This window comes from Biomphalaria glabrata, chromosome 7, assembly GCF_947242115.1.
Source record: "Biomphalaria glabrata chromosome 7, xgBioGlab47.1, whole genome shotgun sequence".
Lineage (NCBI taxonomy): Eukaryota > Metazoa > Mollusca > Gastropoda > Planorbidae > Biomphalaria > Biomphalaria glabrata.
Window position 1 is genome coordinate 24,975,670 of NC_074717.1, and position 106,152 is coordinate 25,081,821.

The 106,152-nt window shown below is 37.1% G+C and overlaps 1 protein-coding gene across 5 annotated transcripts; it reads right to left on the reverse strand.

The window, feature by feature from the left end:
* Positions 1 to 8,542: 8,542 nt before the first annotated feature.
* On the reverse strand, positions 8,543 to 82,052 carry LOC106058449 (uncharacterized). 5 transcript variants are annotated; one of them, XM_056035495.1, is made up of 11 exons: positions 81,690 to 82,052; positions 68,074 to 69,723; positions 67,036 to 67,239; positions 63,832 to 63,990; positions 63,259 to 63,345; positions 31,733 to 31,786; positions 28,742 to 28,822; positions 27,568 to 27,648; positions 15,706 to 15,753; positions 13,894 to 14,165; positions 8,543 to 11,214 (listed from the first exon to the last, which is right to left on the reverse strand). In XM_056035495.1, the coding sequence occupies exons 1-11, from the start codon at positions 81,778 to 81,780 to the stop codon at positions 10,960 to 10,962; spliced, it is 2,982 nt and encodes a 993-aa protein (XP_055891470.1). In that variant the 5' UTR covers positions 81,781 to 82,052; the 3' UTR covers positions 8,543 to 10,959. The 5 variants fall into 5 exon arrangements, with proteins under 5 accessions (XP_055891470.1, XP_055891472.1, XP_055891471.1 ...); XM_056035497.1 differs by lacking the exon at positions 81,690 to 82,052 and adding an exon at positions 70,117 to 70,258; XM_056035498.1 differs by having other exon boundaries at positions 11,048 to 11,214; positions 13,890 to 14,165.
* Positions 82,053 to 106,152: the final 24,100 nt, after the last annotated feature.

Consider the following 106,152-nt stretch of genomic DNA (forward strand, 5'->3'; position numbering starts at 1 on the left):
TCTCTGTCATGCATTTTAGGTTTTTGTCTAACTGTTTATTCTGTTGGGGGTTGTCGTTAACTGTCATGTCTTTATTATCCATTTCATGTTGTCTTGCTAGTTGTTTGTCCTCCATCTCTCTTATATGTCTTCTCTCCTCCGCTTCCCTTGTCAGTCTATCTAAGTCATATTTCTGTTGGGCCTCTATAAATTTCTTTAACGTTTTGCCCTTAAACCCCAACATCTGAGCCTGGGCTACTATCTCCTCAAATGAACGAGGTATAAACTCTGACATTTTCTTACAGCAGTGTCCTTTATTACAATATTACCTCACAAAATGATATACATACAAAAACAATTAAAGCAAAATTAAAATAATACTAATACCTCTGCTCCTACTTATGTTGTTCAACTGGTACTCCAACAGGTTAAAGACAATAGTCCAAGGTTATCCAATAATGTGATTTCTCTTAGTCTATTTCAGGTAGATAATCCAACAGGTAATCCCAACATGGCTTTATACCTACGCGCGGTACCGGTACTTGGAATGTATCACATAAGTTAAATTCATATATAAGTATTATATCCAGCAGTAGCTTCTTCAGTATAATCCTAATAGAATGTACCACAAAAGTTAAATTCATATAAGTATGAGATCCAGCAGCAGCCTCTTCAGTATAATCCAAGGAATGAGCGTATTGGTAATCCAATTATGAGGAACGAAATTGGCCCTGCATATACACTTATGTTTAGACGTACGAAGGGGTGCTACTATTACTTGCTAATAGTGAACACATTCGGCATGTTAAATCATTATTATTAGATAGTAACAGCCTAAAATACAAACGACGAGTTTCCGCTCCTTATGGACTTGAACTCTTTCATTAGTAGCCTACACACTTGGAGATATGCGCTGTCTGGGTGCAGCAGATACTTCAGGTTACTGTACTCAGAGATATGCGCTGTCTGGGTGCAGCAGATACTTCAGGTTACTGTACTCAGAGATATGCGCTGTCTGGGTGCAGCAGATACTTCAGGTTACTGTACTCAGAGATATGCGTTGTCTGGGTGCAGCAGATACTTCAGGTTACTGAACTCAGAGATATGCGTTGTCTGGGTGCAGTAGATACTTCAGGTTGCAGTACTGAGAGATATATGCTGTCTGGATACAGCAGATACTTCACTGGAGATTGATGCAGCCATCGCATGTAGTTGTTTTGGACGGGCCCCCAAAATGTCAAGGTCTACTTCCACTAATATATGTATGTGTCATGCTAAATGTACCCAAGTCCTGGATAATACCATAATGACACGTACAATGACAAAATAAGATTCAGAATGCCACTTTACCGACATATAACACGTTTAATTACATTATTTTCACTATAATACAGAAAAATAGTTAGAGTCTACACTTAGACTATATATCCAAAAAGTCCAACTGTCCTGGACTAGGAACAGCAAAACACTGCCTTATCATGAGTTACATTGTTCAACAAAACATCTCACCAAACAAAAACCACCCAAAACAATAACAATTTTGAAATCAACCACCTGAATTGCCCCCCTTCTCCTCTACAGTAAACAGGAGACCCAGGCTGACCAGAACTCAGTCCTGACAACTGCTTATCACGACCCTAGAAGAAGAAATATAAGTTCCTTCAAATCCCTATCCGCCTGGTAAGGGATTCAAGTTTCCCCAGCATAACAAGGTGCAAATCAATTTCCCTCTTTCGGAGCTGCAGAAATGCATTCTCCTGGTGACTACAGATTACACTTTGTCTTAATAAAAGAGCGCAGTTAAAAATAAACAGGAGTTGGAACGAATTGACATAAACACGTAGTCACGTGACGTTACTGTAGACTAAAAGTGGCGCACTATGTCCCGAGACAAAAATAAAAGTCATGCCAACTCGTAAAAAAAAAGATTTCTAGATATACATACATCAATAATTTAACTCACTAGCTAGTACACCGCCCAAATCGACCAACATTGTTAAAGTACTAATCAACCCATAAGTCCAGAACACGATGGTTTATGTTACTTATTGTGTCGGAATTTTTCATGATTCTGCATGCTCTTTCTTTTCATTAGTCTTGTCTAGATAATCTAGAAACAATCTCTTATCTAATGGATCAGTGTCAATGATTGGTAGATTTGCTGGAACTGGATCCTTGCTGGAAAGGTATTTAGGGAACGTGAAAACAATGAAGACGTCTGTGTGTAGCACTCAATTAACAGTGTAGACTGTTGTTGTTATCACTTATAATTAAAAGTCCTTGTTATCAAAACAAATTTCAATTAAAGATCAATAAAACATTCCTAGTCTTATTTGTCTGAAATATCAATGCAGTATACACTAAAAGGTTCCCGGTCACTTCATCCCCGGTCACTTCATCCCCGGTCATTTCATCCCCTGGTCATTTCATCCCCTGGTCACTTCATCCCCCGGTCACTTCATCCCCCGATCATTTCAACCCTAATTAAATATTTTATATATAAATATGATTATGTAGAATGCTTTATTTTTGACATTTAATGACACATTACTAATGCGTTTATGGTGTTTCCTCTTCCACTTTGTATTCTTAATAAGAAATCTATTATATGGTAAATCTGGATGTGCACTTATCTATAGCGTAATGATCAAAGGCCAAGGTGTAGTGCAAGTAGTGGGAATCTTTTGAGAGATAGAAGTGCAATTAGAATAATTATGACCATGCGGCTGATAACTAACCATCAAAGGCCAAGGTGTGGTTCAAGCTGTATTACGTAAAGTCAATGAATTGGGCATGAAAAGTGACTATGACGGCTGTAACGAGTTACGTGGCATGATAAGATGTCTTTCGGCTTTGGCCTATGTACGTGAAGAACACATTAGTGATTCCTTTGAATTACTCGCCGAATCCATGCCACAACACAATCGGATGCCGGAACTGTTATCTTACTTCGGGCATATCTATGTACGTGGTCGCAGACAGCGTGGCAGAGGAGATACCTATGCTTCAGCTTTATTCCCTCCAAGTACATGGAATAAATACCTGGACGTAATCGGTGGTGTTGCGCGAACAAATAACGCTGTGGAGGGTTGGCATCTCTATTTTCATGCCACCATCCAACTATGTGGACATTTTTAGATGGTCTACGAAAGGATAGTCAGTTGCACAAGGCATCAGTTTTACAGGCTAGCGCTGGCAATGAAGAACGCCCAAGGAAGAAATATGCAACACTGGCTAAGAGAATAACAAACATTGTTCATCAATATGAATCGATGGATTATCTTCTGTACTTACAATCGATAGCTTATCTATCTTACTGATGTAGATAAACACAAAAACACTTTTTTACATTACCTTTTTATTTTTACATGCTAAATTTTTTATAGTTTTTAATGGCATTTAATTTTAATTTTATTCTGTTAAAATTTTGTCATTTAAATAAAAAAGGAATACATTAAATATTGCTCATTTAATGCTTTTTAAAATTACAATTTGTTAGATAAAATGAACAGATGATGAAAATATCAGGGGATGAAATGACCGGGGGATGAAGTGACCAGGGGATGAAATGACCGGGGGATGAAGTGACCAGGGGATGAAGTGACCGGGGGATGAAGTGACCAGGGGATGAAATGACCGGGGATGAAGTGACCGGGGATGAAGTGACCGGTCACCACACTAAAAGTAGTGAGAAATGTGGAATTCGAAGCATGTTATGGTGTGAAATGTAAATAAAATTAGAGCAAGAGGATTAAACAGAAGAGAATTCGGAGAATGTGGGAGATGTCATCCTTCATTGGTTGTTCTAGAGAACAGGTTCTCTGAAGATTTTATAAAATGACTAGTCGACCGGCGGCGTAGCATACGCCGCTATTTTGCATAGCCGGTTTTAGGCCACTGCAACCTATGCGACCGCAGTGGGACCCACTTTCAAAGAATCTGCACTGTCATAGGACCTGCGCTAATTCAAGGTGTATAAATTATTAAATTTAACAATTTTTTAACTTAAAACAGATTGCCCGCGCCCTCATGACGATTTACCGGGAGGTCAACAATTCTCAAAGATAGATGGAAAAATTTGGTAATTCTTGCTATTGAGCGGGATCTATGTAGGAAACAGAATTATTATGATATACTATATGGCTTTGCTATACGCAAGGCTCGTAAAGTAGTTCTGTACATAGTAAAGAATGAATAAAATGCAAAGAAGAATTTATTTTCTTATACAAACTCTTAAATTTCACTTATTGTCCGCTTCCCTACCCAAACGTGGCCCCGCGAAATCCGTTTCGAATAGGGCCTCACAATGCCTTGCTATTTAGTGTTTGTAAAATGTTTGTTTGTAAAATGTTTTACATGTTTCGGATGTTCCTTCAGAGTTGAAGATAGTTTACTTTTTAGTCCAAACCTCCCGCAAGACGAGGGGGGATGGGAGCGGGCAGGGTTTGACAGTCCAGCGCGCAGCCATCCGTAGCGACGTGTGAATACCCACGTGTTCTCCCCCCCCCCCTCTTGTTATTTCGTGGGGTGACACCGCAGAAATAAGAGAGTGATCTTTCCTTTACTTCTTGTTTAAACTTTTGAGGGAAGAAGAGAATTATATATATATATATGTATATTCTAGAAGAGAAAGATGAGCTGCACGAGAAAGGAGCAGTTTGTGTGATGAAGAAGGATGTTTGCTTTATATTTCTAGTTGATGTTACAAGCCATCTCAATGTCCTAAAATTTAAAACTGCAAGGCTAAGACAAACTGTTGTCTAGCTTAGGAAGTGATATAAGAGAATTCAAAAGGAAGTTCAAACTCTTTTTAAAAAAAATATTTGAGCCAATTTCTACATTTAAAAGAACACAAAATGTGTTTTAAAATCAAGTCAACTAAAGAGCATATATTTAAAAAATAATTTATTACTACTTACTTACTTTAATAATTGTAAAATGATTTAGCATTTTTATAAAGCCATTTTCCTTTACTGATAAAATATATATATTGAAGACTTCTACTAATATTCAGATGGACCTGAAATTGCGATTTGGTAAACTCCCAAATACATCTCAATTTCAACTAAAATGCTTAAACTTTGGCAATCATTACCATGTGAACAGTTTGCATATATTTTGATCAGATTTTATGTAACCGCCTTCATTAGCTATTGCAAGGAAATGAAGCTTGAGAAGGGAAAGGGTTAACTATAAAATGTTTCGAGGATAATGTACAAAATATTTGAATGCCAAGACAGCTACTGTCTTTTGTTTTAACTCTGGTGTTTGTACAAATTTCGGACACCTCAACCCTCAACTTCACTTTCAGTAGGGAGAGGCGCTGAGGGAAAGAATCCCTTTTTTCGACAATTTGTTACCCTGCTTTTTATATGTGACTGTGTACCTTGTCATATTAACTCTTATATTCTGATGTATATTCCAAAGCTACAATCTCCCATTCACATACCTTACATACATTCCATGCTACTTTCCTAAATTACATTTCGAGTAAGTTTCATTAAATACAATCATAGTTTCACTGACCCCTAACATTCCATACTTGATTTAATATTTACAATCCCCTGTTGCATTCTCATATCAAATCTCATACATGTAATTACATTCCTTGCTGATATCTCGCCCATATTCTAAGTAACATTTCCAACTAGCATTCCCACCTAAGTCCCCCCCCTCCCGTTACATTTCAAGTTACATTCCCCCCCCCCTTACTTTCCCAATTACATCTCCACACTACGGGATTTAACTTTTTAAATTATTTCATTCACTTTGACCATTACAAAATGGGCGCCCGAGAAAGTTAACTAAAAAAAAAGAGAATCACGGTGTGGATTTGTTCTGATTAGTGCAGAAATATTTCTTTCTTTTCTAATATCTTTCATTCCTCTTCTTCCTTGGATTCTCTCCCTTGTCATGTTGCTTTTCACGATCTTACTCTAGCAATATGTAGCAGGCGACAGGCTCGTCAGGATTACAGACGTGAGAGATCTTAGTGTTCGTGTATTTGGATTTCGCTTCTTCTCTAGAAAGCATCGCCATTTTTTTTTTCCTGGTCGATGTTGAAATCGCACGTTGTTCGATGGGATGTAAGGCAACCAACGCCGGAAATTGCGCTATTGGGTTCCCGGCTCTCTTCGCGTCAATGCACGTGGTTCCGGTTGGATATTGAGTTTTGATTTCCGGCCAACGCCATTTTCTCCCCTTTACCGTCACGTTCCGAAGAGCTCCGACTAGTGGAGGGAGGAGAAAAAAAAAACAGCCAATCAATGAGCTGGATGTCAAGGGCGGGAGAAAAAAAAAAGAAAGGGGCGCCCACACTCCAAGCGGGAAATCTAAATGATATATATTTTCCTTCCATCGTTGAGCCGGCTCGTGTATTTGCTTGGTATTTGGTCTTTGTCCAACTGGCTGAGGAAGAGGGAGCGAGTTTCCGGTTCCCTCTTCCCGTCATACCCCGGCAGAGGATGCTCTAAGAGGTTAACTCGATGGGAAGGAAAGGGAAGGGGAGAGGGGGAGTGGGCTGGTGTTGAAACATAACATTGCACTGGAAGAAAATTTAGTTCTCAATAGGAACAGAAATGAATGCGTCAACGAATGGTCTAGTCCTGAAGTATTTAGATTTCCTCCCTTTCTATTTTTCATAGGCCTTCTTCAACTCCCAAACCTTGAAATGGACAAATATCTCCCCAGTGCCAGAACAAAGTGGATTTCTAAATTTTTAGGGGACTAAAAAGAAAACTAATAGAAGTTTTTATGGGAACCCAAGTTGAGAGAAATGAAGGGAAACAAATGTTCTCTCTGTCCACTGATTTAAAAACAAATTCAAAATAATTGATTTCATTCAAGAGACTTAATTGCCATTCAACGTATTAACTGTTTTAATTCATAAACTCAAGTCTTAAAATTCCTGCGTGTTTGTGTAATTCAGTTGATGCTTTAGTTTTTATTAATGATCAAGGATCAATTAATATCTGTCTTTAAACGTACAGCTAACTTTTTATACTGCTTTTTTACCAACATTTTAAGCAATAGTGTTCTGTGTCTAGGACCATATCATCCCAAATGAAGTCAGCTGAAGCACAGTCTCATTGTCGCTTTGAAATCAGACAATCACATACCAGACTCACCAGGTTTCAAACTTAAGATCCTCTATATGAATTACAAGCGGTTTAAGGCATAGGCTTTTTCACTATCACAATTACAGACAATTGAAGAATTCGCTTAGAACATGTTAGACGGATTCATAAGAAGTAGGCTCAAGGATTTATAGTATATCTAAGTAGTTTCATTAAGTAGATAATCTGTAACACTAAATTTTGATTATAGTGCAAAAACGTTTGACGCGTCAGTATAGGCAAGTAACTTAAACGACATGGCGCTAGACCGAAAAAGATAATTTATATTTCTTTGTAGACATAATCTTTGTTTCACTAGAACAAGAAGCCGTCCTATTCGACCTAGTAGATCTATAAGCAGTGTGTTCGTGGTCATAAATTGCAAGATTTGTGTAGATCTATTCGGTAAAAACTAACAACAACAACTTGCAAACTTTTTTTTTTCAGAAAATATAACCGTTTGTATAAATATTCAGAATGTTATTTGTTTGCCCCGGTATTCCGGTAAGCGATGTTGGCAATTTTACTATTACTAGTGAATAGTTGTATTAATAGTGAATAGTTGTATTAATAGTGAATAGTTGTGTATTTTTATGAAAAAAAAATGCTTGCATACTTAATTTAAAAAATGAAATTTTGCTTTTAGAAAAAAAAAAAAAAAAAGAAGCTTTTATACCAGAACTTTCTAACGTCTACAGTATCATGATTTCTGATTTTCAATATTACTTTTAAATCTTCCATACACAACTGGACAGACAGACTACACAAAACTAGTAGTGGCTCTTTCCCCTGTCGGAGGCCACTAAACTGAGACAACATTACACAACCAATGCTGAATTCCATAGACATAGTTCTAATAACTCTGTTCATTTATCAACACTTAGGATGTACCAACAGGATCAACGTCTAATTTTTCAACTCAGAACCAGACACACTGAATGAAACAACATATGTTCCGGAAGTTGAAAAAAAAACCAAGGAACTTTCGAAATCTGCTCCTATAGAATGTCACCATGTCGTTTAATGCTGCATTCCTTATCAAGAGTTCCGAATAAGATACTGGCCCAGTGGCGTCGCTAGCGATTTGGGGGCCCGGGTGGTGCTTGACCTCTTAGGGGCCCCTGCATTTTGACATTCAACGTCATGACATGAGATAATGGCTTAATATTCAATGTAAAAACACATCTCAGACACTCATTTGGGGGACCCCTTAAGTGAGGGCTCGGGGGGATTTTCAAATTTTACCCCCCCTCCCCCACCCTAGCTACGCCACTGCACTGGCCCCATATGAAGCAAATAGCTCCCACTGCACAGTTCATCTCACATATTGGTCTGGTCATCTGAACGCTTCTACAGAATAATGAGAATGAGGAAGAAGTAAATACTTAGCACAGGCTTCACATGCAAAGCTGAAATAAAATGAGAATACAACAAAACAAACAAATCTGTTACCAATAGAGTAGTTTAATTATTGCTTCAACATTGTCATTGTTATTACATTGTTATTATTGTATCTATGTTATGCTTGTTGATTTCCTATTTGTACCTTGTAACAGACTCCAGCAGAAAACATAACTAGAGCCATGTTCAACTCTGCGTGTCTCAGTTGTAGAACTCAACATGGTGAAAGTGTATTCAAGCTTTTAGTTACATAGCTGGCACAGTTAGAGGAAAGAAATACTTTTTAAAAAAAGATGTTGGATTATGTTCACAAAATATAAGTCAATACAAACATATTTTCAGCAACGTGAATGAAAACAAAAACACTTTTGAAATGAGGTCAAACAACAAACAAACAAAATAAATAGAAGCGACTTACACACTGTTCAGACTATCGAAGTCTCGGGCACAGTGAAGGGCAGAGAGGGAGTATCAGGATCTCTTGCCCTGACTTGACCCATCATGCAAAGGGTTCTTAATGTACAACGGATTTATGAAGGGCTCAAGACGAGCCAAGAACTTCATCGTCTAACAATCTAAATTTGGCCTTGCTTTTTTTATAAATATTATTCTCTTTAAGCTATCTACCAATCCACATAGTGTTATAACCCGGAAGCGATAGTAAGTATGGAATATAATTCTGCCACCCCAATTTTGAGTTCAAGGCTCAAAGTCTATGTTTGAGTGTTTGTATCTTAGCGGGTATTTCTGTTGATGCATATTTAATTTTGTTTATTTTAACGTGTGCATATCTGCGGCTGTATTGTTTTCAACATTTAACCTTTACAGAAATGCTAATGGATCAATAATTACAGCCAATTTTTTTAAGAAAGAAAATTATAAAATAGCTAAAAATGTAACATCTGTACATATTTCTTCATTAACCGAACAAAAACTATATTCTTAAAAAAATATTCAAATATAATGAACATCAAAATACAAAATGAACATAAGAGATGACCAGACATTCTAAAACTTAGTGCGACCTTTATGTGACCCTAGGGGTACTTGTGAGTTTAGATCAGAATGTCATTACACGAACACTCAACTGTTTGTTGTATACAGAAGTCAGACTTTGTGATTCAAATTGATTATTTTTTTAATTTACCATAAAGTTGTGAATGTCCAGCCCTTACTATTTTAACAAGAGTTCAATTTTCAAAGTGAGACAGGGATTTGGGCTATGCAAAAATGTTAGAGTTTCAGAATGTCAAAGAAATAAGATGAATCTACAATAATACATGTACCTAATAATGTATACATAATGTCTGTTATACAATGTCTGCATTCATTCTAAATTGAGGTTTATTGAATATTTATAAAGTAAGCAACAGTAACGAAAAAATAAGTAAACATAATAAGACCTTGACCTTGTTTTTTCTCGTTCGTCTTTTACATAAACTCCCAGCAAACACACACACACACATACATTCTTTCTTTGCCACACCAATAAATGCTAGCACTCCTTTAACTGAACATTTAGATCAACACCCAAACGTTCGTCTGCACTTCTACGTTTGTCTGTTCTAACCCTTCCTGGTCGTAGACTTACTTGACTTTGTCCATTGGGCTCCCAGTAGAGGGCCGCCACAGTATTTCACCATGTGACTCAGTTCTGGGCGATTCCCTTCAGTCGGGTCCATCTCAAACCTGCTGTCTTTGCTTCTTGGTCTACAGATTTCATGTTTTCTTTGGTCTTCCAGCCTTCCCCAGCAGGTTGCAGTCTAGAACCTGTCTTGCAAAGTTTCCTGCTGTTCTTCGCAGTGTGTGCCCAATCCAGCCTCATGCGTTTCGTTTCATTTCGTGTTCTATTGGTGATTGTTTCCCACAGACTGTTGTTTAAGATTTTGTTCGTCCAATGACACCAATTATAAGTCGCAAGCACTTGTCGAAGAAGTTGTTCTTAAAGCTGTGCCATGCAAGTTGAGGACAGTCCCGCATCCCGTGAACGGTGTTATTAACTTCTTTCTTGACCCAATGAGGCAAATAGAAATCTGAACTGGACTGGAGTATAATGACTAATGCGCAACATTATTAATAAACATAAAGTTTGACATTTTTTTTAAAGAAAGTGTCACTTCATTGAAAATCAATGAATATTGACATCCTTAATCCCCTCCCCAAATAGATGATTGACAACGACTCTTGGCAACAGTACAAATTTAAAGATCTTTTTTACAAGAGAAAAATAGTTACAATGTATACAACGATCTAAATAAAAAAAAAATTTTTTGAGCATTTTGGTAAAAAGCATTTAACTTTTTTTATTGGGCGTGTCTTCCAAAATTTGTTTGGGATAAATGGGCGAGTCTCATAGATTGTATGAACACACCCATCAATAATTATCTTAACAACAAATTGGAATATGTACATATCTACAGCACCAAGTCTAGATCTATGTGTGCGCGTGTTTAGAAACTATTATTTATGAGTATGGATACCCTAGGGAGGGCAAGTGGGCGGAGTGATGCGACGCCATAACGTGACTTCCTATTCCTGCTAGAAATCCGTTTCCATGGCTCGACCAATAGCAGCCGGCCGGCTGAAATAGTCCTGCGGCTGAGGCGGGGCTCATTGGGTGCGTGGGCGGTCTGAAGTACTTGTGGGCGGGGTAACTCTGAAAACCGAAGACGTCCTGGTGAAATTTAAAAGCAGAATCGGAGCTGGCAGAGTGAAGCAACTGAAAGGAGAAGTGGTTAGAAGAGGTTAGAAGAGGTTAGAAGTAAATACTTGCAATAGATTTTAATTAGGACATATTATCTATTCAGCAGAGTATATTTCAAACATATTAAACTTGAACATATTATAAGGTACAAAGTCTGCAAAGGAACGAAAAAGTAAGCCCACAAATTATATTTCTCTTAATTCGACAAAACTTCATTAGCTCGGGTCAGTTGGTAGAACGCTCGGCTACCGAGCCAAGTTGTAACGAAGTCGTAACCCGGTAAAGACTGGGTTGTCTAACATTAGGAATTTTTAGAATCCCTGAGTACAATGAGTGTAATGGGCTATGAATAACAAAATAAAAACATCTTTAATTTTTAAAGAAAAAAGAAAGAAAGATTGTCAAAAAGAACAATGGCTTAACCATCTTTTAAACGTGTGAGTTCAATAACGATATAATAATAATGACGTCATTGATTGCTGTTCTCTGGAATGAACTCGCGTGATTTGAAATAGACCGGAAGCTTCTATTCTAGATTTAGTTAGCAAAGACAAGTGTCTTTAAACAAGTTCACTATAGAAACCTCACTGACACTGCATGCCTTATTTTGATCAATCGTGTAACCAGGGATGCCCAAAATACGACCCGAAGGTCACATTCAGCCCGTCAAACTTCTATCCGAACTTCTAAATCAGCGATGATAGGATAACAGTGCGTTTTGCCACTGAGTTATTCAAGCGCTTATAAAAATGGAAGGTTTAAGTAGTGTATTGATAGTTTGAAATTTATACCGAACGACCACATTCTCTATATTTACCTACTTAGTATAATTTTGTACATATGTCATATAAAAATGAAATAAATAAACTACGAGAAATTGATTAAATAATTGATTTTTAGCGGCCCCCGAAAGGGGAAAAGACGCTATTAGTTTTGTGCGAAATGTCTGTCCGTCTGTCCGTCTGTCCGTCCGTCCCGTTTAGATCTCGTAAACTAGAAGAGATATTGAAAATCCGACTTCACAATATTTTAGACCATTCAAAGTTCTGATGCAACGGCTACTTTTTTTTTTCCTGAAAGCGAAAATTCTAATTTTTAAAATTAATTATGCAAGCAGTTTTTTATAAGAAAAAGCTAATTAGTATGCATTATATGTTAGACCTAATTTAAGACGAATAGTAATCTTATAAACATCATTTTCGTGAATATTTTTACTATACATCAAAAATTTTTATATTTTTTTTTTGAGGATTCAAATATGAGATTGAGCCTTTTTAAAACAATTAACTTATTTAGTTCGAACCGAGGGTCCCGGGTTCGAATCCTGGTGAAGACTGGGATTAAACTTCTGAGTCTACCCAGCTCTAATGGGTACCTGACATTAGTTGGGGAAAAGCAAAGGCGGTTGGTCGTTGTGCTGGCTACATGACACCCTCGTTAACCGTAGGCCACAAAAACAGATGAACTTTACATCATCTGCCCTATAGACCACAAACTAGTTAGGCCAGGTTCACATCTAACTTTACATTCACTTTCACGTATCCTTTGATCTGCGGGACGGTTGGGGCACTACACAAGATCTGTTAACCTTCTTTCTCCATTCTTATCTCTCATTTTTCTTTGATATAATTTCATTCGGACTTTCTTTCTGAAAATATTGAAGCCTACCTGGGTGGACCACTGGTCGTGCGGTTTGCGCGCTGGACTGTCGTTTGGATTTATCGACGATCGAAGGTTCAAACCCTGCCTGCTCCCATCCCCCGTCGTCCTGCGGGAGGTTTGGACTAGGAAGTAAACTATCTTCAACTCTGAAGGATTATCCGAATTATGTAAAACATTTTACTTCGGGGGCCGATTTTGAGTTTGTGTTTCCACACAAACTGTCTTTTGTAACCTTGTTTTTTATTGTCATCAACATTGACTTATTGTGTGAAGTTTCAACTTGAACCTAGAAGGGGAAGTGGGAGAAATAAAGTGTAGAAGCTTCCTTCCCCCCCCCCCCCAGACAGTTAGACAGAGTGAGTTTATATAAGAGAAGTAAACCAGTACGCCACCAAGTAGATGAACCAGTGGAATAGAGTCGGTTCGTTAATATTCATTTGACTAGATTTACTTAAAAAATCTATGATTTTAGTATTGTGCTTCTGACGACATTTGTCTTGCTGTATTCATGAATTAAAGTGTTCCGAATCTCTCTTCTTTGTTCTCTGCATTATTCATTACAGATCTGTTCAAATCTATCCTAACTACTGAAAATAAATACCATTAAGATATTAGGCGCACTGTGACAGGAATTGATAGTTATTATTTTTTCGTTTTTCCAAAGTATGCATGTCTTTCCTATACAAAGTCATGATTTCATTACGCCACTTGTGTGTGAGCGTGAGTTTGTGAGACATTAACAAAAAAAGTACCCTCTTTCAGACTTTGCGATCTATAGGTCAGATGATGTAAAGATCCTATGTTTCTATTGCCAGCGGTTAATGAGGGGGTCATGTGGCCAGCACAACTACTAACCGACTTTATTTTCCCCAAGTAATGTCAGGTACCCATGACAGTTGAGTGGACTCAGGGGTGACCTTAAAATCCATAGATGTATGAGAGAGAGAGAGAGAGAGAGAGACAAAAAGATAGACGGGTTAAAGAAATGTTTTCAACCAACAATTTTCTTTCAAGATAATAAAAGCTACCTGCCTGATCAAGCCCAGCAAAGTCAAATTTGTATGCGTATCTCTTGCCATGGACTTTGGTCATAATGTTCTTGTCGTAGTAGTACCGCAAGGCCCGGCTCAACTTGTCGTAGTTCATGTTGGGCTTCGACTTACGCTCGCCCCACCTTCTGGCCACCTCGTCAGGGTCCACCAGCTTGAACTCGCCGTTGGTGCCCTCCCACGTGATGCAGGCGGCGTTGGCCGAGTCAGAGAGTAGCTCAAGTAGGAACTGCCAGAGTTGGATCTGACCAGAACCTGGGAATGTTATTGAGATTAAATTAAAACGTTCAAAGAAGGATGTGATTTTTATCACAAAGAGAAAGTGTTGGAAGCTAATGTGAGGGGAATGTATTTTGATCTTTCACTGTTAGTATAATCCGTCATGTTATACTTAAAGTGATTCCATATTTGTTTGATGCGGTTCCGTAAGAATAGATCAGGGAACATAATTAAACATTAAAATTGAAATTGGAATACTTTAATTGAATAAGTTTGATTAGTATCATGAACAGGCTTTATACTATTTTAAAATAAAATATTACATTATAAAATAATAATTTTAAATCCACACTAAAATATACAGGAATAATATGAAAATGCATAACCAACTCCCCGATCTTTCTTCTCTCCCCTATTTTATAAACCCTGTTCTATATTTATCCATTTAGATACCTAGGTCCTAGAGTCAAACTGAACAAGATAGTAAGACACATGATTAATAAAAGAGATAAAAACCCGTTTAAGTTTGGCATCCGCTGCCATGACCATACTGGAATATTTGTAAGAGTACAATCAGCTTCCCAGTAAAATTAAAACTGTACTCTTCGCTACAAGTCTCTGTACTCCTGACTATATGGTTGTAACATTCGGACACTGAGACTAAAAGAAGAATCCAAGCTTTCGAGAGTAAAAGGCTTCAGACAAATGCTGGGTATCAGATACCAGACAAAGAAGACAAACAAGTTCGTTAGTTTACAAGTCAATATCTGGCTGGCAAAAATGGAGAAAACTTAAATACTGTGAAGAGGCGAAAGCTGAGCTGGTTGGGTCATACTGTAAGACATGACTCACTATTAAAAGTAAAATCTTCAAGCTACAGTGGAGGGAGCAGGAAGAAAGGGTCGTCCAAAGAAAAGCTGGATAACAAAAGAATGGACCAGCCTCTCTCTTGATATCCCCATAATAACAGCTGCTGACCGGGAAATGTGGAGGGATTTGGTTACAAGAACTGTCACAGCCACCCCTACGACGAAAGTCAAGTGACAGTTGAGATATTTATCTGATATTTATCTTATATTTATCTTATATTTATCTTATATTTATCTTATATTTATCTTATCTAGATTTTCGAAAACGAAAGAATGGAATGGAAAGTAGGTCTGAGTTTTCTGGAAGAAACCAGTGAATAGCCGAATGGTAATGTCACTGAACTATCTCATTGTTATTAGGAAGTGACACTAGTAAATGTCTGTTTAAATACCTGAAAGTGAACATATAACAACCCACCTCATAGAGAATAAATGCTAAGCTCTTGGTGTTACTATTATGTTGAACATTCACACCAAATAAATAAATATGTATATTTTAAAAATGACAACAATGTACATAATTTAGTGTTACATAACACTTCACACCACAGGTAACATGCAAGGGAGAATATGTCTTTGATCACCCAACAAACGGTATAAGGACGGAATAACATATATGAGGATTTAATCGATGAAAAAGAAAGAAACACACTAAGGAACTATGCTACAACATAATGTTACCAAAGTATGGTTAAAGCCTTGTATACCTGATGTGGAGAGACGAGATGAAATAGGTCCCAGTATTTGGTAAAGATCTGAAAATATTTGAAAAAAAAAACTATTACTTTGAAAAAAACGAAATAGAGCTAATAAAATGTCTGTTGACCCACTAAGTCCTCACATGCAACTTGTGCAAATACTTTTAAAGAAGGAGCAAGTAACATAATAAAAAGTTAAAAACAAAATAATTTTAAATGATAAACACATAAAACATTTGTACTCATTCTATTCATTTCTTGTGATGCTTCAATATGGCAGCTAGACTGTACAATCCCGGATTTTATTCCAGTCCAGCTTATTTCTACACAAGACGGTGCTAAATTCCAGTCCAGCTTATTTCTACACAAGATGGTGCTAAATTCCAGTCCAGCTTATTTCTACACAAGACGGTGCTAAATTCCAGTCCAGCTTATTTCTACACAAGACGGTGCTAAATTCCAGTCCAGCTTATTTCTACACAAGACGGTGCTAAATTCCAGTCCAGCTTATTTCTACACAAGACGGTGCTAAATTCCAGTCCAGCTTATTTCTACACAAGACGGTGCTAAATTCCAGTCCAGCTTATTTCTACACAAGACGGTGCTAAATTCCAGTCCAGCTTATTTCTACACAAGACGGTGCTAAATTCCAGTCCAGCTTATTTCTACACAAGACGGTGCTAAATTCCAGTCCAGCTTATTTCTACACAAGACGGTGCGCAAAATGTTCATGAACGTCTATTTTTTTTTTATTTAATTCTCTATGAATTCAAAGAACATTTGAGTCGAGCGCGGGAATACCCGTTGAAAAAAAAGCCATAGGTCAAACCAAAGTTTTCACTATGTTGCCAATCAGCTGGTAATTTAGTTGTTGTTTTTTTCCCCCAAAGATATAGGCCTACATAAACTGTGAAATCGTTACAGCTTTTACGAACTTCTTGACCACCTAGTTTTGACACATACATAAGACAAACTATAAATCAGTAACATTATTGAAGCTTAATTTCAGTCCTGCGTTTTGACATTCGACACTCACTATCACGCAATGGTGTAATATTCAATGTAAAAATAAATTTCGGACACTCATTTCAAGGCACATCAAGTGGGGGACGGGGAGGGGGGGGTTCCAAATAAGGATCCTCTTCCCCCACCCTACCTGTTGGCACAATTATTTATTGGCGTAGCCGTAGACAATAGACAGCCAATGAAAACAATGAACCGATCAATCAATTAATTACTGATTATTAATTATTTTGTCTGATACAAACAAGGAAAATGAATCCCTCAGTATTCATTGGTATAGTTTTAATGTCGTTTCCTTTCCCTTTAAATAAGTGTAACCGTTATTTCTTCCACACTCATTCTCGGGTCATGTTGAAACTTGAAACAATTATTTCGTGTATCTAACAAAACAAGTAGTCAATTAATTATTGGTAATCAATTATTTTGTTTGATATATAAAAGGGAAATAGTTTCTACATTCTTGAGAGATATGTAAGTGCGGAGATAAGATTGTCTTTTATGCATTTATATATATATATTGATTGTTTTTAAATCGATTCTTCCTTTATTTGGGGCGATTGCTTATATTTCAATAAATAATGAAAGATAGATTTTAAAAAAATCGGTAATCTTTTTATTCCGCCCCAATCCTCCCACCGTCCTGGAATAAAAAAGGTTACGCCCATGTATAGCCTACATTCTACTCAGAATATATACAAATCTAGTTTGTGGCTATAGTTCCAGACTTGGTAACATTAAAATACTTAGTCTAGAGTCTAGACTATTCTATCTACAAAGACATGTGTTATACTCTTGGCTACTTCTGGAATACGTAGAATGACCTTGACCTACCATACTGCTGAAATCAAGACTCTAGTACCAGGTTTTTACATCACTAACTAGAATATGGGAACAGAAAATGTGTTTGTTTGTTTTACATCATTTGGATTTTCCTTCAGGATTTAAGAAGGAATGTATGCGAGCAGGGTTCCAATCCGTGACCACAAAGACGACCAGCATACGGTCATTTGGAGAGGGACAAAAGACAATAACGAAAAAGGGATTGTGTGTGTCAGAGTGTGAGAAAGAGAGAGGTAGAGAGATGAGAAAGAGGTAAAGAGGAAGACGAGGAGAGAGAGAGAAGAGAGAGACAAAACATTAATTGATGAAGATACAAAAGAGTTTTTTTTTTTTTAAAGAGTAGAAAAAATGAGAGAAGAGAAAGAGTAGGACAAACTTTGATGAATGGAAAAAGAGGAGAAAATAGAGAAAACAATAGAGGAGAAAATAGAGGAGAAAATAGAGGAGAAAAAAGAGGAGAAAATAGAGGAGAAAATAGAGGAGAAAATAGAGGAGAAAAAAGAGGAGAAAATAGAGGAGAAAAAAGAGGAGAAAATAGAGGAGAAAATAGAGAAAACAATAGAGGAGAAAATAGAGGAGAAAAAAGAGGAGAAAAAAGAGGAGAAAATAGAGGAGAAAAAAGAGGAGAAAATAGAGGAGAAAATAGAGGAGAAAGAGAGAAATAAAAGAAAATTATGGACAGTAGAGGGACGGCGGGAAGAGAAAGAGAGAGATGAAAGGAAGAGATTGGTCTACTCACTACTACACATTTATTACTCACTTCCACATTTTCCTCACATACTCACTCCATTCTAATTACATGCCTGTCTCTCTCTCTTTCTCTCTCTTAAGCCCTTCATCACATACAAACACACACAGGACACCAAATGAAGAAGGTAAACTTCTCTCCCAAGCCAAGAAGTCCAACGTCATCAAAGGCGCTTCCTTCCAGCTCATTCCCCAGCGCCCCCCCATCTCAGTTCACCTTTTTCATTTTGTCTCGTCCCTCAACTCTTCATGAGTCCGGCGGGTCCCCACGACCCCATTTCGCTAATGTTCTTCCCAAACTCCGGGCCAACAATGCCATTATTGGATTGTCTCCGACAGTTAGTGCACTCTGCTTCCCGATGACACGCTTCAATGCACGTTCCCAGTTGATATTGCCAACGAGGTTACCCTTTCTATTATCTCCCTTGAACGATGTTTGCCAGTTGGAGTTGCTTCCCCTGGTTCCTCAATTTTATTTAACTCTCCCCCTCCTCCTTACATCCTCAGACCTCCCTTTTCTCCACAGTTTTTTCCCTGTCTCCAAACAATTTTTCTTTTCAACATTTTTTTTTTGTTGCATTGCCGCTTGACCCGTCACTAATCTAGTCTTCGCCAAAAAGAGTTGTCGATCTTTCTTGTTTGGTTCATTCGCTGTGAATCCTCTTTAAAGCGCCATCCCCCCACTTCTTCCCCCTTACACCACACAAAATTAAAAAAAAAATATTTCCCTTTAGATTTAAATTTTATGCTCAATTTCAACAACCCAACTCGTGATTTCTTTCCTGCCTCCCTGTGAAGGACAAAAGAAAAAAACGAGGGGGGGGGATACTTCCAGTGAGAAATCAGACGACAATTTGTTTTTTTTTTATCAACAACTTTGACCAGATAGCAAGAGATCTTTTGAAACAATTTAGTTTTGGACTTTTGGCCGAGTCAGATGGCATTTTGCAAAAGATCTAGATCTATCACGCTTTTTTTTTTAGGTGAGGACCGGGTGGGGATTTTTTTTTTAAAGTGTATAGGTTTCTTTTTAAACGTGTATAGGTTTCTTTTTAAACGTGTAAAGGTTTCTTTTAAAAAGTGTATAGGCTTCTTTTAAAAAGTGTATAGGTTTCTTTTAAAAAGTGTATAGGTTTCTTTTAAAAAGTGTATAGGTTTCTTTTAAAAAGTGTATAGGTTTCTTTTAAAAAGTGTATAGGTTTCTTTTAAAAAGTGTATAGGTTTCTTTTAAAAAGTGTATAGGTTTCTTTTAAAAAGTGTATAGGTTTCTTTTAAAAAGTGTATAGGTTTCTTTTAAAAAGTGTATAGGTTTCTTTTAAAAGCTAATAATAGGGTTGGTGGAGGGTTCGATTCCAGCTACTGAAAGAATTTTGTTTTGCATTTACAAATAGCTTTGTTAGACTTTTCAGTTGTTTTAGTTGATCACTTACCAAAGCATTCATTTTTTTTTCTATATTATTTTGGTTTTAAGTTATGTTTGTTAAAAGTTATGTAAGTTGTAAGCTGATAACCTAATCAGCTTTAAAGTTATGTTTGTTATAATTTATGAAGCTTTTAGTTAAGAAGTAGTTAAGTTATAAGATATCCACTTAGTATAACTTGTGTAGGTTTTATGTTATCAAGTTTATAAGACTGCTTATAAGTTGTATTTAGATACTCTTTCAGATCTTGCGACCAGATAATTTAACCTTCATCTGTTTCTGTGGTCCACTGTTAACGATGGTCTCAAGTAACCATCACAACGACCAACCGCCTTTACTATTCCCCAACTAATATTAGGTACCTATTAGAGCTAGGTGGACTCAGAGACGCCCCAAAGAACTTATATCTTGTTAATATTTCATTTAATTTCATAATATTATTTTTTTTAAAGTGTCTCACTGGTTAAAAGAAAATGTCAGTTGCTGAGAAACTAAAAAGTGATGGAAGATAGCTCTTACAGCCGAGTAAACTCTGATGGTGGTTATAAAACTGGAGTTTGAAATTTTAGTTTGCTGGGCTATGAAATAAAGAAATAAATCAAGGAATCGAGGTGAGTTACTGGATCTTCAATCAAAAGTTAAAGACAATCCCTCCCCTCCACAGAGACATATAGGTATTAGTATTTGATTGAGAAAATAAAGGCGGTGGACCATAGTGACCCAATCTCATGACTGACAGCAGGGCTCGTACGTGGAAGCATTATGATGTCTGTCCCAAGCACATTCCCTACATCTGATACCCTACATCACATACCTTAGAGCACATACCTTACATCACATACCTTACATCACATACCCTACAGCACATACCTTACAGCACATACCCTACAGCACATACCCTACAGCACATACCCTACATCACATACCCTACAGAACATACCCTACAGCACATACCTTACAGCACATACCCCATTGAGTTTCTTGCACTATGTTTCCGTTTTTAATTACAGACAATACAAATGAAAATGTTTTCAATTACAGACAATGCAAATGAACATGTTTTCAATTACAGACAATGCAAATGAAAATGTTTTGAATTACAGACAATACAAATGAAAATGTTTTCAATTATAGACAATACAAATGAAAATGTTTTCAATTACAGACAATACAAATGAAAATGCTTTCAATTACAGACAATACAAATGAAAATGTTTTGAATTACAGACAATACAAATGAAAATGTTTTCAATTACAGACAATACAAATGAAAATGTTTTCAATTACAGACAATGCAAATGAAAATGTTTTCAATTACAGACAATACAAATGAAAATGTGTTGAATTAATAACAATAATAGTGAAAATGTTTTTGAAACATCATCGGAATCATGGAGTTGTAAATTTTTCTAAGATCAAAGCTACAAGAAAATAATTTAGTATATTAAAAGAATACAATCCATAGAAAAGTCATTTGTTAAAGTTGACAATACTGCTGCCCCAACTTAGGGTTAACAAAATAATGACATGATTACAAACAAAGCGATTGTGAACGTTTTTCAATAGACTGTGAGATCATTCAACTTTACAAAAATATTCATTCCTCCGTCTAACAACAGAAAGCGGGGTTAGCCATTTGTTCATGGTTCGTAAAATAAAGAGCCCTAGCCCCCATACCTTATATCATCCTTGTAAAATCAATCTTCCACAATCGTTCACAATCACAGGACGATTGGGCTATGTAGAAGTGGGGAACAATCAAGACCTTGTATCGGTCATTTAACAGCTTGATGGCCGCACGGCGGAGCGGCTTCCGGCAATTAACCCTTCACTTTGTACAGGCCATTCTGTTGTCCGTCCAAGTCTAATTCCACCCCCCCCATCCCCTTATAGACAATTCTATTGTCCGTCCATGTCTAATTCCACCCTCCCAACCATCCTTGGCCTTACACTCAACTCATTACGCGGACTATAATTTCACTTTCCATACTTTGATTATTGCTAGGCTACAAACAACATAAGTTATACTTATTGTTATTTCATGTATAACGTTAGTTTATAAGCTACTAGTCAACCCGCTATTTTGCAGTAGTAAAGAATGAATAAAATGCAAAGACAATATATTTTCTAATACAAACTCTTAATTTTCACTTATTATCCGTATCCCTACCCAAATTTTGGGCCCCCCGAAATCCGTTTCGCATTATATTATCGTGTTTATAGTGTTCCACCTCCCTTCAACACTCTTCTGTAGAAATATAATAATATATGTAAATAAGTATATAAAAGCATATAAACATATAAGATAAGATAAGATAATTTGTATTGATCCAATCAAATAGAAATTTAGTTTGACTACAATTGAACAACCTCGGCGTAACTACTGTACAATAAAAATATGGATATAAAATACGAACTACATTCAGACACGAAACCAGCACCACCAGCGCGTTATGAATTAGACTTCTATGGACTTCTCGATGACAACAGATGATCTTGTAACACTCCGGCCGAAAGTGGGATAAAGGAGTTTTTAAGTCTTTCTGTTTTTGTCCTAATGGAAAGGAGACGACCATTTCTTTCAGACCTTATGAAACAGTGATTTAAGGGGTGCATATTGTCTTTAAGAATCGTGAGTGTTTTGGAAATGCATCTTTCAAGAAAAAGGTCTTGAAGAGATGGTAGCTGTGTTCGAGTGATATACGATGCTTTTTTAATTAGTCTATTTAATTTAAGTATCTCTCTCTATATATATATATTAGTTATATTGTGTTTCTATTTGATGTAAGGGATGTCAGTATTATCCTTCGCATATTGCATGATGTACTGATCAAAGGCCAAGGTGTGGTGGAGGTAGTTGAGAATGATTAGAATACTTATGTTCATGATAACGTATCTTCAGACGGCCATCTTTCACTTTCAGTGGCGCAACTAGGGTAGGGGGATGGGAGAAAATTTGAAAATCCCAGGAGACCCCCCACTTGAGAGAGGGCACCAAATGAGAGAATATTTTTTACATTTATTATTAAATATTACGCAAAAAACAAGCCCCTCCCCCAAGAGGTCAAGCTCACCTGACCCCCCAAATGATGGCATATTCCTAGCTACGCCATGGTTCACTTTATCTTTATTTGTCCATAGTTCTTTCTTGAATATGGACGCATCAACCCTGATATAACGTTTTATTGGTTCTAAGCAACGCTGACGTTGATCCTCCTCTGGAGCTGTTTCTGTTTTACATGTTTCGGATGTTCCTTCAGAGTTAAAGATAGTTTACTTCCTAGTCCAAACCTCCCGCAGGACGACGGGGGATGGGAGCGGGCAGGGTTTGAACCCTTGACCGTCGATAAATCAGAACGACAGTCCAGCTCGCAAACCGCACGACCAGGCAGCAATCCGCGAGCTGATTCCTATCGCCTTTAGACGCTTTGTTTTGATCCTCGTTAGAACATTAAAGTTAGGAATTGTTGCACCGCAGAACGTTCCAGGAAGAAATAGGCAACACTGACCAAGAAATTACAAATGAACCTATCAATAACCTATCAATAACCTATCAATAACCTATCAATAACCTATCTTATTGAATTCGATGGACAAAAACAAATTTTATAGCGTTATATCTATAGATGTTAATTTTTTAAAAATATTTTTAATGACATTAAATTCTATTTCTTTTGAACAAGTCACACTCGTAGTCATGTAAATAAAAACAAACAAGGATACAAAGAAAATTTGTGTGGAATACAAATGTAAAAAAAAAAATTTTTGACAAATAATCTAAAACCATATTCATAAATGTGTTAAAAATTATATGAATACATTATTCCTACCAAAGAGACTCCCGTACTTCTTACTATTAATAGTGAATAGTTGTAAAAGTGGTGTGTTTTTATGAAAAAAAAAACCTGCTTGCATAAGTAATAAAAAAATGAGATTTTTCATTTTTGGAAAAGAAAAAAGTAGCCGTTGAATCAGAACTTTGAATGGTCTAAAATATTATGATGTCGGATTTTCACTATCTTTTCTAGTTTACGAGATCTAAACGGGACGGACGGACAGACATTCCACACAAAACTAATAGCGTCTTTTTCCCTTTCGGGGGCCGATAAAAATATTGTTAATTTCATACATTTTAGAATTATTATTTGTTAGATCAGAGGATGAAATGACCGGGGATGAAGCAACCGTGGATGAAGTGACCGGGGATGAAGTGACAGGGGATGAAGTGACCAATGATGAAATGACCAGGGATGAAGTGGCATGGGATACAATGACCGGGAATGAAGTGACCGGGGGGTGAAATGACCGCGAACCTTTAAGCACAGCGAATTTCAATTTTCTAAGATCTTCCGCTTGTTGCTCAAATTTTATTTTGTTTTAGGTGACAACAGGTTCACTTGACAAGATGACGTGAGGAGTTCAAGGTTAGGGCTAGGGTTGTTTCAAGCTGCGTTTACTTTTTGTTTACCCGCAACACAAAACAACTTTATTATCTCCCTTCTCCTCTGTCTCTCCTTTTAAATTTTGAATCTTGAAACCAAAAAAAAAAATTTGAACAAGAAAATGTATAATTAAAATTGACCAAGGAAGTGGTAAGGATTGATTTGATAGTGGATGGCCTGCAAGGAATGACGGGTAAATGGCCGGAAGACCTAACAGTTTAACTAGCTATCACTGGATACCCTGTTGGTCATAGTCAAACTTGTATGGCTTGACCCATTAGACTTGTGAGAACTGAGTAAATGAAGGACTGACTGTTTTTTAATTTCGTTGTATCGTTATTTCATTAGGTTAGTGGTTATTAGGGGAATGTGTTGGAGAGTGTGTTAGTTGATTGCTTCGAATGGAATGTTTGGAAAGTGTAGCACATCTTCTGACACCAGTTTTTTGTATGTTGTGTCAGTGATTCATATGGATTGGTATCTTTGGTTTACCGCCCGGGCTAATGTTCCTTCAACAGAAATATATTGTCAGTACAATATACTTAGCAAGAGTTAATTGAGGGTTAATTTGAATCAAAAAACTTTCAAACATTTTACAGTAGATACCTTACATTCAGATATGCAATAAAGGCTCAAATAAATTCACGCGCAGCTTTTCGAACACTTTACAGTAAAGACTTTAGATTGAGATATGCACAAATACATTTTACTTGAAAGACTTTAGATGCCTTGCATTCTATATATATAATGTAGTTATTATCCCGATTCTGGCTTTTTTTAATGACATAAAATATAAATGTTTAGCTTGTTATCTAATTTGAGCATAAATTATGAATGGATTTTTTTTTACAGTACTTGTTCTTTTACAAAGAATTTGAATGTGACAATGATTGAAATATGACTTCCTTATAGACCTCTATTCAAGAGACTGTAAGCTGCATTTTATAGAGATATCATGAAGTTCATAGTGACTAACAAGGAAAAAGTCACACATCATAGTATGGGCGCAACCAGGATTTTTTTCAGGAAGGAGGTGGTGGTGAGGATTTTTTTGTACCAACCCCCGCCATATATATATATCAGTCTTGTCTTCGAGTCGGAAGATTGGAAGATTACTGAGGAATACAGTACTTCCAGTTGCCCAAGCTGTGACCTACATCTTTTGCTTTTGCAGCTCAGACATGTGGTTGATTTAGATTTTTTTTTCGCCGTCTACGTCTATCCTCAACAGTGGACTTTCTTATATATATATATATATATATTACATGTGTGTATGTAATGTATGTATGTATGTATGTGTGTGTGTGTGTGTGTTTATTGTACCCTAGAATAGGTTCCCCTGGAGTTAGTTGAAAGATGTAGACACCCCAATCTAGCCATCCAGGGGGTCTGGGGGAGCGCTGTAAGCACTATTTTCGGTATTAAAAGAAAAAAATGCTTATTCTGAGATATCTACAGTGCATTCTCCTGCTATTAAATTTTTTTTTGTTAAAAAAACAACTAATCTGCTATTCACTGAACCTTATTAATGAAGCCCAGCGATTGGTAGAAAATTGTAACCCCTCTTTGCTACGCTCATTGAATTTGGTGAATGTTGTTTGCCTTAGATTTTATATCGAAAGGGGAAGTTTTATCGTCAAAACCATCTGTTGGGGGTTTTTAAACTAAAACTCTCTGGAGGTATGTTTAACGATCTCAAATCCCCCTTAGCTACGCTCATTCAATTTGGAGACTGTAGATTGCTTTAATTTTATATTGAAGAGGTGGTTTTTAGCTTCAAACCCAGCTGGAGGAGGGGTTCAACTCAAAACCCTCTGGAGGGGGGTTGTAAATTAAATTAAACTCAAAATCTCTCTTGGTTTCACTCATAGAATCTGTTGACTGTTGTACACTTTAAGACTTATATTGAAGAGTGAGCTTTATCGTAAAAAAATTTTGGAGGGCGTTTTTAACTCAAAATCCTCCTTGGCTACGCTCATGGAATTTGGTGACTGTCGTTTGCATTATTAGCTGCGCTGGAGCAAGTGATGTTATAACATTAAAATCTAACCTACAATAAACCTCCCGCCCCGGCTACGCTCATGCATGATATTTAAGGTGGTCTCAGCATTTCTGTGTCTCCAAGTGTGTCTGGAGAGACCCAATGAAGCTTCGAACAATCGGCTACAAACTGGGGATGCTATTGAAGCTGACACTCGATTACTTTGTTCTGCTTACGCATCAGGCTTAGACTTGATTACTTTGTTCTGCTGACACACCAAGCTTAGACTTGATTACTTTGTTCTGCTGACACACCAGGCTTAGACTTGATTACTTTGTTCTGCTGACACATCAGGCTTAAACTTGATTACTTTGTTCTGCTGACACACCAGGCTTAGACTTGATTACTTTGTTCTGCTAACACACCAGGCTTAGACTTGATTACTTTGTTCTGCTGACACACCAGGCTTAGACTTGATTACTTTGTCCTGCTGACACACCAGGCTTAGACTTGATTGATTACTTTGTTCTGCTGACACACCAGGCTTAGACTTGATTACTTTGTTCTGCTTACGCATCAGGCTTAGACTTGATTGCTTTGTTCTGCTGACACACCAGGCTTAGACTTGATTACTTTGTCCTGCTGACATACCAGGCTTAGACTTGATTGATTACTTTGTTCTGCTGACACACCAGGCTTAGACTTGATTACTTTGTTCTGCTGACACACCAGGCTTAGACTTGATTACTTTGTCCTGCTGACACACCAGGCTTAGACTTGATTGATTACTTTGTTCTGCTGACACACCAGGCTTAGACTTGATTGATTACTTTGTTCTGCTGACACACCAGGCTTAGACTTGATTGATTACTTTGTTCTGCTGACACACCAGGCTTAAACTTGATTACTTTGTTCTGCTGACACACCAGGCTTAAACTTGATTACTTTGTTCTGCTGACACACCAGGCTTAGACTTGATTACTTTGTTCTGCTGACACACCAGGCTTAGACTTGATTGATTACTTTGTTCTGCTGACACACCAGGCTTAGACTTGATTACTTTGTTCTGCTGTCACACCAGGCTTAGACTTGATTACTTTGTCCTGCTGACACACCAGGCTTAGACTTGATTGATTACTTTGTTCTGCTGACACACCAGGCTTAGACTTGATTGATTACTTTGTTCTGCTGACACACCAGGCTTAGACTTGATTGATTACTTTGTTCTGCTGACACACCAGGCTTAGACTTGATTACTTTGTTCTGCTGACACACCAGGCTTAGACTTGATTACTTTGTTCTGCTGACACACCAGGCTTGGAGAGGATAACTTTTTTTTTCTACTAATCAAATAATTGTCGTGAAAACACTAGGAAGAACTAAATATTTGTTTTTGATACAAATCTCAGTGGCTTACCTTGCGTTGTTCTCCATTGTGTGCTGTGGAGATTGGACTCTAAGCTTGATTTGCCCACTGTGGGGAACTGTTGAGCGTAGGCTGTGGAAAAATGATGACTGATACTCAAATTGAAACTTTCTTTACAGCGATTAATTTAGTTTTTTGTTTGTGTGCTTTAAACTTTAAAATAAATTTTACCATTATCTTCAATATTTCTCTACCTTTGTTTTGCGAATTTTTAAAACTCCAAATGAAAAAAAATATTTTTTTTACAGCTAAATATTATTATCTTAGCTTAGTTATATATATCAAGTGAAAAAAAAATGTGTGCCATTTTGAGACAATAATTCTAAAGACAGTTAAAAATCTTACGATCGCTAAACTAAATAAAGTTTAAGTATGTAATTGCAAATACTAAAATTGATTTGACATAAACCTACAGGTCTATCTTTGTCATCAAGAAAATGTTGTTTTGCCTATACAGTATAAGTGGCTACAAATGTCAGCCAGCCTTGCTAGAACACTAAACTGGCAGAGTTACATAGTATTATGTTAACTGGTATTCATCTCTAGCACTACTAGGGTGGAGCTTCGTTAGAGAGAAACAGAAGTCAATGTAGTCCCTTTAACAGTTCGACTGGGAAATTTTCTGATGAGGTGCCAGGTCTGCAGCAATACCGCGCTCTGACAGGCAACCAGAATCTTCATAGGGATGTTAACTTAAGGGCCTTGTATGTACCAGTGAGGTCAGTTGTTATTATACCCTCAGCTTATATAACAACAGGATATGCTATTATTATTATTATTATTATTATTGTGCTAGAAAAGAACGAGTATTTATTCTCTGGCGCTGCCAGGGTCGAGTTTCGTTAAAGGGAAATAAAATTCATCGTAGTCCCTTTATCAGTTTCCACCGAGGAATTTTCTGGTGATGTGGCAGGTCTGCAGAAGTACCGCCCTCTGACAGGCAACGAAAATGTTCCTAGGAATGCGAAAGGCCTTGAAGGTATCTGTGAGGTCAGTTCTTATTATCCCTCGGTTGATATAACAATGGGGTATATTGTTGGTTTAGATGATTTCCATAAACGCTTAATCTCCAAGCCAAGGTTCCTTTATTTTCGTTTTTTTCCAGCTCAGTTATTATTATTATTATTACTATTATTATTACTATTATTATTAAGTATCTACTTACCATGTGCAGCCCTCCACTGAGCGCCGTGGACACTAGTATCGAATGCTGATTTACTCAGACCAGGGAATGTTGGTGTGTACGCTGTGGACCAGGGAAACATACTTTTATATTGTTTTTTTTTATTTAATTCATAAAAACCAACTGTTTGTTTATTAGTTTTATTTTTGAAGTCGTCCTTTTCTGTAAGTTTACTTTTGCCTGCATCTGTATAACGTATTTAATGTTCGCTCATTTTGTTTGTTTTGTTTTGAATTGCTTGTGTACAGCCACTAGAGTGCACCTTTCCAAACAGGCTCAGTGTGCTATGGTCCAATCACTTTTGTGAATCTTTTAGGGGAGGCGGTATCTGCGAGAAGGTTTCTGTGCTGCCATTAGGCGCTCGGCAAACACAACCTCAACTGGAGTCGGGATTTGAACAGAAGCCTCCTTTCATTGACAGTAAAGCGGTTCAGGCCGCTCAGTCACATATCCAAATTTGTAATAGTTGTCGTCTTCTATATGTTCCCATGTATTTGCTGTTTAAAGGCTAAATCTGCACACTGTATCAATCGGCTCGGTCAAGATAGCCCATACAGTGACCAAATCTATGAAGGACTGCCTGAGAATCCACTGTGCAGTTCATTTAAAGCTAGTTATTTGTCGTCTCAGTAAAATAGATGCCGATGAAACAATTCTACTCTTGATTCTAACTGAATGTTACAAGTTACAAATAGTCTTGCAATTGTTAGCGTCGTTTCATATTGTCTGTCTGGTACAAAATGTGTACACGTTATTTCTTCCACACCCATTCTCAGATCAAGTTGCAACTTCGCACACCTATTCATTGACATAGACAAGACATGAATCAATAAAATAAAGTAACCAATTAGACAATTAATTACTGGTCATTAATTATTTAGTTAAATAGCAACAAGGGAAACTACTACTCCAGTTTCACAGATGTCGCTAAATTTGTTGGGTTTAGTCCTCCAAAATAATTGTTAGGGCTAATTTTCACTCAAGTATTCTCCGATCCCGTTGATACTTTACACAAATTTATTGTTTCAAATAAAAAACGAATCGATAAACAAAAATACTCAATTAGTTTATTAATTGTTGGTAATTAATTAATTTGTTTGATATCGAATAAGGGAAATAAGTGTATATATATATATATATATATATATATACATTATTGGTAAATATAGTTTTAAGGACGGAGTTCTTCCCCTTTAGATCAGGTTTTTTTTTTGTTTGTTTTTTTTAAAAGGATTTTTTTAGTTGGCAACAGTCAACAGAGAAGTTCAATTTCATATTGTTTAGTGTATCGTGAACATCTCCAATAGGGAAATGACTAAAAAATACTAAAAATACTACTGTAAGATTTTTTTTTTTATAAATTTCATTTTTTTACGATTCGTCTTATTTTATTAGCTTGCGAAATCTTCCTGGGTGGAAACTCGGGTGGATGGACACGACTTCGTAAACAGCTCCATCCATTTTTCTAGAAATTTGATGTGTACATCTTTGGGAAAAAAATACTAGTTTATTGGCCATAACAAAAAAAACTCTGGTCTGACCATTAAATTTTTCTAAATATATTGATCTTAAAATGAAATTGGCTTATGTCCTTTTATTTTGAACACGCAGGAATTCCGGCCCTCCACTCAAAAGTAGTTTTGTTTTCAATTCATTACGGAGTTCAATACTAAATAGACGTGATTGAACATTTTGCGCTTAGGACTGTAATAGAAGAACTTGATTGTGTGTAAGCTCACTAGAAAGACTCCTTCAATCATTACAAGAAGAACTCAATCAAATGAGAGATTGTAGTCCACCATCAGTTTTATACAAGACAAAATGGATTTTACAAACTTTATTATGTTACTTCTCTCACTGTGGAAATATCAAGGAATTCTTTTTTTTTTTCAAATCATCATAATGTAGTTAAAATTGATCATAATGGAACAGCTCACACCAGGGCCGGTCTTAACAAGTGCGGGGCCCTATACGGAACGGATTACACGGGGCCCAGTCTCGGTAGGGATAAGGATAATACGTGAAAATTAAGATTTTGTATTAGAAAATAAATTCGTCATTGTATTTTATTCATTCTTTACTAAGTACAAAATCTTGATTAAATTTTACGAGCCTTGCGTGTAGCGAAGTCATACAGTATATCATCAAACGGCCATTTCCTACATAGATTACGCTCAATAGCAAGAATTGCCAGATTGTTCAATCTATCTTCGTGAATTGTTGCCCTCGAAAAATTCTTGATTAGTTTTAGGCGCGAGAAGCTTCTTTCTTCAGATGCCACAGTTACGAGTATAGTTAAAAAATACTCTGCAACAAAGTAGTTTGGGAAAGCAGCCTGTATCTGTCATTAGTGGACAGATAAGGTACAATTTCTATCGTTGTCTTGGCGGTATTTGATAGAATATGCCTTAAAGATGACAATTTCGTCTATTTTTGAGGAGTTTTTTACGGGTTTTTATAAGATTTTAATAATTTCAGGAGATTTCCAGGATCTCCTGGAAAATCGAGATGCCTCAGGAACCCCGTTATAAGTTATAATGGTTTAATTTAATAATTTACACATAGATTTAGCTCGGGGCCTATGAAAGTGCGGGTCCCACTGCGGTGGCATAGGTTGCGGTGGCCTGAGGCCGGCCCTGGCTCACACAGTCTACGTATGTAACAAAAGAAGCAGGGTACCGGCAGCTTTAACAGCCATGTAAGGTTGGTTTCTTGTGGATACAGTAGTGAAAGGAAGAGATGAGTTTCACAATGTGTAGGTGAGAACAACATAACGTTCGCTATGTTCTAGACCTACTAGACGTTATGAATCGATCTCTTTATAGTTTATTTATTGTTTGTATTTGTTTGTTTGGCGTACTACACACTGTATTACAAATAGGAAACATTTTTTAAAACATTTTTTATGAATTAGAAAGGACAATTTATACATTCTACTCATACTGAAATCTTGTATCAGACACTATAACCTACCAGAGGCCACGGAGTGAGGTTGTGTTGACCAGGCCAGTTTAGCCAATCCTGAATCTGAAAGGAGAAATGAAAATTAAAATGTAAGTAATTAATAACTACTTTAAATGTATTAATACCAAGAAATGAACATTAGATAAGCAATGGAAAAAGATTAGTTTTTAACAACAAAGCTTATGTAAGGAAATGAACATAATATGTCAGAGTTTAGCTCCCTTCTTGCTATATGAAACTAAATTAATTAAATAGGTCTAATTGATTAACTGATTGTTAAATTTTTTATTGATTCGTGTATTGTCATAAACTAAAAATAATTACGCAAAATTTCAACTTGCTCCGAGAATAGGTAGCGTGACGAAAAACGTGACAAAACTTAAAGAGGGGTTAAATCCATATATATATATACATCTCTCATTATGTAGCATTTATTCCCCTAATTTCAATATCAAACAAAATAAGTAATCACCAATAATTTCTTAACAAGTTAACTAGTTGTTTATTTTTTTATTGATTTATGTCTTGTCAGGTTCAATGAATAATTGTGCAAAGTTCAAACTTGATTTGAGAATGGAAAGTGGGAGAAATAACATGTTCAAACTTTTTACCAGACAGACAGTGAGTTGATAGGAGATTTGTAACAAAAAAAAATTGACTTTGAAGTTTAAGCGTTCGACTTTTGCAAGCATAATGCACCGTGCATAACGTGGAGACAATAGGAACTTCCACACTAGCTCTATTTAGGTGAGTAGACTATATATTTTATGATATTGAGCTATATACAAGGTAGCCGAAAAGCAAACACACTTAGCTCAAGTCTGGATTCACACCCAATGGATAGGTCGCTGAGACACCAAGCTAAACATTGTATAATAACATTCGATACAAAAATAAAAATAAATCATATTATTGACTTCAATTTTGTCGCCGATATAGCACTAATTACCAACCTATTATGAATATAGCAAAATTAAAAAAATGCCGCCCCCATCTCTTTTTTTTTCTAAAAAAAATGTGTTAAGACTGACCTGGACCATGTACAAAAAAAAGCACTATTATTATAGATGTTTCCTTTTTTCCAGATCATAGTCGCAAAGTTATCGTATCCCTCGTGCCCTCTCATGTTTTATTTCCAATTTTAACTTTGTATTTGTTTCTATCACGGAGTTACAAAGTCCTTCTCCAGTTGTATCAGTATTAGGGCGTAACCCCCAGAAAATGTTTATGTATTTCTAAAAGAGGTGTATAAAGCCAGAAGCAATGATAATAGTGATCATAAGTGATGTATTCAGTATGAGATGTATCTGGTGTACAATCTCATTTTTTGTGAAAGTATTTGTATTCTTACACAATTTCAAGGATTTTATTTTCTATTTCACATAAATTTTGAAATTGGCTCTATTAATTAATCCAAATACCCTTTTTGTGTGTGTCAAATAAACTATTTCTGTATAATTTGAAAGCGAGACATTTTCGACAATAATTCATTCTTTTCAGAATTAATATGACTCTAGTTTTGTACCCGAAACGTAGTCTTTATTTATTTATTCTTAAAACAACCGACATGGACCTTAAATGCAGAATAAGTTGACTCGAATTAAAAAAGCCAATGTTCAACGTTTCGTAAACTTTATAATGATTATGACGATTGTATTTTGGAGAGATTTGTATTGTGTCCACAATCATCTAACATACGCGGATTAGGAGGTGCCTACAAATTTATCCAACAAACCTACTACGACAAAATGAAGCAACTCAACGTTGAATATTATTCTTGAATTGATATAAAATAAATATTCCTAAGAACTAAGACATAAAAGGACACTCAGGCAGTGTTTCTCAAACATTTCTAGGTGGCGACCCCCTATATGACAAATATTTTAATATTTTATACAAATTCTTAATATTCCATTATCCTTTGAAAACTATTTTTAAAAAAACGATATTCGTACCAAGGAAGATATATATATATATATATATATATATTACAGTTATATTCGTTACTGTTTCTTTACTTTGGACTATCCTGTACAATAAAACTAGGCAATTTGAAAAGGTATGTGTCTCTGTAGTAATTAAAGTTCAGACCTTGTGATCTATAGGGCAGATGATGTAAAGGTTATCTGGTTCTGTGCCCTACGGTTAACGAGGGTGTCATTTGGCCAGCACAACGACCAACCGCCTTTACTTTTCCCCAACTAATGTCAGGTACCCGTTAGAGCTGAATGGACTCAGAGGCGCCCGATGATCCCAAAACAAAAAATCCCAGTCTTCACCAGGATTCGAACCCGGGGGTAACTAAAATAGTAGGTCGACGAGAGAGAGAGAGAGAGAGAGAGAGAGAGAGAGAAACATTTATAATTATAAGATTATAATCTGAAAGAAAATGTGTATATGTATGTCTAGGAGATATTGACAGAAGGAGTGAGTGACAAAATGAGAGAAGAAAAAATAAGATAAGTGTTAATGCTCATTTTTGTCGTTTATAGTCAATCAATCTAATTTTCAATCAATCAATCAACTTATCAATCTATCAATGTATTTATGTGTCTAAGTATATGTTTGTATGTATGTATGTATGTATGTATGTATGTATGTATGTATGTATGTATGTATGTATTTATGTATGTATTTATGTATGTATGTATGTATGTATGTATGTATGTATGTATGTATGTATGTATGTATGTATGTATGTATGCATGCATAAATGTATGTATGTATGTATGTATGTATCTATCTATCTATCTAGCTATCTATCTAGCTATCTATCTATCTGTCAGTCTGTCAGTCTGTCTGCCTGCCTGTCTGCCTGTCTGCCTGTCTGTCTGTCTGTCTGTCTGTCTGTCTATCTGTCTGTCCTTTGTTTTCCATTCCTCACACTTAGTCCTCGACTAAAGCATTACCTTGAAACATGAACCCAGAGAAAGCTGATATAGGACAAGGTCTGAAATAGTCAGTGGCTGAATGCATGGTGTCAGCAGCCGGTCCTATTATTTGGAAGTCAACAAAGTAATCCACTTATGTCCATGAATGGTATTGAAATAATTCCAGCGAACATCTAAACGACACTTTCATAATCACCAATGTTTCTGTACAGTCGAAGATGAAGGTCGGCGTAGTAAAGTTACATTTCTTTTATTGATGTACACAACTGTCTACATAAATATGCTTTGCACATTAAAAGCATCTTTTCAGTAAACGATTCTAAGAACAAGATTGTGGGTCACTTTATTATAAACAAACATTTGAAGGAATTATACAACAGCCCCTACGTCTATATAATCACACATTGTTGATACACATTACTGATTTCTTGAATCCAGCTTCTAGACTAGTGGTGATCACATCTACTTCTTCATTCTTAGAGAGTGTCACTATAGAGTTGGCCTACACCGTATTTGTTTCTTTTCCTTTGTTGTTGGTCCCAATAATGTTGGCAATATGTTCAATAACAGCTACACATGTGATACACATAAAAACGATTTCATATAAAAACGATTTCATGTAATGTTCAACCCTAAAATAATACAATTATACAATATTAAGAAAAATATTCGTTTTTACATAATACTTCAGCTCACGCTATTTACGCAATGTGTAATAATATATGTATTGCTACTGATTCTAGGATTGGAATTTAAAAATTGTGTTTTTCTGACTAGTCAACTAATTGGAGCTTCTGAAAAAAAAAATGACCCTGAGAGGTCCAAGTGTGTTATGGTTCAAGGAATTATGATTGATTCTGTGCACACCAAGGACTACAGTCTGATAGCGTTGAAACATAGACCTACCTATCTCATGTTCAACATAGACCTACCTATCTCATGTTCAACATAGACCTACCTATCTCATGCGTGTACTAGAGCAGAGCATTAAAGAAGGAGTTAGAATAACTGAGGAAAGGTGGTTTCCATCATTCCATATTTAAATCTAGGTACAAACTTGCAAAAAGATTTGTCTCCCTTACTTTCATTGTTCCTTTTTGAACAAAAAAATTACCAGAACAGATTTATCCTATTCATGGACTCTAGAAGCAAAGACATTTGGTGAATATATTGTCTTTGTTTTGGTATGAACAATATAGTTTAAAGTGTATACGATGCTATTAATAGACATAATAAGACTTGTCTTTGACTCCCAAGATAAATGAGGAGTAAAATATTTCACGTGGATCCGCAGTCCCAGCTGCGACCTACATATTTTGCCATTATTAGCACATATAGCCCTTGTCCTCCGGTGGTCAATTTTGGTTCTCTTTTCGTCATCTACATCTGTCCTGGGCAGTGGATTTTTTTTGGGGGGTGGGGGTTGTTAAAATGTATTAATACACATAAAATACATTTATAACACAGACCATTGTACATGTTAAGAGTAACCACACATTAAGGACGATCTCATGACTGTTACTGGCCACACAATGACACCCCCTCCCACCCATCTCTAACCAAAACTAAATGTTCCCTCCCATTCCCCCAATCGACTTTACGTGACCAGTTAGCTGGGCTTAGAGCATCTGGTGTGCGAGCCGGAAGACCAGTTGATATTGGCGATTGAACTGATCAATGTCCCAGGTAAGGGAGGCCAGTCTCATTTCAAAGTATCGATCAGAGGAGAGTTCACATTCACGTTAGACTTGTTAGACTTCTTTTCAATCTAAACACATACACACATTCACATACACACACAACACACATTCACATACAACACACATTCACAGACAACACACGTTCAGATACACACACAACAGATGCACATACACACGCACACACACACACAACTATATACACAACTATACCTATTCTTATACGGGTGCTTATATCCAGACAAATAATATGTTCACATAAGATTGGTTAAAAATCCTGGAAATAAATTTTCAAAAAGTAAAAGAGCTATTGTGGTCACTTCGTAAATCTTTACATGACAATCTACGTGGACATCTAAGTTTAAATTGATCATAGATAAATCTATCTCTTAGTAGATTGAATATAGACTAAACCATCTCTAAGCAGATTGAATATAGACTAAACCATCTCTAAGCAAATTGAACATAAACTAAACCATCTCTTAGCAAATTGAACATAGATTAAACCAACTATAAGCAAATTGAGCATAAACTAAACCATCTCTAAGCAAATTGAACATAAGCTAAACCATTTCTAAGCAAATTGAACATAAACTAAACCATCTCTAAGCAAATTGAACTTTTACTAAACCATCTCTAAGCAAATTTAACATAAACAAAACTCTCTCATCTATTTTAATCTCTTGTCGTTAGACTTTGTGGCTTTTACATGGATTCGATCGCAGTCTCACAAGTTAAATGGCAAGACGACAGTTTAATCTCAGCCTTCTCCAGATACTCAATAACTATTACTTTTAACAACATCAATGGAGTCACCAACTGATCTCAGTGTATCCACACACCCAGTACGTAATAGATCTACAATGGCATTTCATTAGGCGCAATTTGTTTTCTTTTTCCTTTTGAACCCAGTAATTCGAAGTCCCAATACCAACACTATTAGCGCAGTGCCTCCTTCTAAGTTTATAAAAAATGTCCACAGAAACCTTAAACGTATTCGCACACAAATTACTTTTCTGTTTTTATTCTATAGTCGGTCTACACCACCAGCAAACATCTACACAACTTTCTCCTCAATTCCAAATCTATCTTAAAGAGCTAGTTTGTGAGTCAGAAGTATCTGAGACATGACTTTTTACCAAACTTTATATCAACTCACTTGATCTGTCTGCCTGGTCTATTTCACTGGTCTGTCTCACTGGTCTGTCTCACTGGTCTGTCTGGTCAAAATCTTGTACGCGTTATTTCTCCCACTTCCCATTCTCCAAAAAATTAAAACTTGGCACAATTATTCATTGACGAAGACAACACACGAATCAATTAAAAAAAAACAATTAGTTAATAAATTAGTTGTAATTAATTAAGTTTAATAAGGAAATGTACTAAGCTAGAGGGAGTTAAGCCCTCAATGATAAGAGATATGGCAGCTATAGAAAGGTGAACTCCCCTCAAATCGTGAATGAGACTCTAGTCAACATGCAAGATAGAAATCAACAACAAATATGTTACTAACTGCACACTGTTACTCAAAGGGCCGTTTTTACGTTTTAATTCCGGACACCTGCACGACTGATATGGTACAGAAAAGGAATATGGGTTAGGGGGGGGGTTCCGGTGTGCTCGGCTTTTGGCCTCGCTTCTAACTCAAGCATCTTGTGATACGAGCCGAAGGTAATAGGGAAGCAAAAATTTACAACTGATTGGATCTTTCCCAGACAGAACTTAATTAGACAGGAGACAAGCTTCCATAGGCCTAGAGTTCCAAGAGTCTTAGACTCAACTCTTAGGACAAGCTTCCATAGGCCTAGAGTTCCAAGAATCTTAGACTCAACTCTAAGAACAATAACGAAGATAGCAGACTCGTCAAAGTCGCAAGACCAGGAAAGTAACGTACCCAATTGTGTACAGATAGGATTGATTCAAAATTATTGATGTTATGCTCACTATAAGGAAGGTTTTTACAAAGTATATTATACTTGAATGGTATTCGTTGCCTTTGCTCGCCTTATTGATCTTGATGTCAAAGAATTCAGATGACCTTTTTTTTTTTTTTTTTTTTTTTGCAACTTTCTAGCAAGCAGATTTTAACTTTTACTTCAATTCTGTGATCACTAAAGCAGCCATTGTGTTACCTTTAGTAGTATTAATATTAGCGTCAAGTAGAGAAAAAAAAGTCTGCAGTCTGCAGGTATAAAGGAGGTTAAAGCTCAACTCCTCTTTAAAAAAAGAACATAAGACTAAGAACAAGTTTAAGACTACAGTATATTGTTGGCTAACCATTTATGTCCAAGAACGACAGAGAGAGATGTTTTTTTTCTGTAGGTCAAACATTGAGTCCAGTTCAGACAACGAAGTGATACCACGTTCGGGTGGAGATTCATTCTAGATTGGGATCATCCAACAGCACCTATGGGTTTTTGTCTGTTCGGTTTCCTTTTTTTTTATCAACAGATCCAAACGATACTACACATTTCTACTGTCCAGATGAGTTTCCAGGACGGCTGCGAGATACACTACAACAGACCTACCCATCATACTAACCCTATACCATAGCATTTAGTCCTAACTTCACTAAGATTGTCAGCACTGTACATTCTGACCAACAATTTGTATCTACAAATCTTTGGCTATTTTTTAAGAGATGCATTTTTGAGAATCTAAGATACACCAGATTCCGAAACACTTTCTGTTGTCAAAGACTGTGATATTTTATTTATTTATTTATTTTTATTTAATTATTTTTTCAGGCTTTACTCTAAAAAAGCTCACTTAGAGAGTTTCCCCTCTTGCGGAAGAACATTAAATAGCTCTCTTCTTGGTGTAGCCTATCCTGTGTAATAAGGAACGGAGTGATGATAAGCTATGTGGGTTTTTTTAAAGATATGTGATCATTTGTGTGCACTTTTTAATGTGTTTTTTTTAAAGATATGTGATCATTTGTGTGCACTTTTTAATGTGTTTTTTTTAAAGATATGTGATCATTTGTGTGCACTTTTTAATGTGTTTTTTTTAAAGATATGTGATCATTTGTGTGCACTTTTTAATGTGTTTTTTTTAAAGATATGTGATCATTTGTGTGCACTTTTTAATGTGTTTTTTTTAAAGATATGTGATCATTTGTGTGCACTTTTTAATGTGTTTTTTTTAAAGATATGTGATCATTTGTGTGCACTTTTTAATGTGTTTTTTTAAAGATATGTGATCATTTGTGTGCACTTTTTAATGTGTTTTTTTAAAGATATGTGATCATTTGTGTGCACTTTTTAATGTGTTTTTTTTAAAGATATGTGATCATTTGTGTGCACTTTTTAATGTGTTTTTTTTAAAGATATGTGATCATTTGTGTGCACTTTTTAATGTGTTTTTTTTTAATATATGTGATCATTTGTGTGCACTTTTTAATGTGTTTTTTTTAAAGATATGTGATCATTTGTGTGCACTTTTTTATGTGGGTTTTTTAAAGATATGTGATCATTTGTGTGCACTTTTTAGTAGAATCGAGATCCTTAGATCCTCCCGTTAATAGCTCAATTTTTCTTCTTATTTAGTTGCCAACATTAAATTCAATTTAGCTTCTCTAACAATGTTTAGTTTATCATAAAAGTCCCCAACAGTTTAAATGTCATGCTGACCACAATTAGAAAACGCAAAACGTGATACTTGTACTTGCGTCAATAGTAACATTATAAAAAAAAATGAACATAGTATTATCCTAATACTCTATAAATGAGTCCACTAGAACTAGAAATGTTCTTTCATTTCAGGTCCGAACATTTCCATTCAACATCAGGATAGAAGCACTACGTCAAGATCTTTCTACTCTACACATTTCAACATTCTCTACTTAAAGGCACACACAAAATATTACAGCGATCACGTGTTTCCAGAAAGGAAATATGTCCTCAGAATTCTGTCAGAATCCGTTCTAGAATGTTTCCTTCAAAACTTGTGGATGGCAGGAAACAGCCCGGGTTTTAGTTTCCAAACAAGGAGCCACAGATACACACTGACTTTTCAAATATCTGACAGTAAGTGATTGGGGTCCGGGGCGTTTCCATTTTTTTTTTAAAATCACCCTCCTCACATTGAAATAAAAAAAATATACAGGAATATATTGCAATGTCACAGAAGAAAACTCTAAAAGAGAGAGAGAGAGGGAGGAGCAGTGGAATTGGTGAGGGGGGGGGGTGATTGTGGGTGGTAACTGACATAAAAAAGTTAGTGGGGTAGTATAGAACTGGGGGGGGGGAGGTTGTATTCTAGAACTGTCTAAACATTTAATCGGCTGTCTCGGAGATCTAACAGTGATGAGGAGGGAAGGAGAGGATATAGCTTTGTGGGGGGAGTGGAGGTCAGGAAAACATTTCACAGATCAGCGACGGGAAGGCGGGAATGGGGAGCGAGAAATCCGACCAATAGGAGAACCCGCTTCTCCGGGGTCCGCTGCCGGACCGACTAATCTTGTGACAAGTCGAAGGATCAATGGGTCGTTCGATGACAAACTGAGCATGCGCTGCCTCCGCCATGTTTACATGGGAAGCGCCCGTAGGGTGGCTTTTCTTTTTCTCCGTCGCGAGAGTTCCTTCCGGACTCCGGGTGGAAACCGGCACCAAGGTCCGACACCTGCCTTCCTTTATGGATCTGAGACGTTGTGGAATCGGGAATAGACGGGTCTGCGGTGGGTAAAATTATTTTTATTCAGTTTCGAATACAGAATGACTAACATAATAAAGAATTTACTGATTAACTAACTCTCATTCAATCATACTTTTAAAAAAAATAATACAAAACAATTTTTATTGATTACCAAAACATGGTGTGAAATTTCTGTAAGTTACAACAGTGTAAACGTCACGACATATTGTATAATCTTGTGGAAAATAAAGCTGAAAATCAGGCGACTATGTCGCATTTTTCAGCTGTTCTTGATTTGAACTTCTAAGGACTGCGTCGAAAATGAGGACATTCGAAACGTGATGACAATGGCAGTTGGGTTCCTAAATGACCTGCTGACCACAGTAAGAAAACGCAAAAATTAAAATCGAGGTCATCATGGCTTGCAAAGACCTTCCTACAGAGAACAGTGCATGGATGGAACAAGGCGGACAGAAACAGCGATGGGAAGACTGGACGGGCCTGTCATTGAAAGAGATTCTAGTCAATGCAAGAGACAGAGGGGTTGCTCCTTCTTCTCTAGCGCTATTAGAGCATGGAATGGGTTGCCTGAGCCAGCCAGGAAAACCAGTGACTTGGCAGAATTTAAGTCATTGGTTAATATGCATGACTAGATGCATGACGCGAGAGACGTAATCATCTTTTTTTTTTTTTTTGAAGTAAGGTCTGTATTTTATAATATAAAGATAAGGAATGGAGAAAGACGGTTGATAGATCATGTGTGGTGCCTCAGGTGAGGTGGTGATGAATGTGGTTTAAAGGCGTTTCCCTCGTGAGGGCCCATGTTAACAAACACAACGAAATATTTATAATTACAATGAATTTAATTGTGCGTGACTTGTTTTTTTTTTTTTGGCCACTCTTGTTGAAATACTCGCATGTGGAACAAGATTAAAAGCTTGGTTTGGAAATGGAGAAATCGTGTTCAGTTTTCTGTTGCATGTTGGATGAGTTGTCTCCTGCGTCTCTGATTTGTACAACGTAAACGTATAGGGTTTATTTGCGACATGGTTGTTTGCTTTTTGTGAGATTTGGGTTGAATGTGTACATGGGCGTAGACAGGAATGTATCTCGGAAAGATCTGGACCCCGAAACCCTCCATGGCCACGCCCATGAAGGTGTATGCTTACACGTGGAGAAGAAAATTATCTATTTTGCTTACACGTGGAGAAGAAAATTATCTATTGGACATTTCCCAAGGGAATCAAAACTTTGAGGCGTGGCTTGTGTTGCATCAGCCAAGAAAAAGGTTGAAATGTTTTTTATTTCATTTTTATGGATACCAATCAAGCCTGATGCTTAAAGATTTTTTAGACTTCTGAAATTACATTGAAATTGACTTCTGGGCCAGTACCAACAATATCTTACTTCGACAGTTTAAAACCAAACAAAATACCATTAAGGTTTTATTACAACACAAGTCAGGGGATTCTATCTCTTTTGACCTCTGAGTTCGGGTAATGGAGCTTAGACAGACTAACAAATAAAAGCTAAATTGATTACCATCGGGTTGCACTATCACTCTGGCAAAGTATGTGAAGACTCAACAGACACCTGCAAGCTAAGTCTTGAAGCTCCGCTAATCCGTTCTACAGGTTGGGGGAAGTCATCAGAATATCTATCAGCAAGAGATGTAGTCCTACAACGGAACTTGGCGAACGCGTAATACAATTCTCGATAAGTAACGTCACGGTAATAGAGATTCTCGTTGTAAACAATTACATAGGTTAGGCTTCCTGCGCTTGGATTCTTGGTTTATGACTCAAAAAGCTAGGTTTTTACCTATATTTGGGGTTTATTTAGTTTCTCTAGCTTATTATGTTGTCTACCCAGTATACCTCTAGATCAGCGGTTCCCAAACTTTTTGACTCGTATAGGCTACCCGTTGACAAATTTTCCGGTTTTCTTTAGAACTTCTGCTTAGTTAGTAATACGTTTGGTCAAATTCAACAACTGTATAATGTAGTGTATTGCTAACACTCCGAGGACATTTTGTTTTCAAATCCACGCTTGTACCCAACCATGGCAGGAGTCAATCCTTTGTGAGTGATAATATAATTAATAAAATATACCTTGTTTTATAAAGCAGTCTTTCAAAACATGAGACATTGATTCCCTTCGAATGTCAATTAATTTTTCGCGATGAGGAGTTCTTCGTGGACCTTTTAATCCAACATATGCCAATAATAATTCTTTATTTCCAAGCAAAGTTGACCCGTCCACCTGTGTAGAGAAGTATGTCGTTTGCAAACAAACAGAGGTTTTCAATGTCATAACTTATGTTAGCAATAGGCATTTGAACTGTACAGTGCTTTCAGTATCCTTTAATGATATTAGATACAGGTTTGAAAGCTTCACCAACGGTTAGTGAAATAACTTTTTTCACCAATAGGAAGGGGATTTCCGAACTTAGCTCTAAGTCAAGTAAGTCATATTGTGGAGACGCAGTGACTGAGCGGTAAAGCGCTTGGCTTCCAAACCGAGGGTCCTGGGTTCGAAACCTGGTGAAGACTGTGATTTTTAATTTCGGGATCTTTGGGCGCCTATGAGTCAACCCAGCTCTAAAGGGTACCGGACATAAGTTGGGGAAAAGTAAAGGCGGTTGGTCGTTGTGCTGGCCACACGACACGCTCTTTAACCGTGGGCCATAGAAACAGATGACCTTTCATCATCTGCCCCATAGATCGCAAGGTCTGAAAGGGGAATTTTTTTATTTTTTTTAAAAGTCCTATTGTAAGAAGAGAGAAAATAGTCATCTATTTTCTGATGTTGAAGCAATGTTTTTGCCCACTGTTGGGTCTATAATGAGCTTTATCTTTGAGTGTTGAAAAGTATTTAAAATTTTTATCTATTGTATTGGGTGACAGCGTCTCAAAGGATTCTTAAGCATACATTTCTTTCTAGACTCGGACTTGTTTAATTTCAGTTATCAGTAAACTCAGAAACACACAAAGATTAAAGCACATTTCTTATTCCATACGCTAGAACAAATTCGTACAAGTTCTCCTTTTTCCCAAATGCCAGTAGAGAATGGAATCAGCCAGGAAAATCAATGACTTAGCAGAGTTTAAGTCATTAATTAATATGAATGACTAGATTGACACATGAAATGCGTAAGGCGTAATAATTATCTTTTTTTTTTTTGAAGTAGCATCTTAAATATATAAGATAAGAAGTTAAATAATGCTTTTTAATTTAAAAAATTATGAAAATTAAAAAAAAAATTCTTAATTACTATATCAGGATTATCTAAGTTTCTAATCATATGAGTGAGAAATAAAAAATGGGGTCACGACCTTGGTACATCAGAAGTGTAACCAAGGACGCTTAAAGACAAATAAAAAGTCTAATCGCAACTTAAATCACACTTAAGTAAAAGCTTTTTAGATTATGTGCAACAATATTAGAACAATATATCAAAGTATTAGAACAATATATCAAAATATTAGAATTATATATCAAATTATTAGAACTATATGTGAAACTATTAGAACTATATGTAAAACAATTAGAACTCTACTTCAGGCTATTAGAAATATATGTGAAACTATTAGAAATAAATGATTATTTCAAATGATCATACAAAGACATACACAATTGGGAAAACAGAATTGGCCAAGTCACTTTTGTCATCCACACAGCATTCGCCACTAATCAATGGCAACCAACCAACCACCCAACCAACCAACCAAGCTTCCTTCCAGGCCCAAAGCATTCTTTTTTCTGCATCTCCAATTTTTTTTTTTTTACATCCATTACAAAATTGCAGCCAATAATTTTATATTTTTCTATCGATACTAGAATGTTTCCAATACAATGAGTGCGGGCGTCAGTTAAGGGCACGGCAATCATTGGGACAATAGACGCTTTCCGTTTTCCATGAAAGGCAAACAGCAGAAATGAAAGGCGTTCGGTAGACATAAAGGAAAGGAAAAGAAAATGGCAACTCAGTCAAAAATTTTTTTTTCACTTTTAAGAATCACGGGGTGGGGGGGGAGGTTATTGTTCTTGTTATTTCGCTTTTTTCATAGAGCAAATTAATTGCCCCCCCCCCCCCCCACCAGTGAGAACGCATACAGACGTTTCAATTAATTAATAAGCAAAAGTGTAACAGGCTCTCCCGCTTGGGTGGAGGGAGGTAATAGAGTCGCGAAATTTTGCACTTTTAGAAATTTGGTAAAATTTGGTTCTCAGCTAGGTACTTTAAGCACAAGAGAAAAACATTTTAAAATAACTTTAAAAAATCAAAGCTTATATCAAGTGTCATGTGTGATTCACCTAGAAATATAAATCAGTGCCATAGAAATATTTTTCACCGGTTGTTTGTGTTTAGCTTTTAGCTTTTCCCAATCCGCTATGCTCCTATCACTTGTCTCAATGCGCTATGATCCTATCACTTGTCTCACTGCGCTATTATCCTATCACTTGACTCAATGCGCTATGATCCTATCACTTGTCTCAATGCGCCATGATCCTATCACTTGTCTCAATGCGCTATGATCCTATCACTTGTCTCACTGCGCTATTATCCTATCACTTGTCTCAATGCGCTATGATCCTATCACTTGTCTCAATGCGCCATGATCCTATCACTTGTCTCAATGCGCTATGATCCTATCACTTGTCTCAATGCGCTATGATCCTATCACTTGTCTCAATGCGCTATGATCCTATCACTTGTCTCAATGCGCTATGATCCTATCACTTATCTCAATGCGCTATGATCCTATCACTTGTCTCAATGCGCTATGATCCTATCACTTGTCTCAATGCGCTATGATCCTATCACTTGTCTCAATGCGCTATGATCCTATCACTTGTCTGGCTCAGTTGGGAAAGGGAAGGGAAGAAGGGGGAGGGGGGTATCTTGGTGAATGTTTACAGGATCGTTTTATTTTTTTTTAATCCATATAAAAAGAAATGTTCACACAGGGCTCAAGTCCTCAAGGGGACTAATTCAACTTATACCACCTCATCTGTCAAGTACGATTTCTTTCCCTTGTTCAATATACCAAACAAACAAAAATTAATTACCAATAGTTTATTAACTAATTGGTTAATTGTTGTATTGATTCTTTTATTGTCAGGTAAAAGAAATAATTGTGCAAAGTTTAAACTTTTAACTTAATTGTGTGTGGGAGAAATAACGTGTACATACTTTTCACCAGACAGACAGGGGGAGTTGATACAAGCTTTATAAAAAATAAAGTTAAGTACCCCTTTCAGACCTTGCAGTTAGATGATGTAACGGTCAGGTGTTTCTATGACCCGAGGCTGTCATGTGGCATTACCACTCGTCCACTACTCCCCCTCTCCTATAGTGCCTACCACGTCATTGTTACATGCTTTAAAAAAAACTACAATAAGAGTTGTTTGGGGTTAAGTTATATAAACACAAAGGCCAGCGTTACTCTATAAACTAAATGATAGATTAATGTGCTGAAGAAAGGCTGGTCCTTACTATTTCAGACTTAATGACAGTGGCCGAGTATGCATGGCGTTTCCTGACCATAGTCCAACATCAACAGTGAGGTCTTCTCTCAGCGTGTCCCTATAATAGCTCTTTCAATAAACGGCATCGATTAGATAATGATTTTACCAGATTTACGACCCCCTTGACCATTTTTTTGCTCAAATATAATGTCAAGTGGATTATTGCCCCTTTTTACCTTTCATTACTCCAACCCTTTTTTTTTTTAAGTTCTATAATCAGCCTATTCTCTTTTGCACTATCTTTATTTTTGCGTGTGTGCCTGTCCATTTCCTCTGTCAATGTCCACCTAAGGCCTACATTAATGTAGCAGTTAGTCCACTCCAGTTCGCCACAGTCTCCCTCTGTTTTGCATAATGCTTGTTCGCATTCAGATATCTTCGTATCACAATTAATTACTTGGGTCCGTTTGCATTTTTCTTCTCTCTACCTCCCCCCCCCCCCCCTCACAACCCGCCTATAAAATAAAATATAATTTGCACTACCTGGAAACGGAAGTTCGAAATCGAATTTCCACGCCTGCGCGAAGCGACAATATTGCTACCGGATTTAGCACAAGATGGGAAATGGATGAATGGCGTATAACCGCAAAGCTTTATTTTCTGCTATGGGAATAAGAGATAAAAAAGAGAGGGAGAGAGGGAGAGAAAAAGAAAGAGAGAGGCTGAGACTTCCCAGAGAGGAAACCCGGCTTGGATATTGCGAGAGGATGTTTAAAACGCGCCATAAAGGAGGGTGTATTTCGCCTTGGGGAAATAACTTCTCGAATTTGGTGCAACGCGTCGCCCTAGACGCCTGGAGTCGAATGACCGCCTGGGTCTGAAGTTTGTATGGCTTAGTAATTGAAGGACACGCAAAATTGTAAGATGTTAATTGTTAGTGGGTCGATGTTAAATTGTGTAGAAAATGTGCAAATATTGGACATCTAACTCAAACCAATGGAACTTGGTCATTGCTTTAGTTCTAAAGATTTGTGTCATTGCCTTAGTGCCAAATCGTGTTCAAATTCTTACACTTCTTTTTAAAAACAAAACAAAACAATTTGATATAAGTATTGACAATTTACACAAGTTTCCTACATAATCAGTTTTTAGGTCAGTTAAGGTATCAAATAGGCCAACTAGGGTGTTGTACAGAAGCGGACTGGCTATATGGGGAAACGGGCAAATGCCCGGTGGGCCGGTACCAAATGGGCCGGTCTGGTAGCGACCAAAGAAAAAAAATCAATGCAGACAACTTTTAAAAAAGTGACAGCAACAAGACACAAAGGCCCGAACACGTTTTCTTGTTGTTTTTTTTTTAAATTATTATTACAATTAATTTTGTTTGAAATTCAATAAGAATATAATTTAATTAAGAATTACACTATACACTGTACGTATTATCATTTGTAAAACGTTAGACCGTACTTTCTGCTATGCACGAGCGGCATGGCCTTCAACACTACTCTGTCTTCGAGACTGTGTTTGGCCTAATCATTTTGCTGGTCGGCATGGGCCTTTGATGGCCCGCCTATTTTTGTTTTGCTCCTTCCCTCACCCGTCTTTTGATGGTTCCATGAAAGTTAACGAGAAAGAGGGATGGGAGAGGATAAGTTAGAAGATATTGATATAACGCGGCTAAAGGGGAGACAATTAGCTCTTTAACAAAACACATGCACACAGCCGCGAAATTGCAAACCACCCAATTTATTCATAGCTCAATATGGGTATAAAGTTCTACTATCTGCGATTTGAAAAGAAAAAGTAAGTTTATTGTTGTTTATTTGTAATAACATAGATCTAAAAATACTACACTTAAGGCTTACAAAAAAATATATATTATTTAATTAATACATAAATCTAGATCTAAATCAATTTTATACCACTGTGATTAACGGCAAACTTATGCATAGTATGAAGTCATTGATGATGAAAATTATTACAATAATTACAATACTTTATATAGATCTACTATTATATAGCGCTGTCACATCCGATATTTAATGAAAGGAGATTAGAATCATTTATATTTTAAATAATACATTCATATTCAAATCTCGTTTTTGAGAATGTACTAGGACGAAGCAAGAGCTTTTCACATTTAGAAGTACCTCTTAAACCGTTCTGCTTTCTCTTATCTTTTAAAGGAATATATATAGTTCGTCCATCGTAGTTCGATTATGACCACTTTGGGCTGAGGGCTTTGCACTGGGGTTTTATGTCTCCTCGTGTGGCTGGTGAGACCTATGTGAGCCCGGAATGTTCGGCCGCACACTAGGCAGGCTATTCCAGCTGGAGCTAGTGCCATTGGCCTTGCTTTTCTTCTCTGGCGTTTTTTCTTCTGCCAGCTTTGTTCTCTTTTCCTCAGCAACCTGTGCGCCGGTTTTCACAGCGCGACGTCATGATGCTCTGTCATGTGCCTCTGTCGCCCAGGTGGATAAGTCTATGCTGAACGCCTTCAGAGAAGCTTTGAGGGTGTCCCTGAAGCGTTTTCTTTGACCACCTTAAGAGCGCTTTCCTTCGTTTAGTTGGCCATACAAGTCGTTTAGGGATGTGGTGGTTTTCCATTCTGCATTCGTGTCCTGCCTATCGCAGCTGGGACTGCATCAGGGTGTGTGGATGCTTTGCAGACCCGCTCTTTGAAGGATTTCAGTATCTGGTATTTTGTCTTGCCATTTGACATTCAGTATTTTTCACAGACATGTCATGTGGAAGTGATTCAGTTTCTTTGCATGTTAACTGTACACTATCCATGTTTCTGAGGCATAGAGCAATGTGGAGGAGGACGACGGCTCGATAGACCCCTAGTTTTGTATTTGTGGTAATACCACTTTAAAGGAATGGGTTGTCAGGCAGGAAAACCAATGACTTAGCATATTTTAAGTCACAGATCAACATGCATGACTAGATTGACACGTGAAATGCGTAGGACCTAATTTTTTATTTTTTTGAAGTAACGTCTGTAATCTATAAGTAATACCGAAAAGTTTGAAACTCATTAAGGCTGATATTGTAGTGTTTATAGTTTTCAGACTACATACATGTAGATCTATAAATAGAATACATTATGTAAGCCTACAAAAGCATTCATCCAGTTTTCGATGCGTTATCAAACTTTATATACTTTGAATAGCATTAGGCTTACACCTATGATAAAATACATGGGCGTAGCCGAGAGGGGAGGAATTCAAACCATCACTGGCCTCAGATCTCATTGTCTAAAAGGGAAACTTTATTTACTGCACCAGTGCAGCCAACTTAAGCAAAAAAGAGTCACCAAATTTCATGAGCGTAGCCAAAAGTGGTTTTGTGGTTCCCCCCCCCCCTCTTTCCAATACAAAACTAAAGCATTTTACCATTTTCTACCAGTCGCTGGACTCCAGTGAATAGAAGATATAGTTTTTGATTTTTTTAGCGGAAGAGTAGCAGGCTAATTGCACTGTAGGTACCTCAGAATATGCATTTTTTAAAGCTTAAAATATCGGAAATAATGCTCGGATCCGGGGCGAATGAGCTTACGGCGCTCCCCCAGACTTCCTAGCTGTAGCTGTCCCTTGGCGGTGTGTACTACCTTTCACTAATTATAGGAAGAGAGTATTCTATAGTAGAAAAAACGTTTAAAAGAATGAAAGATAAGAATGTGATGAAGATTAATTACATATACACACACTAAAACATATATATATATTGCGGCGGGGGTTTAACCCCTCCCCCCACACCGAAAATATATGACATGCCATTTGTGGGCCGGTTTATATGGTGATGCCCGGGCCGATTTTGATACCCAGTCCGCCCCTGGTGTTGTATGTACTGCACAAAGACTAGTCGCCTGCCTGCTTGTGCGGTACGCAATACGAACTGTTGTCTCAATAGTCCCGGGTTCGAACTGTCCCAGTGCCATTCTGTTAGTTTTGGGCTCCAATGTGATAGTTTTAAATTTTAAAGGAACATACGAATCATATAAAAACAAAGAAAAATTTTTACTGATCCCAGAAACCAATTTAAAATTGGATTAACTCGGACACTTTATCCAGATCTCAAATGACTAATAGACATTTTCCAATCATTAGTCGGTCTGACATTAATAACACAAACACGAGTTACAATATTTTGGATTTGAACATTTTCGACTCAAACAAATTGTGTGTTTTTAGTGGCCCCCAAAAGAGGAAAAGTCGCTATTTACTTTTCTGTAAGCTGTCTGTCAGTTCCTCCGTTGGTCACGTTAAGATCTCAAAAACAACATAAGATATTGAAAATCAATTTGTTATTTTGCAGTCTGCAAACTCCTGTGTAGCGGGTACTATTATCTTCTGGGAGCGAACCGTTTAGCTTATAAAATAAAAATGAAAACCTATTTTCAGAAGAATACACTATTTGTAAAACTATCCACTATTACTAATAATTACTGCTCCCCAAACAGATGACGTACATTCTAATTTATAAGGACCACCATTAAGCAAGAGCCAACTGAACCTGCGATATATGTGGATGGGAGTTTCTCTTCCAAATAGAGCTCCACTGACACATGACAAAGTGTTGAAGATTAACTATAGTCTTTCTACGACTGAAGCCGGCCAACTATATATATACATATAGGCTAAACTATCATCATTAGCTATTAAAATTAAAAAAAAACAATAACGATAACAATTGGGGGTAATATTTTTGTTTTGTTTTGACATTTATTGTTTTCTCATTTATGTTACTTCAACTCAACATGTTTTTATTCAAATGAATTACGTTCTTTAAAAAAAAATTTAATCCTAGGGTCATATAAACTTATAACCGTATATAACCAATGAGATAGACTTAGACGTAGAGTGAGTACATGAGTTGAATGGTAAAAGTTATAAAGAGCGCCTCAAACTCCACAAACCTACAAGACCTATCAAAACCAAACAACCTAACACAATGCATCGAACCCAAACCATCGAACCCAAACCAACGAGCCCAAACCATCGAGCCCAAACCATTGAACCCAAACCAACGAGACCAAACCATCGAGCCCAAACCATCGAACCCTAACCAACGAGCCCAAACCATCGAGCCCAAACCATCGAACCGAAACCAACGAGCCCCAACCACAAGTCATTAATCGAAACCCATCATACTCTATCCAACAGCCGATACGCATACGTTGAAATTTTTAAGCTTCCCAACGTCCCCTAGTGGAAAAAAAAGTTCAGCAATGAAAAAAAGATTTAGAATAGAATAGAATAGAATAGGAGCTTTTCAAAGATTATTTTAATTCTCGCTTGAATTCTGTTAGGTTCAGAATTCTCAACAGGTTCTATTTCCTATTTAAAGATGATCCAAGTGGGACACGTCTGAAAGATGTTTCTAGCTTCAGTGTTTTCATCAGAAGTAAATAAGATGATAATTTAAAATAAAGAAATTGGTGTGGCTGTTGTTTTCTATATCGTTCAAACTCTCGCACACAGGAGCGAGACGAGATTTCCTGATTCCGATTTCTATATTAGAGAGTACTATTCCTAAATCCAGCCATCGATATGTGTGTTTGTGTGTTGATGTAAGTTAAAGCATGTGTGTTTGTGTGTGTGTGTGAGTGTGTGTTCAGCTTTGAGTGTATTACTATTTCTACACAACTCTAGGCTATGTGATCCATTAAACCTATTTTTTTTCCTCTTCCCATTGTTCTATGGTCAGTGTGTGACGGACTTTTTCATTCCATTGTGTCTATGTTGACAGTACCGTTTTTCGCATTAGTGGATCTGTGATATCCTGAATTGTTCTGACTTTTTGCTTCGAACCTCTGTCTGTCTCCCCCCCCCCCCTTCCCTAACATCCAACACGAATGCCACGCTTACAATCTCACAGGTTTGCAGCCAGCTCCCTGTAGGCCCCTGTCGTTGCCTGGCCTATCCCCACCACCACCTCCCCCTTTTTTTACTATCCAATTCTCCAACAGTTTCGTTTTGTATCTTGTCTGTTTATACAATGAGTGTTTAGAAAGAAATCGCTTCCGACCTCGGTTTCCGACGCTGTGGCCATTACTGTTAGCAAACAAGCTGCTGAGCTCCTGTGACACTCCTCTATGCTCGAGCTAGACAAGCTGGTAATTGGTTTGTCGCACAAACAAGACAAGGAAAGGAAAGAGGAAAAACAACAACAAAAGAGAGTGGGGGGCGGGAGGGATGTAAACAAACATTCAACGAAATAAAAAAAGGTGCGGGGAATAAAGTGATACGAAAACAAAAGCTGTGACGGCTGTCAGGATGGAGGCAGGAGATGCTAGTCACGGCCTTCAGTGTAAATGTTCCTGTGTTCCTGTACACAGGAGCTGAATGTCCTGTTCTGACTGGCCATGAGATGACTGGCAATGAGCTTACTGTCCATGTTCTGACTGTCCATGTTCTGAGTGTCCAGAAATGGATTGTCCGTGATCTGACTGTCAATTCTCTGACTGTCCATGTTCTGAATGTCTATGAGCTGAATGACCATATTCTGTCCCTGAGCTTACTGTCCATGCTCTGACTGTCCATGTCAATTGTTTAAAGTATCAACTTGATCGGAGAATGCGTGAGGGAGAATATCTATTTAAAGGTACTAAGCCCAACAAATTTAGCCAATATGTGAATACTGAAGTAGCCTATTAGTTTTCCTTGTTACTATTAAACAAAATAATGAAATACCAGTAATTAATTGTCTAATTGGTTACTTTTTTTTTATTATTGATTCATGTCTTGTCTATGTCGATGAATAATTGTGCGAAGTTTCAGCTTGATCCAAGAGTGGGTGTGGGAGAAATAACGTGTACATACTTTTTACCAGACAGAGTGAGTTGATACAGGCTTTGTAAAAATAAAAAATGCATGGTGGATTTTATGACATTCAGTATACAATAATAAAAGAAATAATAACAGAGTCTTGACTTCGCATTCGAAAGTTAGTCAATGGTAGGGCAAGCAGGGTTTTCTTTCTTGTTTTGTTGTTTTTTTGTGGTTATTTTCCTACATTTCAGGACATGTTTGACAATAGACAAGTTACTGTCTAGACTTTGATTTCTTACTAAATCAAAGCTAATTGGAAACTACCCAATCTATTTTCTCACTTTGGAGTGGTTCCATTGGTGGCTTTCATTTCGCTTTCTTCTTGTCATCTGCTGGATAACAAAGGTACTTTCTGAATTCAGCCATTTACAATGGGCCCAAATGATCAAAGTGTTGTAGAATACCTTTTGTAAATGACTTTTCCATCAACAGAATGCTAATTCAATTTGTTTTTCAGATAGAAACTAATAAAGATGTTATGGTCAGTTTTCTAGAAATGGACAATTATTTCTACTTCTGGTGTTGAAAACAAATACCAGCTTATTATTGTACATCTTCTAACCTAAAAACTTAAGTCTCGGTTCAAATGCCAACACTGAAATGTCTCACTGCTTACTAGTTCATGTGTGGTTCATGTGTGGTTCATGTGTGGTTCATGTGTAGTTCATGTGTGGTTCATGTGTAGTTCATGTGTGGTTCTTGCTTAATAAAGCCTTGTCTTAGGGACATTTCCCACCAGGGCACCATGATGAGGCTGAGAAACATCCCCGGAGTTTTGTTTCTTTCTTGATGCTAGCCCAAACAGAAAAACCCCAGTCAGACCAAGCCATGCTATACTTTAGTGTTTACAACGTTATTTTAGTGTATTTTCAGGTTTTTCCGATTTAAGAAATCGAAGCTTGCAGAAGACAAGAGAATTAGTAGAGGAGTAATACACTAGGACTCACAGAAAAATGTCTTGTTAATTATCTCTAAAGAATCGTATAACTACGAATTAAAAACAAAAGTAATGCAAAAACTATTGCTTACAAAAAAGTTATACATATATAAAAGTATATATTGTATATGTATAACAACAAATGCAAAACTTTCATAGATTCATATTAGAAAAACCAATTAAATAAGCAATAAAATTAATTGAAATGTATTTAAGAATTGTTTTCTTTATTATTGTTGCGGTCTTATATTTTGTTGGTAATGTGATCTCTTCAGTACTGAATAAAAAGAAATTAACTTTAAAAAAAATCAAATCAAATGGGGGAAAATGAGAAATATTAACTTGAAAGGAATATTTAAACTATTAATTACATTACATCAGATGGACTCAAAAGTTTATCAACAGACAAACAAGTCCGGAGACTAATCTTCACAAGACAGATCAAGTTTTGTTTGTTTTCATTAATCTTGAACTTTTGACCTACTATTTATGTAGATTCACTATTTTAATTACTAATTAAGTATGGATTAATCATATTTCAAATTTTAATTTTAATTCTTTATACTTTAATATTTGTGAAATGTGAAAACTTATAATAAAAAACAAATTTAAAAGCCCAAAATAGAGGCAGGAGGGCAAAAAAAAAAGAGGCTTATAAAGCCCAAAAAACAGGCAAAGAAAAGAGGCCCAAGGATTCCTATGATGACAAAGCTAAAATTGAATAGCGCAAATTCTGAGGTTTCCTTTTAAACAAATGTCGTACAGTTCATTTAATTCCTCATGAGCTCACTACAATGCTGTTTGGCTTCAAATTTGGTTTCATGACAGGTTAACATCTGGAAGCCGATGCAGTTCTGCCCACTTGTGAAGGTTTCTCCGATGGTGATGAGGAGAAACGGTCAGACTAATAAAGTTCCTTTGGACCTGTATACAATGGCGCCAAGCTCACGTCTTATACGCAACGTGAGGATGATTGAGTGATGTCCAGCAACATTGTTGATTAGCCCAGCTTAAAGTATATAGTGTTGGACATAAAAACATCAAAACAATAGGAACTCAAGCTGATCTGTCAGCTGGTAAACACACCAACACTATTTTAGACCTTCACTTTTTGTAATGAACATGAAAAACTGATGTAGTTTTGACCACTCGCTTTTGCTCCTATATCTGCTACTACGACTTTATAATTGATGAACTCCAGCGGGTATATTACAATGAACAGTGTAAATGATCATGAACTATATACAACTTCTTCATAACCTTGATCGCTCAACAGTAGCATTTGGTCTGGACGTGGATGCGTTAACCTGTTTGTCTGGTGTGTTAGTGGAAGTGAAAGTAGAATCTGAATAATTCAATTCAGTTTGGGCTAGGTTTTTAACATTGTAATGCACTTTTTAACCATTCATTTCTGCATTACCCAAAGCTAGTAAATTATAAAGACAAAAAAATGGTCTCATTTAGATTTGAAACCTCATTAATGACACAAATGAATACAAATTAATGTTTTTGAGACATTTATGACTTAGGGTTAGGGTTAGGGTGCATCTCATGGTAACTTCGTCCACCTATCTTATCTTCGCCCACCTATCTTATCTTCGTCCACCTATCTTATCTTCGTCCACCTATCTTATCTTCGCCCACCTATCTTATCTTTGTCCACCTATCTTATCTTCGTCCCTCTATCTTATCTTCGTCCACCTATCTTATCTTCGTCCACCTATCTTATCGTCGTCCACCTATCTTATCGTCGTCCACCTATCTAATCTTCGCCCACCTATCATATTTCTTTCTGTTTCTGCGTTACCAAACGCCTACGTTCTCAAGTCATCACTACCGCTTGAAGCTGAGGCTGGTGATGGTGTGGCCACTCTGGCCACTCTGGCCATCTCAGAATGTTTGGTTTGGAAATGGAGGGGAGGAAAGGTCATTTTGGTCTAGCCCCAAGAATGAATGGATTGCAATAAAAAGCTCTACCCTGGGCTTGGGACGAGAGCTGGCAGAGTCAGAGAGTAATTAGTACCGAGAGTAGCTTCAATGGCACTAGTTTATACTTTTGAAACAAACTTTGACTATCATGAAGAATCTTAGAAAGGAATCCAAAAAAAAAAAGTCATTCAGATGATAAAAAATGATACTGATTCAATATACAAATAGAAAAATAATGTTTGTATACCGAATCAATACCAAAATATAACATTAAAAAAAAATAAAAAACAAATAGGCCCATATGAATACTTGACAAATTCATGAAAAAAAGTACAATATTAACGATTGTTATATTACTAATGTGAAAATCATACCAAATAGGAATATTTTTATTTGCTGATATAAGGAATTATTCTGTAAAGATTTTCACACTAAAGATTAATCACATTAACCTGCTCTTTACGCTTTGAGTTTTAAGAACTTAATACAATTCAATAAGAGAGAGAAAAGGGGAGTGGTGGCTGAGCTCTTAAGCACTTGGCTACCGAACCTGGGGTCCTGGGCTCGAATCTTGGTAAACACTGGGATTGTAAATTTCGGGGGTTTTAAGGCGTCTACCCGACTCCAACGGGTACCTGACTTTAGTTGGGGGAAGTAAAGGCGTTTGGTTGGTCATTGTGCTGGCCACATGACACCCTCCACGTTAAATGTTGGTCAAAGAAACAGATGACCTTTACATCATCTATCCTATAGATCGCAAGGTCTGAAAGGGAACTTTACTTTTTGAGAGAGAGAACAAAAGAGAAATGTGGAGGCGATATAATGGAATCGAAAGAAAACGTAAGAGAATGAAAATAGGAAGATTGGTCAAGGACGTCATATTGAACGACCACTGCCTGCCAACTACATTATAAAACAAACTTATTGGTTTTAAAAAATGTTGTTTATCAATACAGCCTGTACAGCATATACACCAAAAAATGTTGTTTATCAATACAGCCTGTACAGCATATACACCAAAAAGTTTAAAATCTTAAAGACATTGAATTAAATTTTACAAAGAAGATTGTGTCTAAAATTGCTAAAGATTAAAACAAATTTCACCTACCAGTAGATTTTATCGAATACCATTTAAAGGCAGGCGTTTTCATTGCCTAGTTATCGTACCATAAATGTATGGGGAAAAGTAACCGAATTTCAGTTTGTGACTCGGGGACTCATGTGCTGAATCGTCTCTAAATACAAGTTTGTTCACTTTAACATTGGACAGAAAACTGCTTAGAAATCTGGTACGCGTCCAACAAATATATCGAAACGAAGAAATCAAAATTCAAGGAATGGATCGTTGAGGAAAAGTTTACTTTGGGATGTCCAAGAGGATAATTTTCCTTTTGGTTCGGACATGGCGGATATTGTATTAAAGAGTGGCATAGTGAGGAAAAGGAGAAAGAGAGAGAGAGAGAGGGGGGGGGGTGAAGAAAAAATAAGAAGCACGAAAAGAAGTCAAAGAAGCAACAAATACAAGTGGAAATCACGTGATCTCGAGCCGCGGGCTTGCCACAGGAGCCAGCAATCAGCGCCATTGAGTCAAGAGACGTTTCTTCAGGCACCAATGTTTGCTTAGGAGATGCAGTCTCTATGGAATCTCCAGGGAGCGCGTCACCTCTACCGCCACCTCAGCGGGAGAGCACCCACATCCGGGTCAAGAGGGGTGAAAAAAAGTGACACTTATCCAGTCTTTTTCCATTTTATTCGTGAGGAGAAGAATCCAGAAGAAAATGTTTCTTCAAATTAGCACTTATATTAGATCTGGTGGCTGTACTAAAATCAAAGGCCATAGTCTTGTGATTAGGTCTATCAAATTTGAACTATATTTAAACTTCAAAAAAAAATGTCACAAAGTTTTCAGTTTATTCAACCATCACAGTACAAATTAAAAGTACCTCCTACAGACCTATGAAGGAATATGTTGTAAGGTCCATCTGTCTATGGCCGACGGTTAGAGAGGGTGTCATGTGGCCAGCACAAAGACAATCTTCTTATCTTATCTTATATAATACAGACGTTACTTCAAAAAAGAAGATGATTACGTCCTACGCGTCATGCATTTAGTCATGCATATTAACCAATGACTTAAATTCTGCCAAGTCACTGGTTTTCCTGGCTAGCTCAGGCAACCCATTCCATGCTCTAATAGCACTAAAGAAGAAGGAGTATTTGTACAAATTTGTCCTAGCATATGGGACGAGGAATGTGCCTTTATCTTTGTGTATTTCAGAGTATTTTATTAAATTTTGTTTTTGTATTTGAAGATTATGGTTCAGTGTTTTATGTATGATTGCTACTTTACTTTTGAGTCTTCTGTCCTGAAGGCTTTCTAAATTTAGTGATTTTACTAAAGGTGTTACTCTAGTCAAATGTGAATATTCGTTTGTTATGAATCTCACTGCTCTATTTTGTGTCTGTTCCAGTTTCTTAATGTTTTCTTGAGTTGAGGGGTCCCAAACGGAGGATGCATATTCTATTATTGGCCTAACCAAGGTTAAATAACATTTTAGTTTTATGTTCTTATTTGATTTATAGAAATTTCTTTTAATAAATCCTAATGCTTTGTTTGATTTTTTTGTAGTTTCATCAATATGTGGATTCCATGATAGTTTTTCATTTATTATAACACCTAGGTATTTTGCGTTTTTAGTCTGTGTTACTGGTTTGCCATGAATAAGATAAGTGGAATTAATTTGTTTTAGTTTTTTTGTTACTCTTAACAACTGACATTTTTCTGGGTGGAAAGACATGCTTCAATTTGATTCCCATTTCTGTAGTTCATCTAATTCTCTTTGTAAAATATCTGTGTCTTGTGTTGTTTTTATTGTTCTATATATTATGCAATCGTCTGCAAATAATCTGACTTTTGTTCCTGAACTAATGCAATTTGGTAAATCATTTATGTAAATTAAAAATAGTAGTGGACCCAAGACTGTTCCTTGAGGTACACCTGAGTTTACTGTTATCGGTGTTGATTTAGAGCCATTTATTATTATATCAAGTACCCATTAAAGTTGTAAGACTTGGGGTCGACATTAATACCTTGAATCAAATCCCAGTCTTCACAATGAATCGAGCTCAGACCCCTCGTATCGGAAGCCAACGCTTCACCATTTTGTTTCTTTTTCTTTCTTTGTCCTTTATAGATACAGTTTATTTTAATTTTAAAGACCTACCTTAACACACCAAGCTGAACCTACCTAAACACACTAAGCTGGCACAAGATTAATAATGGAATAAAAGATATCACTAATGACATATGCTTATAGAGCACTACGGATGCTGAACTTATAAATGGCACTGAACCATTTAATTAGTCTTGATTCATATCATGTATCAAAAGAAATGAGAGACAACGACAAAGGAAATAAGAAAATTGTTTTAAATACCTTTTTAAAAAACAAAGCTTAGGCTATATTTAGCGTACTTGTATCAATTTTCGATCATTCATGTAATTAAATTTGTAACATATCTAGATTGAAAATGCATTTATAAAAGTTAAAAAAAAGGGGAACGACCTGTATTGGAACTCATGTCTCAAGCCTTCTTAAGATTCCCAAACCAACACGTTAACCTATCTGCTAGTGGAGAGCTTATGAACATGGAAGATTGTATAGTTATCTATTGTTTCTATAGTCTCGTCCTATTTTTCATGTTGTGTTCACTAAGACTGAGACGACACGACCTATAAAGGGGACTAATTCAGCTTATACCACTTCAGTCAATTACCATTTCTTTACCTATTATGAGACATCAATCCAAAAAAATGTATTACCAATAGTAAATAAACTAATTGTTTCATTTTTTAAAATAGATTCTTGTGTTGTCAGTTAAAAGAAACACTTGTGCAAAATTTTTGCTTGATTTAAGATTGGGTGTGGAAGAAATAACGTGTACAAAACATTTTACCAGACAGACAGACAGAGTGAGTTGATATAAATTTGTAAAAAGTATGGCTAAAGCAATATGTATAGTTACTATTTCAAAATGTATTTAATACTGCTTTGCATGTAGTCGGGTCTGAATACAAATGAGGGGCACATAAACCTTTGACTGACTTTTTTAAAATTTGCTAATCATCAAATACTGGTCAAGAAAACAAAAGTCTTTACACTACATTGAAAAACGACACGATAACATGATCTATTTAAAACAATCCTGTGTGTGTGTGTTTGGGATCCAAATGGTTGGATGGCTGCCTGGTCGTGTGGTTTGGACGCTAGACTGTCGTTTGGATTTATCGATGGTCCCGTGTTCAAACCCTGCCCGCTCTCATCCCCCGTCGTCCTGCGGGAGGTTTGGACTAGGAAGTAAACTATCTTCAACTCTGAAGGAACATCGGTAACATGTAAAACATTTTACAAAAAAACATTTTTTTAAACAAACAAATCAATCTTTTAAAATATTCGCAAAGCAAAGCAGAAAACTAAAGTGTACCCTCCAGCACATAAACGTAGTTGGATATTTTCACGACAAACTAAACAATGTCAAGGACACTCAATCTGACTTCAAAGTTTGCCGACTATATAAAAAAAATGTTGAGCTGCAAACAGAAGAGCTTAGAGAATTGGAAATCTGCTGGGCTCAAATGTTCACAAAAATTAGTATTTACCTTATCAACCCTCAACCTAGCTATTATTAGTTGTTTGCGCAGATGAAAACCTCAGCTAATACTATTATTAAACGTAGCGGCCTATTAAATGTGACGTTATCTATGGCCCCCAGAAATATAAGAGAACATGAACAACAACAAACAACCTCCCGAAATGTGTGTTTGCAGCGTAGCAAATCTCAGTAGAATTGAACGGGGAGGGTGGGGAGGATGACTTCTTCCTTAAAAGCCATATTTCTTCCTTTTTATTTTACTTAAATCGAGTTTCATCCTCCGCGCCCCCCCCCCACCCCCGCAGCCTTGCTCTCCTTCGGCGCCCCGGACGACTGGGCCACTCACCCTGTGACAGTCACGGGCGCACATTTCATTCATGCTTGACCTGCAGCGATGGGAGGTGAGTGAAGTGGCCTCAGGAGGAGGGAGGGGGAGAGAATGAGAGACACAGAGAGAGACAGAGAGAGACACAGAACAGGAGTGGATGTTATAAAAGTATCAATGTTTGTTAAAAAAAAAACACCACCAAAACAGTTCTAATGAAAAGTGGTTCATTTAGTTTATGGATGAAAGAGTCTTGGCTTCTTTTTTTTTTTTAAGTCTCAAAAAAAAATATAAAAAAAAATAAAAAAATAGAAGCCAAGCCCCAGAACACAAAGTGACGAGTAAGTCACTGTCTAGATTGCTCGTTAGACAGAGGTCAGAAGTTCGATAAAAATGTGATAGTATTCATTAGTTAATTGATTTAATACATTTAACAGTCATAAAATTATTTAACAAAATTAATTTAATACTTCTGACCAAAGTAAAAAAAAAAATTAAAAAAACATATTCACCATCCTATCTGTCCTACCACGAAATAGAGTGTTCCTTGATACAACTCTCTATTGTGAACTTGTTTATAGAAATGTTCCTTGATACAACTCTCTATTGTGAACTTGTTTATAGAAACTGTTTGAACTGATTTAGTTTCTGTATCCAGCTTTTATATTGTGATTAGCCTTTTCTTACTTTGACCTAACCAGGGACTGACTGGGCTGTTATCAACAAAGCGTGTTTGACTTAACCTGGGACAGACTGAACAAAATGTGTTCGACCTAACCTGGGACAGACTGGATAAAGTGTGTTCCACCTAACCAGGGACAGACTGGACAAAGTGTGTTCCACCTAACCAGGGACAGACTGGACAAAGTGTGTTCCACCTAACCTGGGACAGACTGGATAAAGTGTGTTCCACCTAACCAGGGACAGACTGGACAAAGTGTGTTCGACCTAACCTGGGACAGACTGGACAAAGTGTGTTCCACCTAACCAGGGACAGACTGGACAAAGTGTGTTCCACCTAACCTGGGACAGACTGGATAAAGTGTGTTCCACCTAACCAGGGACAGACTGGACAAAGTGTGTTCCACCTAACCAGGGACAGACTGGACAAAGTGTGTTCCACCTAACCAGGGACAGACTGGACAAAGTGTGTTCGACCTAACCAGGGACAGACTGGACAAAGTGTGTTCGACCTAACCAGGGACAGACTGGACAAAGTGTGTTCCACCTAACCAGGGAGAGACTGGACAAAGTGTGTTCCACCTAACCAGGGACAGACTGGACAAAGTGTGTTCGACCTAACCTGGGACAGACTGGACAAAGTGTGTTCGACCTTACCAGGGACAGACTGGACAAAGTGTGTTCGACCTAACCAGGGACAGACTGGACAAAGTGTGTTCGAACTAACCAGGGACAGACTGGAAAAAGTGTGTTCGACCTAACCAGGGACAGACTGGACAAAGTGTGTTCAACCTAACCAGGGACAGACTGGACAAAGTGTGTTCCACCTAACCAGGGACAGACTGGACAAAGTGTGTTCCACCTAACCAGGGACATACTGGACAAAGTGTGTTCGACCTAACCAGGGACAGACTGGACAAAGTGTGTTCGAACTAACCAGGGACAGACTGGAAAAAGTGTGTTCGACCTAACCAGGGACAGACTGGACAAAGTGTGTTCAACCTAACCAGGGACAGACTGGACAAAGTGTGTTCCACCTAACCAGGGACAGACTGGACAAAGTGTGTTCCACCTAACCAGCGACAGACTGGGCAAAGTGTGTTCAACCTAACCAGGGACAGACTGGACAAAGAGTGCTGTTATGAATGACCAGATGCTTTAAATGTTTTTAATCCTTTCATTCCCAGCATCTTTAGCGATTACAAACCATCTCTGAATTAGGTAGGCTCACTAGGCTGGTAAAAATTTTAACTAATGATTTACATTCAATAACTGTTCTCTGATGGGTACCCGACAGAAGCTGGAGAAAGTAAAGGCGATTGGTTGTTGTGACTAGGGCGCACATACAAGAGTAACAGTGGACTCGTTACCTCTTGGATGCTCCTTGCTCATGGCCCACATTCTCTTACGCTTTCGAATCATGGACACTAACTTAGGGGGTTCCTAACAGTAGAGTTGAGTATGTTATAGAGAGATACTTACAAGTATCACTTACAAAGACCATCACAAACGTAGAGATAAGAAACAGGATCACAATGACAACTGTGGCCCATCGATGGCCTGCTACCACTGTCAAAAAAAAAAGCAAATTGAAACTTTATGGCCATATCTAAATGTATTCAGGGCTCGCAAAGATTTTCCTTCAGGGGAAAAAAAGGGGCAGACAAAGCGATGGAAACATTAAAGAATGCACGAAACTATCATAGAAAGAGATTTTATCCATGGCAAAAGGCAGAGTGGAATAGAGATAGAGGGTCGACAGATCATGTGTGTTGCCCCAACGCTTGATCAGCATAAGGGATAGGTGAAGGTGAGGTTAGATCTACACATTATTTTATTGTTTAGTATTTGACAGTGTTGTACTTTTCTTATAACAACTGAATTTTTTAATCCGGCCATTTCTTCATCAATTTAACTTTGTCTGGGGAAACAAGTCATCAAGTTTTTAAATATTTATTCTGTATTGGGCTGTTGTGTTGTCGTCTGCAATTGTATTGCGCCTTTATCTCTCTAGTTAGACTGCCACGGAAAAGTTTCTACAGACTGGTCACTTACCGCTGGCGCTCGGCGGGAAGCTCGGGGCAATACTGACGTCACAGGACGATGTGGTGTCAATGAGAGGAGGGATACCAGGGCTGCTGACGTCAAGAGAAGCGTCCCCTGGCACCTCAGACTTCAAAGGTGGATTTCTATTTATGTGTCTGTTTCCGTTAGCTGATGTAACAAATGAATAATGAACAAGTAATGTAAAACAAACATCAATTCCAATATCATGTTCAGAAAACAATAAACTAAATACATTTTATTAGCCATTAAAAATAAAGAGAATAAAAATGGTCAATATAAGAAACGAATCTTCAAAATTCGTGATATTAGCACGACGCTCTATCTACTTAGCAAGACAGCCAATCTTTTATGAAAGAAATTTCTTTTTTGTTTAACTTCCGCCTTTGACTAGCTTCCATCTTATCTAATCTATACCATTTTGTTTTTTTTAAATAAATTACACTTGAACTTATCTTTGCTAACTTTCGGCTAGGAAGATAATGTGAATTAATAGTAGGAATTGAATGACAAAAAAAAATTTAAAAAAACTAGAACTATGAAGAATTTCAAAGCCCTCTATGATACTTCAACTAGAGTTAGCTACACCGCTATAAATCAACTTGTTGGAACAAGTGCGCTGTCACATTGTAGGTTACGTCATTAATTTAGTCTGTGCATTATGTCATTAATTAGATTTAGTTTTTGATACTATAATGGCATCTATTTAGTGTTTTTCTTTCTGAAAAGTATTGCAAATTGAGTCTACATCTGACTCTAATGTTCTGTGGTATGTCAGACACAGAGAAAGACAACTCTTTCAAATACAATTAGTCTTATTTATAAGTTAGGTCCCACCCTAACACAATAGTATCAGTAAGTGTCAGTATTGGCGTTGACGGAGTCTTTCTATTGCGTACACTACGGTACTAGATCTATAACTTATTTCTTTAGGTACTGACACATCAGTCTTTATTACAAAGCTTATATCCACACTGTCTGTCTGTCTGTATGATAAAAATTTAGCATACGTCATTTCTCTCACATCCAATATTAGATTAAGTTGAAATTTTGCTTAATTATTACTTTTAACTGACAACAGAAGAATCAATTTTTTTAAATTAACCAATTAGTTAATTAACTATTGGTGATTAATTATTTTGTTTGGTATCTCGAACAAGGGAAAGAAACTGTTCTTGGCTGAATTGGCTGAAGTCTTATAAGCTGAAATAGTCTGAGACGGATTTTGGAAGTAAGTTAAACAGATCGGGTCTCAAACAAGGAAATCCTATGCCGAACTGGAAGTAGAACACTTAGTGAAGTTGTGACAGAACGTCGCATGAGGTTTGCGGGACATGTTCTACAACAAAATGAACTACGCGTAATAAGAGTTGCGATGACATGGAGGCCAATACGAGGAAAGCGCAAACAGGAACGTCGTATAACCTGGCGTCACACCTTCATGGAGGACCTCAGAACAGTGGACACCAGGTGGGAGGAGGCTTCAGACATTGCCATTGACAGATCTTTATGGAAACAGCTTGCCTCCCAATGTGCGGATCGGCGCGGGAGGACCTAAGTCTAAGTAAGTCCCCTTTATATGTCGACGCTTAAAAGTAAGTTTCAAACAAACAATACATAACTATACAATCTTCAATTTTCATAAGCACTTCAGTAGCAGAGTGTTTCGTAGGTCAGCTTGAGTAGGCTTGAGCCATGAGCTCAAATTAAGGTTGTTATCCTCCTTTTTTATGTTTTTAGATACCCTCCCCAGTTCCCCAACTAGTCTAGACAAGTGATAGGACCAGAGCGTAGTCAGTAAACGAAAACCAGGAAATGGCGCTAAACAAAAACAATGGGTCAAACTATTTCTAATCGCACGTATTTATTGTTATTAGTCTAAATCTATTACAAATTTAATTACATGACTGAACCAAACTAATTGATACAATTACACTATAGTAGTATAACCTTTGTTTGTTGTTTTTTTTTAAGTATTTTTTTAACGTTTTTCTGGCTAATTTCTTTTGATTCATTTTACTTTTTGTTCCTTATTGTTTCTACTTTCAAGCTACCTTCCCAAGTCCGACAAAACAGTTTGTTTCTATTTTCAAGCTACCCTCCTAAGTCCGACAAAACAGTTTGTTTTTTACTTCCAAGCTACCCTCCTAAGTCCGACAAAACAGTTTGTTTCTACTTTCAAGCTACCCTCCTAAGTCCGACAAAACAGTTTGTTTTTTACTTCCAAGCTACCCTCCTAGGTCCGATAAAACAGTTTTTTTTACTTTCAAGCTACCCTCCTAAGTCCGACAAAACAGTTTCTTTCTACTTTCAAGCTACCCTCCTAAGTCCGACAAAACAGTTTGTTTCTACTTTCAAGCTACCCTCCTAAGTCCGACAAAACAGTTTGTTTTTTACTTCCAAGCTACCCTCCTAGGTCCGATAAAACAGTTTTTTTTACTTTCAAGCTACCCTCCTAAGTCCGACAAAACAGTTTCTTTCTACTTTCAAGCTACCCTCCTAAGTCCGACAAAACAGTTTCTTTCTACTTTCAAGCAACCCTCCTAAGTCCGACAGAACAGTTTGTTTTTTACTTTCAAGCTACCCTCCTAAGTCCGACAGAACTGTTTGTTTTTTACTTTCAAGCAACCCTCCTAAGTCCGACAAAACAGTTTCTTTCTACTTTCAAGCAACCCTCCTAAGTCCGACAGAACAGTTTGTTTTTTACGTTCAAGCTACCCTCCTAAGTCCGACAGAACTGTTTGTTTTTTACTTTCAAGCTACCCTCCTAAGTCCGACAGAACAGTTTGTTTTTTACTTTCAAGCAACCCTCCTAAGTCCGACAGAACTGTTTGTTTTTTACTTTCAAGCTACCCTCCTAAGTCCGACAAAACAGTTTCTTTCTACTTTCAAGCAACCCTCCTAAGTCCGACAAAACAGTTTGTTTTTTACTTTCAAGCAACCCTCCTAAGTCCGACAGAACTGTTTGTTTCTACTTTCAAGCAACCCTCCTAAGTCCGACAGAACAGTTTGTTTTTTACTTTCAAGCAACCCTCCTAAGTCCGACAAAACATTTTTTTTTCTACTTTCAAGCAACCCTCCTAAGTCCGACAAAACAGTTTCTTGTCCAAATTTTGCTTCAGGTGATGTTAAAATGTACGTGTCATTACTATGTTCTACTTCAATGAATACGTTACAAGTCAATGGATGAATTACCTTTTTTAAGATATGTAAGATAGCGGTACAGGACTTGTGAGTCCTGAGGTCCTGCCAACTTGTAGATATCGTCCTGGGTCATGGTACAGAGTCTGGGGCCGTCCACCCCGTAAAACTTTGAAACATCTACGTCGGTCAGGTTGTACTCCAGCGCTGTACACTTGAGCCAGTTGGTCACATTCTCCTGCGTCCACAGCGAGATATCTGCCAAGTGGTCAAGAAAACAAGTAGCAACAGTAGAACTAAACAAAAAAGTGACCCACAAATAGTGCTACTTTTTTGTCTGTTAAAAATTTCTTGAAGTATTTTAGTCAGTGTACCTAACTAGAGGCATAACTAGATCTAGAGTGGAAGTTGCGGCATTTTTTATAATGTTAAAAAAAGAAAGAAAAAACAACAACAGGGGTTTGGTGGCTGAATGGTAAAGCGCTTGGTTTCCGAAGATCTCGGGTTTGAATCCTGGTAAAGACTGGAATTTTGAGTTTCGGCATCTTTACGACACACCTGACTCCAACCAACTCAAATGGGAATCTGTGTACCGACCTCGTGATTCTCTCGTTAGCCGTCTACCATAGAAACATATGAGCTTTACATCATCTGCCCCATATATCGTACTTAAAAAATACCCAGGAGAGCTCTTTGGGTGTGGCGATATGAAAAGTCTTTTGCCACTATCAGTACATAATGCAGATATACGGATACGGGGCCTCTGCTACACATTATAATGTTCAGTAGCGATAAACTTTACTATGGATTAACGTGTGATGGATGTACTTCAATACAGTTATGATAAACAAGGAGTTATTAATCAGCAATGTTGAACCCTTTCCGGTATCTGTACCAATTACCATGAAAGCTCTTTAGATATAACATTTGGTTAAAGCTTGGGCTAGGCCCCGTTTGTGATACTCACCTAGGGCCCCGCTTACTGGTACAAATAGGGTCCCTACTTAACAAGCTAATCAATGTCGTTACTGAGTTTTATAAGATATGTTTCAAGAAATAATTGAAATTCGATTGTAAGCGCTAGAATCTTACCTGCAGGTACTAACACGGATTTTCCTTTCCGCTTCCCAGAATCAAAGTCATAAACGTAGTCTTGTGGACCATAGTTGTCGTAGTCCTCATCCTGCTGAGACAATGTGTGCTCATTTAGATCCTTTGCGTCAGTCTTCAGATCGGGTGAGTCGCGGTACTTGTGAAGGCTTCTGGCGTACATACATTGCGACTTGACGCCAATAGGTGTATCCCGCCATTGGTAACTATCTCCTTCTGATTGCCGCTGCTGGGTGGGTTTGTTCTGAAAGAAAATTGGGACATCTGGCTGCTTTCTGTGTCTTTCGGGTGAAGACGATAAAGAGGCATCTGAGGTTGGCGGCGAGGGTAAAGTCCCGACGCCTGGGGAGCAAAACGACGTCATTAGAATGGACTCTGAGGTAGAAAGAGCGTCATTTTGAAATAGAGACAACGTGGGATTGTGCAAAGGAAACTCGGAAGCTTGCATAGAGCCCAAATGAGTAGAGCCTGCTTCTTTCTGGTAAAGAAAAGCGTTCTGCTGAAGTGAGCTGTTTTGGAAAGTTTCTTCCATGCACGAGGGAATGTCATTTCGGGACGGATACGAACAGGACGAGAACCCATTAGTGGAAAACCTTTCTGTTGGCTTGTTGTTTGTGTTTCCTGTTGGAGAAGAGCATTCGGGATTTCCAGTTAGTTTTTCCGGGGTTTCATTCAACGGAAACTTCACATTTGGTGTTAGAGTATCAGAGTACATAAACTTTCGCTCTCCAGAGAGATCCAGATTCAATGGCATTGCTTCCAAGTTGTTTGACTGAGGCTGAACGGCCAGAAATGACTGCTCAGAACTTGTGTTCTGTATTTCGGATTTTGATCCAGTTTTTAGAAAGTCAAGCAAAGTGTTGACCGATTTGTTTTCTGATTGCTGACTGTAAGCATTAACGTTGGGTTTGTCTTCAGAGAGATAACAGGACTCGGGAAACCGACCTATGCCATTGGTTTCCATTGGTATCGTGCCGCAGATATTGGGCTCTTCCTTGATCGTCTTCTTTTCTTGACTCTTGAGCCCAAACATGGATTCTAAAGTAGACAGTAAAGCCTCATTTGTACCAGTCTTGTTTTGCAATAGTCCTGTGCTGACACAACAGTTAGTAACAGAAGGTGGTGAGAACATTCTCTTGGAAGAAGCTGGGCCATCAGAGCTGAACGAATTATTGACTTCCGTGCTGACCAAGTGCGACATGTCGGAAACAGACGAAGATACGAACGTGGTCCCACCATACTGACCAACATTGCTGACCAGGATGGACTTGACAGACTTAGACGTTGCGCAGATATCATTGCCGTTTAAAGATTTGTTATTTTTAGCTGTCTGCTCTGCACTGATCACTGTTTTGTCAGAGTTATGTTTTGATAGACTTCCACTTGCATCTAGCTTGCAGCTTTTTCTACCACGAAAAGAATCAACTACTCGTTTCTTTCTCTTCGTAGACACTTTTTCTACACTGCTTACAGCTGCGGCTGGGCTGATTGGCACTGAATAGTTAACAGATACAGCCGTGTTTACAGATACAGCTCTGCTTACCATTGAATTATAAGCATCGCAAGACTCCATGTTTCTATTAGCTTCAAAGGTGTTATAAGAGAGACCCTTCAGTTCTACATGGATTGAATCTGAAAACGTTTGAAAAAGTCTGAGCATAGAAAGTCGTTATAAAAAAATAATTCTATTTTGTAGTGTACACCATTTAAAAAAAAATGTTTCTTTAAATAAATGTGTTCACGTAATGAGCTGGTAAATAAAATATAGTTTGAGTAAAACTGAACAATAAACTTAATCATACTGACCACCACGATAGTAGAAATACGTACAAGTCACAATATATAAATTCTAAAAGCTTATATTAACGTTACATACTTGTTAGTAGACTTAACACACCAGACTCACTGTACTAAACAATGTATTAATACATAAGAAATTAATTAGTTTTAGATGTTATTATTAATTGATTTCTATTTAAATTCAATATTTCTAATCAAGTTTCAGTTCAATCAAAAGATAACTACATGTCTGCAAGTACAAGGCAACGAGGTGGAATGTTTTCCATTTAAAGACTTGTTCAAAGAACCAGATCAAACATCTGAGCTTAGTGCGTGTACAAATGAATTACGTAACGCAACTACAAGAAATTGTTCACGTCTGCTGAGCTGAAAGGAAGTTGATTGAAACTGAAAGTCGAACACTTCCAGTACACGCGCAACTGTAAGAAAATTGTAGAAGCTATTGTTACGCACACTTCAAAAGTATAAGCGTCAATCCCAAGAAATTCCAATCCATCTAAAACATAGATAAACTTAAGAAATAGTTGCGAGACAGGGAAGGGGGGGAGGGGGAGAAAGATTTTCAAAAAAAAAAAGAAATTGAAAATTGCGTGAGAACAATAGAAAAGCTCTTGACGGGTAAGTTGTGAGATTCAAGAGGAAAGCATCAATTGAACATCTTTACTGTCACACCTTTTGACTTTGCTTTTTGCAAACTGCAGCTGACTAACCGAACAAAAGACTTCCTGGTATTAGTGTGACCGATTCATAGATAAGGAATATCAAAGAAACATGTTATAAAGATTGAACATTTACAAGATATATTATGAGAGGTAGGCAAGGAGGTAGGCAAGGAGGAAGACAAGGAGGTAGGCAAAAAGGAAGACAAGGAGGTAGGCAAGGAGGTAGGCAAGAAGGAAGACATGGAGGAAGGCAAGGAGGAAGGCAAGGATGTAGGCAAGGAGGAAGGCAAGGGGGTAGGTAGGGAGGAAGACAAGGAAGTAGGCAAGGAGGAAGACAAGGAGGTAGGCAAGGATGTAGGCAAGGAGGAAAGCAAGGGGGTAGGTAGGGAGGAAGACAAGGAGGTAGGCAAGGAGGAAGACAAGGAGGTAGGCAAGGAGGAAGACAAGGAGGTAGGCAAGGAGGAAGACAAGAAGATAGGCAAGGAGCACAACATTTTGTTTGTACTTAGGACGACTAGAAATGTTAGAACATTTGTTGACTTGTAGAAAGTATGTACCAGATTATAATGGAATGATTGAGTGCTGTCTAAACGTGTTCCGGATGAGAGAGTTACGTAACGATTCATAAGTGAGACGCGGAGAGAGATGATTTTTTTTTACAAGACTATAGTCATTAATAACATAATCAGTCACTCCACCGTGCAAATGAAACTGACTGAGAAGAAAACTTTTAAAGATATATCACATGTAGATACCACTGTCTAATTTGTTTCTGATATAGGTGCAATGTTTAGTCTGCCTAATTTTGTTTCTGATATAGGTGCAATGTTTAGTCTGCCTAATTTTGTTTCTGATATAGGTGCAATGTTTAGTCTGCCTAATTTTGTTTCTGATATAGGTGCAATGTTTAGTCTGCCTAATTTTGTTTCTGATATAGGTGCAATGTTTAGTCTGCCTAATTTTGTTTCTGGTATAGAGGCAATTGTTAATCTGCAATGTCTGTATCTGATATAGGTGCAATACAATCGTGTTAGTCAAATATATCTACGTTACTTGTTCATGGTGGCTTGTAGTTGATGTGTAACTCACGACTTGCAATGCGCTTCATCACAGTCTCCGACAGTACAGAACCGGCAAGCATCGAGACAAACTATTGGACTTGTTTTCCTTCTATAATTGGCTATTACACTTTGTACATTTCGACATTTACTCTTTGATTAAAGAGTTCCACATTGTTCTCTACCTCTACTATTAAGAATTAGGATTGATTGATTAAATCTATATGCTATCAGTAGGGCCGGTCTTAGGCCACTGCAACCTATGCGGCCGCAGTGGGCCCCGCACTTTCATAGGCCCCGCGCGAATTCTAGGTGTAAATTATTAAATTAAACCATTTTAACTTTTTATTAAAGGGTTCCGAGAATTCTCCTGAAATTCTAAAATATACGAAAAAATCTTGAAAATCTTAAATTATTAAAATATTTTGAAAACCGATGCAAATATCCTTAAAAACCGACAATATTGTCATTTCGGGGTGTCATTAAATATGGACAACGCCAATCCTACTCGCGATAAAAAAAAAGCGGCATTGTCAGCTTTCATTTAATAAAAATATAATAATAAGGCGCATTTAACCAAAACAAGAAGTTCAAATACTTAATTTACTTTTATAGTCTCTGGCATAGAAATATTAATCTAAATCTAACTCGACCTCTTTAAAAAAAAAGACAAAAGCGATATTTTGCTAGTCGATAGTAAATCTAAACTAAATGTTTATCGGCTTTTTGTTGGAAAACTACTATCTACTGTTGATGGCTCGTAAAGTTAATTTGAAAGTGATTTTGTGCTTAGTAAAGTATGAATAAAATGCAAAGATGAATTTATTTTCTAATACAAAAATTAATTTTCACTTATAATCCTTATCACAACCCAGAATGGGCCCCGCGCAATCCGTTTCGCATAGGACCCCGCAATCCGTAGGACCGGCCCTGGCTATCAGTTGTCCCATATGCTATCGGTAAAAGGTTGATTATTAGCGGTATAATTGTGAATAATATTGAGGGAACTTTTAGTTCTCGTGATGAGAGATTGACACATGTGAATTACAAATATTGTTAAGCTATTTAAATCACTAACTGTTTGACTAATGGGTTAATTTTTCAATTGATTCGTGTATTCAGTATTGTCTTCGACAATGAATATTTGTTCAAAGTTTCAATTGACCTGAGAAAGTGGGAGAAACTACCTGTACAAGATCTGTACCAGACAGACAGACAGACGGACAGTGTGAGTTGGTATAAGTATTGTTAAAAAGAGCTGAGCGTTATAGGTAAGTGACGTCCTTTGTAAACTTTGTTCAAGGTTAACATTTACAATGACGTCAAATTATTCAAATTCATATTGCCGGAGTGATTTTAAGAACCACTTAGATGTTAAATGTAAACTGAGTATGCTGGCGTAGAGTAAAATCTGGGTAACATTTTCAAATGAGAAAAAAAAAGCAACTACAAAAACTGCAATGAGGCCTATTGTGCATCTCTATATTCACTGCAAGCTTTCTTGTACGTCTGATTATAAAAATATTCCTCTCTAAGCCAATAAGCGGTAAAATAAAACACAAGGATGTCGTCATCGTCAAAAATAATTCAAGCAGTGGCGTAGCTAGCAATGTGCGAATGGTGCGGGCCGCACTGTGCATCAAATACCCTAGCTACGCCGCTGAATTCAAGCCTTTAAAACAGGCATGTCAAACATAGCGTTCGGGGGCCGCCTGCGGCCCGCGATCACTTTGCATGCGGCCCGCTTGGCCACCTAAAAAATTATCAAAATAATGTTAAACTATTACGATGAAAAATAAGAGATGACAAGCTACTTGAGTTGAAAAATAGTATTTATTAAACTGAACAACGAGAGTGCGCCTGCAGTGAAAGAAAGCTACATTTTGTCAAACTTAATTGCAAGCCATAGCAAATCATTTAGTAAATGTGATTTTATGAAAGAGTGTGTCGTTAAATCCGAAGTAATTTGTCCAGAGAAGGTGAAAGCATTAAAAAAATAGTTTTAACTAGGAACACTGTGGCAGATAGAAACAAATGACATGTCAATCAGCTTGCGTGAACAATTCAAGAACAAAATAGTTGATTTTCAATTATTTTTATTGGCTCTCGGTGAGTCAACTGATGTAACGGGTGTAAGCGCAGATGACTATATTCATAAGGGCCTGTGACAGGAATTTTGAGATACATAAGAAGCTAGTTGAGTTCTGTTCTATGCGTAGCACCACAACAAGTGAGGATGTTTTTGAGAAATGACAGGAGGTGATAATGCAGTACAATTTATCTTTGGTAAAGCTAACTAGTCAAACAACGAAGGGCGCACCAACCATGAAATGAAATTGTTTTGATGCAAAGCTACTTGCAAAAAATAAGAGAGACTGATGATAATTTTGAATTTGCTCATTTTTAGTGCATCATTCACCAAGAAACATTCTGCGCACAGTAATTACAGTTCTAACATGTCATAAAACCATTTTCAGTCGCTCTCAATTTTATTTGTGCCCGTGGTTTAAATTATCGCCAATTTTGTATGTTTCTGTATGACATTGGACACGAATTTGATTGTGTTCCTTACTACACAGAAGTCCGCTGGCTCTCATGTCATTAAGTATTGAAGAGATTTTTTGCATTGTATTGTTTATGAACATGAAAGGTGAACTGTTGAACATTTCTAAACTGACGAATGGGTTCGGGATTTGGCATTAGCAGTTGATCTCACTGGTCACCTGCAAGACTTGAATATGAAACTTCAAAGTAAGGCCAAAATTGTCACAACTGCGTGTAATCATGTGAAGTGCTTTCAAGCAAAATAAACCAAATATGAAGAGAAAATCTTGTTCACTTCTAAACGTGTCAGGAACAAAAAAGATTAAATACGGTTACAATATTAGGTAAATATGTCTTACAACTGGAATCATTATGACATGCTTTCAATGACCGCTTTCGTGACTTCGTTTCATACGAACAAGAATTTTCGTTATTTTTATCTCCATTCTCATTTGTTTCTGAAAATGCTGCTGGTAATGTGCAACTAGAGATGAGAGAATAGCAGTCAAGAGTCTTTGTTGAAATAGAAGTATATAGAATTTTACAGTTATTTCTCCTGAACGGTACGTTGAGAAATTTGCAGCCAGGAAAATGTCAAGCATCAGGACAAAGTAATTAATGCGTAATCATAGGGATTTCTAATTACTAAATAGTACTACAAATTTAGCTAACTAAGGGATAGGTATGCCATTAATTATTGTACTCTATGTATTATTTCTAATGTACATTAAACTAATAGGCTGCTTTTTTTATATTTTTGGCTGCGGCCCCTCAGGTCATAGTAAGTTTTTATGTGGCCCATACACCTTAATGAGTTTGACATGCCTGCTTTAAAAGTATATGCTCCAAAAATAATTAGGGAAAGAAAACAAATGAGTTTGTACTTTAACAAGTCACTTCTCTGGCTGGCAAAAAGAAAGTACTCCTCGATCATGTGAAGAGGCGAGAGCTGAACTGGTCATGTTGTAAGACACACGAGGTGAGAGCTGAACTGGTCATGTTGTAAGACACACGAGGCGAGAGCTGAACTGGTCATGTTGTAAGACACACGAGGCGAGAGCTGAACTGGTCATGTTGTAAGACACACGAGGCGAGAGCTGAACTGGTCATGTTGTAAGACACACGAGGTGAGAGCTGAACTGGTCATGTTGTAAGACACACGAGGTGAGAGCTGAACTGGTCATGTTGTAAGACACACGACTCACTCTCAAAAATCCTCTCTCATGGTTCAATGGAGGAAACAGGAAGAAACGATCATCCACACACACACACAACTTGCAGGACAACGTCACCGCCTGTCTCTTGACGTCCACACACACAACAAACTTGCAGGACAACGTCACCGCCTGTCTCTTGACGTCCACACACACACAACTTGCAGGACGACGTCACCACCTGTCTCTTGACGTCCACACACACAACAAACTTGCAGGACAACGTCACCGCCTGTCTCTTGACGTCCACACACACAACAAACTTGCAGGACAACGTCACCGCCTGTCTCTTGACGTCCACACACACACAACTTGCAGGACGACGTCACCGCCTGTCTCTTGACGTCCACACACACAACAAACTTGCAGGACAACGTCACCGCCTGTCTCTTGACGTCCACACACACAACAAACTTGCAGGACAACGTCACCGCCTGTCTCTTGACGTCCACACACACACAACTTGCAGGACGACGTCACCGCCTGTCTCTTGACGTCCACACACACAACAAACTTGCAGGACAACGTCACCGCCTGTCTCTTGACGTCCACACACACAACAAACTTGCAGGACAACGTCACCGCCTGTCTCTTGACGTCCACACACACAACAAACTTGCAGGACAACGTCACCGCCTGTCTCTTGACGTCCACACACACAACAAACTTGCAGGACAACGTCACCGCCTGTCTCTTGACGTCCACACACAAAACAAACTTGCAGGACAACGTCACCGCCTGTCTCTTGACGTCCACACACACAACAAACTTGCAGGACAACGTCACCGCCTGTCTCTTGACGTCCACACACACAACAAACTTGCAGGACAACGTCACCGCCTGTCTCTTGACGTCCACACACAAAACAAACTTGCAGGACAACGTCACCGCCTGTCTCTTGACGTCCACACACAAAACAAACTTGCAGGACAACGTCACCGCCTGTCTCTTGACGTCCACACACAAAACAAACTTGCAGGACAACGTCACCGCCTGTCTCTTGACGTCCACACACAAAACAACTTGCAGGACGACGTCACCGCCTGTCTCTTGATGTCCTGCTAAGGGCAGCTGCTGACTGGCAAGAGTGGAGGGACTTGGTTCCCAACAATTCTACCATGCAAGGAAGTCACTGATGGTAAGGAGGATAATCCCTGTACCCTTTTTTCACCTGAGCACTAAGCATGAGCACGACGTGATGTTATTTTTGGTCTAGCACTGCAAGAGGCAGCTTGGAAATGACCAACTAGATTTCTCTTAACACCATTTTTCTGGGAAATCGAACTTACCGAGAAAGCTACAAAGCTGCGTCACTTCGTATTTATAGCGGATAGCGCTACAGATGGGTTCAATGACAATAGTCTACGTAAATAGCAGGATATAAGCACTAGGTAACATTCAACATTTGATCGCTACTTGGAATAGCTATGACTTACAAAACTAGTTTCATATTAGACATCCTGTGACTAAGTACAGTTGAATTGACTGAAGACTGACTACATCTTTCTACACATATCTGTTTCTTTCTCACGTCCATTCACTTTGAACACTCAACTTTTGGTCTACGATGACATGTCTCGCACTCAAGTCTTAATGGTAGACATTTTGACACAGCTTATATCAACTTACTCTGAACGTCTGCTACAAGTTTTATACGTCAGTTCTCCCACCACCCCCCACCTCGGATCAAGTTGAAATTGTGCACTATCATTTCTTGTACCTGACATACAAGAAACCAGTTAGTTGACAAATTATTGGTTATTAATTATTTTGGGATAGAGACTGTACTTGCCAGATATGGTGGTATAAGTATAAAAGTATATATAAGTATATATTTGAGTAGAGACTTAGGACTTTGTGTACAAGTTTGAAACTAACAATAGATAGCAATGAGCTATTTTCATAAGCACTTCTCTGGCACAGTGGTAATTGTGTTGGCTTGAGAAGGCTTCAGCCCTAGAGTTTCAATTCAAATCGCACACCTTTTTTATAATAAAATACATTGAAAAAAAATTATCATGGGAACCTTCACTCAGATACCCCCCTTCTTTCTCCCCACCTTCATTCTCCCAACGCCTTTTTTTTTCATAACTTGGTCCAGACAAGTGAAAAATCATAGCACATTGAGAAGGCAAAAAGCTTGAAATGCGCTAAACACAAACAAAATGGTTAAATTATTTCTAAATGCATAGATTTATTATTGTTAGTCTAGATCTTCAAAAAATGAATTACACGACTGATCCAAACTCATTGAATGGTATGGCAATCTAAACTGTTATGGCACGACTGATCCAAACTCATTGAATGGTATGGCAATCTAAACTGTTATGGCACGACTGATCCAAACTCATTGAATGGTATGGCAATCTAAACTGTTATGGCACGACTGATCCAAACTCATTGAATGGTATGGCAATCTAAACTGTTATGGCACGACTGATCCAAACTCATTGAATGGTATGGCAATCTAAACTGTTATGGCACGACTGATCCAAACTCATTGAATGGTATGGCAATCTAAACTGTTATGGCAAGATTACGAATTAATTATTAATTCGGAACTAGGGAAAGTTTTGACTTGTTGACATTGACTTGACTAGTCAAACAAGGAGGATAGGGATTTAGAGACAGAACAAAATAGAAGTCGACGTGAACAGACACTTTACTAAACATTTATTAACAATGTAGTCCCTTCAAATATTTTATATATAAATCTCTAGTCTCAAAATCTCTAATGGGTTTCGGCAGAAGAGTTGCGTTCAAAAAGAAAAGGGAGACAATAAAGAATAGGTGTAGAGTATTGTAGTTGCAGTTACTGGACTTTTACTACAATCATGAACCATAGAAATGCCACTCAAAACTGATTTAAAAAGTTGTACTAAAGAGAGTTCTGAATTTCATTACATAGGTGAAAGAAATTTAAATGATTTTATTTTAAGAACTCCCTGTGGTGACATTAGAGAACTATAGTCAACCGCGTATAGTCAACCGTGTACCACTTACTAGAGTCGACTGGTCGTTATCTACGAAAGTCAGCTACCTAGCGCTTACTATAGTGTAACTCCGGATTCCCACAAAAGTCGACCAGGTATTACCTATATAGAACTTGTATTACCAATCATTACAGGCACATTATTCAAATATTAGTATTTATTATTTTAGTTTCAGCACAACATAACTTCATGTTAATATGGACATTGATGTTCATTCTCATGTTAATATGGACATTGATGTTCATTCTCATGGTAATATGGACATTGGTGTTCATTCTCATGTTAATATGGACATTGGTGTTCATTCTCATGTTAATATGGACATTGATGTTCATTGTCATGTTAATATGGACATTGATGTTCATTGTCATGTTAATACTGACTGTTGTTTATTCTCATGTTAATATGAACATTGTTAATTATCATGTTAATATGGACGTTGTTGCTTATTCTCATGTTAATATGGACATTGTTGTTAATTCATCTTCGTAATCATCTTCTTTTTTGAAATAACGTCTGTATTATATAAGATATATTCTTATGTTAATAGGGGCATTGATGTTAACTCTCATGTTAATATGGACCTTGTTGTTTATTCTCATGTTAATATGGACATTGTTGTTAATGTTTATGTTAATATGGACATTGTTATTAATAGATTCATACAAAATGTCGTAAAATTGTCAAATTGTTGTTCCCCCTTTTTTTGGCCACAATCTAGTTAGACAAGCTCCATGGTATACGTATTGTAGTGGATCACAAACTTCTAGTTAGACAGCTCTTTGCTATACGTATTGTAGTGGATCACAAACTTCTAGTTAGACAGCTCTTTGCTATACGTATTGTAGTGGATCACAAACTTCTAGTTAGACAGCTCTTTGCTATACGTATTGTAGTGGATCACAAACTTCTAGTTAGACAGCTCTTTGCTATACGTATTGTAGTGGATCACAAACTTCTAGTTAGACAGCTCTTTGCTATACGTATTGTAGTGGATCACAAACTTCTAGTTAGACAGCTCTTTGCTATACGTATTGTAGTGGATCACAAACTTCTAGTTAGACAGCTCTTTGCTATACGTATTGTAGTGGATCACAAACTTCTAGTTAGACAGCTCTTTGCTATACGTATTGTAGTGGATCACAAACTTCTAGTTAGACAGCTCTTTGCTATACGTATTGTAGTGGATCACAAACTTCTAGTTAGACAGCTCTTTGCTATACGTATTGTAGTGGATCACAAACTTCTAGTTAGACAGCTCTTTGCTATACGTATTGTAGTGGATCACAAACTTCAAACAAATGGCCATTTTAAAACTTTCTTTTGCTGCTAATCTCCTTCTATCAAACAAAAGAGTTTACTGCGTCATTCACATAGTCAAGTGTCAATCATGAGATTGCTCCCAGGGATCTATATAGTGTGTCTTTAATTGTATTCGCCTATTCGAGTGTGATATGTACATTTTGATATTGGAGGGAAGTTGGGGGTATATATGTTGGTGCATACAAGACGAACCTATAAATTCTCACCGTGTCTCTTATAGTTTATTAGATATTTATTAGATATATTGGTTTTTGGTTAGTGTGTAGGCCTTTGTATTCTTAGCACTCTCATTCTCAGCTGACTTCTTCCTAAATCTGTTGATTGGACTGAACTAGTTTTCATTCTTCACAGGAGTCGAGCTTCTTCAAAGGGAAACAAAATTCTTTGTAGTCTCCCCTTAACAGGGTCCACTAAGGAATTTTCTGTGGTAATAAAGCCCTCGGACAGTTAACGAGAATCTTCGTCATGCTATTTAGGGCCTCGACCATGTGAAGAGCTCAGTTTTCTAACTGTATTTGTATTAGTATTAATGGACTAACAGTTACTACTTGTATAAGACATTCACTGGCACTGCTAGGATCGAGATTTGTTGTGATAATTATCGGCGGGGAATAAATGACTATTTCTAAAACGTATCTGTTTATTTTCTATTCATTCATTCTAGTTGACCAGACCCGCATAGAGTGTAACAAACTCCAATATTAGCTTTATATTCTGATACACATTTTCTGCAATATTGTCTTTCGCATTGGATATGAAATTGTCTCATTTAAAGGTCTCAGAACACGAATGTATGGTAAAATGTTATTGTGAGTCATAGATTTACTAAGAATAAGATAAGTAGTTATAAGTACATGTATTTTTTTTTTGTTTATATAGACTCATACTGTTTTGTTTTGTTTTTTTTTATTTTGTTTATATTTGTGTTCTTGTGTAGTGTATACTCTTACTAATGGACTATATTGTCTTGATAGAACAAACTCTTGCTCCCATGAAATGTATAGATTGAGTCATCGTATTATATTGTATAGCATTTTCAATGCATCTCAGTCAGTTTTCTTCTAGTACTATTTTAGTTAGTGTAAATAACTTCAGTAATTGACTGATCAGAGTAAAAGCTCATATAGATTTCATTTTAAGTAAATCAATACATTTTTTTAGTGAGTGATCTCTATTGTAAAGTGGTTCATTATTTTATTTTTTGTTTCAGCGGTTCTGTTCTAAGTCATGTTCACAAGAAATCACAAAGAAATGATAAGAGTTACTTTTAACAAGATGATAGAATTTCAATACAAATCTATAATGTACAAGTATTAATCAAGTACTAATCCCAAGTTTGTGTTTGTTTTGTTTGTTTGTTTGTTTGATTTTTCACCAACTCAACAACTTTTTCATATGAGTAAACAAAAAAACATGGTCAAAACAATCAATGCAAATATTATTATTGTTATCATTATTATTATCATTATCATAAATATTATCATTATCACTATTATTATCATAATTATAATTATCATTATCATAAATATTATCATTATCATTATTATTATCATAATTATAATTATCATAAATGTTATCATTATCATTATTATTATCATAATTATTATCATCATTATTATTATCATTATTATTATCATTGTCATTATTATTATCATCATTATTATTATCATTATTATTATCATTATTATCATCATTATTATTATCATTATTATTATCATTATTATTATTATCATCATTATTATTATAATTATTATTATTATTATTGGTATTATTATTATTATCATTGTTACTATTATTATTATTATTATACTATTTTTATTGGTGTTGATTGAGACTAAAATATCAGCGATTGTCAAGAAGTATCGAGTAAGTGTACATATACATTACTCTAACACTGTTTTTTTTTTTTTAATTATGCCCCTACGTGATAACCTTTTTTAAAACAATAAAACAATGTTGGCGCACACATACACAAAAAAGAACAATAATATGATAAATAATTACCATCTCTCGACGCTTTCCTTTCATGTTTCCTTCCTGCAACCGCCAAAATAGCAAATAGGCTCACGTCTGCATCCGTTTTGTCTCTAGCCATATACGCTGTCAGCTAGGTTCTAGGTCACAGGCTGAGCAGTTATACAATTGGAGACACTTGGGACTAGGCAGAGGGCTTGACCTTGGAGGCTCTGGGCGATTCGCCCATATCTTTCTGCCTCATCCAGCATTGCTACGCTTTTGGAGACGCCACTGCTCCTAATTGAAGTGGGACATCACTCTGAAAGAAAAAAAAAAGCGGAGTTTGAAAAAAAAAAAATAAAAGCACTTGAAACAGTCCCCTCCCTTCGTTCTCGCCTCCACTACCCATCCCCCACCATATCAAACTTACTTTGTTGACTCTTCTTTTGCAGTATTTTCCAAACTAAAAGTATGTTTCGACTATTCTCAGTCGGAATAAAGTGTACCCTACTTACTGTTAATTGTTGTTGTTTTTTTTTTAAATCAACTTGAGGGCGAAATAGCAAAGTGCATAGTTTTTTTTAATAAGAAATTAGTTTACTTAGCCTTAAGTTAGTCAGTGTACTCGTTGCTTTAATATATCGTAACTTGTACTCGTGATTTTAATCTACTCGTAAATTTACTGATACTTTTGACTGTAGTGTATTCCTACTCGACGTTTGGATGTGCTTGTAGCTTTAAGTCTTGAAACAATTGTAAACACGTTTTCGCGGGTTTTTTTTTTTTTTGTTTGTTTAAGGTCAAGTCCTTGAACTTGATGACAACTGTCAGTTTTAAACATGGTAAGAGACTCAGTCAAGTGATCTATCCAAGGACACAAACCTATTTTTTTTAATTTTATGAGCGCTGAATATATAACGGTTTTGTTGAGTATTGTGAAAGGTATCTTCATGCTGTTCTATCTAATGTCTTCAAAACAAGAATTTTGTTATTATTTTTTTTTATTAAAAAAGAAAAGAACACAATTCCTAAAGCTGATAATTTTTGTTGTAGAAATTTCTTGACTTTAATTAGCTTATGAAGGATAGTTTTTTTAAAATGGAATATTTTTACCCAAGCATAATCTCCCCCTCCCGCCTCCGCGAATCCTAATCCTGGTTAACCGCAAGTAAAATCTACTGAAAATATGAAATTCTAGTTTGATTAGTTAGACAAATCCTGACACGGCAAAATTAAAAGACGTCGTCTATACCAATACTCTAAATATATTGTTATGACTTTGCCATGCGCACCACCATCCAGGCTAGTGCAGAGATGCGCACTTCTAGTAACCAAACTAGAACAGGATGTTGACATGAAGAGACTAACGATTTCCGCCCAAGTAGAGAGCCAATATGGAGATGTTGTACTCAAGGCAGATGCCCCTTTGTGTTTGTCATGTCTCTATGTAAATAAACGTCTATGTCCTCGTTGAGTTGCCTCATTTAAGTTATTACAATAAGGTATAGAAGAGTTTAGTTCGGATATTAGGCCTATAGATCCAGACCATAGACTTATATATTATATCTAGACTGGAAATCGGAAACAAATTCTTATCCGCAATTGATCGATTCACGGACCTATATATACATAGATTTGTATGTACGTAACTCTTTTTCAAGCTCTAAGGGAAGTCGCCCAAAACAATCTTTTCTGTCTTAGAAAAGTAATGATCTTTAGTTATCAAAGTATAGAAATAATGAAAAATTATTTCTCAGATTTTCTTTAGAATGGGTTATTAATCTCAGAACTATATAGTCATGCTAATATATGAAGCAAAGCCATTTCCTGTTAGTTTCCATTAAGAAAATGCTTCAAAAATCCTAGATCGAAATAATTCATGTCTATTGATTTTAATCATCTTATGTACATTTAAATAGATTGATTACCTAGATTTTTCTAGATTATGCATCTAAAAATTGCTAAATAATAATTATGAGACGAAAGTACTCTTTTTATGTTTTGGATGTTCAATTACTATATCTAGATCTAAAAATTAAATTATATATTACATATTTTTGGGAGTCTCTCTACAAGACAACTCCATGTTTTAACTTTAAAAAACAAAAAAATTTACATTTTTATAGTTTTAAAAGATCTGCATGTCCAGTCTTAATACAGTATATATAAGTCTCTAATCTAGACTTAGAGGTCGAGGTTAAAAATGTTCCTAAATAGTTTTTTTTAAATTATATATTTGACTCTTAAACGAAGAGGCGGGAATACCCGCTGACGTAAGTCTGTTCAAGCTAAAGATTGTCTAGACCAAATGTAATTCTAGAAGATTATGTTTCAATAATTATGCCAACTAGATTGTTTCCAGTGTGTCCGATAAGCTAGTAATTCTTTTCCTAAAGATACACATCAACTGTCAAATTTCTTTCGAGAACTGCTTCCACCCTGGTTTTTCTTTGCGACCTATTGTTTGTTGTCTTTTTTTCAAGCAAGACTTTGCAACCTGATAAGAGGAATTGCAACAAACAAAATGTTTTAAAATACTTTTGAAAAAAAAAACAAAGCTTATGTTAAGTGTTATTGTATCAATCTTCTTATCTTATCTTATATAATACAGACGTTACTTCAAAAAAGAAGATGATTAAGTCCTACGCGTCATGCATTTAGTTATACATGCTAACCAATGACTTAAATCAAGTAATTAATTTGTAATAGATCTAGGATCTAGACTAACAAAAATTAACTCTTTAGATTGGAAATATTTTTATTACATAGCTTATATCAAATGTGTCTGTTTGTCTGATAAAAAGTTTATTCACGTGATTTTTCCCACACCCAATCTCGGATTAAGTGGAAACTTTGCACAAATATTTCTTTTACCTGACAACACAAAAATCAATATAAGAAAAACAAGTAGGTAGATAATTATTGGTAATTAATTAATTTGTTTGATATCTCGAACAAGGGAAAGAAATTTTAATTGACTGAAGTGGTGCTATCAGCTGAATTAGTCCCCTTATCGTCGTCTGAGTCTTAGTTAACACAAACCTGAAAAAAAGTCGAGACTATATAGAAACAATAGATAACTATACAATTTTCCATGTTCATAAGCTCTCCACTAGCAGAGTGGTTACCGTGTTGGCTTGAGAAGCCTGAGAAGACTTGAGCCATGAGTTTAGGACGTTCCTTTTTTATATATTTTATAAATACTTTTAATTGTTTGTCTAGAACTTATATAAATTTATCACATGACTGATCCAAACTAATTAATACAAGTAGGCTAATATATGCTTTATTAATGTTTTCTGTAAAACATTTTTTATATTTCCTTGATACCTATTGTTTTTGTTTAACGTAATTTCATGCTTTTGGCAAGGTCATTGTGCTATGGCCCCATCACTTGTGTTGACCAGTCGGGGGGGGGGGTATCTTGGAGAATGTTTATCAAGTACTATACTTTTATATGGCAATGGATGCGCCCAGATGAGTCACCAAACCAAAACTATAATTTTATTTCTATATTAATTCAAACTCGAAGATTCAATACTCCTTGAAGGTTTGGTTTGGTTTTGGTTTTAGGCACATCGGCACATTTTTAGGCCATGTCGTGCCTGCATTCCCTTAAGGACTGCTTTCTCTCTCTACATACCAAGGGCTAAATTCTATACATTTAAATCATTAAAATCAAGGTCTATTCACAGTTAAAATAGTAAAGGTAGTAAAAAGTAAAAAATCTAATGTAAATAGTACATGTTCACAAATTCATAAATCAGATCTTCGTAGACAACCCCACTTCCCGGATAAAGCCCAGTACCTTCCCAGGGTCGACATTATCGAATAGTGTTTTTAAGTTAGTGGCTCTAAAATATTTCTCCCTGACATCCTGGTATCTGAGGCAATCAACGAGGATATGTTCCACGGTGAGGCGAGAGTTACAGTACTCACAAAGTGGGGGCTCGTCTCTCTTCAGCACAAAAGAGTGCGTGATGTAGGTGTGGCCAATCCTAAGTCTGGATATGGTCGTGTTACCACGCCTTGTCAGACCCTTAGATGTGGGCCGCCACCTGACATCCGCCACAATCTGCCTGAGTTTATTGTGAGTCTCAGCCTGCCGTTGGTTCTGCCACTCTCGATAGGTGGCAGAGGCAATACTTTGTCTCAGCTCCGAGCAGGGAATTTGGGTTCCTGACACCGCATGATTTAGGGCTCTCTTTGCTTCTCTGTCTGCGGCTTCGTTTCCTTCAATGCCAACATGGGAGGGGACCCAGATGAAGGTGATATCCCTATGGTCAGCTGTTATTTGGTCCAACAACTTCAGGCTCTTATGTACCAATGGGATGTCAGTCTTCATCCGCCCCCAAAGCTTTCAATGCAGATTTGGAGTCGGAGCGGATTATAAATTTCCTCCTTTCTGATGCTTTAACGGCCATAAGTGCAAGCGATATTGCATGCAATTCGGCCGTAAAGATGGAGCAGCCATCGGGGAGTCTACGGGAGATTGTTTTGTTCCGAAAGGAGCAGGCACACGCGACCTTTCCATCCATTTTGGATCCGTCTGTGTAGATGGTGCCATAATCTCCGTAGCTCTCCTGCAGTTCCCTAAAGTGGACTTGTAGTATGCTTGGGTCTGTATTTTCTTTTTTGAAATTAAGGAGGGATAAATTTAATTTGGGTTTATTCATTAGCCAAGGAGGACTCTGAGGGGTTTCTATTTTAGAAATTTGGTCAATGGGTGGGGTTAAGTTTTGGATGGGTTCTCTCATTCGAAGGCCCAACGGCTGTATGACGTTAGGCCTTCGATTGTATAATTCTACGTCTGTGGGGTTAAATATGGAGTCGAAAGCAGGGTTCGTGGGGTTGGATTTTAGCTTGACTATATACTGCATTGCAAGTGTTTTCATTCTTATATCCATGGGGAGTTCTCCAGCCTCCACATAGAGACTTGGGATAGGTGATGTACGAAACGCGCCGAGACAGAGACGCAGGGCAGCATTTTGTATTGGTTCCAGTATTTTTAGATAAGACTTCCTTGCTGCTCCATATATTATGGATCCGTAGTCTAGCTTGGATCGAATTAGACTCCGATATAGCAGCAGCAAGGTATCTCTGTCGGCTCCCCAGTCCGTATGGCTGAGTACTCTAAGTATGTTTAATGACTTCTGGCATTTCTTCTTAAGTTTCTTAATGTGGGGGAGAAAATTAAATTTGGAATCTAAGGTGTGGCCTAAACTTTTTTGTAGTTTTCACGACAGGGATCTTCTTTTTGTGTATAAATAGTTCAGGGTCTGGGTGGAGTCCCCTTAAATTACAAAAATGCATACTAACTGTTTTGGAGTCTGAGAATTTGAAACCATTATAGTTTGCCCAACCCTGAATTTTGTTTAAACATAACTGTAATTTTCTTTCTAAGGTATTCATGTTTTTCCCATAAGTAAAAATGACAAAGTCATCAACATACAAAGAGCACTCTATGCCAGGGGACAGAGCATTTATGATGCTATTTATTTTAATGTTGAACAGGGTGACTGACAGAATGCTGCCCTGGGGTACACCCATTTCCTGGTCATGAGTGTCAGAAGCGGAGTTGCCCACTCGAACCTGAAATTTTCGATCTTTCAGGAATTCCCCCACAAAACGGGGAAGGTGTCTCTTAAGCCCCATAAGCTCCAGGTCACGTAGAATGCAATGTTTCCAGGTTGTTTCATAGGCCTTTTCTATATCGAAGAATACAGCTACTAGATTTTCTCTTCTGAGTAATGCATTTCTTATATAAGCTTCCAGCCTTACCAGGTGGTCAGTTGTTGTCCGTCCCTGCCGGAATCCGCACTGGTAGTTGGATATCACTTTATTCCTCTCCAGCTACCAGACCAGCCTACTGTTTCTTTCCATGGTTTTGCAGATGCAGCTTGTTAGTGCTATTGGTCGATAGTTAGCTGGGTCAGAGCCGTCTCTTCCCGGTTTAGGTATCGGTATAACTGTGGCTTTCCTCCAGCTGTTTGGGAAAGCGCCTGTTTGCCACACACAGTTATAGACCCCTAGCAGGACTGCCAATGAGGGTTCGGGAAGGTGCTTGAGGAACTGGTAATGGATTTCATCTTCTCCAGGCGCTGTGTCACGTGACTTGTCCAGCGATTCCCTCAGTTCCTCAAGCGAGAACGGTTTGTTGTAGTTTTCATTGTTCTCTGATTTGAAAGTAATGGGGTGTCTTTCCTCCCTGGTTTTGACTTTTTGGAACTCTGGCGTGTAGTGTGCAGTGGATGACTTTTCTGCTATTGTGGATGCAAGGCAGTCAGCTATTTCTCTGGGGGACGTGACAGTTCGTCCTTGGTTTTTCAAATGCCCTATTGCATTTGATTATTTCTCTTTGATTCGCCTTACTGCCTTCGAAACCGCTCTAGCAGAAGTTTTGGCATCCAGACTGCCGACAAAACTTTTCCAGGAATTCCTTTTGGCTGACCGTATGGTTTATCTAGCTTTTGCTCTAGCTATGCTGAATATCTTTAGGTTTTCCTGGGAAAGATTCTTTATAAATGCAGCCAGTCGATTTTTCCTATCGCCAATTGCACTTTTGCAAGCTGTATCAAACCATCGGTACGTGACGTTTTTTCGCCGCCGTTTTGGCGACGGGACGTTTTGGCGCGAGCCGTTTTGGCGACGGGACGTTTTGGCGCGAGCCGTTTTGGCGACGGGACGTTTTGGCGCGAGCCGATTTGTCGACGGGACGTTTTGGCGCGAGATATCATTTGACGATTATTTAATAAGGACGTAGATTTTATAACAATGTTTATTTAACTCTACCATAATATTTTATGTATAGTATGAATTCTAATACCGTTCAGCGAATTGTTTTTTTAAATTATAAAGGTTTTGCTTATTTCATGAATATAGGCCTATAATAAGTCAGATTCCTGAATGGTAATGACATGCTTTATGAAAGTTCTGCTAATCGCACTGGATGACATTTTTGGATTTCTTTCCAAAATATTTTTTTTATTTGACATTAGTGTAATATACGAACTAGCTAAGTGTCACACTTTAATATAACAAAAACCATGTTACATCTAAAGCTCTATTACGCTGAATGACGACAATAACTCCACACATAGTAAAGATCAAGACACGGAATGTGGTCAGTACAAACTCTAACGTGAATCCACAAATATAAACAAACACTATGGGCGACAATAGATAGAAACACTTTCACGACACTAAGATACTTTGAAAAGATATATTTTGAGAAATTGGGTAGGGGTGATTTGGGTGACACATCTCGCATTGACGCAGGTAGAGTTAAACAAATGAAGACAAGACCAGCACCGAGCACTGGTCGTTGGCGTAATGCGTCTGGCGATCATCTCCTTGGGAATGGTCATTACATGTGAAAATAAAAGTGTGCCACTTAATAAACACACATACACAAGCAAAAATGTTTATTAAAGAAAATGATGTGAAAAACAAACACACATTTACATTTAGTATGTGAAAAATGTGTCTCAACACAAACACTCATGCAAAACATAGATATGAATAATTCTCTTAAAAGAAATAATACAATAAACGTACATAATGTATTTAGCGCCAAAACGTCCCGTCGCCAAAACGGCTCGCGCCAAAACGACCTTCGCGCCAAAACGGCGGCGCCAAAACGTCCTGCTTCGATGGTTTGCTAGGCCGTTTTGGATTTGCGGAGGTTAGGGGTACAACTTTCCTGGCTAAACTAAGTAGCTTGCTAGCAAAGGTATCAGCTGGGTTCTGTTCATCGAGGATATTTTCTGTGATATCCTCGGAGCATCTTTTTTGGAATTGTTCCCAATCGGCTTTATTCAGCTTCCACCGCTGAGGTCGTCCCAATGAGGGGAGATTGTTAGTAATGATGATTGGGAAGTGATCACTTCCCCGTAAATCATTGCTAATTGACCATTTAAAGTCGTCCAGAAGTTCAGGGACGCATACGGTGAGGTCAATGCATGTGAGAGATCCAGTTCCTGGGTGCAAGTAGGTCGGTGATGAATCATTAAGTATGCATAAATCATGTTGGAGGAAGATATCCTCCAGCATACGACCTCTTGTGTCGGTATTGTTGGATTCCCACATGGTGTTATGGGCATTGAAATCCCCAAGGATTATATAAGGCCGGGGGAGTTGTTTCAATAGGTCCTCCATGTCTGTTGGTTTTAATGGAGCTGCAGCAAGTGATAACCTTGTGAAGGGTTATCCTAGCTGCTACGGCCTGTAGTGTGCTCTGTAGTTCTACCCTCTCATGGGGGATACTATCCTTCACAAGGATACAGACTCCACCTGATGTTCTCTCTGCATCCTCAACATTCTTGCTGTAAGAACTGTAGCTTCGGAAATGTTTCCTGTAAGCAGACAGCTACAGGAGTCTCAGAGTCCATCAGTAGCTGCATTTCCTCATAATTGGCCTTGAGGCCTCTACAATTCCACTGTACAATTCTGGAATCCATGGCTTATTCTAAATGACCTACTTGGAGCTATTTGGCATTGGGAGGCCCCCGGAGGGGTTTCCCTTTATTCCAGTGACCTTGGTATTTTTATTCTTGGGTTTTGATGGAGAGGAGGACAACCTCCTTTTGGGGGAAGTCTTTCTCTCTGGAGAGGGGAGATCCCTCTGGTTAGAGCGGAGGTTATTTCTTCCTCGCTCAGCTCGGGCATCCTCTCCGCTTTGATTTCTCCCCTTAGGGAGTTGGTCAACCTCTAATTCGACAGAGGTTGGGGTGTCTGGCTGGGTTCTCTGAGGAGAACCTGTATCAGACATGATGTCTCCGGGTTCTCCCGGAATGTTGGTTTTGACATGCTGCTCAGTCTCCATGCTCTCATCAGCGAGCACAGAGAACCTGTTCTTTAGCATGACAACAGGGCTTTCTTGTTTCTTCGGAGGTGTGTTCTTTGGCGGTGTTTTCTTCTGAGTTGGAGGAGGAGGAGAGGGTGGTGGGGTCAATGTGTCCGTCTGTCTGGCTATGGATCTTCCAATCTTAGCAACAGCCTGGGCGTAGGTCTTTGTCAAGCCAAATTGGCCCTTGGGTAGGGCCAATACAGCCGATTTCGCCTGGCTGAAGTTACTTCCATTTCTCGCCTTGTACTCCTGCACGGCAACCTCCTGTTTCCACACAGGGCAGTCCTTGGAGTAGGCTGAGTGGCCAGCGTGACAGTTTGGGCATTTGAACTGGGCTGTGCAGCCCTTGTCCTCATGACCCTCTCCAGCGCATCTGGCACACACAGTGATCCTCTTGCAGACTGCCGCGCCGTGTCCATAACCCTCATGGGGTTAGGTATGTAGGGCCTCACTGGAACTCGAAGGTATCCTGCCTTCACATACTCTGGTGGTGTCCTAGTTCCGAATGTGAGGATAATAGTGGCGGTTTTGACCTCCTCACCATCCCTGCGCCTGGTAATGCGCCGGGCATCGGTGACTCCTTCAATGCCCTCCACTATTTCCTTCTGGGAACATTCCAGTAGGTCCCTAGAGCTGATTACACCTCTGCTGGTGTTCAGACTCTTGTGTGGTATGACTTCCACTTGGAGATCACAGAGTCTTCTGCATCTTAAAAGCCCATCAGAGTGTGTCTTGCTATCTACTTCTACAAGAAGTTCAATTGACTTGTTTAGCTCAGACAAACTCTTGGGCTCTCCCACTACTGACTTGAGTCCCTTATAGATAAGGAAAGGGCTCAGCTTTGTCAGGCTTTTCCCCTCCTCTGTGCACCTGACCGCCAAAAATGATGGCCAGATAGTACAGCTTTTTGTGGCCTCCTCCTTTTTTGCCTCAATACGGCGTCTCTTGCCCAGACTTAAATCTGGGGCAAGTAGTTTATTGGGGTTTTTTTTATCCATATATATTTTCTTGTTAATTCGGCACCTGTGCTCCCCACCCGCCATCGAGTCCAACAAGGGGACGGGCCATTCGAATGTCCAGAATGAGCCCGCCAGGGCTACACAGGTGCTATACTCAGTCAGCTGCTGCATCGGGCATGTGTCCGATACAGCAGCTCCCTGATTGACCCTCCAGCCACCGCCCTCCAGCATAGCGACCTATGCTGGTAGCTCGGTATGACCAGCCGGTTGACCCAGAGCGGGCCATCTGGTCCTCAGGTCTAGGGGAACTTGGAGCCAAAGTATTGTGTTGTGGTGGTTTATTCTCAGATAGCCACCATTCAAACACCAGGATCTCTTTATCCCCCCTTACCCATCACAATCCACGGCAAACGGACAGGTCTAGGACGTAGTGAGATATTTAGAGATAAGGAGACAGAGTGATGATCAATGAAGGCAGACTGAGGAAAAGAGGAGCAGACACAATGATAGAAAAGAAGTATGGCACTTTTGAGCTCCAAAAGTGCTAAGGAAAGAGGAGCGCAGTTTAACGTCATGTCTCGGGACGCCCTCCTTGAAGGAAAGTGAACATGCTAGCCATTGAATAAAACAGATGCTAATGAAAATAAGAAGTTTTTTTTAAAATAGATATTTATTGTTAATTTTAAAACAAATTTCGGTGACGATTTAATTCTCAGCACAATGGTTATCTCACCTTATATAGTACTGTCTCTATGTAAAAAAATAATTAATCATGACTGCATGACTAATTAATCAAATCACTTCTTTGTTTGATTCACGTGTTGTTATTTGACAATAAATAATTGTGCAAAGTTTTAATCTGAACCGAGAATGGGAAGTGGGAAAAATAACGTGTTCAAAATGTGTACTAGACACAGCGATTTGGTATAGCCAATATAGGCTTTGTAAAAAGAATTGTTGAAATCAATACTCTAGTTATGCCTTTGTTTTTAATCACAAAATGAAAGAAAAGAATTACTTCATTCTTTGAAGGTTTTACTTGGATTGTTACACAATAAATCGAAAGCAAGAAGAACAAAAAAGGAGGAAATAGCTTTCATGTATCAAAATTATATCAAATGCATTTTAACATTCTAATTTGTATTATTTAATTTTATTTGTTGCCTGAAATAATAACAATGTCCAAACCTCGCTACCACGTGATCCATATAGGCCAGACATTGTCTTTGTTCTGAGCAAGCCACTTTTAGTTCATACTTCAGGGATCATGTTTTGTTACATTTGAAGCTAAATCCAAAAACATCACCGGAAGAGGAGAGGTTTTAGGGACTTCTATTATTTGATATAATTTTAAATGCTTCAAATTAGTCTATAAAAAAAGTGCAAACAGATAAAAGACACAAAACCAAATAGATGCAGACGTGAAATGCGGAAGTAAATCAAATTCTTATCCTCAATTTGGTGACAGACTAATTCAACATCCTGTTGCTAGACATAGCATTGTCAGAGGGATGGGGGGCGAGCGAGGAAAATGCAGTTTAAGAGCAGACAACTTGTACACACTTAATGAAGATGTTGCTATAGATCTTCTTTTAGATGTCGTTATAGATACTGTTAAGACGTCGCTAGAACTACTGTTGAGATGTCGCTAAGATAAATGCTGTTTTCCAGGGACATGCGGTAAAACCAAATCTTAAACTAATTTTTCACATAAAATTAAAGTGGCGCATCAAGTTTGCCTGGTGCGACAACCCCTTTTGAAGTCCCATAAAAAAATGAAATAAAACAAAGAAAAAAATGCTTTTGAAAAAAAAAAAGGTGAGTCTAAGGTAAACTGTTAAAAGGATGCTAGCAATGAAGCATTCGTCCTTGTGGCTGGCAAAGCCATCAATGTTTTTATCGATAATATTTAAAATTAGTTTTTATTCAATGGAGATGTATATATGTCACCGTAGGTTGTTGATGATTTTGGATCAAATATAGCTGGAAAAGAATTGGCACACATGTCGCGATTGTCAGAATCATGCAAATCATGTGTGACGATATTCCGGAGCACTAGAACAAAGCGATATTTATGTGACGATACTCGGGAGCAAAAGAACAAAGCGATATTTATGTGACGATACTCGGGAGCAATAGAACAAGGCGATATTTATGTGACGATACTCGGGAGCTATAGAACAAGGCGATATTTATGTGACGATCGATATTTGGCACTAAAAGAACAAGGTGATATTTTCTGACAGAGATCAGCAGATTCATGCTTCGGAAGTTCGGATTTATTTTTTTTGTTTCAGTTGCAGCTAGGAACACTACAGAGATAAACATTTAATTTTCAGCACATAATGAACTTGTATTCATGTGATTATTATTTCATGAACTTACGATCTTAAAAATAATACATTTCCCTCCATAGTCGTCGCTAATGTGTCAATACAGAGACTTAATCATAGACTTGGCTTAATGCCTCAGTAAATAATAGACTAGGTCTAATGCCTCAGTAAATCATAGACTAGGTCTAATGCCTCAGTAAATCATAGACTAGGTCTAATGCCTCAGTAAATCATAGACTAGGTCTAATGCCTCAGTAAATCATAGACTAGGTCTAATGCCTCAGTAAATCATAGACTATGTCTAATGCCTCAGTAAATCATAGACTAGGTCTAATGCCTCAGTAAATCATAGACTAGGTCTAATGCCTCAGTAAATCATACACTAGGTCTAATGCCTCAGTAAATCATAGACTCTTATTATTATTAGCCTCCTTCAGTCGTAGAACGACTATGGTTCATCTCGAACACTTTCCATGTGGCTGTGGAGCCCTATTTTGGAGAGACACTCCTGTCATTGCCCGTCAACATATATTGCAGGTCGAGGTGGCTTTCGATTTGGTGGTAGAGGAGCCGGCCATTTTTCATGTGGCACGCCTTTCTTCCAAAGGTGAGGCCCATGTTTTCTCACTGTCCATAGCTGTCTTGGTCACCGTCTCTCTCCAACTAGGGCTATCTCTAGGTCAGTAATGCTTCAAAAATCATAGACTACGTTTAATGCCTCAAAATCATAGATTAGGCTGCCTCAGTAAATCATAGACTAGATCTAATGCCTCAGTAAATCATAGACTAGATCTAATGCCTCAGTAAATCATAGACTAGATCTAATGCCTCAGTAAATCATAGACTAGATCTAATGCCTCAGTAAATCATAGACTAGATCTAATGCCTCCTTTTCCCAACTAGTTCAGATAAGTTATAGAATCATAGCCTATTGAGAAAACTAAAAGCATGAAATTGCGCTAAACAAAAACAATTGGTAAAAATATTTCTAATTTCAAGTATTTATTATTGTTGGTCTAAGGTCTAGAGTCTAGATCTATTACAAAATTAATTACATAACTGATCCAAACTAAATGATACAATTAACATGACATGGCATTTGTGTTTATTGTATTTATTTATATTGTATACAAAGTAGTTGTTTTTTTTTTCCTCTAAAATATTCGTATTACTGAATTAAGTGTTTTCTGTTAGACCATCTACTTACTTTTTAAATAAATTGTTTACTTTTGTTATAATAGACAAAGATTACATTTTGTATGCATATAAGTCGAATATAGTTTAAAACAATAACTATTAAGTAGTGTTATATATTATACAAACGGATTGGACGTCGATAAGTATAAATATACTTTAACATTTATGAAAAGGGAAAAGTTTCTTTCTTGAGGCCTTAAATGAGAAATCGGTCCTTAGCAAACTATCAATTAAATAATCATTCAATAAAAATTTATAAAATCAGTTCTTGCAACTTATAAGATAAGATAAGATAATAACATTAATAAATCTCCGAATTCTGTGGTATCGTGTCGTCAGTCGGACTAACAATACAAAAGTATGAGCAAAATGTTTGATACACATCTCTTCTTCTTGTATTGGCAGAAATTGGGTTCTGGTTGTTGATAGTTTGAAATTCATAGCTTCTCATAATCTGGCTGTAAATATCGAAGCCTGCAATTTGTACCCGCACAAACTATCTTTGTAAGTTATTTGTAACCTTTTTTGTTTGGTGTTTTTTTTTTTTATAGCAAGGTTAGATTGATATAATATTAGTTCTGTGGATATAGTGTGTAAGGTTAGGGTTAGGTTTGTTGATATAGTGTGTAAGACAGAGTATTAAAAATAGATACTCTTCAAAGGGTACAAACATTATTTGAACTAAACACTATTTGATCTTATGAATTGAAATTAAATCGTAATATACTTAACAACTCAAGAATATTAAGTCGTCAAAGAGAAATAAAACCATAAGTTACTTAAGCTTAACACAAACAGTCACAATGTAGCATACACATATATATATATATTTATACATAAAAACACATACAAACATAGTCGCTAAGTCCTAAACAGACACTAATATGAGCACGCACAAACACACACAAATACATATAAACACATACAGTTGAATATATGAGCGACCAGTAAAAGCTTTTATCAAAGACTGTGTTTGTGAGCGGTCAGGCAAGTACTGTTTCATAAGTTGTTCCCACTTACACATAGATCTAGATTAAGGCCTAGGCCTAATCTCCAAATCTGTTCAACTGCGCCGTGACATCAGACAGATAGGCCTAGCTGGCTCTTAAGACCTATATGTTAAAAAGTTTAAAACATACTCTTTAGCACTTGAATTAGGAACATGTGCTGCGTCATCAAAAAATAAAACTCAACACATTCTGATACAAAAGTTGGCCTAACAGTAGACTAGGAGAAATAATGTCATTTACTTTCTAATACTTTCTAGCTTTGATTGAACGTCATTATATTCAAATAGATTTCATATATTTTGAAAAAAAAACACAACAAATGTTTCTCTCTTTCTCTCTCTCTCTTTCTTTCTTTCTTTCTTTCTTTCTCTCTCTCTCTCTCTCTCTCTCTCTGTCTCTCTCTTTTGATAGATAGATAGATAGATAGATAGATAGATAGATAGATAGATAGATAGATAGATAGATAGATAGATAGATAGATAGATAGATAGATAGATAGATAGATAGATAGATAGATAGATAGATAGATAGATAGATAGAAGGGAATAAACATATGAAAAAAAAACAGTCTATTTTTAGTCCACATTTCCTAGACATCAGCTCCTTAGCTTGGACCCACTTAGATACAGTTTCGTTGTGACTCCAGGTTCAGCACTTCAAAGATAAACCAACAAAATCTTATCTTTGTCTACAAGATCTTCAACTTCTAAGTAGTAGCATAAATCAGTGACTATTATTTTAATTTTTTTTTTCAAAAAAAAAAAAAAGTGTGTTGCTTTCTAAAAATACAGAGCAGTGACATTTAAATATTAGATGCACTTTACACTTTTACTAATAAATACATATTCCCGTTAACTAAATTTTTGTTTTCTAGGAAGTCTGACTGGTTGCTTTGGTGTGACTTTGGTTTGAACTCTACAGTATCTCAGTAACAGTGTTTCATTTTAAAATAGAGTTTGAAATCCAGGTCCAGGCTGGCCACTAAATACTTGGTCGTTACAAGTCATGCTGGCCACTAAATACTTACGTTACAAGTCAATATTCTTTTCGTTCATCTTAAGACCAATACAAAAAAAAATGTGTTTGAAATTAGAGAGGACTATTCGCTACTATGTCCTACATATTTTGTAAACTATTTTCATATGAAATTTGACTAACTATCTAAGTGGGTCCTGATTCCACGCTTTTGTAACTCTTCAAACAATTGTTGAATCAAAGAGCCATCTATGCGGTACACCACTCTTAAGTGTGGTACACAGCATGGAGAGCTACCTCTCTAACCGTCAGCTACATCTCGCTACCCTCGACTCGCAGGCACAGCTCACAATGTATGTAGCGCGCAGCAACATTGTATACTTCCATCTGCTTCCTCACCAAACTTTCATAGCAGCCCTCCAGTAATATTATAAATATATGAGTGTTTCAGTACTAGGAGTCAAGCTGGACAACGCAATACCCTCAGTCAATAAGTCACTTATGCAGTGAATGAAACGACGTTGAGACTGTCACGACATTAGCTCATCTCAAACTTCATGACGAGAGCTATAGAAACATTAGCGCCCCCCCCTCCCAAAAAAAAAAAACAACTAACTCTCCTTTTTGTTTTTTCAATTTAAATTTCTTTTAAGATTTCACTGACCATATTGACAAGATACCCTGAGATATCGGACATGTCAACGTAGACCACATAGACCACATAGACCACATAGACCACATAGCCTGACGTACATGGCGTGGTGGCCGAGCGTGAAGCGTTTGGCTTCCGAACCGAATGATTTCGGGTTCGAATAAAGTTGAAGGCTGAGATTTTCAAGTTCAAGATGTTGAGGATGCCCCTGAGTCCACCCAACTCTAATTGGTCACCTGACATTAGTAAGGGCGCTCGGTCGTTGTGCTGGCCACATCATGCCTTCGTTAACCGTCACAAACAGATAAACTTCACATCATGTACCCTCGCAAGGACTGAATGGGGTACCTAGCTTTTTTTGGGGGGCAACAGACCTGAGATAATGGACATGTCAACGTACTTATTATTGACCTCTGTGGATATAGAGATAATGGACATGTCAACGTACTTATTATTGACCTCTGTGGATATAGAGATAATAAGATGCCTTCTTATACAGCGGCTATGAATCAGCTTTAAATTGTCATATTTATATTGTTGAATTAGTGGTTGGACTTTGAATATGTCTAATTGCGGCCTTTACTAATTGTCAAACAAGATTAGGTCATTAGGAAGGAAATGTATAAATAGATCTACTGGTATATAATGTATAACGTGTGCAAATTATTTAGTATTCTGGATTCCCTTTAGTTTCGGACTCGCATCTTGCGGAAATCTTAACGGCAACCTACTTTTCAACTTTGCATTTATTTATAGACATTCTAAACTTTTTCCATCGTTCAGGCACGCGACCTATTCCCTTTTCCCCCATAGTCTGTTGTCAAGTGGCACTCTTCGTGATTAACAGTTGGGTCCATCCCTATTTTCACCACTTCAACTTAAGGATGGATGGTATTTAAAACTATTTCCATCCAACCCTAGCTCTGAGACTAACCAAAACTAGGTGAATGAATAAAACGATGAGGCTGTTGACAATTTAGCCATATTTTAAAAGCAAGAGAACAAGCTTTAGCAAAGCCTAGAATCTTGGAACACATATATAGTTTTTTTCTTTTCTTTTTATTTATTAACGATCGAGGTGGCTGAGCGGTAAGGCACTTAGCTACTGAACCAAGTATCCTGCTTTCGAATCTCGGTATAGACTGATGTTGTTGTTTTTTTAAGCTGTGGGATTTTAAGGACGCCCCCGAGTCCACCCAGCTTTAATGGGTAGATGACATTAGATGGGTTGTTTGTCGTTGTGCTGGCCACATACTCTATTAACCGTAGACCATAGAAACAGATGACCTTAGTGACATCATCTGGTCGAAAGGGGTACTTGGGGTACTTTACTCTTTATTTACAACACACATATATATACTGTTAATTAAAACAAGAACTAATTGACGGTTTGTGTTGATTCGCGACACTCTCATTGAGTACATCGTGTCAGTGGGAAACAAAATGTGTGACTGACCCGCAGAGGCAGCTTTCGAGTTCATAAACAACACAAATCACAAACTTTATTAAACTATCTTGATTATTATTGTAACCTTTTTTTTTTAGGATATCAACGTTTCCCAGAATAGTTTTATCTTTGAATTGTTCTCTTCCTTGTCACGTTTCTTAGAAGCTGTTACTGGTTTTTATGTGGGAAAAAAGAATAGCGTCAAAGAATAAACCACAGACCTATACATCGTATATATAAATGAAACGGTAAGCATTTAGTAAACAAAAAAATGACAGTTGCTCCAGCACTTTGCCATCTTCAAATTATCGTGAGATCGGATTTTCAATAACTTTTTTTTTTTAGTTTTTTTTAGATCAGAGTGTGACAGACAGACTGGTGGTCACGGACTGACCACTGTAATGACACAATAGAAAGACGCGTAGAAGTTGGGGATTTAATCGGGTATTTCCGAAGTGACGTGACGGATCATTTAAAAAGTTAGAACGGAAAAAGAGAACCAACAGACTTGTAGCATAAACACGAGCGCAGACTGAGCCCTTATTCTTTAAAAAATTGTTGTTAAAGTTAACATCTGAAATTATTCAATCTATCTATTAACTGTTCTGTTGAACTCGCAGATAACATCGATCTACACACAACTACAAACTTGATCAACTACACCAACCCATCAACAGAAATGGCACTAAAAAATGCATTTGTATTTACAAATTGTCTAATTCCTTTAAAGAGAGCCCAGTTGTTAAAGTTGTTCTCAACACAGAGCTACGACGTCTCAAGCTGAGGGCGATTGAGACCAATAGCTCGTTGCTACTCGAACAGACCTTCAAAGCCTTCTTTGATTAGTCTCGTTTAAAGTCAAAATTTAATAAGCAGCGTTTTAGTGCTATATAATTGGATGAATAATATTTGTCTGTGGCTAAAGAAAGTGCTTGTTTCAGAAGCCATGAATCATAAATAGGCCATCCCACTGTCCCACTGTCCATTAATTAGAATTAGATGATCAGTTAATCACATCCTTTTCGCCAGGCTCAAACTATATCTTCATAACAATTAGTTCATTCAATAATTAGAATCTTAAAAGTATAATAATTGTAATAGGTTCACGAATCAACTGATTACCTACTATCCTGATATAGACTATTTTTGACTGACAAGATGGTGGATTTTAATCACCCTGATTTACTGTTCATTAACTCTTTCTCTCCTAACTGACGATACCAACGTTGATTCCACCAGAATGTGATAAATAATTACGGAAAGAAAGAGTTAACAAACAAAACAAAATCTCACAATCATCATTGACATCGCAGAAGCTTACATTACACTATAAGAAAAACTGAAAGTGACAAACGAACAAAATATGAACACCTAAGATTATAGATGAAGCGACTAAGGGAGAATAATATATAGAATAATATACCCTGTTGTTTTTGGCTGAAGAGATGGTGACAACTAACATCCATAAGTCGTAAGAAGATTCTCGTTGCCTGCCAATGGGCTGTACTGCTGCAGACCTGCCACATTACCAGAAAATTCCTCATAGGACATTGTTAAAGGGACTACAGTGAACTGTGTGTTTACTTATAATGAATTCGAACCAGTCCGAGACCATTTTTTATAGAAGGCCTGAACACTGACCTGCAACGTCACAACCTGTGGGCAGTTACCAAAAGCTCGTTGTCAGGTCACAGGTCTGTACGAAGTCGAGCTGAACACATTGATACCTGTTTTGTTACCTGTTTTATCAAGCAGATGAGTTATGAGGGCCGCATTGAGTTTTTGCTTCACAAACTCTCCTCATAAAAAAAATTTCACTTTTCCTAGAAGTTGTTTCTCTTTTTACAAAGCTTATATTACCTCACTCTATCTGATTGTCTGTCTGTTTGTCTGTCTGGTAAAAGGTTTATGCACATTATTTCTCCGACACCCAAACTCGGATCAACCTGAAATTGTGCACTATTATTTTTTTATAACCTCACAACACAAGAATCAATAAAAAAAAAAAACCATTAAGGTAAATAATTATTGATAATTAATTTTTTTTTTTGGTATCATGAACCAGGGAAAGAAATTGACGGATGTGGTAGTATAACCTGAATTAGTCCCCTTTATAGGTCGCCGCTTGAATGTTTGTAGTTAACAATAGATAACTATACATTTTTCTAAGACACTGGTAGAGAGTTTTTTTTTAAAGTATGTTTTTAATACATTTTTCTTGTTACAAAGCTCATATTAACTCACTCCATCTGTCTGGGTGAAATCGTTCACACGTTATTTCTCCCACTTCCCATTCTGGGATCAAGTTGAAACTTAGCAAAGTTGTTCGTAACAACACATGAATCAATACAAAAATGTATTAATGAAGAGGTCGTCATTGATCATTTTGATTTAGATAAGATGTACTAAGCTAAGGGGAAATAAGCCTTGTGTGGAGATTCAGGTCGTTCACTAAAATATTTAACTAACAATAGACTAATAAAACCTTCCATTTGTATAAGTTTGTATAACATGTAAGCCATCCATGATGGTGGATCGAACAACTATTTTTTATCGCTTTTGAAAAGTCAGCATGGAAACCCTCTCCCCCACCCACACAAGTGATTTGTTCAGAGCGCACTCAGCTTTAGGTAAACAAAAACAATGATTTGGGAATATTTCCAATTAATTTGTTTTTGTAAAATAAGATCTATAAAAAATTAATTGCATGATTAATTCAAAAAAAAATTGATGCAATATCTAACAATATAGCCTTTTTTTATAAGTAGTATGTTTTAATAATTTACTTGTTCAAACATGGAACTATACTAAAACGCTTGATCTCATACATTCAGAAGGAGTGTTCATTGTTTTAAATGTCATTGCCACTGGTCCTTATGAAATGTACACTTAGAACTGTATTAATTTCTTTTCTCTTTTTACAATACTTTTTGTACTCGTGTTTGACACGTGACCCGAGAGCCGTCCAACATCTTACGTAAAACACAAAAACTTATTTCCTGTCCAGATCAGTCACCTAATAGTCTTTGTTAGTATACTCTATTTACTGTTAGTCACATCCTGCAACAAGAATGATTAATCCTCATTTGTCACACAAAATGTTTTAATTTTTAAGTTATTTTAGTTTTTAATTTATAATCTCTTTGTTTAGAGCTTGATCCTTCCAGCCTCACTCTTTGACCTCAGTGACAAAAAATTTGTTTTGTGTCGGAGTTCTGGGAATTAGTTTTCAATTTAATGTCTTAATTGTTTGTTTTTTAACGAAGTCATATTTCTTTATTGCTTTTTCTAATTGGCGTTTACTAATACAATATTAGTTGACATATGGGGACTAATACAATATTAGTTGACATATGAGGACTAATACAATATTAGTTGACATATGGGGACTAATACAATATTAGTTGACATATGGGGACTAATACAATATTAGTTGACATACGGGGACTAATACAATATTAGTTGACATACGGGGACTAATACAATATTAGTTGACATATGGAGACTAATGCAAAATTAGTTGACATACGGGGACTAATGCAATATTAGTTGACATACGGGGACTAATACAATATTAGTTGACATACGGGGACTAATACAATATTAGTTGACATACGGGGACTAATACAATATTAGTTGACATACGGTTAATAATACAATATTAGTTGACATACGGGGACTAATACAATATTAGTTGACATACGGGGACTAATACAATATAAGTTGACATACGGGGACTAATACAATATTAGTTGAAATATGTGGACTAATACAATATTAGTTGACATATGGGGACTAATACAATATTAGTTGACATATGGGACTAATACAATATTAGTTGACATACGGGGACTAATACAATATTAGTTGACATACAGGGACTAATACAATATAAGTTGACATACGGGGACTAATACAATATTAGTTGACATACGGGGACTAATACAATATTAGTTGACATACGTGGACTAATACAATATTAGTTGACATACGGGGACGAATACAATATTAGTTGACATACGGGGACTAATACAATATTAGTTGACATACGGGGACTAATACAATATTAGTTGACATACGGGGACTAATACAATATTAGTTGACATACGGGGACTAATACAATATTAGTTGACATACGGTTAATAATACAATATTAGTTGACATACGGGGACTAATACAATATTAGTTGACATACGGGGACTAATACAATATAAGTTGACATACGGGGACTAATACAATATTAGTTGAAATATGTGGACTAATACAATATTAGTTGACATATGGGGACTAATACAATATTAGTTGACATATGGGACTAATACAATATTAGTTGACATACGGGGACTAATACAATATTAGTTGACATACAGGGACTAATACAATATTAGTTGACATACGGGGACTAATACAATATAAGTTGACATACGGGGACTAATACAATATTAGTTGACATACGGGGACTAATACAATATTAGTTGACATACGTGGACTAATACAATATTAGTTGACATACGGGGACGAATACAATATTAGTTGACATACGGGGACTAATACAATATTAGTTGACATACGGGGACTAATACAATATTAGTTGACATACAGGGACTAATACAATATTAGTTTACTTACGGGGACTAATACAATATTAGTTGACATACGGGGACTTATTCAATATTAGTTGACATACGGGGACTTATACAATATTAGTTGACATATGGGGACTAATACAATATTAGTTGACATATGGGGACTAATACAATATTAGTTGACATATGGGGACTAGTACAATAGTAGTTGACATATGGGGACTAATACAATAGTAGTTGACATATGAAGACAAATACAATAGTAGTTGACATATGGGGACTAATACAATATTAGTTGACATACGGGAACTAATACAATATTAGTTGACATACGGGGACTAATACAATATTAGTTGACATACGGGGACTAATACAATATTAGTTGACATACGGGGACTAATACAATATTAGTTGACATACGGGGACTAATACAATATTAGTTGACTTACGGGGACTAATACAATATTAGTTGACATATGGGGACTAATACAATATTAATTGACATACGGGGACTAATACAATATTAGTTGACATACGGGGACTAATACAATATTAGTTGACATATGGGGACTAATACAATATTAATTGACATACGGGGACTAATACAATATTAGTTGACATACGGGGACTAATACAATATTAGTTGACATACGGGGACTAATACAATATTAGTTGACTTACGTGGACTAATACAATATTAGTTGACATACCGGGACTAATACAATATTAGTTGACATACTGGGACTAATACAATATTAGTTGACATACGTGGACTAATACAATATTAGTTGACATACGGGGACTAATACAATATTAGTTGACATACGTGGACTAATACAATATTAGTTGACATACGGGGACTAATACAATATTAGTTGACATACGTGGACTAATACAATATTAGTTGACATACGGGGACTAATACAATATTAGTTCACATACGTGGACTAATACAATATTAGTTGACATATGGGGACTAATACAATATTAGTTGACATATGGGGACTAATACAATATTAGTTGACATATGGGGACTAATACAATATTAGTTGACATACGTGGACTAATACAATAGTAGTTGACATACGGGGACTAATACAATAGTAGTTGACATATGGGGACTAATACAATATTAGTTGACATACGGGGACTAATACAATAGTAGTTGACATATGGGGACTAATACAATAGTAGTTGACATATGGGGACTAATACAATATTAGTTGACATACGGGGACTAATACAATATTAGTTGACATATGGGAACTAATACAATATTAGTTGACATATGGGGACTAATACAATATTAGTTGACATACGGGGACTAATACAATATTAGTTGACATACGGGGAATAATACAATATTAGTTGACATACGGGGACTAATTTAATATTAGTTGACATATGGGGACTAATACAATATTAGTTGACATACGGGGACTAATACAATATTAGTTGACATATGGGGACTAATACAATATTAGTTGACATACGGGGACTAAAACAATATTAGTTGACATACGGGGACTAATGCAATATTAGTTGACATACGGGGACTAATACAATATTAGTTGACATACGGGGACTAATACAATATTAGTTGACTTACGTGGACTAATACAATATTAGTTGAAATATGGGGACTAATACAATATTAGTTGACATACGGGGACTAATACAATATTAGTTGACATACGGGGACTAATACAATAGTAGTTGACATACGGGGACTTATTCAATATTAGTTGACATACGGGGACTAATACAATATTAGTTGACATACGGGGACTAATACAATATTAGTTGACATACGGGGACTAATACAATATTAGTTGACGTACGGGGACTAATACAATAGTAGTTGACATACGGGGACTAATACAATATTAGTTGACATACGGGGACTAATACAATATTAGTTGACATATGGGGACTAATACAATATTAGTTGACATACGTGGACTAATACAATAGTAGTTTACATACGGGGACTAATACAATAGTAGTTGACATATGGGGACTAATACAATATTAGTTGACATACGGGGACTAATACAATATTAGTTGACATATGGGGACTAATACAATAGTAGTTGACATATGGGGACTAATACAATATTAGTTGACATACGGGGACTAATACAATATTAGTTGACATATGGGGACTAATACAATATTAGTTGACATACGGGGACTAATACAATATAAGTTGACATATGGGGACTAATACAATATTAGTTGACATACAGGGACTAATACAATATTAGTTGACATACGGGGACTAATACAATATTAGTTGACATATGGGGACTAATACAATATTAGTTGACATATGGGGACTAATACAATATTAGTTGACATATGGGGACTAATACAATAGTATTTGACATATGGGGACTAATACAGTATTAGTTGACATACGGGGACTAATACAATATTAGTTGACATACGGGGACTAATACAATATTAGTTGACATACGGGGACTAATACAATATTAGTTGAC

Excerpts from the sequence above, each read along its gene's own strand:
- LOC106058449 (XM_056035495.1), bottom strand. The coding sequence starts at position 81,780 with ATGGCTAGAGACAAAACGGATGCAGACGTGAGCCTATTTGCTATTTTG. Across the intron at positions 67,240-68,073 it reads ATCCGTGTTAGTACCTGCAG|ATATCTCGCTGTGGACGCAG; the intron begins GTAAGATTCTAG and ends ACCACTTGGCAG. Across the intron at positions 63,991-67,035 it reads TCTTACATATCTTAAAAAAG|CTAACGGAAACAGACACATA; the intron begins GTAATTCATCCA and ends TTGTTACATCAG.